General features: G+C 42.8%; 1 protein-coding gene across 4 annotated transcripts; it reads right to left on the bottom strand.

Annotated features, from left to right (window-relative positions):
• Positions 1–28,884: 28,884 nt before the first annotated feature.
• KTI12 (KTI12 chromatin associated homolog) lies at positions 28,885–112,540 on the bottom strand. Of its 4 annotated transcripts, none has more exons than XM_073619188.1 (10): positions 112,419–112,540; positions 105,313–105,475; positions 91,211–91,262; positions 80,037–80,089; positions 75,873–75,928; positions 55,767–55,846; positions 33,730–33,889; positions 32,625–32,687; positions 29,785–29,853; positions 28,885–29,097 (listed from the first exon to the last, which is right to left on the bottom strand). In XM_073619188.1, exons 2-10 carry the CDS (start codon positions 105,461–105,463, stop codon positions 28,954–28,956), a joined length of 828 nt encoding a protein of 275 aa, XP_073475289.1. In that variant the 5' UTR covers positions 105,464–105,475; positions 112,419–112,540; the 3' UTR covers positions 28,885–28,953. The 4 variants fall into 4 exon arrangements, with proteins under 4 accessions (XP_073475289.1, XP_073475292.1, XP_073475291.1 ...); XM_073619191.1 differs by having other exon boundaries at positions 28,885–29,087; XM_073619190.1 differs by lacking the exons at positions 105,313–105,475; positions 112,419–112,540 and adding exons at positions 91,344–91,393; positions 101,231–101,286.
• Positions 112,541–126,838: the final 14,298 nt, after the last annotated feature.

Raw genomic sequence — 126,838 nt, 5'->3', positions numbered from 1 at the left:
ATCGGTCCTCATAACACAATTGACGTCTGAAAATCAAAGCCTGTGTATGGGCCTTTAGTTCGTAGGATTCAATATTGAGTTGGCCCACCCTTTGCAGCTATAAAGCCTCATACACACGATCAGATTGTTGGCCAACCAAGCGTCTGATTTTTGTCCAAAGGGCGTGTGCCAGGAACTTGTCTTGCATACTAACGGTACACGATTGTAGGCCAACAAACACGAACGTAGTGACGTACTACGAGGAATTTCAGCTCCTGAGCGCCACCCTTTGGGCACCTTCTGCTAATTTCATATTTGGTGAGCATTGATTCTGAGCATGCGTGTTTGTACTTTCAACTTTTGTGTGACGGACTTGTTTATTGACAATACGAAAATCTAACAGACCGTTGTCCGCCAAAAATGTACTAGCTTGCCATCTATTTATTGGCCGAAATTTGGACAACAATTGTCTGAAGGAGCGTACTAACGATCTGATTTTAGGACAACAGTCTGTCAACAGACAATCCCCTGCCAACAATCGGATCGTGTGTACGAGGGTTAACAGCTTCAACTCTTCTGGGAAGGATGTCCACAAGGTTTAGGAGTGTGTCTATGGGAATGTTTGACCATTATTCCAGAAGCGCATTTGTGAGGTCAGGCACTGATGTTGGACGAGAAGGCCTGGCTTGCAGTCTCCACTCTAATTCATCCCAAAGGTGTTTTATCGGGTTGAGGTCAGGATTCTGTGAAGGCCAGTCAAGTTCCTCTACCCCAAACTCACTCCATGTCTTTATGGACCTTGCATTGTACACTGGTGCGCAGTCATGTTGGAACAGGAAGGGGCCATCCCCAAACTGTTCTCACAAATTTGGGAGCATGAAATTGTCCAAAATGTCTTGGTATGCTGACGCCTTTAAGAGTTCCCTTCACTGGAACTAAGAGGCCAAGCCCAACCCCTGAAAAACAACCCCACACCATAATCCCCCTTCCACCAAATGATTTGGACCAGTGCACAAAGTAAGGTCCATAAAGACATGGATGAGCGAGTTTGGGGTGGAGGAATTTGACTGGCCTGCACAGTCCTGACCTCAACCCAATAGAACACCTTTGGGATGAGACTGCGAGCCAGGCCTTCTCGTCCACATCAGTGCCTTACCTCACAAATGTGCTTCTGGAAGAATGGTCAAACATTCCCATAGACACACTCCTAAACCTTGTGAACAGCCTTTACCAGAAGAGTTGAAGCGCCAAAGGGTGGGCCAACTCAATTTTGAATCCTATGGACTAAGACTGGGATGCCATTAAAGTTGTGTGTCCCAATACTTTTGGTGTGTGTGTGTGGTATTTGTAGAGCAGTTTTTCAAACGCAATTTTTTGAGAAAAATACACTTTAGATTGGGTTTTACACATGTGCAGTGCAAATTGAAGCTCCTTTTTCACAGCTACTTGATAAAGTAATTGTTCAGCGTTTTAGGTCGTTTTTTGGTCAGGTCAGGATTTTATCCCATTCAGAATTGAATGACATGCGATTCAGAAGCATTCCCATAGAAGTCAATGGGCCTGAATTCGCAATAAATAATTTGCAATTCACAATAAAAATACTTAATCATTTGGTTGAATATAAGATGATGTTACGCTGAGGAAATAGATACATAAAAGGTCACGCTTTAAAATTGCACTTGCTCGTGGAACAGCGCCAAACTACAGTACTTAAAAAATCTCCATAGGCGATGTTTTATACAACTTTACAGGTTACCAGTTTAGAGTTGCACAGGAGGTCTGTTGATAGAATTATTGCTCTTGCTATAATATTTGCAGCAATACCTCGCATGTGTGGTGCAAACACCGTTACAGATGCGTAAGTGACCTATGTGCATGTATGTGTTTGTCTTTGCGCACAAGCATGGGGGAACAGAGGCTAAAAAAAGATTTTACTAAATAAAAAAAAAAAAGAAAGATGGATATTGTATCCTTCATTTTTTTTTTATCTTTTTTTTTATTGCTATCAGAAGGGATGAACAATATCTCTTGTAATAGCATGGGCCATGACAGGTCCTCCTCTGCCCTCCAAAGCATCTGATCAAACCAAAATCTGTTTGATCAATTGCTTGTTCAAGCCAATAACAGTTTATTTACATGAGGCTGAAACCAGAAGTGATTAAAAGAGAAGTATGGGTTTGCACTTTTTTTTAGATTCATACTTACCTAGGTGGATGCAGCATCGGTCCCCTGATGCCTCTGCACTGAGAACCGAGCGATCGAACACCGCTGATCACTCAGTTCTGACAGCTCCCTGAGCAGAGAGCCACTGACTGTCAGTCACAGCTCTCTCCTCTGCCCCCTCCCCGCTCACTGGAGCACTGGGCTGTGGAGGGGGCGGGAGCAGTCGGCTCAGGCTCTCAGAGAGGCTGAGCGGATCCTGACGGATCCCAACTTCCATTGTCGTGAGGACGTGGGCCCTGGACCGACTTCTGTGACATCAGCAGAGAGTGGACTTCAGCCCGTTCTCTGCTGAAAACGGGTCACAGGAGTGCAAAACGAATTGCACTCCTGTGATCCATAGGAGAAGCCCAGCCAAACGAGCTTTGGCTGTACTTCTCCTTTAAGTAAATTTGCCTGGCTAGAGCCCTATGGCTACATTTAATGATAAAAGTAGGACTTTTTTTTTTAAATTATACTGTTGTAGTATACGGTGACATGTCAGATTTGTAAACTTACTGAGAGGTTCCCTTTATTAAAAAAAATCTTGCTTGCTCTATCTTTAGCTTTCAAAAAAACAAACGAGTTTGTGGTAGAGGAACTTGACTGGTCTGCAAAGAGTCCTGACCTCAACTCGATAGAACACCTTTGGGATGAATTAGAGTGGAGACTGCGAGCCAGGCCTTCTCGTCCACATCAGTGCCTGACCTCACGAATGTGCTTCTGGAAGAATGGTCAAACATTCCCATAGACACTCCTAAACCTTGTGGACAGCCTTCCCAGAAGAGTTGAAGCGGTAATAGCTCCAAAGGGTGGGCCAACTCAATATTAAACTTTACCGACTAATGCCCCGTACACACGGTTGGATTTTCTGACGGAAAATGATCGATGGGAGCTCGTTGTCGGAAATTCCGACCATGTGTAGGCTCCATCGGACATTTTCCATCGGAATTTCCGTCACACAAAATTTTAGATCTGGATCAAAAATTTTCCGACAACAAAATCCGTCGTCGTAAATTCCGATCGTGTGTACACAATTCCGACGCGCAACGTTCCACGCGTGCTCGGAATCAAGCAGAAGATCTGCACTGGCTATTGAACTTCATTTTTCTTGGCTTGTTGTACGTCTTGTACATTACCATGTTTTTGACGTTCGGAATTTCCGACAAAATTTGTGTGACCGTGTGTATGCAAGACAAGTTTGAGCCAACATCCGTCGGAAAAAATCCATGGATTTTGTTGTCGGAACGTCCGATCAATGTCCGACCGTGTGTACAGGGCATAAGACTGGGATGTCTTTAGGCTTGGTTCACACTTGTGGATGTGGCTGACAGCAGGGGTCCAATGCATCCCTGTTCTCCGTTTTAAGGACGAATCAGGCCCGAATTTTTGCCTGAATTTGGACCTGAAACGGAGCCAAAGATGCACAGGATCCCTGTGCAGTTCGCTCCACAGCTGCCCCAGAGATGTGTGAATCGGCTCCATTGAGAGCATGTCACAATCTCCTGTCATGAGAATTGGATGCGGGGAAAACCACATGCAATTTGCATAAGTGTGAGCCCAGCCTTAAAGTTCATGGGTGTGTAAAGGCAGGTGTCCCAATACTTTTGGCAATAAAGTGTATGTTTGACTTAAAGAGGAAGTAAACTCTGTAGTTTTTTTCCCTGCAAAGTAAAGTTATAATGTGCTAGTATGCATCGCATACTAGCAGATTATGTCATACTTACCTGCAAACGAAGCCCACGTCATCCCCGCTGTAGGCCACATCCACCTTCGCCTGTCTTCCTTCCGGGGCCGCGGACTCCGGCTGTGTCACTGGCCGGAGCCGTGTGGCGCCACGCGCTTCTGAAGAAACGGCACGGGCAGCTGTTCCTTCAGAGCGCATGCTTAGGAGATATTTACAGTACCTATAGGTAAGCCTTATTCTAGGCTTACCTATAAGTACAAATAATACAGCGAGGTTTACAACCTCATTAATGTTGATCATTGCATGCAGCTTGTTCCTTTTCGTATCTGCAATGTGGAATGTTTACTCTGTACAACTCGTTTAAAGGATCACTAAATATAATTTTTTTTTTTTTAAACAACAAACATGTTATACTTACCTCCACTGTGCAGCTCGTTTTGCACAGAGTGGCCCTGAACCTGGTCTTCTGGGGTCCCTCGGTGGCTGTCTCGGTTCCCCTCCGCAAGGACTCAACACTTTCATGCGAGCTCCCTAGCATGGTGTTGAGTGCTTGTGGGAGCGCTCCCATGATACAGCCGGCGGCCACAGCTGCTCACTTTATCACTCGGCCCCGCCCCTCGGCGAGCCACGTCATTGGATGTGATTGACAGCAGCGCAGGCCAATGGCTGCGCTGCTTTCAATCCATCCACTGTAACCAATGAACAGCCAGGCTGAGCGGCGAAGAGGATGTCGAGGCCGAGCGCGGGACTTTCGAGGGGTCAGGTAAGTGAAACGGGGGGCTGGGGGGGGGGGGCGGTATTGTCAGATGTTTTTTCACCTTAATGCATAGAATGCATTAAGGTGGAAAAACTTTTACCTTTACAAACCCTTTAAATCAATAAATATATTGAAATAGAAAAATGCATGCAAGCATGTTTGTATAGTTTGGGCTTTGTATTATTGCAAACAATAATGTGCACAGTACAGTAATCCATAATAGAATCAGGGATTTTTGACTGCCATCAACCTAAATGTGACTTGCTGCTGCAAATTACTATTTTTTTCAAAGTTTGCTTTACCATACCTATGATTTTAAAAGTCTAGAAAAGGGAAACATGCAATAAAGAACAAAAACACACAGATCAGGGTGATAAGGTAGCTAAAAAGCACCTAAAGAAGAGTATTTATGGCTTGATAAGAGAGAGAAGGAACTTAAAGTGGAACTTTACCCATAACAACTTGATAAAAAAAAAAAAAAATGTTCTTTAGCAAGGAACACACATTCCACACTAATAATTAATTACCAAAATTAGTGTGTGTTGTAAATTGCCTTCAGCAGTGTTCCTGTTTCTTCTTGCGGGAGGCTGCCATTCATAAAGTAGAACTAAACCCATCAATTTACCAGTTTCAAAAAACAGTTTGATTTGATTATGTCCTCAACCAAACTGTCAAATGTATGGTGTTACAACTGATCACATGTGCATTACTATGGCAGTTGCAGTTCCACTTTAACCACTTTAATACCAGGCACTTAGACACCTTCCCGCCCAGGCCAATTTTCAGCTTTCAGCGCTGTCGCAATTTGAATGACAATTGCGCGGTCATACAACACTGTACCCACACAATTTTTCTATCCTTTTGTTCCCACAAATAGAGCTTTATTTTGGTGGTATTTGATCACCTCTGCGGTTTTTATTTTTTGCGCAACAAATAAAAAAAGACCGAAAATTTTGAAAAAAAAACACATTTTTCTTTGTTTCTGTTAAAATTTTTTGGAATAAGTATGTTTTCTTCTTCAATGACGGGCACTGATACGGCGGCACTGATGGGCACCGATGAGGTGGCACCAATGAGGTGGCACTGGTGGGCACTGATGATGAGCACTGATAGGCGGCACTGGTATGCGGCACCGATGGGCACTCGTAGGTGGCACCGATGGGCACTCATAGGCGGGACTGATGGGCATTTGTAGGTGGCACTGATGGGTACTTATTGGTGGCACTGATAGGTGGCACTGATGGGCACTGATAGGTGGGATCAATGGACACTGATGGGTGGCATGATGGCACTGATGCCCCTAAGGGTGGCATTGCTGGGCATCAGTGCTGTATAATGGTGCCAATCAGCGCCCATTTGTGGGCACTGATTGTCACAGATTGGGCATTGACTGGGCACATTGGGCACATGTGGATGGCCATGGGGTACATACCTGGCTATCCACATGTTGCCCCTCTCCCTGGTGGTCCTAGTGGCGATCCCTGGTGGTCCAGTGTGGTGATCTGAGGTGGGGCTGCGCCCCCTGTCAGGAGAACCGCCGATCGGCTCTCCTCTACTCACGTCTGTCAGACGCGAGTGAGGAAAAGCCGATCAATGGCTATTCCTATTGACATCAAGATCAGCCGTGATTGGACACGGCTGATCACGTGGTAAAGAGCCTCAGCCCGAGGCTCTTTACCAAGATCGGTGTAGCGCTGTGTCAGACTGACACACCGATCCACCGATCGCCGCAATGCACGCCCCCGCAGGCACACGGCGGCATGTTATCCTGCTGGACGTCATATGACGCCCAGTCGGGATAAATGAACCACCGCCCGGCCGTCATCTGCTATGGGCCGGGCGGGAAGTGGTTAAAGGGGAACTTTAGTCAGAAAATGAAGTCCTACTAGATCACTTCAGGCTGGCCCCTTTTGCAGGTATAGCTATGTAAAACATTAAAAAATGTGCCTATACTGTTTAAACTCCAGTAATATACTGTTTCACCCTGCTCTGCACATGCTCAGTTGCTCTACATTTTTAGACACAGTCGAGTTTGTAGAGGCTGATCTGTTGCCAGCCCTAAAGTGGAATTAAACCCTCCTATCCTTTACAGCCAAGGAAGCTGCTTCTGTTTGAACTGCAACTACCATGGCACTGCACGTGATCAGTTATGACACCAGCTATTTGATGGTTTGACAGTTTGGTTGGGGACACAAGTAAACCAAACTGTTTTTTGAAATGGGTAAATAAAAGGGTTTAGTTCTGTACTATGATTTACAGTTGGGGCTTTGGGCTTCAGCAAAAAGGCAGCCTCCAGCAAAAAGAAACAGGAACACTACTGGAGGCAATTTACAGAACACACTATTTTGGTAGCATAATTATTAATCTAGGATGTATGTTCCTTGCTAAAGAACACTATTTTTTTTATCAAGTTGTTATGGGTAAAGTTCCACTTTAAGGTGAAAGTGTTAGCAAAGGTATTTATACACACTTCAGATATGAAAAAAGTCTAATATAGTCTATATAGTAACCCCCTGTAGCCTTGGCATCCAGCCTGCAGCCCTATAGTACTGGCTGTGCAGTTTGTATTCTGGAAATATCAACTGTCATGTACTGGCCCCATCTTCAAATATTTTCTGTTTCCAGCCTGCACCCCTTTTCTGTTATTGGCCTCTAGGTCTGGCTAAGTGCTCTTGTCAACAACTGCATGGTTTGCTGCCTTCTGTGGATTAGCTGACAGTGACGATGTCTCAATGCAGTGTCCAACCCCAGGAGACTTCTCCATAGTCAATGACAAGATGAATGTCAATCCTGCATTTAGGCAGCTCTGGTCCATGTATGCCAGACAGTGAGGTAGGGACCCTCATTACTGCAACATCACCAATCAAAAATCAAGAGTTAAGCTGGCCATACATGGATCAATATTTGGCTGGTTCAACAGGGACCTACCAAATTTCAATCCATGTATGGGCAGGAAGGATGTTGATCTACTGATCGACTTCTGTACAAACGCCCTGTTGGGTTTTTCCTGCTATAACAGGCAACCCAAGGTTGCAGGAAAGAAATTTGCTCCATGTATGGCTGCCCTAACTCCTTTGGGTCTCCATGGATGCAGTTTGTCCTGTCACTTCTCCTGCTTTTCTTTTCTCCCTGCTACAGTCTGTCATTCCTGTTGCTTTCTTCCCCCTTCAGCAACAGTAAATCTTAAAGTGGATGTAAACCCAATGTCATCCTTTCTAAACTACTGCCATAGGGGTTATCTATAAGGATATACATGCCTCCTGCATGTATCTTTACCTGTCAAATGTCTCCCCTCTGTCTGTTATTAGACCCGAAAAACTGCAGATTCTGTGGGTGGGTCTGTTGTCTGGAGCTCGGTGGGTGGAGTCGTGATGTCAGTAGACTCCCCGCCCACCTCTACACTCCCCTTGTCAATATGCATTTTCTTCTGTGTATTTCTTACACTGAACTTCTGCTATGATCTCTAACATCCAGTGAAAAGACAGGAAAGTAACCACATGACTTCAGCATGCCAAATCATGCTGAGGTGTAGAAAAGCCAATCCTTGCAGAGCTGCTTAAGAACGGAGTGGGGGTGGGAATTAAAAAATAATGCATGTCTTAGGCTAGTGCACGAGATATGTAAATCACCTGTCACTCACAGCAAGGGGGAGGATTTCACAAAGTTTTTCTCTGTCAAGTTTTATCTCACTGAACAATAAAAGAGGATTGCTCAGAGCTGGATTAACTCTTTGTGGCATGACTGGGCTCAAATGATAGGAAATCTAGCCAGCTGCTTCCACTCCCTCCACAGCTCAGTGCTCCAGTGAGTGCTGGAGGGGCAGAGCACAGAGCCAGACTGACTGACAGAGAACTGAGCTATCAGTGGTCTTCCATCGCTCAGTTCTCAGTGTAGAGATGGCAGGGAACCTATGCTGCATCCACCTAGGTGAGTATACATGTTTGTTATTTTGAAATCCCATACTTTCCTTTTACACTTCTGACTGAAGTTCCACTTTAACCACTTGCCGCCCGCCCTATAGCAGAATGACGGCGGCAAAGTGGTTTCAATATCCTGACTGGGCATCATATGACGTCCGCAGGATATTAAGCCGCTGCACGCCCCCGGGGACATGCATCGCGGCGATCGTTGTTGCAGGGTGTCAGTCTGACACCCCGCAACACCGATCTAGGTAAAGAGTCTCTGACGGAGACTCTTTACCACGTGATCAGCCGTGTCCAACCACGGCTGATCACGAAGTAAATAGGAAGAGCCGGTGATCGGCTCTTCCTCCCTCGCGTCTGACAGACGCGAGTAGAAGAGAGCCGATCGGCTGCTCTCCTGACAGGGGGGGTCTGTGCTGATTTTTTATCAGCACAGCCCCCCCTTGGATCCTACCCAGGACCACCAGGGAAGCCGCCCAGGACCACCAGGGAAACCATCCGCACTGAACCACCAGGTATGCCCCCTAGACCCCCAGGGAAATACTAATCAGTGCAAAGGCAGCTGCCAATCAATGCCCAGGCAGCTGCCAATCAGTGCCCACTCCAATGCCTACCACTGCCAGTGCCACCAGGGATGCCTATCAGTGCCGCCTATCAGTGCCCAGTTGTGCCACCCATAAGAACCCATCTTTGCAGCCTTTCAGTGCCCATCAGTGTCGCCTATTAGTGCCCACCTGTGCCACCCAGTGCCACCCATGAGTGCCCATCAGTGCCACCTATCAATGCCCATCAGTGCTGCATATCAGTGCCACCCATCAGTGCCGCCTACCAGTGCCCATCAGTGCCGCATATCAGTGCCCACTCATTGATGCCACCTCATCGCTGCCGCCTTATCAGTGCCCATCAGTGAAAGAGAAAACTTACTTATTTACAAAATTTTTAAACAGAAACAAAAGCAAAACTTTTATTTTTTAAAAAATTTTTGGTCTTTTTTTATTTGTTTCGCAAAAAATAAAAACCGCAGAGGTGATCAAATACCACCAAAAGAAAGCTCTATTTGTGGGAACAAAATGATAAAAATTTAGTTTGAGTACAGTGTTGTATGACTGCGCAATTGTCATTCAAACTGCGACAGCGCTGAAAGCTGAAAATTGGTCTGGGCAGGACGGTGTCTAAGTGCCCTGTATTGAAGTGGTTAAGCAGAGTCATCCTAAATTAATTCAGTTGAGTGCTTTCATGGAAGGTATCTTGAAAACATGTACCAAACATCAAATATAAACAATTTTTAACCTAATCTAATACTGTATGTCCTGCTCTGGAAAGTGGACTTATATTGAGAGTGTAATTTCATCCTACTAGTGGGATATGTTTCATGATTGGCCCACACCCAGAGTGGTTGAATTTGAGTTCTGGTGGATTAATCAGAATTTAGTAGAAGTTTGCTAAATAGATTTCCTAATTTAAAATTGATTTTTTTCATAAAAAACATAGGGAATAAAGTGTTTGCACATTGATCATGTTTATTTCAAATCTGAGGAAATGCCATTATTTACCAGATCTAGTCCTGCCACTGCAGCTATAAATGAAGATGGTGTTCTCCTGCCTACAGCCCAACTCCAGTTCCACGAATCAGCCATAACATTATGACCACTGGCAGGTAAAGTGAAAAACATTGATTATCTTGTTGCATTTCAACTCCAGGGACACTTGCTGCCTAATATATCCCCACTCACTTTCATGTGCCATTGTAAGGAGATAATCAATGCTATTCTCTTTACTGTTAAAAGTGGTTTTAACCTTATGACGTGAGTGTATGTGGGAGTTATTTATACAGGGGATATAAAAAATGTCAGGTTTCTGTGATGTAAAAAAATGAGACAAAGGATAAATAATTTCAGAACTTTTTCCACCTTTAATGTGACCTATAAACTGTACAACACAGTTGAACAACAAACTGAAATCCTTTGGGTGGAGGGAAGTAAAAAAAAAAAAAAAAATATGGTTGCATAAATGTGCACACGCTTAAACTAATACTTTGTTACATAGTTACACAGTAGGTGAGGTTGAAAAAAGACACAAGTCCAACCTATGTGTGTGATTATATGCCAGTATTACATTGTATATCCCTGTATGTTGCGGTCATTCAGGTGCTTATCTAATAGTTTCATGAAATTATCAATGCTCCCCGCTGAGACCACTGCCTGTGGAAGGGAATTCCACATCCTTGCCGCTCTTACAGTAAAGAACCCTCTATGTAGTTTAAGGTTAAACCTTTTTTGTTCTAATTTTAATGAGTGGCCAGGTGTCTTGTTAAACTCCCTTCTGCAAAAAAGTTTTATCTCTATTGTGGGGTCACCAGTATGGTATTTGTATATTGAAATCATATGCCCTCTCAAGCGTCTCTTCTCCAGAGAGAATAAGTTCAGTGCTCACAACCTTTTCTCATAACTAATATCCTCCAGACCCTTTATTAGCTTTGTTGCCCTTCTTTGTACTCGCTCCATTTCCAGTACATCCTTCCTGAGGACTGGTGCCCAGAACTGGACAGCATACTCTAGGTGCAGCCTGACCAGAGTCTTGTAGAGCGGGAGAAGTATCTTTTTTTTTATCTCTGGAGTTGATCCCCTTTTTTAATGCATGCCAATATTCTGTTTGCTTTGTTAGCAGCAGCTTGGCATTGCATGCCATTGCTGAGCCTATCATCTACTAGGACCCCCAGGTCCTTTTCCATCCAAGATTCATGTTCTATCTTAGCTGTCCTTATTGCACCCTTACATTTCTTTCTTGTTAAAGCACCTTTTGATTTTATTACAGCACTCAGTCTTTTTGGAGTCTATTGGCATAGCACATGTTGACTTGGCAATATTTCCCCACTCTTCTTTGCAAAAACACTCCAAATCTGTCAGATTGCAAGGGCATCGCCTGTGCAATCTGACATCCTCCCTCAGATCACCCCACAGATTTTCAATCAGATTCAAAACTTTAATCTTCTTCTGGTGAAGCCATTCCTTTGTTGATTTGGATGTATGCTTTGGGTCGTTGTCATGCTGAAAGATGAAGTTCCTCTTCATGTTCAGCTTTCTAGCAGAAGCCTGAAGGTTTTGTGCCATTATTGACTGGTATCTGGAACTGTTCATAATTCCCTCTACCTTGACCAAGGCCCCTGTTCCAGCTGAAGAAAAACAACCCCAAAGCATGATGCTGCCACCACCATGCTTCATGGTGGGTATGGTGTTTACTGTGGGTAATTCCAAAAGATATGTTTGCGCCAAACAGATCTTTTGGAATTATGACCAAACAGTTCAACCTTGGTTTCAGACTATAACACATTTTCCCATATGCTTTTGGGAGACTTCAGATGTGTTTTTGCAAAATATAGCAGGGCTTGGATGTTTTTGTTTTTAAGAAAAGGCTTCTATCTTTCCACTCTACCCCATAACCCAGACATATGAAGAATACGGGAGATTGTTGTCACGTGCCACACAGCCAGTACTTGCCAGATATACCCACAGCTGTTTTAATGTTGCTGTAGGCCTCTTGGCAGCCTCCCTGACCACTTTTTTCTTCTCTTATTTTCATCAATTTTGGAGGGATGTCCAGTTCTTGGTAATGTCAATATTGTGCCATATTTTCACCACTTGAAGATGACTGTCCTCACTGTGTTCCATGGTATATCTAATACCTTGAAAATTATTTTGTACCCTTCTCCTGACTGATACCTTTTAACAATAAGATCCCTCTGATGCTTTGGAGGATCTTTGCGGACCATGGCTTTTGCTGTAGGATGCGACTAAGAAAATGTCAGGAAAGACCTACTAGAACAGCTGAACTTTATTTGGGGTTAATCTGAGGCACTTTAAATGATGGCAGGTTTCTTTTGTTTCCGTTTTCTTTGTAGGTTGGTGTTTTATCGAAAGAAGAGAAAGTAAGAATAAGTATGTATTTTTATCCCATCAGGGTCTGAAAAAAAAATCTGGGGTAAAAAGACAGGGGTCGAGATTAGCAGGTAGATGGTATGTTGTATAATGGAGTTATCCATATGGTAAATATTAACATCTTTAAAGTTTATGTATATCTGCACTACGTTTACATTTTTTTTCCTCTCTTTTCCCTTGTGTTTAAATGGTGTATGGTTATCTGCAATTTTTTTGGTTGATTGGTAACCTTTTAGTTATAAACCAAGGAACCTAGCTTATATATAAATAAGAAGTTTGGGGAAGGGATGGGAAAGAGAAAAGTAAAGTCAAAATTAAGAGTAGAGGAAAAGGGAAAGGAGACCCATAATAGTTTATAGCAGTAGGCCAATCTTGGAATGTGATGGCTGCATGGGCTTTTCTTTTTCAATGTTTGTTTTATCTTCGGTCAGCAGTATTGTCAAGCTACAGAGTAATAATTTATACTATACCTGCAATCTTTGTGTTTATGTTTTGGTCTATTTTACTTTCCTGTTTTTCGGCTGCATTGTATTAAAAATGTTTAAATAAAGAATATAAAAAAAATGGCAGGTGTATCCTATTTGAAAATGAGTTTGAATGTGATTGGTTAATTCTGAAGACAGCTACATCCCCAGTAAGGCTCCTCTCACACCAATGCGTTTTTTTTTTTTTAACATGGGTTCTCATGGAACATGTTCACATCAATGCATTTTTGCGTTTTTAAATATGCCCAACAACAAATCCCCTCCCCCAAAAAAAGGATAAAAAATTCAAATCGCAGGAAAAAAACAAGACGCAGGAAGCACAGCAAAAAACACTGCAGAAATGCTCAAAAGCAACATGCGAGCCTTATAAAAAGGGTGTACGCACTTATGCAACCACATTATTTTTGTTTTTTATTCCCCTCCAAAACATTTCAGTTTGTTTTTCTATTGAGTTTATACAGTAGGTCACATTAAAGGTGGAAACAGTTCTGAATTCATTTATCTTTGCCTCATTTTCTTTACATCACAGAAACCTAACTTTTTAACAGGAGTGTGTAGACTATATATATATATATATATATATATATATATATATATATATATATATATATATATACACACACACACACACACACACAGTTGTGCTCATAAGTTTACATACCCTGGCAGAATTTATGATTTCTTGGTCATTTTTCAGAGAATATGAATAATAGTTAGTGTTTAGCTGAAGCCATTTATTTATTATCAATCAACGGTGTTAGATAACACCGTTGATTGATGCATTTTTTAAAATCATAATGGCAACAGAAACTACCCAAACGACCCTGATCAAAAGTTTACATACCTCAGTTCTTAATACCATGTATTGCCCTCTTTAACATCAATGACAGCTTGAAGTCTTTTGTGGTATTTGTGGATGAGGCTCTTTATCTTCTCAGATGGTAAAGCTGCCCATTCCTCTTGGCAAAAAGCCTTCAGTTCCTATAAATTCTTGGGCTGTCTTGCATGAACTTCACGTTTGAGATCTCCCCAGAGTGGCTCAATGATAGAGGTCAGGAGACTGAGATGGCCACTCCAGAACCTTCACTTTATTCTGCTGTAGCCAATGACAGGTCGACTTTGCCTTGTGTTTTGGATCATTGTCATCTTGGAATGGCCAAGTACGTCCCATGTGCAGCTGATGAATGCAAATGTTCCTTCAGTATTTTTTGATAACATACTGCATTCATCTTGCCAACAATTTTGACCAAATTTCCTGTGCCCTTGTAGCTCACACATCCCCAAAACATCAGCGATCCACCTTCGTACCTTTCATCATAGGCCTTGTTGACTCCCCTCCAAAGTAGCGTTTATGGTTGTGACCAAAAAGCTCAATTTTGGTCTCATCACTCCAAATGACTTTGTACCAGAAGGTTTGAGGCTTGTCTCTGTGCTGTTTGGGGTATTGTAAGCAGGATACTTTGTGGCATCTGCGTAGTAATGGCTTTCTTCTGGCGACTCGACCATGCAGCCCATCTTTCTTCAAGTGCCTCCTTATTGTGCATCTTGAAACAGCCACACCACATGTTTTCAGAGTCCTGAATTCCACCTGAAGTTAGTTGTGGGTTTTTCTTTGCATTCCGAACAATTTTCATGGCAGTTGTGGCTGAAATTTTAAACTGTCTACCTGACCGTGATTTGGTTTCAACAGAACCCCTCATTTTCCACTTTTTGATTAGAGTGTGAACACTGCTGATTGGCATTCTCAATTCCTTGGATATCTTTTTACATCCCTTTCCTGTTTTATACAGTTCAATTTCCCCATGACTCAGAATCCAGAAATGTCAGTGCAGCACTGGATGAAAGATGCAAGGGTCTGTCAGGCGTCCAGAAACTCATTGACCTTTTATGCACACTGGTTACCTTTATTAGCCATTCAAACCCCTTTGTGTCAACTTGTGTGCATGTTATCAAGCCAAAATCACCAGCGTATGTAAACTTTTGATCAGGGTCATTTGGGTAGTTTTTGTTGCCATTATGGTTTAAAAAGAGTAAACACAGTTGATTGATAATAAATGGCTTCAGCCAAACACTAACCATGAGTAAAAAAAAGTTGTGCTATCATTCATACCTCGATCCAATTACGAACAGGGCTATCGAGTTTATCACTCCATCCATCCTCCTTGGGCTCGTGGCCATCCTCCAACAATAAGAGGAAGTGGATACCAAAATAACAACAGGGGGTGTGGGCAGAATACCGAAAATTCTGAGTGGTGGAGACATGGTTCTAATGGTGAATTTTGCCATGAATCTCCCTACCAAGATTTCCAGGAAGGGGGTTGGGAATTTAATATTCCCACACATAATTTCTTTCCCCTTAGGGATAAAAGTGCTTTTGTGGGTGACTATAATTACATAGGTCCCCAGTATTACCAACAAAAGGAGGGTGCAACCCCTACTGTACCATACCAACCCCCCCAATGGCAATACACCCAATCGCAGGCGCCTGGCACCCAGTGGACAGGGAGGTTGGGGTTTTTCCAAGCCAAATCAAGGTATCAAAAGTCCGGTAGAAAAAAGCGAGGAGTCAGAGGGGGGAGGTGCTTACGAGCAGCTAAAGATACCAAAAATGTAACAGGTAGAGGAATTTTCAATCTCAGTACTAAAATCCTGACAGATTCTGAAAAGGCTGTTTTAGACAAAGGTCTCAAATTTGTGCCTCCTAGACTTATATGGACATGCACAAATTTGTGAGAAAATTAAACATTAAAAGATATTTGTCCAGTAATCCCATTAGAAATAATAGTTTGGAAACTACAGAGTTTCTTCACTCTGGGCTGTCCAACGCTTCCCTGTTCCACCCTCCTGGTGCATTAGCACCATCATTAAAAGTATTTAGGGATGATATACTTAGAGATCTTGAACTATTAGAGATCAAGAGGGCTAGGAATACTAAGGTAATCCAGGCAGGCCTGGACTCCTTGTGTAATAATAAGGATCTAGTTATAAGGCCTGCTGATAAGGGGGGTGGGATTGTGATTTTAGACAGAAAGGATTATATGACAGAAATGTATAAAATCCTGAGTGATGTTAACACCTATGTCCCACGCCCCTCTGACCCCAAACTTGGTTATCAAAAGGGACCTGAAGATCATATCTAAGGGTCTTACAGTTGGTATTCTGAATAAAAAGAAGAGTTTATTCTTGGTACCTAGGGCGCCAAGGACACCAACAATTTATTACCTACCAAAGGTTCACAAGAATCCTGTCTACCCCTCCGGGACGCCCAATTGTGAGTGGCATTGACTTAATCACATCCCAGGTGGGCAGATATATTGATTTTTCTTTACAACCCCTGGTTCGTAAAATGCCCTCCTATATCAGACTCGCGATGTGATTAATCTCCTTTCTGGAGTCACATTGAAGCCAGGTGTATGGCTGGTGACCGCTGATGTCACCTGGCTATACACTATAATCCCCCATGATTTGGGGTTGGAGGCAGTAAAGGGTTTCTCGATAGAGATTCTGTACTTCCGACATGTCAGGTGTCTTTCATAATGGAACTCCTGGAGTATGCAGCCTCACACAATTATTTTTGGTTTGGAAACCAGTTCTTTCCTCAAAGCCTGTTGGGGGCTAGAGGGGGCTAAATATGCCACCAGCCTGGCCAATCTTTTTATGGCTAGATGGGAGGAGGATGTCATCTATGCCCAAGATAGACCCCAATTCTGTGGGCTAGGTACATCAATGACATCCTCCTCCTATGGAATGGTGATGGTTTGGAATTACAGGGATTTATGGCTTCCCTGAATTCCAACCATAGGGGTATTCATTTGAATTACAAAATGAGCTAGTCTGAAATACATTTTCTGTATCTGACGATTACTGTTAGGAATAATAGGTTGGCAATGTCTACTTTCTTCAAAACTACCGATCGGAACTCTTACATCTCAGTGCATAGTTGTCACTATGGTCCCTGGCTCACCCGGTACCCAAGAGCCAATATATGAGGCTAAAAGGAACTGTTCTGATCCAAAAGAGTTCCTAGTACAGGCTGACATTCTAACAGGTAGATTCCTTAAGAAGGGATATACTAGGGACTCTTTAGTGTCCACAATGAATACAGTTAAAGGGATGAACAGGGAATCTTCACTTTTAGACAGGCCTTCTCAGAGTAATAGGCCTTATGCCCCAGGGGTTCCCTTTGTAACCACCTATTCTTTACAGCATAGAAGTATTAGGTGGATAATCTCTGGACACTGGCATATCGTCAACAATGACAGAATATTAAAGGCAGTGCTACCTGATAAACCTCAGGTGGTGTTTAAAGGGGCCTCCTCAATAAGGAACAGAGTGGCCCCTAATATTTTTGACCCCCCTACTAACAAAGTCACTTTTTTTTTACCAATTAAATGTTTTCTACCAATGTAAAAGATGCAGGGTGTGTTCTCTGAGTAGCTGTGCTCATAGAAGAACCACTAAGTTTGTGTCTACAAGCACTCAGATGCAGCACAAGATTACTCCATTTATTACCTGTTCAACAGTGGGAATAGTTTATTTACTACAGTTCCCATGTGGTCTAAAATATATAGGGAGGACCAAACGCCCCCTACATAATCTCCTTGTACATAATAAAGACCCCTCTCCAATACTCTATTCTTGGGTATAGATAAGTTTAGCCCTAAATTGGAGGGGCAGTTCATTGGTGAGAGAAATTTTGGAACTAGAGATGTCCTGGATCCATAGGGTAAAAACTTATGCAACCTATGGGTTAAATATTGATGTTGACGTAAACGCCTTTAATGATAACTCCTAGTGGATACTAATGTAAACTCGATCTGAGTCACATGTGCGAATTTTTGTAAAATTATAATACGATTGAAGCTTTTGATTTTTGTCGAATATTAGTGTATGAGCTTTAATCAGTATGTACACCCATGTTTGGCTGGAATTTTATTTTTAATTTATGTTATATTGATTTATTGTATCAAAATATTTTTTGTTATTTTTTCTTCTTCTTTTTTACCAATATGTATATATATGTACAAATTATCATGAACAGTCATACATTTGGGTTTAATATATGTTTTTTATATGTGTGTATTATACATATATATATATATTTTTGGGATTAATTTTTAATATGCAGGAGGGTGACAGGTTTTACACATATTAATTTACGTTATTTGCCGATTGACCGTTCAATCAATCAGCTAATTTCTGTTTATTCACTATTGATTGAATTTAATATTTAATATATTTTGTTATGTAGTATTTTAAAATAATCGATATTTACAATATATCATTATTTATCACATAGGTTGTTATATAATATTGATTAAGATGCCTGGTATTCACACACCTACATTTAATCTAAAATGTATTTTTACACTATTATTCATGAATTTAAGAAATTATTCATGATGTATTTATATGCACTCATGTAGCGTTTTCACCATACCCACAGAATATCAGAGGTTAAACCAGTTGGTATATGTTGCACGATTAACCCACACATTGGGATACTATAGTTGGTGTGATATATTTATATGCACACATTACTAGTAATCCAATCAACCATCTACGTTTGTGGGTGTTCGTTTGTTATTTTTTTGTTTTGTTGTTCTCTATTAGTATGTCCGAAACACCATTCTTTTAACCAGAGATGGGTTGCCCAAATCCAAAAATAGGATTTTTAAAACAGCTTACCTGTAAAATCCTTTTCTTGGAGTACATCATAGGACACAGAGCCTCAAGTAGTTACTTAGTGGGTTATGGGCCTAATTTCAGGTGTTGACACTAGTATAACCAATACAGGAAGTTGACTCCCCTATATAACCCCTCCTCCTTCCAGGAGTCCTCAGTTTTTGTAGCCAAGCAATATACTCTCACCCCATAAAACAGAGGGGCGGGAGCTCTGTGTCCTATGATGTACTCCAAGAAAAGGATTTTACAGGTAAGCGGTTTTAAAAATCCTATTTTCTTTATCGTACATCATAGGACACAGAGCCTCAAGTAATTACTTAGTGGGACGTCCCATAGCAATGCTACTTGAGGGGAGGGAGACACAACCCATAGGGCACCCCCAGACCTGAGGACCTATACTGCTGCCTGCAGCACACTGCGCCCGAAGGCGATATCCTCATTCCATCTTACATTTACAAAATTTTATCAAGTAGATGTATGTACTGAAGACCAAGTTGCGGCCTTGCAGATCTGAGACATGTAGGCCTGGTGACGCACTGCCCAAGAAGCACCAACCGCTCTGGTAGAGCGCGCCTTAACTTGAAAAGGGGGAATCTTTCCTTTTACATCATAAGTTTGAATTATAACTTGCTGAATCCACTTAGCGACAGTGGATTTAGACGCTGCCTGTCCTTTCTTAGGACCCTCTGGCAAAATAAATAAGACATCAGTCTTACGAATCTGAGCAGTTTTCTTTAAATAGATCTTCACTGCTCTAACCACATCAAGACAATGTAGCGACTTTTCTTCCCTGGAACATGGTTTTGGGAAATACGATAGCAAGACAATATCTTCATTCAGATGAAAGCCTAAAACCACTTTTGGCAAAAAGCCTGGACGAGGGCGTAACACTACTCTGTCCTCATGAATAATCAAATATGGCTCTCTACAGGAAAGAGCAGCCAATTCTGAAACCCTCCTTGCTGAGGATACAGCAACCAAAAATACCAGCTTCCTTGTCAAAAGGACTAAAGCAGGGGTCTCAAACTGGTGGCCCTCCAGCTGTTGTGAAACTACAAGTCCCATCATGCCTCTGCCTGTGGGAGTCATGCTTGTAACTGTCAGCCTTGCAATGCTTCATGGGACTTGTAGTTTTGCAACAGCTGGAGGGCCGCCAGTTTGAGACCCCTGGACTAAAGGAATATGCTGTATCGGTTCAAATGGCTGTTTTTGTAACACCAACAAGACTAAATTCAAGTCCCAAGAGCTTAAGGGTGATTTAACTGGCGGATTAATCCGCATCACTCCTCGCATGAAACCCCGGACTAAATAATGTGTAGCAAGTGGTCTTTGAAATAAAATTGACAAGGCTGAGACTTGGCCCTTAATAGTACTCAGGGCCAACTTCATCTCTACGCCTAATTGTATAAAGACAAGAATTCTGTCTATAATATATCTCAGAGGGTGCCAACCCTTGGATTCACACCAGGAAACATAAGCTTTCCAGACTCTATAATATATAGCTCTAGAAGCTGGCTTCCTAGCATTGATCAAAGTAGAAATAACTGACCTGGAAAGCCCATGTTTCTTCAGAATGTGGGTCTCAATAGCCAGGCCGTTAAATTTAGCGTTCGTAAAGTAGGACGGAATATCGGCCCCTGTGATAGCAGGTCTGGCCTTAGTGGGAGGAGCCATGGACCCTCCACTGCCATCTTTACGATCTCTGCATAACATGACTTTCTGGGCCATGTTTGTGCTACCAGTATTACTGACTTTCTTTCCAGCCTGATCGTGCAAAGAAGTCGAGGTAGCAACTGAATTGGGGGAAATGCATAGATCAGTGAGAACTGATCCCATGGGGTCACTAACGCATCTGTTTCGTATGCGAGTGGGTCCCTTGTACTGGACACAAAACTGACTAGCTTCATGTTGAACCTGGACGCTAGAAGGTCTACGTCCGGAGTCCCCCATCTTTGGCAAACAGCCTGAAAAATCTCAGGATGAAGAGACCATTCCCCCCGGGAATAACTGCTGGCGACTTAAGTAGTCCACCTGCCAATTCTCTACTCCTGGAATGAAAACTGCCGATAGGCATGGGACATTCTTTTCTGCCCAAGTTAAAATCTGGTTCACCTCTCTCTGCGCTGAGAGACTTTTGGTGCCCCCTTGGTGATTGATATATGCCACAGCCGTGGCATTGTCAGATTGGATCCTGACAGGACAATTCTTTAACCTTGAGGTCCAGCTTCTCAGAGCCAAATACACTGCCCGAATCTCTAGGCTGCAGATGGGCAAGGGTCTTTCGGTTCTTTACCACTGTCCCAGGACAGTCATCTTCTCTAGTACTGCTCCCCAGCCTAAAAGGCTGGCATCTGTTGTTACTACTTTCCAGATAATTGGTCTGAAGGACTTTCCCTTCAGCAGGTTCCGAGTTAGTAACCACCAACTGAGGCTTTGGGACACTCTTGGGGACAGCCGCATTGGTAAATCTAAAGCTTGAATCATCTTGTTCCAAGCAGACAGGATACTGTTTTGAAACAGTCTCAAATGGAATTGGGCATAGGGAACTGCTTCAAACGAAGCTACCATCTTTCCTAACAACCTCATGCAAAGACGTATTGAGGGATTTCTCTTTGACCTGACCATCCGCACCAGCTCTTGTATGGAGCTGATCTTTGCGGGAGGCAAGAACACCCTTTCCTGGGCTGTGTCTATGATAAGGCCCAGATACTCCAGCATTTTTAGTGGCTTTAAGGAGGACTTTCCAGGTAACTGCTTGTAATGGCTACATCTTGCTTCAAGCGAGCCACCGACTGATCTATTAACAATAGATCATCTAAGTAAGCCAAGACAGTTATGCCCTGTGCCCTTAACCATGCTAGAGGTGGGGCTAGTACTTTTGTGAATACCCGGGGTGCTGTAGCTAGCCGGAAGGGCAAGGCTACAAACTGAAAGTGCTTTTGTTCTACTTCGAACCGCAGAAACCTCTGGTGAGGAGGAAATATAGGGACACGCAGATGTGCATCTCTGATGGATGCCAGAAGTTCTCCTCCTTGTAGGATGGAAACAACTGACTTGATTGACTCCATGCGAAAGGAGCGGATCTTCAGGAACTGATTTAGATTCCGTAGATCTAGAATTGGTCTGATATCCCCATTTGGCTTTGGTACCGTAAACAGGTTTTAGTAAAACCCCAAACCTTGCTCTTGTTTGGGAATCTGTATGATCACCCCTTAAGCCAATAATCGGTCTAATGCTTGCAACAGGGATTGCTTTTTTCCTGGACCTTTGGGAAAGTTTGATCTCCAAAAACGAGACGGTGGAAACTCTCAAAATCCTAGCTTGTATCCTATAGAGACTGTGGAGAGAGTTCATTTGTCATGAATCTCCCTTTGCCAGACTTCTGAGTACCTCAGAAGTCTTCCCCCCACCTTGGTGAGGGGAGATGCCTCTTCATGACAAGGCCTTGGTATTCTGCTTTGCAGACTTGCGGCCCCAGGTCTTCCTTTGTGCCTGGGTTTGACCCTGAGGTCTTCCTCTAGAGTCTGACGGTGGAGGCCATCGCCCCTGCCTAGAGGTGGATGTACCTGGCGCGGGAGAAAAAGTGCGTTTAAATGAAGGATGTTTCTATTTTCTTTTGACTGGCAAAAGAGTACTCTTTCCGCTAGAAATTGTTTGAATATATTTATCCGAACTCTCGCCAAATAGTCGTTCTCCATTAAAGGGAAAACTAGTTAAAAGATCTTGCAAGGAGCTTCAGCTGACCAACCCTTTAACCAAAGGGTCCTTCGCATGTGAACTAGTACAAGCGCAAGGCGAGAAGCCTGATGAATAGAATCCTTCATAGCATCCATGGAAAACATGATGCTTTTGGTAGCTCTGCCAACTCCCGGGCCTGTTGTGCAGGGAGCTAGTTAAGAGCATCTGTTAATTGGTCCTTTAAGGACTGACAGATGCCTATAGCTGCAATTGCAGGCTGAGTCACGCTCCCTGCTAAGGAAAAAGAGGATTTTAACAGACCTCCCAACTTCTTATCTGTTGGATCTTTAAGCATATGTGCATTGTCCACTGGACAAGTTAAACTTTTATTCACATTGGAAATCGCAGCGTCAACTGCTGGAACTTCCCATCTTTTTGTGAATTTTTCCTCCATAGGATAGAGAATTGAGAATCTCTTCGGAGGGGAAAAATGCTTATCCGGATGATCCCATTCGGTATAAATAAGCCTCTCTAGTAATGTGTGGATGGGAAATGCGTGCAAAGGCTGTAAAAGTTTCAGGGAACCCAGGGAGGAGACCGGACCTTCAGCTAACTCTGTTAGGGGTAGCATGAAAGCAGAGCGAACCATTTCAGTAAGGCTCTGTACTTCAGTTTGTGAAGATTGTCTTTCCTCTAGATTGTCTGAGGGTAATACCTCATCTTGCTCCCACAATTCCCTTGGGCCCTCCACTGTTTGTAAAGAGTTTAAGGTGGGGGAGGGGGACCTAGGACACTTCCTATCCACCTGGAAGGAGGATGTGATTAAAGCCGCTAATCTTCCTTCTAGGCCCTGCAGGGCTGAGGAAAATGCATCTTCAGTCAGGGGCTGATGTGTGTGTGAAGCAGTTGCACCACCGCTAGCTTCCAATGACTCACCCTGGCTTGCCATGTCTGGTATCTCCGGAGAGGATGACAGTATGGTGGCATGACTGGATTTCCCAGCGCCTGGGGGTGGCACCTTAGGTACCTTTACAGTAGCTCTGGAAGTCATAGTGCAAAGTACAAAAACAGAGGTAACAGAATATATCTTTTTTGTTTTAACAACAGTTTTCAAGAAAACAATGTTACCATAGGATCAGTTTTAAAATGCAGATAACAATATATTTCCTGTACTGGAAATGCCTGCTTTACACTCCTTACATGCCCAGCGCTGCTGTGTCTCCTTAGTGTGATGTGGCCGTAGGCTGTAACAGACTCTTAACAGTTTAGCTTTGCATACTGAGAGCGTTTGTTACAAGCATCAGGTGAAAAACCTGATTGGCATCCTCAGAGTCTTCCGCCCTTAGCACCGTGTTTCCAGACTTTAAGCTGTGTGGACGTCTTTTCGTCCTAACCACGGCGCCGCCTGAGTGTAAGAACACGCCCCCTAGCAAATCCGCCCCCTCCTCCTCAGTAAAACAGTCTGTGCGCGCACGCTGTTCTTATCTAAAACACAGACACGAGGAGAGGTGGCGGCGTTGCCGATGAGAGCCTGCAGTACCGCTGTTGCTACTGAAAGTACTGCCTGTAACAACAGGCTAGCGAATCTTGCATAAAAAAAACACCCAGCAAAGCTAAGTATATGAGGGCAAGTTTTATATATAAAAAACTGGAATTGGCCACCGTGGCTCCCAGTGGAGGGAGGGGGAGGGGAATATTACCAGCAGATATATAGCTTTTATAATAGTAGCTTTAACTATTTATACATAACATGATTCCATGAAGCAGAACTCATAGGAACTAGTGGCTTGTGGATAAAATCCCATGCCTGCGTACTTCAGTTTGTTGCCAGAGTACCTTAACCTGTAAATATGCTGCTTCTGTAACTGCTGTATCCCATTGATTCCTCTAGAAGAGGCCTTTGTTCACTGAGAACCCCACTCTGGCTGCTGGGACAACACATGGCTGTTGATAGCCAGACACAGAGCTGCTTGGAGCATCACATTAAGGTATGTGTAATTTACCTCTTCTAGAGGAGACATTTAAAAGGCATACTTTTTAATATGGAAGGAAAACATAGGCACCCTTTTTACAGTACCTAGCCTCTTCCCTTACCTTTTCCTCGCTGCAGGATACTGCTGACTTAACAGACAGATCCAACTTTCACCCATCACGGCGGGCAGCGTAGTTGAACCTTCAAAGACTGGGGCCCTTTAATAGGTGTTCTGCTCCTTTGGACCTGTATAGCACCCCTCAGGAACAGCTTTAGGTAATGTAACAAGACCAAAAGAGTCCTGGTTCCTAGGGTCCAGCTCGAAGAGAGAAGCTTACAGGCAAAACCTTGTTCTTGAATCGAGGTCCAGGTACCATCCTATGGCCTCAGTGGCGAGGATGGATCCGGTTGTGGAGGTTTTTTAAATCCAACAAGGATCCCTCCCTGGAGCTCCTCAGAGCACATCTTCACTCGTGACCAACACCTTAGACACTGGCGAAATAACTGAGGACTCCTGGAAGGAGGAGGGGGTTATATAGGGGAGTCAACTTCCTGTATTGGTTATACCAGTGTCAACACCTGAAGGTAGGCCCATAACCCACTAAGTAATTACTTGAGGCTCTGCGTCCTATGATGTACGATAAAGAAATGGAGTTTTCGGCTCCGCACACGACACTCAGAACGAGGTGTGATTTTGCTTATAAGTTTGTGGATCGGCGCGCTACCCGTTCCCCATTGACGTCACATATGACGAAACACATCTGGAGAAGGATACGTGCTGACGTCACCACGCTGTCTCGCTAGGATGGGAGTTTGTAGCCAGCCGGCTCTGTTTTATGCGCGAATTTTAAACTGTCTAAACGTAAGTGCAATACTATTTTTATCTAATAAATATCCAGTTAGACAATATTATACTATAGTTGGTTTTCTCTTTCTGGGTTACTGCTGAGTTTGTTGCTGAACTAATGGTCATGGATTGAGTGGTGCTATCGCAGTTTGAATTTACTTATGCAGCCATCCATCCAGAGCTTATTTCCACGATCTTCTGTTGCAAGCAAAGGCCTTGGCTGGGCTATAGCCACATGCCTGGTTTTGCTTGCCATCTGGAGAGCGCGTTTTTCTAAAGGTGGTGGCGCACTTCATTGAATGGACTCACTGTGGTGTCAATACTAGAAGAATCTGGTTTATTATTTAATCATTTTGGCCATTAGAAACATGATGTTTACTTCTACAATCAAATATTTTGCGTTAATTGGACTATACTAGCGCAGCTTCTCCTTTCTATTATCATTCATATTCTCTGAAAAATGGCCAAGAAATCATAAATTTTGCCAGAGTATGTAAACTTATGAGCACAACTGTGTGTGTGTGTGTGTATATATATATATATATATATATATATATATATATATATATATATATATATATATATATATATATATATATATATATATATATATATATATATATATATATATTTTTTTTTTTTTTTTTTTTTTTTTCACACACACAGTACACCCCTCACATTTTTTAAAAATAATATTATTCCTTTTTTGTGACAACACTGAAGAAATGACACTGCTACAATGTAAAGTAGTGACTGTACAGCTTGTCTAACAGTGTAAATTTGCTGCCCCATCAAAATAACAACACACAACCATTGATGTCTAAACCGCTGGCAACAAAAGTGAGTACACCCCTAAGTGAAAATGTCCAAATTGGGCCCAATTAGCCATTTTCCCTTCCCGAAGTCACGTGACTCGTTAGTGTTACAAAGTCTCAGGTGTGAATGGGGAGCAGGTGTGTTAAATTTGGTGTTATCGCTCTCACTCTCTCCTACAGGTCACTGGAAGTTCAACATGGCACCTCATGGCAAAAAACTCTGAGGATCTGAAAAAAAGAATTATTGCTCTACATAAAGATGGCCTAGGAGGCTATAAGAAGATTTCCATCACATGGTGTTTTTTCCACGGACCATCAAACATCTATGCAGACCTTTATGAACACAATTTTTGTCTGTATGAGGGGTGGATCATACTTACCCTAACTTATAGTCCTAGCAGTAGCGTGGGTAGTCTGTGGTGTTGCTACATCTATCTTAGGCTGGATGGTTGTGATAAACACATATATCTTTTGGAATATGCCACTTTATACACACTGTTTTGTTATACATGATGACTTTACATTTTTGCACCCTTTCCTTTCCCTGAAGGAAAATACTGTACCTGTAAATCCAAAACACATTGGAATTGCTATATGAACACCTTCAAGGACTGGCCTTCCACCTTCTACAGGCCACTCTTGGTGTTCCAGCATATTCAAGGCTCAGGGTGCTCTCTCTGTAACATTTGTAAATATGTAATCATATTTGTATGTTGTTTATGTCTATTGACCGTATGGTCATGTTTTTATATTTTGTACTAATAAAACGTTGATATTTTTTATATACATACTATTCTCATACTCTGTGTCTTATTCTGCCTCCCAAAAATTCCCAAGGGGCATGCCTGATTTTTAGTAAGAAGATTGCCAAGACCCTGAAACTGAGCTGCAGCATGAGGACCTAGACCAGGGATGTGCAATTAGCAGACCTCCAGCTGTTGCAGAACTACAAGTCCCATCATTCCTCTGCCTCTGGGTGTCATGCTTGTGGCTGTCAGAGTTTTGCTATGCCTCATGGGACTTGTAGTTCTGCAACAGCTGGAGGCCGGCTAATTGCATATCCCTGACCTAGACCATACAACGGTTTAACAGGACAGGTTGCACTCAAAACAGGCCTTGCCATGGTCGACCAAAGAAGTTGAGTGCACGTGCTCAGCGTCATATCCAGAGGTTATCTTTGGAAAATAGACGTATGAGTGTTGCCAGCATTGCTGCACAGCTTAAAGGGGTGGGGGTTCAGCCTGTCAGTGCTCAGACCATATGCCGCACACTGCATCAAATTGGTCTGCATGGCTGTCATCCCAGAAGGAAGCCTCTTCTAAAGATGATGCACAAGAAAGCCCACAAACAGTTTGCTGAAGACAAGCAGACTAAGGACATGGATTACTGGAACCGTGTCCTGTGGTCTGATGAGACCAAGATAAACTTATTTGGTTCAGATGGTGTCAAGCGTGTGCGGCAGCTACCAGGTGAGGAGTACAAAGACAAGTGTGTCTTGCCTACAGTCAAGCATTGTGGTGTCATGGTCTGGGGCTGCATGAGTGCTGCTGGCACTGGGGAGCTACAGTTCATTGAGGAAACCCTGAATGCCAACATTTACATGCCATTCCCCCCTTTAGATCCAATTTCCCATTTGGGGTTACATCCATTTTCTATCATCACACGGTCCCTGTCTCTTCAGACTGCATCCTGGGGGAATCTCTGCAGGCCTGTTCCGAGTGTTCACATCGGGCTGGGTGTCAGGGAATAACGCATGGCCCATTGATGCATGTTCTTAAGCTTCACGATATGATTTATCACTCAAAAATTTGGGTGAATGCAGCCGCATTATGGTTCTGCTCATGTATATGCTGAGATATTAATAATCAAATATATATATATATATATATATATATACACACATATATATATACACACACACACATATATATATATATGTAAATTTTATCTTGCAGAAAGTTGTATGCACTGTATATTAAAGACACCTCTGAAGGAGTCCCGAAACGCATTAGCTGTCTATCTAATCTTTCCAATATTCATGTATGGTTGTCATACACCATTTTCACTTGATGTTTTGTATATGTACAATCTGTAACAAAATTTGATATTTTTACAGTTCTTACTACCTCTTTGACTTTAATACATCAGTGTTGCTATAGTCTCACCCCTTGAGGGATTTCTCCATTTCCATGAATGCCAACATGTACTGTGACATACTGAAGCAGAGCATGATCACCTCCCTTCGGAGACTGGGCCGCAGGGCAGTATTCCAACATGCTAACGACCCCAAACACACCCCCAAGACGACCACTGCCTTGCTAAAGAAGCTCCAGACCTAAACCCTATTGAGCAGCTGTGGGGCATCCTCAAACAGAAGGTGGAGGAGTGCAAGGTCTCCAAAATCCACCAGCTCGGTGAAGTCGTCATGGAGGAGTGGAAGAGGACTCCATTGGCAACCTGTGAAGCTCTGGTGAACTCCATCCCCAAGAGGGTTAAGACAGTGCTTGAAAATAATGGTGGTCACACAAAATATTGACACTTTGGGCCCAATTTGGACATTTTTACTTAGGGGTGTACTCACTTTTGTTGCCAGCGGTTTAGACAATAATGGCTGTGTGTGGAGTTATTTTGAGGACAGCAAATTTATACTGATCTAAAAAGCTGTACACTCACTACTTTACATTGTAGCAAAGTGTCATTTGTCACATGAAAAGATATAATAAAATAATATTTACAAAAATGTGAGGGGTGTACTCACTTGTGTGAGATACTAATTATTATATATACACATACACACACACACACTTTTCCATAAATCTTTATAAATGATTAGAAACACGATAGTGCTAAACAACTGTTGATACAATGTACTGTATATGTAGACCACATTAAAAAGGAACATTATTTAGAAGATTAAATTACCATTTTTATTCATAACATCGTAAAATCTGCGGAGGGCTTAAAATGTGACAACCCCAGCTTGCATTACATTCAGTGAATACTTTGGTTCAGGTACTGTACAAACATATTTGCAAGCTGTGAAATGTTCTCATTAGGATGTAATTTAGTATAACTAATAAACTGTTGGCGAAGCCTCCTCAGTTCTGACATATTCAACATCCGAGGTAACTGCAAGTAGTCTAATTAAGGAAAATTAATCAGACTTAAAAAATTTAAGCAGTTTGATTCTGTAGATTAGGCTTTCACATTGTTGCTCCCATTATATAATACCATACCAAGTTCCAATTATAACACAAAGTGTCAATGCCTTTTTAGACTCCTGTGAATACCAGACACAAAGACCAACTCCGGGGTGAAAGCCCCCCCACAGATTAAACCAGTATAAAATCTTAATTCCAGGTGTTATCTGGTTGTGAACACGATGAGCTGGGGTACTTTTCTCCTCCAGCATTGGCCATGGCTGGTCTTCAATGCTGCAGAGAGCAGTGCTTGCATTATGAAGTGTGAGTGCCATTCTTTGCAGCATTCTACTATGGGCTTGGTTTGTGTGATGACAAATTCCCATTACAGCATAAGCTCATAGGAGATGGGTTAAGCGATATTTGGTTACATTCAGCATAAATAGGACCAGTTACAGAGGGCATCACTGGAGTGTGGAGAGGGTGATTGCACAAAATTGCACAAAAAGTTGAACAGGTGGGGAGTGGGGCTGTAGATTGTTAGAAAAAAAATGCAAGTCTATAGGGCTATAAGAACTGCACAAGGTAAGGCATAAGGGGGGATCATGGTATTACATGTAAACAGAACATAATATATAGTGCTGTTTCTAAAACGTGCTGGCATTGATATTTTAAAGGATATTTTCTCACTTGCTCCTGGCACCGTGATGATGTCTCCTGGAACACTTATCTTCTGAGCATTTAATATAGCCTAGGGACACAGATATGGTTATAATGGTATTGCATCAGTTAACACTATACTTTAGCCAAATAGGTAAAGTGGTATTATACCTGAACACCAAAATTATACTGCAGCTTACCAATCCTGCATTCATTTTACATGTTTTAGGTTTTTTTTCCTTAATTTTCTTCTGGTGATTCGACCAGTTACACCCTTCTTGCCTTAGGTCAGCCATACCACGGGTTGCAGGAAAGAAATTTGCTTGATTCCCCATCAGAGTGTTGATGCGGGAATCCTTCCTGCCGAGCCATTGTCTTCTCCCATTGGGGGAGGGCAGTATTATTGCTAGTGGCTATAGCAGTTAAAACCAAGCATGCTGGTTGTACATGTGATTGAGCGATCAACTTGGTACAGTCCGCCTGCCCATACACGGTTCGAATGTCGGCTGGTTCGACAGGCTCAAACTCGCTCACTCATGTATTTATGGACCTTGCTTTGGGCACTGGTGTGCAGTTATGTTGGAACAGGAAGGGGCCATTCCAAAACTGTTCCCACAAAGTTGGGAGCATGAAATTGTCCAAAATGTCTTGGTATGCTGACACCTTAAGAGTTCCCTTCACTGGAACTAAGAGGCAAAGAGCAAACTCTGAAAAACAACCCCACACCATAATCCCCCCTCCACCTAATGATTTGAACCAGTGTACAAAGCAAGGTCCATAAAGACATGGATGAGTGAGTTTGGGGTGGAGGCACTTGACTGGTCTGCAAAGAGTCCTGACCTCAACCCAATAAAACACCTTTGGGATGAATTAGAGCAGAGACTACGAGCCAGGCCTTCTCTTCCACATCAGTGTCTGACCTCACAAATGCGCTTTTGGAAGAATGGTCAAACATTCCCATAGACACATTCCTAAACCTTGTGGACGCTCTTCCCAGAAAAGTTGAGGCTGTTATAACTGCAAAGGGTGAGCCAATGCAATATTGAACCCTACGGACTAAGACTGGGATGCCATTAAAGTTCATATGCGTGTAAAGGCAGGTGTCACAATACTTTTGACAATATAGTCATCCATGTATTTAATTTATTTGCCTAGGTGAGGTAGCATATATCACCCAAATAAGCCTTTTAAATAGTGAAACATGTCGGGATTGCTGCACCATGACAAGCAATTGTAACCAATTTGAAATGTGAACATCAAGCATGAAATGATCCAATGTTTTTTTAATATTTTTCCAGTCCCTTTTTGTCTCTTTTAACATACAATACACGAATACATTGGCTTTTATCATATGTTGTGACCCAAGTTATTTGGCACCTAAAAATTCCCAGCACATCTATAGAGCATTTCCTTGTATCCTGTCTAATATTTATTGGGAAGTGGTGCCCATGAGATCTTCTCTGATCAATTTATCTTGCAAAAGATAGGAGAGTTTTGATCTTCTTTAAAAGGAAGGAAAAAAATAGACTTACAGGCCGGATCACCAGGTGATAATAAAGGAGAATAAAAAGCAGAAAAAAAGAAAACGAATACAGCCAGCATATTTAAGAGCTGAGAAGCTGCAATAAGGTTTGGTTTCTGGGTTTTAAGTGGTAGTAAATCGCATTAAAAAAAAAAAATATATATAGGCACCGGGCAGTTTAAGTCATAATGTGCTAGTATGCATCACATACTAGCACAATATGATAGACTTACCTGAAAACAAAGTCCCCCAGCAGCCTGTCAACGCTGAAGGCACTTTTTCATCTTCACCCGGTCTTCGGTGATATGAAAAGCCGAGCCATCATGTCACTGTTTATGGCATGGCTCTGAAGGAATGGCGCAAGTATGCCACTCCTTCAGAGCGCATGACCCAGTGACGTCACTGGCTGCAAATATCTCCTAAAAGGTGCACATTTAGGAGATATTTAATGTACCTATAGGTACACCTTATTATAGGATTACCTACACGTAAAAATCATACATGGGAGGTTAACCGCACGTTAATACTGTTTTTAATACACAACTGAAATGTATACATGTAAGCGGTCTTATCAGTCAAAATAATTGTAATTCTTTTCAGCCTTTTTTTTTATAGTCCAAACACACCTGCAAGACGGCATAGCCATGTCAATGACCTACAGTTTAGTTAGGCAGCATAACTATCAATAACTTACCCTAAGTCTACTGACTGAAAAATGAGAAAATGATACAAGTCAAAAGCACATGGATAACGTACCTCCTGCAGCCATGTTAACAGTGCTAGACTGAGTGCTCTGTGCAAAGCAATAGAGCCCTGAATGTCTCAAAATACTGACCCTCACTTTCCCAGTCAGGGTGCTGTTGTGCAGGAGATTGTAGGAAGCTAATAAGAATTCTGGTACTAATATTAGCTGTATTTAAAGATATATATTGTTAATACCTACAAAACTGGATTTAATTGTGTTTATGTTGATGTGCTTTACACAGATCACAAATGCAAAACTGAAAAACCTGGTATTAATGATACAACAGCAGATGATTAGCAATGTAAACACACAAAATGCCCAGTGTTAAAACAATGTAGTTCTTTCCTCAAACTCTATAAAGCTGTAATGTGAAGATGGTCTGCTTACATGGAGAGCAGCCCCTTCACAGCAAACTACATGTGTTTTATTCTAATCTACATAAGCATATATTTTTCAAGATGATTTGTTCTGAACTGAAGACAGATCCAATCAGAGTGCACGTCAGAGTGAGACAACCAAATTGAGATTCTGATATAAGCATAGTCACCTTCAACATGTACATACAAACACATGCACTGCTATCTGACACACTTACAGTCACCACGTCCTGTGTCACCTTGTCTAACTCATGTAGGAAATTAGTGGAGGACAAAGGTTGCTGTTTCAGAAAAGATTATAAAAAAAAGAGAATACATTTAGAGAATACATCAAATCACATAGATTACATTTAAAATATATTTTAAAAAATGATCAGAAAAAAAAAAAAAAAAAAAAAAAAAACACAGCCTTTATTTTAGTGTATATGTTTACAATCTCTAAAATGTTCAATATAATTATTATTATATCCATTTACATAGCACTGAAATTCTGCAGCATTTAGCCACAGATCATAGAACATGTACATATCAGTCCATGTCCAAAAGACGTCTAAAGGTTAAAATAAATTTGTGCAGAGAAACATCGAGACTGCCAATGTCATCTTCTCCTTCAGAAAATGCTAGTTGCCTGGCCGTCATGTTGATCTAATAGCTTTTTAAATCTACAATCTGTATCAAGATTGCTTGTTCCACGTCAAAGGCTGTCAGGCAGTTTGGATTGTCCGAAGGAGGTTCACAAAGTTAGCCTCCAGGTTTCTCTACACTTGATTTGCCATTTTTTTGGAGCATGGATTTATATGTGATTAGTATAACAACTCTATCACATTCCTTCTCCATACATCTACCAGCCCTCATTTCCATGGGAGTCTTTTATTGGACAACACTCTGGGGTTGGTTTACTAAAACTGTAGAGTGCAAAATCTGGTGCAGTTTTGCATTGTAGCCAATCAACTTCTAAAATCAGCTTGTTCAATTAAGGTTTGACAAAAAAAAAAAAAAAAACCCTGGAAACCGATTGGTTTCTATGCAGAGCTGCCCCAGATTTTGCACTCTCAAATTTCAGAAAATAAACCCCTTAGTGGACAGGGGGTTGGCAGATAAGCAGAACTCGGGCCAAACCTTGAGAAATTGAAAGCCAACTAAGCAAATGGCAAGCACTCAACTCTCAAATGGGGAACCTTAAGTGGCTTTAACAGAAGGCATCACTTACCTGTAAATGACTGATCTGATTTTAATAACAGGTAAACATCAAGTTGCAAAATTATACGCATACCAAATCATATTATATGGACAAAGTAAAAGGAGCAGGGGTGTATTGCTTACAGTCTGTGTGGATTGGTTGGGTGGAGGGGCTTTTCTGTGGAAAATTGCATTGCAGATCTGTTCCAGCGGCAGTGCATCATCCTTCTGCACAGTAAAGAGGGGGCTATCCCATCGATTACGGGAATCGGGAGCCTCAAATCTCTGTACCAAGGCATCAAATCTGTCAGAAAATGCATTTATGAAATTAAGCTGTTCTACTGTGATTTCTAAAATGTTCTAGAACACCAAAGGGAGTGTCACACAGCTCAACAAATTTGTTAATTTTGTGTTTAAAAAAAACACGTGTTTAAACAGATAGTTTAACTTTTTCATACTGTTTGAAATTTTAACTTCATTAAAACCCAACTCTGTGCAAATAAAAAAAATATTCCTGGCATTGGGTCTGTGCTCGTTTATGCCTAAGGGGAAATAAAAAGACTTACCTGATCCTCCGCTTCTCCCTGCTCTACCAATCTAGGGTCCTGATGTCATTTAGACCAGATCAATGTCCATAGCTCTACTCTGGATGAGAGGACACAGAGGGCCAGTCCATTGTCGTATCGTGGGGGGGCACCTCCTGCCGGGGACCGGAGGATCAGGTAAGTAAAAGGATTTCTCCTCTCCCCTTCACAAACACATTAATTAACCCTTGCAGTCCCACTGCAAGGGATTATTTTTTATTTTCCTGGAGTTGGGCTTTAAAACAGAATAAGGTGAGGACTTATAAGGCAGATACAGATTTATGTAAAACAGTTGCTTTTGGTTCCAGGCTCTGGGATGGGATCTGATGCCAAAGCTTTTAGTGCCGTTGAGATTAGTTTAGGATTTTGGTTTTTGTATGCACAAGTTCAACGTGGAACTTCAGGAATTGCTACACTTAAAAATGTGCTAATTTAAAAGGGGTTAAGTCCAGAGAGGTGTATATCACCTCAAGGACTTATCTTTTTATTTATTATTCACATTTTTACTGAACGCAGGTACAGATTCCAATATACTACCATGAGATAGGAGAGATGGGCTCTGCACTTCCCGCCCGTTCATAGAATATTTAGTATTTTTTAATGGGTTCACATAATACAAAGCCTTCCATTATTGGCAAGAGGAGAGGAAAAGGGGGACAGACAGGGCAGCTGCAAATGACTCTGCAGCAGAATTGCCCACTTGAAGGTCCAACATCGAACTGCTAGAAGTATAGCGATGGTCATGCTCCAGGTGCTCAGTAAACGGCTATAATAAATTTTTTTTTAAAAAGATAGACCCACAAAGTGGCATATACCTCGCTGGATTTATTTCTTTATAAACCTGGGCATTTTTAAAAGTGCTACTATTCCTGGAGTTCTGTAAACCCTTACTATGGACACCTCTTACTTGCTCCCTCTTGGTCTGGAGCTTCATTACCAGTGTACAGAAGTGAAGTTTTTTTCTTAACAGGTAAAAGTTTATTAACTAAAACACAGAGTAGATACCAAGATGAAGTGAAGTTTAAAGCCAAAAAAAACGTAAAACTCCTGGCTGCTCTATAATTGTAATCTCAGCAGCAGTGAAAGGGTAGAGGGATAGATCATAGTAAATGCCATGTATTGCGGAGATGTACGGCATGTTTTTTTTTTTTTTTTGCCTGCCTGACATAAAATAAATCTTAGCAGTTTAAAGTATAAGTGTCAGGTTAAACGTGACACTAAATGATAACCTTATTCTACAAAAATTATCCACATGCATCCACTACTTAATGGCCCTGTAATCTTTTTTTCATGAAATTGCACTTTTCTATCTCCTTGCCAACCCCCCTTACTTCGATTTGTTTGGAAACAGCAGTGCAGGTTAGTTGTGGTCATGTGCACTGCTCTATGCAAACTACAAATTTCATAGTTTTCATCTCAGGAGTGAGTAGGATCACAGGAGCAATAAAATAAATAAAAAAAATAAAAAAATAAAAGATTTGGAAAGAGGCTAAGAGCTACAGAATGTACTTTTCTAAGAATGCATATTTGAATGGAATTTCTTTTTTTTAACCACTTGCCTACTGGGCACTTTTACCCTCTCCCTGACCAGGCCAAATTTTCAGCTTTCTTGTAGCCCAAACAAAATTTTTATCATTTTTTTCACAAAAATAGAGCTTTTGGTGGTATTTAATCACCACTGTTTTTTTTTTATTTCTTCTAAACGAAAAAACACCGAAAATTTAGAAAAAACAAAAACTTTCATAGTTTGTTATAAAAATTTGGAAACGGGTAATTTTTCTCCTTCACTGATGTGCGCTGATGAGGCTACACTGACAGGCGGCATTGGTAGGTGACACGGATGGGCACACATTGGCAGCACTGTTTGGACTGCACTGATAATCAGTGTACATGTCCCTTTTAGAGAAGCTGGTTATTGCCTCTCTTCTTCTCTGGACTGGACACAGCTGATCATGTGGTAAAAAGCCACTGATTGACTCTTTAACTCAATCTGTGAAAAGCAGTGTTCTCTGGACACTGATCACAAAGTGGCGCCCATGCCCAGCAGCAGGTGCGATCACAGGAGGCCGGCATATGACAGCCTCCCAAAACTAGCCGTCCGCACTGTAGCCATCATTCGGCTATAGCGCAGTCGGCAAGTGGTTAAACCATCGTTTAGTGTCACTGTTAGGGAAAGCTAAATATTTAAAGCAGTATTAAGCCCAAAAGCAAACATTATATTGCAGTTTACCAATTCTTAGATGTGTTGGCTACATTTGTTTTCGTTTTTAGCCTTTATTTCTTTTATTTTCATCTGGTGATCAGTAAGTCTATTATTTTTCAATGGCACAAGCTCTCCTGCAAATGCATCAAGTTAAAGCGAAACTGAAGTTCCACTGCAATGTCTCTTCTGCAAAAGTATGCACCTGCCTGTGTGCTTGCCGTATTCTCTGGCACTTAAACTGTGCAGCTCAGCTTTACAGTTCTTTCAGCTTTCATTGAAGACCTTTATAACAAAAGAAAAAACTATTTGCTGTAACTGCAATGTGAGCTGGAGTTTGGCTTTGATTTGTTAAGTGTATCTAAATCTGCTAGTACATATAACACTCACCTCCCCCCAAATTAACAATGTTGCTGTCTGCTTTGCCCCGTGTTCCTTCATCCAGAGTGGGGGCACTCTAAAGTAGGTGTGTTACTGGTCAGATCACCAGGTGAAAATAGAGGGAAAAGGTATATATATATATATATATATATATATATATTATATATATATATATATATATATATATATATATATATATATATATAGGGGGGGTGTTCATCTTACTAACTCCTCCCCTTTGAAACTGTTTCTATGGCAAAGAGTCAATGGCAGAAAATCTGAGGATAATGAGGATAATACTCAACAGCTTATAACTGGTAATGCTAAACTTTTGAGTGTAGAGTTGTTTCCGTAAGCCTAAACTGCCAACCGCATCCTGAATTTTACCAGCATTAACTAATTACAGCTCTACTACTTAGCAATGCAGGGATTTGGAAACCAGGAATAAACAACTTTGGCTCCTTCAACATTTCTAACACTGATCAAGGAAAATTAAATAATCCTTCCAAAGGACGTGTTAGCACTTAAATCATCCTGACACCATGCTCGATACGTTATTTCTATTACTACACTGTAATATATCATAAAATAGTTCAACTCACCACAATGCAAAATCAGTGGGAACCCTAAGCTTGTCACCTGCCACCAGATGCACTGTGCCCTGCCGCCAGATGTAACGTGCCACTTGCTACCGTCGCCTGCCAACAGATGCAGTGCGTCACAACCTCCGCCTCCCATCAGATGCAGCGTGTCACTTGCTACCGTTGCCTGCCAACAGATGCAGTGCGTCACTTGCCACCAGATGCAACATGTCACTTGCCACCTTCGCTTGCCACCAGATGCAACGTGTCACTTGCCATCTTCGCCTGCCACCAGATGCAGCGTGTCACTTGGAGAGATGGGTTTGCTTTAAGAGCATATTAAATAAGGGCATTAGCCAGTGCATCCCTTTGGGTAATAAATTTAAAAGGGCGAACAAAAGTCCTGGGTGGCTAAGATAGAACACGAAAGATACATAACGGAGGAGAGCAAAAAAAATCCCAAGAAATTCTTTACGTATGTAAGCAGTAAAAAAAAGGGAGGACAGACCATATTAGCCCCACAAACAATGAGGAAGGACATCTGTTCACAAAGGATGGGGAGATGGCGAAGGTAATGAATTTATTCTTCTCCTCAGTCTTCACAAGGGAATCGGGGGGCTTCAGTAACCAAAACTACAGTGTTTATCCTCGTGACACAACACAGGAAGCACCCTTATGGCTAACAGAGGACAGAATTAGAATTATACTTGGGAAACCTATCAAAAAAATCACTGGGACAGGATGGCTTGCACCCGAGGGTACTTAGGGAACTCAGTCAAGTAATTGCCAGACCATTGTTCCTAGTTTTTACTGACCGTCTACTGACTGGAATGGTACCAGCGGATTGGAGAAAAGCCAATGTAGCACCAATAGTTTAAAAGGGCCCAAAATACATCCCTGGAATTTACAGACCAGTTAGGCAAAGAATTGTTCTTGCCAAACCAATCTATTAACCTTCTATGAGGAGGTGAGTTGCCATCTAGATAAAGGAAGGCCCGTAGACGTGGCGTATCTGGATTTTGCAAAAGCATTTGACACAGTTCCCCATAAACGTTTACTGTACAAAATAAGGTCCCTTGGTATGGACAATAGGGTGAGTACATGGATTGAAAACTGGCTACAAGGGCGAGTTCAGAGGGTGGTGATAAATGGGGAATACTCTGAATGGTCAGGGGTTGGTAGTGGGGTCCCACAGGGTTCTGTGCTGGGACCAATCCTATTTAATTTGTTCATAAACGACCTGGAGGATGGGGTAAACAGTTCAATCTCTGTATTTGCGGACGATACTAAGCTAAGCAGGGCAATAACTTCTCCACAGGATGTGGAAACCTTGCAAGAAGATCTGAACAAATTAATGAGGTGGGCAACTACATGGCAAATGAGGTTTAGGGTAGAAAAAATGTAAAAAAAATGCATTTGGGTGGCAAAAATATGAATGCAATCTATACACTGGGGGGGGGGGGGGACCTCTGGGGGGAATCTAGGATGGAAAAGGACCTGGGGGTCCTAGTAGAGGATAGGCTCAGCAATGGCATGCAATGCCAAGCTGCTGATAACAAAGCAAACAGAATATTGGCATGCATTAAAAAAGGGATTAAGACTCTGGTCCGGCCGCACCTGGGAGTATGCTGTAGCAATTCTGAGCACCAGTCCTTAGGAAGGATGTACTGGAAATAAAGCGAGCACAAAGAAGGGCAACAAAGCTAATAAAGGGTCTGGAGGTTATTGGTTATGAAGAAATTTTGTGAGCACCGAACTTATTCTATCTGGAGAAGAGACGCTTGAGAGGGGATATGATTTCAATTTACAAATACCATGCTGGTGACCCCACAATAGGGATAAAACTTTTTCGCGGAAGGGCATTTAACAAGACAAGTGGCCACTCATTAAAATTAGAAGAAAAGAGGTTTAACCTTAAACTACGTAGAGGGTTCTTTACTGTAAGAGCGGCAAGGATGTGGAATTCCCTTCCACAGGTGGTGGTCTCAGCGGGGAGCATCGATAGTTTCAAAAAACTATTAGATAAGCACCTGAACGACATCAACATACAGGGATATACAATGTAATACTGAGATATACAGGCAATTACACACATAAGTTGGACTTGATGGACTTGTCTTTTTTCAACCTCACCTACTATGTAACTTGCCAATTTCGCTTGTCACCAGATGCAACAAGTCAGTTGCTACCATTGCCTGCTGCCAGATGCAACGTGTCACTTGCCAACTTCCCCTGCCACCAGATGCATGTCACTTGCCAACTTCCCCTGCCACCAGATGCATGTCACTTGCCACCGTCACCTGCCACTTGCCACCAGATGCAGAGTGTCACTTGCCACCAGATGCAGAGTCTCTTGCCACCGTCGTCTGCTGCTGGATGCAGCGTGTCACTTGCCACCGTCTCCTTCTGCCAGATGCAGCGTGTCACTTGCCACCGTCGCCTGCTGCCACATGCAGCGTGTCACTTGCCACCATCACCTGCCAGATGCAATGTGTCACTTGCCACCGTCACCTGCCAGATGCAACGTGTCACTTGCCACTGTCACCTGCCGCCAGATGCAACGTGTCACTTGCCACCGTCACATGCCGCCAGATGCAACGTGTCACTTGCCAATGTCACATGCCGCCAGATGCAGAGTGTCACCTACCGCTGTCACCCGCTGCAACATGTCACCTACCACTAGAGCTACACAATTAATCGTGAAGAATCTTTACCATTATTTTTTTCCACATTGCAATCTTGAAAAAAGTATTTCCTGATTCTCTCTGCTCAGATAGAGCCAACAGCTGTCAAAAGAAAGGAAAAAAAAAAAAAAAAAACAGGCAGTCTGCCAAGAATAACAACATTCTTTAGCAGTGGAACTTAAGCAGAAACATTGCAACAATTTGTCCTTTAGATCAAAGGAATATACTTTGGTGTGAAAATAAGGGAAGTTTAACCACTTAAACACTACACCTTTTTTCTGACATTTGTTGGTTTCAAGTTAAAATCATTTTTTTTTTGCTAGAAAATTACTTAGAACCCCCAAACATTATATATATATATTTTTTTTTTAGTAGAGACCCTAGAGAATAAAATGGTGGCTGTTGCAATATTTTTTGTCACACTTTTTTTTTTTTTTTCTGCACAAATACAAACTAACCAGTACTAGTTAGCCCAATTTTTTTGTATAATGTGAAAGATTTTATGCCGCGAGAATCGTGATCTTTTTATTCTAAGCAAAAAAAATTGTGATTCTCATTTTGGCCAGATTCGTGCAACTCTACCTACCACTGTAACCCACTGCCAGATGCAACATGTCACTTTCCACCGCCACCTGCTGCCAGATGCAACGTGTCACTTACCACCTTTGCTTGCCACCAGATGCAGCGTGTCACTTGCTACCGTCGCCTGCCACCAGATGCAACATGTCACTTGCTATTAATGCCTGCTGCCAGATGCAACGTGTTACTTGCCAACGTCCCTTGCCACCAGATGCAGCGTGTCACTTGCCACCATCACCTGCCATCAGATGCAGCGTATTACTTGCCACCAGACGCAATGTGCTACTTGCCACCGGCGCCTGCTGCCAGATGCAGCATGTCACTTGCCACCGTCACCAGCCAGACGCAGTGTGTTACTTGCCACTGTCATCTGCCGCTAGATGCAACATGTCACTTACCACCGCCACCTGCTGCCAGATGCAATGTGTCACTTGCCACTTTTGCTTGCGTGTCACTTGCCACATTCACTTGCCACCAGATTCAACGTGTCACTTGCCACATTCGCTTGCCATCAGATGCAACATGTCACTTGCTAACATCCCCTGCCACCAGATGCAGCATGTCACTTGCCACCTTCACTTGCCACCACATGCAACATGTCACTTGCTACCATTGCCTGCCACCAGATGCAACGTGTGACTTACCACTGTCACCTGCTGCAAGATGCAACAGGTCACTTACCACCGTCACTTACCAGATGCAAGGTTTCACTTGCCACCGTCGCCTGCCGCCAGATGCAACATGTCACTTGCCACCATCACCTGCCGCCAGATGCAACATGTCACTTGCCACCTTCACCTGCCGCCAGATGCAACATGTCACTTGCCACCATCACCTGCTGCCAGATGCAACATGTCACTTGCCACAGTCACCTGCTGCCAGATGCAACAGGTCACCTACCACTGTCACTTACCGTCAGACGCAACATGTCACTTACCACCTTCCAGCAAAGCCACCCCTCTTCAAGGTTGAATGAGGTATAGCATCAATAAATCCACTTCCTGTCTGCCTAGGCTGTCAATGACACACCTCCCGAGGGTGCATAATCCTGCAGCCTGAGTTCAAAGAGCAATGATGCAAAAATCACAGCTCGTACATGATGACAACAGTGTCACCTATAAAGTAATAAATTTCATATACATATCAGCCTTTCTCAACTTTACATTTTTGACTTTAGGGAATCCCTGCTAATAATTATTATATCTACAGTTCACAGTACATTAGTGTGATGGTCAGTGTGAAGAATTACCCTTACATTTGTGGTCAATGGGAAGAATGCCCCTCCCAAAGCCTGGTATACACTACATTTTGCTGTGCTAACACAAGTGATGATTGGCAGCAATCTCTTCTGCTGTGTTCTGACAGAGGGACCGCCCCCTGCCACAATACACTGGTCAGCACTCGCAATAATTGGCTATGACTGGATGCCGATTGGATGCCGGTCAGATGTTGGTTTTCCAGCATACTTGTTCGACAGAAGCTGGTCGTGAGATTAGCTTCTGTCGATCAGGCAGCTGTACACACAGGCACAAAATCAGCCAGTTCCTACTGTGTCGACTGATATGAGGCCAGTGTGTACCCCATCTCCTTACAGATAGTTAAAAAGAGCATTGGTGTCAGTGGTTCGTCATTTGTGAGGGAGAAATCACTTGTTGCTCAAGGAACCCCCTAGCAACTTTGAAACCCTGAATGAATGAAACACGATATAAGCAAAAGTGTTGACACAAGTTTCAACAATAATTTTTAAAAAGTCCCCAGTATATAAAACATAATTTAATCTAGTACTTATAAATAGTACCTAGAGCCTGGTGTCACAGATCCCTTTTATTAATAACATTGCTAATTAGAGCTTTGATTCAGCCAGAAATGTTACGTTGTCCCTTATAAAAATTATGAGCCCAATGATTTTACATATTATCTAGCTTCTATATTCTGTCATCAAGCAAACTGTAGAAACCCTGAGTAACAAAGGAACAAAAAGATGAAAGAGGAAGTAAGGAATTGTAGAGGAGAGATAGATTGAGTAAGAGGAGAAGAAAGATCACACCATCTGCCGTTAGCAACTCGTCAAGACCCTAAGGTGTATCAGTACTAGTGTTGAAGCATGCATGTGTGGCACTTATTCAGAACCATAATACACTCCCCTATAGCGTTATGAATCCTCACAGTTAGTTTTTCTATAGTTTAAACTTTTTTAATTTGGTTGAATAAATCATGTATAACAGGGCATGGGGGAATATCTGCTTCCATTTGGTAATAGTTCAGTAAAGTGTCGTAAGAACATGTGAAAGAAGCTCTCATTTTTTTTCTCTACTCTGGGAAAAAGCTTGTCAAAGAGAGAGAAGTTAAACCTGGGAGGGGACTTTGCCTTTTTTTTCCCCTAGTGTTCAATTACCTGAAGGTGCCAGCAGAACCCTATTGTTAGGCTCCGTTCACATCTTGATATATCGGGCAACAACCGTGGCAAAATCGTGCAAACAGAATCGTGGGGCGCCTGTCTTCCAAAAGAAGCTCTTGTACTTAGGGTGTCAGGCGTCCCGCAATTCTGTTTGCACGATTTTACTGCGATTGTCGACCGACAAATCGCGGGAAAATCGTGGCGCGTTTGGATTGCAATCGAAAGGAACAGGGAACGCATAGGAGTCCCGCAATTTGCTGCTATTTCGAATCGCGGCAGAATCGCTGCAATTCCACCCCCGATTCGGAACAGGGAGATGTGAACAGAGCCTAATAGATATGAAGATGCTTGGTGTACCATGATGTAGTATAATCGAATTGTTAAAAAGTGCACAAGTGGGAAAGTACTGAATTTATGGAAACCTATTTTTCAACCTGAAAAGGATATGTGTGCATCCTTTGCCAATTTCTTTCTTCACATCTGTCTGCAAAAATACCCACACTGTTGTACATACCATAGAGAACTTTCTCTATGCAAAAGTTCAGTCTCCAAACTCAGTAGCACCCTTCCAAGGGGATATCAAGAGGCGAAGAAAAGTAGTTTTGTGTCCTACTTTTCAACACTTCTGATAATGCCCAGTGGCTTTAGGGGAGAGAATGCATTATTTATTACATACTAATGTCCTCTATGCATTGCCTGTTTTATATCTCTGTCCTGGTTTTTTTTTATGGGTAAAAATACACATAAAATATAAAAGGTCTTGATAAAATGCTTAAAAAGACTACAAATGCAAGACTGGAGCATTGCTTATGGCAACCAAGCCTCACAAGGGTAAAAAAGAAAGTTCTAATTAGTGCTTCCAAATGTCAGATGTTGCAAAACCTTTCTATGGCAGATTTCCAATTGTGTCTATTTTATGAAGAAAGAAGAATAAACATTTCACCGTGTGTACTGCTTCCAATCAGCAACCAAGTCCGGTATCAGACTGATGCAAGTCCCAGCAATTCCAGCAATGTTGGGTAGATCTGTCAACTGTCATTCTTATGAAATATCTGCCCTTAGCCAAAGCAACGTTAGAGCTGCCTGACTCTAGTCATGGAGGGCATGTACATACAGGCTATGACAATGAGGCACACATTTAATTTGCTTAGTGAACGATGTCTAACATTGCCAAATTCTTTAAAAACGTAATCCGAATGGTCAAAGATTGGGCTGGACAAGCACCAATCTGGATAAAATATTAATATCTTGTTCATGAAACACTGTGCAGCATAATATTGTAAAAGGTGCTTTCACAATAAATCCTACAGATTGTATTGTGAAATCTGCTTCAATTCCATTATATATTTCATTTCTTTCACTTAGTTTTCTAAGATTTAAATAGTGGATTACCATTTAAGAAATGGTTATTCCCAGGTGAAATGTATTACATCCCACTTGTGCCTGGATAAGTCATACATACTAAAATATTCCTGCATCTGCTTACCTAAAGGAGCGATTAGACTAAATACATACACGCTGCCATTCATAGTCATAGCTGTGCATTACTGGAGAACTTGAAAAATACATAGACTTGCTAATCAATGTACCTGAATTAGGGGTAGCATCAGCAACTGAAATGATTACTTCAGACTTTTTTATACACATAGCTCTATTACATTCTGGAAACAAGTATGTTAACATAATTGCATTAAATATTAACTAAACGAAAAAGTAAATTAATTGTTTTCGAAACAGCTTTTTTCCAAGCAAAAACGACTTGGTATTCTTATTGCCTCGAACTAATCTCTAAACATCTGAAAATCTTTCTTCCTCATCTGCAATTCAACGAGTTTCTTGTTGAAATAAAAGACATACAAGAATTCTAGCAGCCGTTGATGGCAGCTTTGAACTAACCAATTCAGAAATCTGTACAACCCCCCAGAGAGAGGCTTATGAAACGCCGCATTTTAAAACGGCTTCTAATGAATTATTCTCTGTTTGCCTCCAAGGCAAAATTATTAATTTTATTCTTTCCTTGTCAGTCTTGAAAAACAAATGAAGAGACTGCAGGCCAGAGAAGGGAACATTCCTGTAAATTCCAATGATAAGTATATTCAAAACAATAGTTTAAAATATTGTTGCTCTGAAAACAACATGATTATTAATAGGCAGACAAAGGTTTAAATTCCTAATACAACTTGTATTGTAATAAATGACTTTATGAGGCAGCCCCAGAGAACCATTTAAACCAACTTGAAGTAAACCGACTTCATGTGGAGAGCACAACGAAAAAGTTGACATCCTTGGCCATTTCATCCCCTCTAACAAAGTGATCAGTACTATGGGACATCAATGGTGATCTGGGCAAAAGCTGATAATTACATGGAAACATCTTCTCCCAATGATCTGCTGAGTGACACTGCTCAAATTTTCACTCCAAGCTCTAAGAGAGTTATAAGTAACAACTTGGACAGAATGTGGAAGGTTTAGAACCCCAGTCAAGTTTTTACTGCTGAACAAGAAATAAGGAAAACCACTGGGAAACAGGAAAATAAATGTTATAAATGATATTATATATCAGGAACTCATGCCTTCATAAATCAACTTTCAGGTCAAAAAGGCCTATGTTACACCGCTAGTAAATATACATAAATAAAAAAGTACTGCCCTTTATTCATGTCCAAAATTGTACAAAGTGTAATTAAACAATCATACTCACTAGGTGGCTGCAGCATCGATTCAATGTTGCATCTGTCCCATGCTGGCTCTGCAGTGAGAGCTGAGCGATCAAACACCAATGATTACTCAGTTCTCCCCCTCTGCTCTGAGCAGAGAGCACTGTCAGTCACTGATTCTGCATTCCCCTCCAGCACTCACTGGAGTGATGGGCTGTGGAGGAGGTGGGAGGAGGGGCTAGCTCAGGCTCTTGGTGGATCTCAGATTCTGAACCATATGGTCAAAATCTTTCCCCAACTTGGACCAGCTGAGCGACGTCAGCTGACAGTTTGTGTGCTGTGCAAAGAGGAGTGTGTCCCTTCCCTCCAATCAGCCCTCAGAGCTTTTGTACAGTGTGCAACTGCAGCTCCTGCCGCCTGGTTTGTAAGACTGAAAAGTCCTTTTCATCTCTGGGTTTTACAGGGATGTGCAGGACAAATTGTTGTAGATAAACAGGTATAACTTATGTAGGAGGATTTTTTTTCGTCTCTGTGTATCACCTGAGGCTAGTAACTTCACTGGATATAGGTAAGGGGTTACATAGTCTGGCTGAAAAAAAAAAAAAGTCCATTCAGTTCAATCACTTTAAACCACAAACTACATCACCAAAAATAGAGTAATATGTATATAACATTGCAACGGCCTGCTCTCATATGTAGCAAATATTGTAACCACCTTTATGGTGTATCTTTGTAAACTTAAGGGTCCATTCACACCAGCAGCATGCACTACTGCAATGCTGCTGGTGTGCACTGAATGGCTCCTGTGCCGATGCACTGAAAACAGTGCATCGCACTGTTAAATTTTCTTTGTGAGAACTTTTTTAATATGTCAGAGAGTCATTTTATCGGATTGCATCAGATCACACTGTGCTGGAAAAAAAGAAAAAGAAAAAAAAAGTTCTGCATGCAGTACTTTTTTTTGGTGCCTACTAGGGTCAGAGGGCTGATTGAAAAAAATGTTAAGATTTCCCCATCCACACATGCGAGGTGGTGGTGGTCGGGGGAATCTTCCCCGCTGTGCCACTGTATTAGGACAGTGAGACTCCTGTCAGAATACACTGATCGGCTGCTGCAGGTTGGCTGATCAACAAAAGTTTTCCAACAGTCCCATTTAAAGCGGAGCGCCGCCGAAAAAATTTTTTTTTAAAGTCAGCAGCTACAAATACTGCAGCTGCTGACTTTTAAAACATGGACACTTACCTGTCCAGGGCGCCCGCGATGCCGGCACCCAAGGCCGAAGCGTCTCTCCGTCCTCGGGTGCTGCCGCCTCCATCTTCGGTAAGGGAATCAGGAAGTGAAGCCGTGCGGCTTCACTTCCCGGTTCCCTACTGCGCATGCGCGAGTCGCGCTGCGCAATACGAATTCTCCCTGCTGCCTCTGGGACCCGTGTGTTTCCCAGCAGGCAGCGGGGAGGGAGCAGGAGGTGGCGTAAATAACCGCAGATTCTGCGGCTATCTACGCCGGAAGTGGGTACAGATACCTGTAATATACAGGTATCTGTACCCCCCTCCCCCCTGAAAGGTGCCAACTGTGTCACCGGAGGGGGGGAGGAATCTGATGAGTGGAAGTTCCACTTTTGGGTGGAACTCCACTTTAATAGAAATCGATCATCAGATCGACTTTTGTCGAACAGAGACGGCCATGGATAAATCGAAATGCCAAAACTATCTGGGACCTTGAAGGTGCTTTTTTTTTTTTTTTTTTAAGGTTTTGAATTTGTACAAAATTCATTAAAATACAGATACGAAGTAAAAATGGATCCCATATATTCCATAGTTAGGTTGCAAGAAAAAAAAAAAAAAAAAAAAAACAATAAACCACAAGCCTATCTAGTTTAACCAATAGAAAAACAGAACAAACAACCTGAAAACCTTCATATATAGGACCCTATACCCACAATTGATCCAGAGGAAGGCAAAAAAAAAAAGCGCTTCTCTAGAGCATGGTCTAATGCTCTAAAAATAAATTCCTTCCTAAATCCCCCAGAAGGCAAATCGAATATTACCTGGATTAACCATCCCTGGTAATTATTACCAATAAATGGTAATATTTAGTTATGCTTTGTTTGTTTAGGAATGCATCAAGCCATTTTTTTTAAACACAATGTACTAACCTGGCCAGAACTAATTCTTGAGTGAGCCTACGTATCAAGTTATAGACAATTCCTTAATCTCTCAGCTATTTGATTGTGATTGGCGTAACAGTTGAATAAATTGTGAACACACTTTAATACCTTCTTGGACTATGACTTAATATATGAAGAACTACCAGTCATTCATGCTTGGCATCCAACTCAAAAATGTCTCCAGTAGCCAACACTGAGAATGGAACAGGAAGAATGCCGGATATATTTCTGCATATAAGCGGAGCAACCTGACTGCTAGGTACATGAACAAAAACCTTGCCTTAGGCAACTCTCGAAATGTAAAAAGTTCCCGTGGATAAAAAAAAAAAAAAAAAAAAAAAGAGAGAGAAAAAAAAAAAGAGAAAATAGAAGACAAGAGAGGGGGGTGAGGGAAAAAAAAAAGGTAGGGGATGCTATTGAGTGGAGGGCGTCCACCTCATATCCGAAAGCTTGAGTATAGTTATAACTGAATCATTGTTCCTCAAGCGTCCGTCCAATAGAAAGCTGACGAGTAAAGAAAGTCTGTCAAATAGAACCAGGTTTTACGACATTGTTCTTCAGTGGCATTAGCGGAAGCTACAGTCCCTTCCATAAGCTGGGTTTCCTTAATTTTACGGAACCAAAGGCTAATTGATGGGGCAGTGGTTTATTTCCATAATCTGGGGATACAGGCCTTTACAGAATTCTTTTTAAAGGATAAGTTCACCTTTTAGAACATGTAACACTCATATTTAGGGTATAACATGTTCCAGTACCCCCTGACTTGTGACAGCAGGTGGGGATTCCTCTGCCCTGATGCCACTCTCATATTTCCAATTGGTTCAACTCATCATTCATTTCACGTGGATCTGTGAATAAAATTACAAGTCCTGTCTTCTACAGCGGAATACGACTTGTAGTTTTCAACTGACTATGAGTGTGCTGATTAGTGTGCTCGTAGTAAATTCACACGTTCTAACTGAAAGACTGCATCAAGGTAAGGTCAGAAAGCAGAGAGTGTGCAGGAGTCTGACATTGAACCTGCGATTGTGGGTGCAATACATTGCAGGCTCCGGTCATAAAAAATAATAAATGCACACATTTTTTTCATTTTTTTCCTGCAAAAATATCTACATTTATCATCTTTTCTGTAAAAGGTGAACTTAGCCCTTTTTTTTCTTTTCTTTTTTTTTTTTTTTTATTCCACTTCAGTGAACAATAGTTAGAGGGCTAAATCAGCTCGATGTTCATTAACTGTCGCCTTCTCAGATTCACATCATAGTGGATTATGCATTTCCTCATTTCCTTTTATGTCATCACAATAAAAGACTTTATTACATAACTTTACCAGCAAGTCCTTTGTTTCTCCGACCTCCTAAGCCCAGCTGTAGCTATGCTAAGGCCCGATATCAGGTGAAGCTTATCTTATTCTGAGCCAGTTTGGAGAAAAAAGGAACGAGTGAAAGGAAAAAGAGAAACAGGAAAGAATAAGAAAAGAAGGGTATATAAAAGCAGACTTATGGGCTCCCCATGCCCGTCGTCTACTGACTTAGCCGGAGTTATACAAAAAAATTACCTGTTCCCAAATCCCCCCCCCCCCCAACCCTCCCCCAATGTTTAACATGTGCCCATCTAGATTATTTGTTTGGCTAAAAATATACATATCGAAACCACCTCACTATAGCACTCATTGCCATCAAGGGTTCCAGTTACCCATATACCTATATTAAGCCCATCTCTTGGTCAACTCCGCGCCTTGCCCACTATTACGGACGCCTCATCTTCTCTGTCCATAGCTTCCACATACTTTCAAATTCCTGAAGGTTGCCCCTCTTTATATACTCCAATCTTTCCTACCCAGGGTTTCGTTAATTGTAGAGATCCAGTCTTTCACAGTAGGGGGGTCCTTTGATTGCCATCTTAGTGTTATCATCTTCCTGGCCTGAAACAGAGCCCGCGTAATGGCTAGCGTAATGCTCTGTCTCTCTCCCATCACTCTTCTATGCCCCAGAATACAGACTATGGCCTCCTTTGCCACTGTAGTGCCAAAAATATTTCCCAAACTCCCGGTCACCTCCTCCCAGTATCTGAACAACTTGGGGCACCTCCACAACATGTGGATGAGATCTCCCGTCCCCCGACATCTGGGACAATTGTCATTGGGCCTTCTCCCAAACTTAAAAAGTCTTTTAGGTGTATAATAGGCTCTATTTAACAGCAACAGATGTTAAAGCCGCTGTGAAGGGGATACAGAGACCTGAACTCCCAACTCCAAGGTTCTCGCCCATTGTTCCTGGGTCATTCCTCCTATATCCTCTTCCCATTTAGCCTTTAGCCCGTGGAGTATCCCCCCGCTGTTGTCTGATTTACTTAATTGATCATAAATTCTTGATATTACCCCTCTAGTAGGGGTTACCTGAATTATACTCTGAAATAGAGGCATCTCTTCCCATCTCGGAGTCTGGGCTTTAAATTGAGCTTTAAGGGCATGTTCTAGCTGGAAGTACAGAAAGAGAGAACTCCGTGGCAACTTAAATTCCCTGGCTAGTTCCGGAAATTTCTTTAACTTGGTGCCGTTATAGAGTTGACTTAGCCTTCTGATGCCAAGATTCTCCCAGTCTCTGAATGTGCCTATTTTAAGGACTTCCTGCAAGTTGCGATTGTTCCAAATAGGAGAGTAGACTGTTGGATCTTCATACCTCATCATTTTCTTGACTGTTTTCCAGAGTTTAGTTATCAGTTTAATTGTTGGGAATTCGTCATGGAACATGTCCGCCTCTAGAGCTTCAATTATTGTGTTATGTGGGGCACTTAACAATAGCAACTTGCCATTGGGGGTGCCTCCTTTCAGTATCCCACATCCCAATAACTGCTGCAACTGAGTTGAAAGAAAATAGCACTCAGGATGTGGAAGGGCAAGGCCCCCCTCCCGAGTGGGAAGCTGGAGCACTCGAAGACGAATCCTGGCTTGCTTCCCCTTCCATATCAATTCCCTAAAGAGGCTATCAATTCTTTTAAACCACCTCTTGCCAATCCAGACTGGAGAGTTGTGCAGAACATATAGCAATTGTGGCATCCATACCATTTTTATTAAATTACATCTTCCTGCAGCTGACAGAGGCAGGCGTCTCCAAATTCCTATTTTTTGTTTAAATTTTTTTAATAGAGGAGCAAGGTTTTTGCTGATATATAGGGTGGGGTCCTTCATCAGAACAATTCCCAGGTATTTCAGGGCTTCCACCATTACCATCTGGGGCATATCACATGCTATTAGCTCATTTATGGGGTCTATCGGCAAAAACTCGGATTTCTCCCAGTTTATCTCTAGGCCAGAGAAACTACCGAAGTCCTCCACTATCCTCATCGCACCCGGTAGTGAATTTCTCGAATCCCCCAGGAATAACAGGATGTCATCCGCATACAGCGCGATTTTTTCCTCGCCCGATTTTCTCTGGAAGCCAGTTATCGCACGGCTTTCCCTTATGGAGATGGCCAGGGGTTCCATCGCCAACGCAAACAGCAGAGGAGAGAGTGGGCACCCCTGCCTCGTCCCCCTTTCCAACTCAAACCAATCCGAAAATTCGTTATTAATTTTTAATCTTGCCTTGGGGCAGGTATATAGCATTCTGATCCACCCTATAAGGGACGGGCCAAATCCAAATTTCTCCAGCACACGCCACATATAGCCCCACTCCATGCTATCAAAAGCCTTGGATACATCGAGGGTCATTAACGCTCTCGAACCCTCATTCTCCGTTGGAGACTGTAAGTTCAAAAACGCTCTTCTAATGTTCAAGCTCGTAGATCTATTGGCTAAAAAACCCGCCTGGTACTCATGAATCAATTTATTTATTTATCAGTGCATAGGAGAGAAATTGGTCTATAAGCGGCCACGTCCAGGGGGTCTTTCCCTTCTTTCTGTAGCACAATGATTGTTGCTTCTAGCATTGATGCAGGCAGCTGGCCCCCCCCTCAAGCGCCCCACCCAGAGCTTTTGGCAGTTCAGGGATCAACACTTCGCCATAGTGTTTATAGGTCTCAATTGGAAGACCATCAGGCCCGGGTGACTTGAGGCTTGCCATGCTCGCTACTGCTTGATGTAGTTCTGCTACAGTTATTGGGGAGTCTAATGTGACCCTTTCTTCTTGTGATATGGTGGGGATCGACAGCCCCCTGAGGAAGTCCTCCATCTTAGCCTCCTTTCCCTTTTTCTGAGAGGAATAGAGTTTTTTATAATAATCCCTGAAGGCTTGTACTATTTTTGGGGTGCTTGATACTATATCTGCACTCTGCAATCTAATGGCGAGGACCGTGGATGGAGCTGCATTTGATTTTACTAGCATAGCCAGTGTCCTTCCCATTCTCTCGCCCTCTACCATAGATTCCTGTCTCTGAAGTAGGCGCCTAGTCTCAGCTTTCTGTATGGCCACTAGTTTATACACTTGTTGTTTCTCTTGCCAAGTGCTTTCCGACTCCGGGGTTGGATTTCTAATAAAGTTATTTTCGGCCTCAAGAGCGTCCCTCAGAGAGCTCTCTTCCTCACTCCCAGCCTCTTTATTGAATTTAGCCATCTGCTGTATTAGGACCCCTCTAAGAAAAGCCTTGAGGGCGTCCCATAGCACAGGGGGGGACACCGTTCCCTGATTGATCTCAACAAACTCCCTTAGGGTGGGGAGAATCCCATCTGATTTTTTAATTACTTCAAACCAGTACGGGCTTATACTCCAACCCTTCCGGGGTCTAGGTTCTCCTAGATTTAGTGTAACCACCATGGGGGAATGATCTGAGATGCCTCTTGGCAAATACGTTATTTTTTCTAGCATCTGGAGTGCCGTGTCATTTCCCAGGACTAGATCTATCCTTGAGAGCGTGGAGTATGACGCAGAGCAGCAGGTGTATTGCAACACGCCTGGGTTCCGCACCCTCCATAAATCTACTAGCCCCACTTCCTCCAAAAATAGGCTTAACCGGCTCCTCCCTGAATCCTCTGAGCATTTTCGTAGCGGGAATCTATCCAGCCTTTTGTCTAAGACCTCATTAAAGTCCCCTACAATTACAATCGGGACCTCTTTTTTATCTAGCAGAAATTCGTTCAATTTAAGCAGGACATCCAGATTGAAGGGCGGAGGGATGTATATATTTGCCACCACATACATGGCACCATCAATGGAGCAGAGTAGAAAGATATATCTACCCAGTTCGTCTATACTGACCTGTCTGCAGGAAAATTTCACCCCAGCTTTCACCATGATATGATGCTCTCCCCCCTACTAAAAAAGGAGTGGAGCGCGTGAAATTGGTGTAGAAATTTTTTCATCTGTAACTGCTGAATGGTATCCTTGGTTAGGTGGGTTTCCTGCAGACAGACCAGGCCTACCCCACATCTCTCCATCATAGAGAACACTGCCAACCGTTAACTCATCCACTAACACCACCCTTTTACACCAAGTCTTCCCACACACCTCCCCTCATGCAGACAACTATGTGCACCCATCCCCCCCAATCCCCCAATTAACAAAGACCATTAGCAGATGGCAGGTAGGGGTGGAATATTAAGGAACACAACCCACAAAGGAGAAAAAAAGAAAAAGTAAAGATAAAACCCCTATACCTCCCAATACCCTATCGTAACACCCTATTGATACACCAGCCTATTGCATCTTCCCTATTCCTCTACATGAGATTCGTAATTTTTTCTCTATTGTCTTCAAGCCACTTCTCAACCCCAGCAGGAGAGTTGAAAAACAGAGTTTCCTCCAGGGCCGTAACCCGCAACCTTGCCGGGTAAAGAAGGGCGTATGGCAGCTTAAATTTTTGTAGATTGCGTTTTGCCTGGGTGAACTCTGCTCTACGCCTCTGCAGATCCGGTGAAAAGTCAGAGTAAAACGATATTTTTGCGCCTTTAAAGAAAACCTCCCCTGCCTCCCTGATCTTCCGTAACAGAGTCACTTTATCCTTGTAATTGAGAAATCTCAAGAGGAGGGGTCTAGGGTGCCCCCCCTCCGGCGGTGCCCTGAAGGGGATCCTGTGAGCTCTTATAATGGCAAACGAGGCCGAGAATGATTCTTTCCCAAATAGCTCCCCCAACCATTTTTCTAGGAACTCAATCGGGTTGGCGCCCTCGCTTCTTTCAGGTAGTCCTATCAGCCTCACGTTATCTCTTCTACTCCTGTTCTCCATCTCGTCCAATTTAGAGGCTTGTTTGGATATCTGTTCCTTCAACCATTTTATTTCTTTGATTATTGGGGATACATTATCTTCTGGCCCACTGATTCTTACTTCCAGGGCTGTTGTTCTCTCTGCCGTTTTCTGTAGATCTTGTCTGACCAGTAACAGGTCTGCTTTAACACCTTTCATCTGTTCACAGAGATCTTTAAGCGAGCCGTTACACGCCCCTACAGCCATGAATACGTCCGTTAAGGTTGGCTCTTTATCCAGGGGCAAGTTTGGGTCGCTTATTGGCTCCATATTCACATTTATATTTTGTTCACTTAGCCCCAGACCTTTATTACTATGTATTTTAGAAGGCTGGGTAGCCGGCGCAACCCCGGGGGGCTGTGGATGAGGCTGACCCTGGCTTTTCCTATCCGATGCCCCACCCTGTTGTGACTTCAGCTGTGCCCCCTTTTTTTAGAGGGGTCAGAGCAGAGGCATGAGCATATTGCTCCAATTTTGCTGCCTCCGTTGCTGCTGCGGCGTGCTGCGAGTTTTTCTCTTTAGAGGAGCGTAGGTTCTGCATCATTTACTCTTATATGTATACTCTTATAGCAACAGATTAGTTTCCGTCAGCATCCAAAAAGCCCAAGAGGGTCTAAGGGGGAGACGAAGGAAAGGAAAACCTATACACCTATCTGCCCGTTGTGCAGAGAGTGCACCACAATGCTTTAAAGAGTAAAGTGCCCGAAGCAAGACAATACTCTCCACCCTTATACACCCCAGCCGCGTTAATCGTCAGTACTACTCCCCCACCAAGCTCCACTATGGAACGCAAAGATTGTCCAAGGCGGCTCAAGTAGGCACCAACAGTATACAATGGCTGGGGTACACCTACAGCAAATCCTGCCCCACCACCAAGCCTGCCGCCCTTACAGTTGCTGAAAAAGTCCAGAGCCTTTTGCTTTTGCTAGTTCGCGGGTGATAAATAGAGGGTAACACCGCCTGAGGACGGGAGGATGGAGGGAAGATGGAGGATTAATATTCTACCCTACTACTCCCAAACCCAACCTAAACTCAGCACAAAAAATATGAGCGATATTTACTCTCAATATTATGTCTTTTAGCTCCCGAGTATTGTGCACCCGCCCAGCCAGTCAAACAGGGCACTGAAACGCCTAGGAAGCTTGTGTTGTTTGTTTGTTGTTAATACAAGAATGTCACATTACCAGGTGTTGAGCCGGTCCAAAAAGTATCAATAATACTATGTTTCTTAAGCAGACTCTTTAAGCAGTCTCTGACTTACATATCAATGTCGATACCTGTACATACATACTGTACCGCTCTAGAGGTCTTCGTTTTTTATGGCGCCAAAAGAATAAGGGCTATTTGCCGTTTGTTTCACTCCAGAGCATAGCAGAGTGTAAAGGGTGACGTCACGCCCAGGATTTTTCCTCTGCATACACAGCCCACCATGACATGAAAAGAACCAGCGGGGGGAGTGACGAGGCAAGGCACGGGATCACCAGGTACTCTCTCCGCGCTCTATCGCTGCATCGTCCAGCCCGCAGCGAGCCCTGCTTCTCCCGGCCAGCCGTCCGTGTGTTCGTAGGGGAGCGGGGGTAGGGTAGAGCACACAGCGTCCTCGCTCACACACACTCCATGCTGCGGCTCAGCACACACCCGCCCATCCGGTCACGCCCTGAATTTAGCCCTTACTATCACTTAATTTAGTATACAAATCAAAAGATTATATCCTACATAATCACAGATTACTTTTTGGATTGCCATGCAGGTTCACAGGTCCCCAACACTTACATGTCTTGTGTATATTGCTCATCTGGCCGTCTGTCCCGATTCCAGGTAGAACTGACATCTGGGGCTGTCACACAGTGGATCTGCAAAAACACAGAGTATTCAGTTCAGAGAATTTCATTATCACCCTTCACAGTGTCCTGTAAGCTACACCTCCTTAGGATCAGAAATACCTCGAGAAAAAAAAAAAATGGTGCTCATTACATCTAAAAAGTTACACAAAGACAAGATGACACAGTTCTATAGATAATGCAGGTGCTAATAGGAAAATCCATTGTAGTCAGAAAATCAAGTGGAAACCTTAGATTTATTAAAACTAATTTAGAGGTCAAATATTTCACACCTAGACAGGAATTATGAGCACAAGTAATACAAATTTCATTTTTTATCATAAGAATCCTTACAGTCTAATACTTTACCCTGAGTACCGATGAACCAGACATTTCTGACATGATTCACAGACACTCATTTTCAGGAACTCCTAAATCCCATCACTGAAATCATAGTAATTGACAACAAAGCCTGACACCCCCACTAAAGTAAACATAACATTATTATGACATAAACACACATCTGATGAATAATAGCTCAGTGGAACAAAGCACATCAAGATGATATACTTCAAAGAGATTGATTTAGAAAACGGAGGAAAAAAGAATGGTATTGTGTTGACAATAGTACTAGATTCAGAACAGACTCCTATCTGCTTGCTCCACCTACCCGTTAGCATTGGTTGAAATTTGAGCAAAATCTTGCTTGCTCACAGGGTATTGTGAGCTTCACCCTAAAGTGGAATGGCAGAAAGAAGTATCACTCTACTGTAAAGAACTGCTTTGGTAGAATAGCAGATGTCTAACTGCACCTTCTTAGCACGTCTACAAATTGGCTAACAACTGACCAGAATGGGGGAGGGGGGGGGGGTTAAAAGTGCTTGTGTGAATGGGAGATTTTTTTTATCAATCGGCTAGCCATTCACCTATGGCCAGTCTTAGGCTTCATGTACGCTACAGCTCCAAAACTTGCGTTTAGGAGCTTTTAGCATTTTTCTTTCCCAAAGCTCCTAAACTCAACTCCATAAAAGCCCTTGTCAATGTATACATACAGTGCCTTGAAAAAGTATTCATACCCATTGAAATTTTCCACATTTTGTCATGTTACAACCAAAAATGTAATTGTATTTTATTGAAATTTTATGTGATAGACCAACAGTTGCACATCATTGTTAAGTGGAAGGAAAATGACCCAATCCCAAGTTTTTTTGCCAACTCTAACAGGTTTTCTTCTAAGATTGCCCTGGATTTAGCTCCATCCATCTTCCCATCAACTGTGACCAGCTTCCCTGTCCCTGCTGAAGAAAAGCATCCCCACAACATGATGCTGCCACCACATTTCACAGTGGGGATGGTGTGTTCAGAGTGATGGGCAGTGTTAGTTTTCTGCCACACATAGCGTTTTGCTTTTAGGCCAAAAAATAGGATTTTTATAACAGCTTACCTGTAAAATCCTTTTCTTGGAGTACATCACGGAACACAGAGCACCATAGTAATCACTATGTGGGTATATAGGCACCTTCAGGTGATGGACACCGGTATACCCATTACAGGAAGTTCACTCCTTATATACCCCCTCTCCTTCTACCAGGAGTAACTCAGTTTTTGTAGCAAAGCAATATACTTAAACCCCAAAAAGAGGGGAGGGACCTCTGTGTTCCGTGATGTAATCCAAGAAAAGGATTTTATAGGTAGGCTGTTATAAAAATCCTATTTTCTTTATTGTACATCAAAAGACACAGAGCACCATAGTAATCACTGTGTGGGACATCCCACAGCAATGCTATTTGAGGGGAGGGAGACACAACCCCTAGGGCACCCCCAGACTTGAGGACCTATACTGCCTGCAGCACACTGCGCCCAAAGGTGATATCCTCATGCCTTCTTACATCCACCTGATAAAACTTGGTGAATGTATGTACTTATAGGTGTGCGCAGCAATAGCATTAGGGTGTGCACCCCAAAGCTCAAGCACACCTTCATATGTGTGTATGTATGTATACTGACTACATTGTGCTCAGCCCAGCTTCCCTTCTCCTGGTAGGATAAAGTCAGTCCCAGACTGCAGGCTGTGTTTTCTCCTGCCTCTCCTGCCCGCTCCAGCTGCCACCACTTCCCGTTGTAACATCAAAGCACGCTGGGGAAGAAGGTGGGTACAGTGTCGTTGCCATTGGTTAAGGGGGTATAAGAGATGCACAGCAACTATAGCCTCTGGCTTTTTACAGACACTGCATGGTTGGCAACCTTGGTGATTAGGGTGTGCTCAGGCACACCCGGCACACCCCCTGCGCACGCCTACGTATGTACTGAAGACCAAGTTGCGGCCTTACAGATCTGAGCCATGGAGGCCTGGTGACGCACTGCCCAAGAAGCACTAACCGCCCTGGCAGAGTGCGCTCTGACTTGAAAAGGTGGAATCAGTCTTCCGGACCTGAGCAGGCGTCTTTAAATAGACTTTGATGGCTCTCACTACATCAAGACAATGTAGTGACCTCTCTTCCCTGGAACATGGTTTTGGAAAAAACGATGGCAGGACAATATCTTGCTTCAGGTGGAAACCTGAGACCACTTTTGACAAAAAACCTGGACGAGGGTGCAACACCACTCTGTCCTCATGAACAATCAAGTATGGCTCTTTACAAGAAAGAGCAGCCAATTCCCTCCTCCTTGCTGAGGATATAGCAACCAAGAACACCAACTTCCTTGTCAGAAGGACTAAGGGAATATGCTGTATCGGTTCAAATGGCTGTTTTTGTAACACTGACGAAGTTCAAGTCCCAAGGGCTCAAAGGTGATTTAACTGGCGGATTAATCCGCATCACCCCTTGCATAAAACCCCGGACTAAAGAATGTGTAGCAAGCGGTCTTTGAAATAAAACCGATGAAGCTGAGACTTGGCCCTTAATAGTACTCAAGGCCAACTTCATCTCTACCCCTAATTGTAGAAAGGCAGAAATTCTGCCTATAATATACCTCCAAGGGTGCCAACCCTTGGATTCACACCAGGAAACATAAGCCCTCCAGACTCTATAATATATGGTTCTGGAAGCTGCATTAACCAAGGTAGAGATAACTGACCCGGAAAGCCCACGTTTCTTCAGAATGTAGGTTTCAATAGCCAAGCCGTTAAATTTAGCAATCTTAAGGTAGGATGGAATATCGGCTTTTTTTCCATCTTGATCCTGCAAAGAAGTCGTGGCAGCAACTGAATAGGGGGGAAAGCATAAATCAGTGAGAACTGATCCCACGGGGTCACCAACGCATCTGTTCCGCATGCGAGTGGATCCCTTGTCCTGGACACTAAGTTGACTAACTTCATGTTGAATCTGGACACCAGAAGATCTATGTCCGGAGTCCCCTATCTTTGGCAAAGAGCCCAAAAAATGTCGGGGTGAAGGGACCATTCCCCCCGGGAAAAACTGCTGGCGACTCAGGTAGTCCGCGTGCCAATTCTCCACTCCCGGAATGAAGACTGCGGACAGGCATGGGATATTCCTTTCTGCCCAAATTAGAATATGGTTCACCTCTGTCTGCGCTGCGAGACTATTGGTGCCCCCCTTAGTGATTGATATAGGCCACAGCTGTGGCATTGTCGGATTGGATCCTGACAGGACAATCCCATAACCTGAAAGTCCAGACCTTCAGAGCCAGATGCACTGCCCGAATCTCTAGGATGTTGATGTGCAAGGCTCTTTCAGTTCTTGACCACTGTCCCGGGCAGTTGTCTTCTCTAGTACTGCTCCGCAGCCCGAAAGGCTGGCATCTGTAATTACCACTTTCCAGATAACTGGTCTGAAGGATTTTCCTTTCAGTAGATTCTGGGTTAGGAACTGCAAATAAGGCTTTGGGACACCCTTGGGGACAGCCGCATTGGCAAGTCTAAAGCTTGAATTGCTTTGTTCCAAGCAGACAGGATACTGTTTTGCAACAGTCTTGAATGGAACTGGGCATAGGGAACCGCTTCGAATGAAGCCACAATCTTTCCTAACAACCTCATGCAAAGGCGAATGGAGGGATCTCCTTTCGACCTGACCATCCGCACCAGCTCTCTTATGGAGTTGATTTTTGCCTGAGGCAAGAACACCTTTTTCTGGGCTAAGTCTATGATCAGGCCCAAATACTCCAGCCTTTTTAGCGGTTTTAAGGAAGACTTCTCTAGGTTGAGAATCCAACCCAGACCTTTCAGGTAACTGGCTGTAATGTGTACACTTTGCTCCAAACGAGCCACCGACTGGTCTATTAGCAATAGATCATCTAGGTACGCCAAGATTGTTATGCCCTGTGCCCTTAACCACTTGCCGACCGGGCCATAGCCGAAAGACGGCAACAGCGCGGTCGGCTAGTTCTGGGTGGACGTCCATGGACGTCCTCCCAGAATACTGCTCTCGCGCGCCCCCTGGGGCGCGCACCCGAGAAATTCCGTGACCGCCGGGTCCAGAGGACCCGGCACATCACGGATCACGGTAAACGGCCGCTGATCGCGGCCGTTTACCATGTGATCGCTCCGTCAAATGACGGAGCGATCACATGTCAACAGACCGGCGTCATGTCATGACGCCGGTTCCTCCCTCCCCTCTGTGTACCGATCGGTACAGTGCGAGGGGAGAGGGGGAGGGATCGGATGGCAGCACCGCTGTGGGCTGCATGTGTAGTGCCCACAGCGGTGCTCAGTGACAATTGCAGTCACATCCATCCATCCCTCCATGCTCAGCCATCCCTGCATAATACCCTACAATACTCTGCATAATACCCTGCAATACTCTGCATAATACCCCGCAATACTCTGCATAATACCCCGCAATACTCTGCATAATACCCCGCAATACTCTGCATAATACCCCGCAATACTCTGCATAATACCCCGCAATACTCTGCATAATACCCCGCAATACTCTGCATAATACCCCGCAATGCCCTGCATAATACCCCGCAATGCCCTGCATAATACCCCGCAATGCTCTGCATAATACCCCGCAAGGCTCTGCATAATACCCCGCAATGCTCTGCATAATACCCGGCACTACTCTGCAATATACCCGGCACTACTCTGCAATATACCCGGCACTACTCTTCAATATACCCGGCACTACTCTGCAATATACCCGGCACTACTCTGCAATATACCCGGCACTACTCTGCAATATACCCGGCACTACTCTGCAATATACCCGGCACTACTCTGCAATATACCCGGCACTACTCTGCAATATACCCGGCACTACTCTGCAATATACCCGGCACTACTCTGCAATATACCCGGCACTACTCTGCAATATACCCAGCAATATACCCGGCACTACTCTGCAATATACCCGGCACTACTCTGCAATATACCCGGCACTACTCTGCAATATACCCGGCACTACTCTGCAATATACCCGGCACTACTCTGCAATATACCCGGCACTACTCTGCAATATACCCGGCACTACTCTGCAATATACCCGGCACTACTCTGCAATATACCCGGCACTACTCTGCAATATACCCGGCACTACTCTGCAATATACCCGGCACTACTCTGCAATATACCCGGCACTACTCTGCAATATACCCGGCACTACTCTGCAATATACCCGGCACTACTCTGCAATATACCCGGCACTACTCTGCAATATACCCGGCACTACTCTGCAATATACCCGGCACTACTCTGCAATATACCCGGCACTACTCTGCAATATACCCGGCACTACTCTGCAATATACCCAGCAATATACCCTGCACTACTCCGCAATACTCTGCAATATACCCTGCACTACTCCGCAATATACCCGGCACTACTCTGCAATATACCCAGCAATACTCTGCAATATACCCCGCAATATACCCTGCACTACTCCGCAATACTCTGCAATACCCCGCAATACTCCGCAATTTTTAACCAGTTCCCGCCCACAGTCATATGACGTCCTTGACTTTGAGCGGGGATATCTGAATGATGGGTGCAGCTACAGGCATCATTCAGATATCAGCTTTTTTAGCCAGCGATTTCCTACACCATAAGAATGATAATAGCGGCTGTTCCACTGCTTGATCGTTCTTATGGGAGGCGAGAGGGGACGCCCCTCTCTTCCCGCCACCCTCCGGTGCTTCTACCGACTCACCGCTATGATCGAAGCCAAGATCGTTTTCTTTTTTTTTTTTATTTCAGGCACAGCCTAGAGGTGAGATGTGAGGTCTTATTGACCCCATATCTCACTGTAAAGAGGACCTGTCATGCCATATTCCTATTACATGGGATGTTTACATTCCTTGTAATAGAAATAAAAGTGATCAAAAATTTTTTTGGGGGGGGAAAAAGTGTCAAACTAAAATAAAAGTAAAATAAACAATAAAAAAAAAAAAAAAATTTTTAAAGCGCCCATGTCCGTGTGCTCGCATGCAGAAGCGAACACATACGTAAGTCCCACCCACATATGAAAATGGTGTTCAAACCACACATGTGAGGTATCACTGCGAACGTTGGAGCGAGAGCAATAATTTTGGCCCTAGACCTCCTCTGTAACTCAAAACATGTAACCGGTAAAAAATTTTAAAGCGTCACCTATGGAGACTTTTAAGTAGTGACGTTTGGCACCATTCCACGAGAGTGTGCAATTTTGAAGGGTGACATGTTAGGTATCTATTTACTCGGCGTAACTTCATCTTTCACATTATGCAAAAACATTGGGCTAACTTTACTGTTTTGTTTTTTTTTAAAGCACAAAACTGTTTTTTTTCCCAAAAAAACGCGTTCTAAAAATTGCTGCGCAAATACCGTGCGAGATAAAAAGTTGCAACAACCACCATTGTATTCTCTAGGGTCTTTGCTTAAAAATATATATATATATAATGTTTTGGGGTTCTATGTAATTTTCTAGCAAATAAATTATTTTTACATGTAGGAGAGAAATATAAGAACTGGCCTGGGTGCTCCAGAACGCCTGGAGGTGCTCCGTGCATGTTGGGCCTCTGTATGTGGCCACGCTGTGTAAAAGTCTCACATGTGGTATTGCCGTACTCGGGAGTAATAGCAGAATGTTTTTTGGGGTGTAATTTGTGGTATGCATATGCGGTGTGTGAGAAATAACCTTCTAATATGACAATTTTGTGAAAAAAAAAGAAGAAAAAAAAAAATCTTGATTTTGCAAAGAATTGTGGGAAAAGATGACAATTTCAAAAAAACTCATCATGCATCTTTCTAAATACCTTGGAATGTCTTCTTTCCAAGTAGGGGTCATTTGGGAGGTATTTGTACTTTTCTGGCATGTTAGGGTCTCAAGAAATTAGATAGGCCATCAGTACTTCAGGTGTGATCAATTTTCGGATATTGGCACCATAGCTTTTGGACTCTCTAACATTCACAAAGACCAAATAATATACACCAAGTTGTACTTATTTTTACCAAAGATATGTAGCAGTATAAATTTTGGCCAAAATTTACGAAGAAAAATTACTAATTTGCTAAATTTTATAACAGAAACAAAGAAAAATTCATTTTTTTACCAAATTTTCAGTCTTTTTTCTTTTTTAGCGCAAAAAATAAAAAACCCAACGGTGATTAAATACCACCAAAAGAAAGTTCTATTTGTGTGAAAAAAAAGGACAAAAATTTCATAGGGGTAAAGTGTTGTATGACTGAGTAATTGTCATTCAAAGTGTGAGAGCACCGAAAGCTGAAAATTGGTCTGGTTAGGAAGGGGGTTTAAGTGCCCGGTGGTCAAGTGGTTAACCTGGCTAGAGGTGGGGCCAGCACTTTTGTGAACACCCGGGGTGCTGTAGCTAGGCCAAAGGGCAAGGCTACAAACTGAAAATGCTGCTGCTCTACCTTGAACCACAGAAACCTTTGGCAAGCGGGAAATATAGGGACATGCAGATATGCATACCTGATGTCGATAGATGCCAGAAGTTCTCTTCCTTTAGGATTGAAACCACTGACCTGATCAACTCCATGCGAAAGGAGCGGATCTTCAAGAAATGATTTAGATTCTTTAGATCTGGAATGGGTCTGACATCTCCATTCGGTTTTGGTACCATAAAGAGGTTTGAATAAAACCCCAAACCTTGCTTGTATGATCACCCCCTGAGGCAGTAATCGGTCTAGTGCCGAAACAGAGATTGCCTTTTCCCTGGATCTTTGGGAACGTTTGACCTCAGAAAACGAGACGGTGGAAACTCCCGAAATTCTAGTTTGTATCCTACAGACACAGTGGAGATGACCCATCTGTCCTGTATTTCCTCTTGCCAGACTTCTGAGTATTGCAGAAGTCTTCCCCTCCACTCTGGCGAGAGAGGACGCTCCTTCATAATGAGGCTTTAGAACTCTGCTTTGCAGATTTCTAGCCCCAGGCCTACTTTTGTGCCTGGGCCTGGGCCTGACCCTGAGGTTTTCCTCTAGAGTCTGACAGCAGAGGCCGTCGCCACTGCCTAGAGGCGGGAAGCCCCTGGTGCAGGGGAAAGAGTCCGCTTAAATGAAGGGCGTTTATACTTTCTTTTGGCAAAAGAGTACTTTTCCCACTAGAAATCATCTTGATGTATTTGTCCAAATCATCCCCAAACAGCCGTTCCCCATGAAAGGGAAAACCAGTCAGGAGCCTTTTGCAAGGTGCTTCGGTTGACCAAATTTTTTAACCATAGGATCCTACGCATGTGTACTAGCACAATCGCAAAGCGGGGGGACGCCTGGTGAATAGAGTCTTTCATGGCGTCTATAGCAAAACAAAATGCTTTTGGTAGTTCGGCCAATTCCTGGGCTTGTTGTGCATGGACCTCTTTAAGGGCCTGTCTAAACTGGTCCTTTAGGGACTGACAGATGCCTATTGCAGCGACTGTATGCTGAGTAATGGCCCCTGCCAAGGAAAAAGAGGATTTTAACAGGAATTCCAACCTTTTATCTGTTGTATCCTTAAAGCGGAGGTCCGCTGAAAAAAAAATATTAAAAGCCAGCAGCTACAAATACTGCAACTGCTGACTTTTAATATATGGACACTTACCTGTCCAGGGAGCCCGCGATGTCGGCAGCTGAAGCCGATCCGTCCTTCGGCTCTCGGCTGCTGCCGCCGCCATCCTCGGTAAGGGAATAAGGAAGTGAAGCTGTGCGGCTTCACTTCCTGGTTCCCTACTGCGCATGCGTGAGTCGCGCTGCGCGTCCTCTCAGGTCACTGCTGTTTTCTGTGTCTCACAGAATACAGCGGGGGAGGACGGGGTAGGCGCCGGAAGTGGCATAGGTCACCGCAAGCGCTGCGGTGATCTATGCCAGGAAGTGGGAGCAAATACCTGTATTATACAGGTATCTGCTCCCTCCTCCCCCCTGAAAGGTGCCAAATGTGACACCGGAGGGGGGGGAATCCAAAAAGTGGAAGTTCCATTTTTGGGTGGAACTCCACTTTAAGCATTTGTGTATTGTCTACTGGACAAGTTAGACTTTTATTCACACTGGAAATCGCAGTGTCAACTGCTGGTACATTCCATTTTTTGGTGAATTTCTCCTCCATAGAGTGCTGTGAATCTCTTTGGAGGGAGAAAATGCTTATCTGGGTGATCCCATTCAGCATAAATAAGTTTTTCTAATAAAGCATGGACAGGAAACGCATGAAAAGGCTGTGAAGGTTTTAAGGAACCTAAAGAAGAAACAGAACTTTCAGCTGACTCCATTAGGGGTAGCTTGAAATAGGAACGAACCATCTCCGTAAGAGATTGTACCAGCAATTTATCAGATTGCGAGACTGAAAAGGGTTCATACACTGTTGTCTCCTCTGAAGAGGAGTCATCGGTTTGTCCTTCCTCCTGATCGCCTGAGGGTAACACCTCTTCCTGTACCCACTGTTCCCTTGGTAGGGGATCTGCGGTGGGGGAGGGGGATCTAGCACGCTTCCTATCCTTTTGGATGGAGGATGCGATTAAAGCCGCTAATCTTCCTTCTAGGCCCTGCAGGGTGGAGGAAAATGCATATTCAGTCACATATACAGGGGCTGAGGTGTGAGAAGCAGCTGCACCACCAATTGGTTCCAATGACTCACCCTGGCTTGCCATATTTTTTTTGTGGTGTCTTTTTTGGAAGCTATAGTGCTAGCACAAAAGCAGAGGCACTAAGTAAATGCACTATTTGCTGAGCAATAGTCTAGCAACACAATGATGCTATAAAGTTCAGCTTGATGCTGAGTAAAATTGTATTCCCTGTACTGGAAATGCCTGCATGCATCCCTTACATGCCCCAGCGCTCCTGTGTGTCAGACTTCCATCTCTTCAGTTGTGATCGATCTGATAGAGATCTCATGTTTAATGAGAAGCGTCTGTTTAAACTGTATCTCTGCTCGTATCCCCAGCGCCTACGTCTGCTCCACGTGGACATTACGTCCTTCACGCGGTGCCGTGCTTAAGCCACGCCCCGTCGCAAATAATCCGCCCCTCCCCTCTGTTTCAAATTAACAGCGATCTGCGCGTACGGACGGCATTTGGAGGGGAGGCTCTGTCCTCTGTAAAAATAAAAACAAGTATGGACAGGGTTGGGGGGGGGGGGATAAAGCTTATGGGGGGGATATTTCAGCCGCTCCATTATTAGCATAAAAAAGGCTGTAAGGAAATACAATACCGGGAAGCCGCCACCGCACCCCCTCGAGGGGGTGGGGGAAGAGTACTAACACTGTTGTACCTCCCAACCCCATTAGTTCCCCCAGGGGGAGAAGAACATGTCATGATTAAAAAATCCCCCCTGGCTGCTGAGACCACACATGCTGTTTTTAGCTGGACTGACCTGACTGGGAAGCAACGTATCAAGGTATGTTCATTTACTCCCTCTAGTGGAGACTTTAAGGCATAACAACATTTTACTCATGGAAGAAACAACCATAGGTGAGCGTTTTACAGTTCCTAGGCTTCTTCCCTTACCATATCCTCGCTGCAGGATACTGCTGTAACAGACAGATCAAAACTTCACCCGTCACGGCGCTCTGCGTTAGCAAACCTTCAAGGACTGGGTCTCTTTTATAGGTCCAGCTGTGCAAAAAGAGGCGCTACAGGCAAAACCTTGTGCTGCGTATACGAGGCCCGGGTGCCATCCACCTTGGCCTCAGTGGCACTTTGGATGGATCCGGTCTACGGAGGTTGTTTAAATCCAGCACGGATCCCTCCTGGAGCTCCTCAGAGCACATCTTCACTCGTGACTAACACTTTAGACACTGGCGAAAAAACTAAGGTACTCCTGGTAAAAGGAGGGGTTATATAGGAAGTGAACTGCAAACGGGACTTCTTATGGCTTTCTTTCAACAATGGCTTTCATCTTGCCACTCTTTCATAAAGGCCAGATTTGTGGAGGGCACGACTAATAGTTGTCCTGTGGACAGATTCTCCCACCTGAGCTGTGGATCTCTGCAACTTCTCCAAAGTTACCTTGGCTGCTTCTCTGATTAATGCTCTCTTTGCCTGGCCTGTCAGTTTAGGTGGACGGCCTTGTCTTGGTAGGTTTGCAGTGTGCCATACTCTTTCCATTTTCGGATGATGGATTGAACAGTGCTCCGTGAGAAGTTCAAAGCTTGGGATATTTTTTTAATACCTAACCCTGCTTTAAACTTCACCACAACTTTATCTCTGACCTGTCTGGTGTGTTCCTTGGCCTTCGTGATGCTGTTTGTTCACTAAAGTTCTCTAACAATCCTCTGAGGGCTTCACAGAACAGCTCTATTTATACTGAGATTAAATGACACACAGGTGGACTCTATATACTAATTAGGTGACTTCTGAATGCAATTGGTTCCACTAGATTTTAGTTAGGGGGGTATCAGAGTAAATGGGGCTGAATACAAATGCACGCCACACTTTTCACATATTGGTAAAAAAAATTGAAAAACATTTATTGTTTTCATTCTACTTGACAATTATCTGCCACATTGTGTTGGTCTATCACAATAAAATACATTTACGTTTTTGGTTGCAACATGACAAAATGTGGAAAATTTCAAGTGGTATGAATAATTTTTCAATGCACTGTAGGCTTTTACCAGAGTTTAGGAGCTGCTGCAGTCAGGGGAGCTTCAACCTCCCTCTGCTAAACGCAGAAGAATCGCGTTCAGGAGAGGAATGTTTTGACCACCGGAAAACGCAAACCGCAGCAAAATCACGTTTTCTCATGGTCGGCGTTCTAAGTAGGCTGTTTGTACATGAAAGACAAAACCAGAGAAAATTCCCAGCTCAACTCACAAACCAGTCTGCTTACCAACCGAATTAACCTGTCCAACAGCATGCGTTAAATATAGGGGTTTAGTTAGCACCAATTTGCAAACGCATGCATAAGCTGCAGGGCCTCTCCATGGCACCCGTAGTAGTGTATCGCTTGCAGTCCTAACACTACTAAATTTATGAGTGTCTCCACAGTGGGAGCACATGCATTCTAATGGATATATAAGGGGCAGGTGAGCCTGGAGGTAGCCCAATCCTCCTGAAAGGCACAGGGGCACACTGGACACCCAGCAAATAGCACAATGGCAGCAAAAGGTGCCCAGTGTGTCCCCTGACCAAATTTACACCAGTGACAAAGAGATGGCCCCCGCCCCCACCTCTAACTGCCATTCACAGCAAGGAGCACATGGAAGGGCAAACGCATGAAAGACAAAACCAGAAATGAATTCCCAGTTCAACTCACCAACCAGTCTGCTTACCAACTGAAATAAACTGTAACAGTATGCATTGATACAGGGGTTTAGTTAGTACACATTTGCAAATGCATGGTTTTGTCTTTCATGTGTTTGCCTTTCCATGTGCTCCTTGCTGTGAAGGCCAGTTATAGGTGGGGGCAGGGGCCATCTCTTTGTTACTGGTCAAATTTGGTCAGGGGACACACTGGACACCTTTGCTGCCATTGTGCTATGTGCTTGGTGTCCAAAGTGCCCCTGTGCCTTTAAGGAGGATTGGGCTACCTCCAGGCCCACCTGCCCCTTATCTATCCTTTAGAATGTGTGTGCTTCCATTGTGGAGACTCAAACATTTAGCAGTTAGGACTGCAAGCGATACACAGGGTGCAGTGAAGAGGCCTTGCAGCTTATGCATGCGTTTGCAAATGTGTGCTAACTAAACCCCTGTTTTTAACGCATAGGGCCGGTTCACACAGGGGCGACTTGTCAGGCGACCTAGTCGCCTGACAAGTCGCCTCCCGTTCTGTGCTACGGAACCGTTCTAATAGGAGCGACGCAAGTCGCTCCGACTTAGAAAAAGGTTCCTCTACTACTTTGGGGGCGACTTGCATAGACTTCTATGCAGAAGTCGTTTTGCAAGTCGCCTCGGAAGTCGTTTGCAGGTCGCCTCGCTGAGGCGACCTGCAAGTCGTGCCGCCCCTGTGTGAACCGGGGCATACTGTTGGGACAGGATAATTCGGTTGGTAAGGGACCAAAAGAAAAAGAGAAGCCGCACTTGAAAGGAGCGAAGCTCCCAACTAAGGCGGCCAAGCAGTTAGACAGTAAGGAGACTTGTCGTTTGGTGAAAAAAAAACATATGCTTATTTTTAGAAATATTCCAATAAAAAGAGTAAGAACTCTTATTGTAGCACACTGGGGGTTATTTACTAAATGCAAATCCACTTTCCACTACGAGTGCACTTGGAAGTGCAGTCGCTGTAGATCTAAGGGGGGACATGCAAGGAGAATACAAAACAGCATTTTTGCTTGTACATGATTGGATGATAAGATCAGCAGAGCTTCCCCTCAGATCTAAAGTGCACTTGTAGTGCAAAGTGGATTTGCCTTTAGTAAATAAACCCCAGAGTATCAAAACAACCCTGCACCATATCAATTAAAAACAAAAAACAATCACAGATGAACAAGTCCGGACTAATGGGACTAGGTAGGATGCAGATGTCAGTGCTGAACCACAATGGGAATGAATGAGGAGGAAATCTCCACTCTAATAATACAGCACTAGCACCTTCACCTCCTAAAAACCCCGGGGCTACCCATAAAATAAACTGGCTACAGATGAATGTAATCATGCACGCTAAATTGGAAAGGCAAATGTGAAAAGTAAACATACAGTAGGTGAGCCACATCGGAAGCACTTATCTTTAGCATGACAAAAATTATGGGATCCCATGAACAGTGATGTGCTTCCAAAGATGAAAATGTTACTGTGTTGCATTGGAAAACTATGAGCTGCGTAACAACCACACTGACAGGAGCTGTTACATCCATAGATGTGTGGATTGTCTACTAGGACACACACATAACGAGGAGTAAAAGAAGTATTCGTCTAAGGCTCGCCAGTTCCTAAATGTCTTACAGGACAATTTTATAGGTCAGATGATAGACGCACCAACTAGAAACAAAGCCTTACTAGACCTACTGATTACCAACAATATAGACCTGATCACGGATATGGAAATACGGAGCAATTTAGGAAACAGCGATCACAGGTCAATTAGCTTCAGTATAAACTCACACAAACGGGGAACCTAAGGGGAATACAAAGGAACTGAATTTCAAAAGAGCCAACTTCCCTAAACTACCAGCCTTGCTAGAAGATATAAATTGGAATAAAAGAACACGGAGGAGAGATGGGATTGCTTTAAGAGCCTGGGTGGCTTAACTCCAATGTAAAAATGCATATAAAAGCAAAGGAGAAGGCCTTCAAGAAATACAAGGCTGAGGGAACATCACCAGCATTCAGACATTACAAAGAATGCAACAAGAAATGTAAGGGTGCAATTAGGGCGGCTAAGATAGAACATGAAAGATACATAGCGGAGGAGAGCAAAAAAAATCCCAAGACATTCTTTAAGTATATAAACAGTAAAAGAGGGAGGACAGACCTTATTGGCCCCATAAAAATGATGAAGGGAAACTGGTTACAAAGGATGGAGAGATGGCAAAGGTATTGAATGTATTCTTCTCCTCAGTCTTCACAAGGGAATCGGGGGGGCTTCAGTAACCAAAACTGCAGCGTTTATCCTCAAGACACATCTCAGGAAGCACCCTCATGACTAACAGAGGACATAATTAGGAATAGACTTGAAAAACTTAACATTAATAAGTCACCAGGACCAGATGGCTTGCACCCAAGGGTCCTTAGGGAACTCAGTCAAGTAATTTCCAGACCATTGTTCCTAATAGACTGGAATGGTACCAGCTGACTGAAGAAAAGCCAACGTAGCACCAATATTTAAAAAAAAGGGCCAAAATACATCCCTAGGAATTACAGACCAGTTAGCCTAACATCAATAGTATGCAAGCTCTTGGAGGGGATTATAAGGGACTATATACAAGATTTTAGTAATGAAAACAGTATCATTAGCAGTAATCAGCATGGATTCATTTAGAATCGTTCTAGCCAAACCAATCTATTACCCTTCTATGAGGAGGTGAGCTGCCATCTAGATAAAGGAAGGCCCGTAGACGTGGTGTATCTGGGTTTTGCAAAAGCATTTGACACAGTTCCCCAAATAAACGTTTACTGTACAAAATAAGGTCCATTGGCATGAACCATAGGGTGAGTACATGGATTGAAAACTGGCTACAAGGGTGAGTTCAGAGGGTGGTGATAAATGGGGAATACTCGGAATGGTCAGGGGTGGAAAGTGGGGTCCCACAGGGTTCTGTGCTGGGACCAATCCTATTTAATTTGTTCATAAACGACCTGGAGGATGGGGTAAACAGTTTAATCTCTGTATTTGCGGACGATACTAAGCTAAGCAGAGCGATAACTTCTCCGTAGGATGTGGAAACCTTGCAAGAAGATATGAACAAATTAATGGGGTGGGCAACTACATGGCAAATGAGGTTTAATGTGGAAAAATGTAAAATAATGCATTTGGGTGGCAAAAAATGAATTCAATCTACTCACTGGGGTGAGAACCTCTGGGGAATCTAGGATGGAAAAGGACCTGGGGGTCCTAGTAGATGATAGGCTCAGCAATGGCATGCAATGCCAAGCTGCTGCTAACAAAGCAAACAGAATATTGGCATGCATTAAAAAGGGAATTAACTCAAGAGATAAAGCGATAATTCTACCACTCAAGAGTTTTCCGGCCGCACCTAGAGTATGCTGTCCAGTTCTGGGCACCAGTCTTCAGGAAGGATGTACTGGAAATGAAGCGAGTACAGAGAAAGGCAACAAAGCTAATAAAGGGACTGGAGGATATTAGTTATGAAGAAAGGTTACGAGCACTGAACTTATTCTCTGGAGAAGAGACGCTTGAGAGGGGGATATGATTTCAATTGACAAATACCATACTGGTGACCACACAATAGGGATAAAACATTTCCGCGGAAGGGAGTTTAAGAAGACACGTGGCCATTAAAAGTGGAAGAAAAGAGGTTTAACCTTATACTGTGTAGAGGGTTCTTTACTGTAAAGGGGGCAAGGATGTGGAATTCCCTTCCACAGGCGGTGGTTTCAGCGGGGAGCATCGATTCGATAGTTTCAAAAAACTATTAGATAAGCACCTGAACGACCACAACATACAGGGATATACAATGTAATACTGACATATAATCACACACATAGGTTGGACTTGATGGACTTGTGTCTTTTTTCAACCTCACCTACTATTAGAGCTGCACAATTGTTTGTTAAAAAATTGTGATCTCGATTCAACCCCCCTGACGATCTCTATTGCAGAGTTTGCCGAATCTTTCATATAACAAGTGGAGAGACTTATCTTCTCACTCAGCTGTCAAAAGAAAACATCCGGGCAGTCTGCCAAGTTTTTAACATGAAATGTAACTAACTCTTCCTTCTTAGATCAAAAGGGATAAACTTCTGTGTGTAAAGAAAAAATCCATGAAATCCAGGCAGTCTGCCAAGTTTTTAATGTGTAAATGTAACCACTTGAAGTCTAAATCTTTTTTCTGACACTTGTTTCTTAAGTTAAAATCAATATTTTTGCTAGAAAATTACTTGGAACCCCCAAACATTATATATATTTTAGCAGAGACCCTAGGGAATAAAATGTCAATTGCTGCAATATTTTATGTCGCACTGTATTTGCCCAGTGGTCTTTAAAACACAATTTTTTGGGAAAAAATACACTTCAATGAATAATAATTAAAAAAAAACAAACAGTAAAGTTAGCCCAATTTTTTTTGTTTTAATGTAAAAGATGATGTTACGCCGCAAGAATCGTGATCTATCTTCTAAGCAAGAAAATCGTGATTCTCATTTTAGCCAGAATCGTGCAGCTCTACCTACTATGCAACTATGTAACAATGATCTTACCCACTTGGTGTATTGCAGCCATGCTGTGCAATGATATATTTATCGAAGGTCTGAATAGAAATAATTGTAACTTACCGTTGACCTATTCTTTTGATTCCTTTTTTGGATTTGCTAATTTCAATAGAAAATCATACCCTTGTTACCCGTACCTTTCATAAAAAAGCTACAGCAGCCAACACCCTTCTATGTGCAGACAGCCATAATCCAGAATGGTTAAAAAAAATGGCATCCCAATAGGACAGTTTCTACATATCAAAAGAAACTGTTCTAGTCAGCAGGACTTTAGACATGGAGGAGAAAGAATTATATGCCAGATTCCGCGAACGTGGGTACTCGCACAGGCAGCTACGTAGGGCAAAATTTGAAGGAAACACCCCAATGGTAGCCCGCAGAGCAAGAAACTTAGGTGATATTCTAATCCATTCAGAATTTGTGAAATCACCCACGGATAACTGGTTATCTACATATCCAAGATCCAAAGGGATGTTCCCATGTGGGAAATGCCAACTATGCCCCTTGGTGGACCACACAGATACCTTCGTGGACCCTGAAAATAGGAAATAGTATAAAATAAAAGACCTAAAAAATTGTTCTACTACCAGGCATTTCACCTGCCCTTGTAATACATTTTATATAGGAAAAACTAAAAGACAGTTACGTTTGAGGATAGGTGAACACATAAGACAAACGAAAGAAAAAGAACCTGAAAAACCTCTAGCGAAGCGTTTTCAGAAAGTACATGGATGAAGCTGTGAGGGGATGAAAATTAAGGGTATTTATACTCTGAAGTTGCCCCCTGGAAGAAAAAGAAAAAAAAAGAAAAATGGTGGATTTATAAACTTGGAGCTTTGATACCGTTAGGGTTGAATACTGAACTGAATTGTCAAGTTTCCTGGAGGAGTAATGCTCTGGATGCAAGCTTATTATTTCCACGTTGAGCTTAGGGAAAATCCCCTTACACCACACAGACACTTTAGAGTGCAGCGTATGTTCATCACAGCCAGCACGGAAAGCCCTAAGTTTGACACGAGGCGTTTGCCTCCGACATTTCTGACATGCACAGCAATGCTGGCCAGTAGCTGTAAGCACAAGGAGTTTCACTGGAAATCAGTAGCTGCAGCCGCCACCGATCGCCCTACATCCACTGCAAGTAGTAACGCTAAATATATCATTGCAGTGTGGCTGCAATACACCCAGAGGGTAAGATCTTCTGCTTCTTTTACTCATCGTTATGTGTGTATTCTAGTGGACAATCCAGCACATCTACGGATGTAACAGTTGCTGTCAGTGTGGTTGTTACAAGGCTCATAGTTTTCCAATGCAACACAGTAACATTTCTATCTTTGGAAGAACATCACTGTTCATGGGATACCCAATTTTTTTTGGCATGCTAAAGATAAGTGCTTTGATGTGGCTCACCTACTGTGTGTTTACTTTTCACATTTGCCTTTCCAAACTAGCATGCACAATTACATTCATCTGTAGCCAGTTTATTTTATGGGTAGCCCCGGGGCTTTTAGGAGGTGCAAGTGCTAGTGCTGTACTATTAGAGTGGAGATTTTCTCCTAATTCATTCCCACTGTGGTACAGCACTGACCTCTGTATCCTACCTAGTCCCATTAGTCTGGACTTGTTCATCTGTGATTCTGTTTTTTTTTTGTTTTTGTTTTTAATTGGTACGGTGCAGGGTTGTTTCGATACATCGTGTGCTACAAAAATAATTCTTACTCTTTTTATTGGAATATTTTCTAAATAAACTTCCGGCCGCTTTCCAATAAGAGTGGTCTCTGCGGCCATAACAACAATATTCCTCTTCAAAGTTAGGACGTATATCGGTGGTCCGGAAGTGGTTAACCAGTTCCGGACCGCCCGCCGTCGTTTTACATCACTACTTTGAAGAAGGATATTGTTATTGCAGCAGCTAGCTGCCATAAACCCGGTATCCTTTTCTTCAGCGGGCGGTCTGCTTCAAGATAAGTGGTCTCTGCCGCGGATTTGCCACAAGATCACTTTTAATCGGCGGAGCCGCCGGCAGCGGCGAACGGGTCTGCTCCCTAGCTTGGCATGGAGATGAGTGAGGGGAAGATGGCCCCCACCCATCTCCATATCATTGCAGGGTGGAAGTGATGTCAAAATGTCACTTCCACCCATAGCTCTTAAAGGGACATTTCAAATCACATTTTTTTTTCTTTTCTTTATTGCATTTTTGTGTAAATGAGATCTGAGGTCTTTTTGACCCCAGATCTCATATTTAAGAGGTCCTGTCATGCTTTTTTTTCTATTACAAGGGATGTTTACATTCCTTGTATTAATAATACAAGTGATATATTTTTTTTTTTAAAGAACAGTGTAAAAATTAAAAATAAAAGGTAAAATAAATAAGAAACAAATTTTTATTTAAACGTGCCCCATCCCGCCGAGCTCGCATACAGAAGCAAATGCACACATGAGGTATTGCTGCGATCGGTAGAGCGAGAGCAATAATTCTAGCCCTAGACCTCCTCTGTAACTCAAAACATGCAACCTGTAGAAATGTTGTTGCTTATGGAGATTTTTAAGGGTAAAGGTTTGTCACCATTCCACGAGCAGGCACAACTTTGAAGCATGACATGTTGGGTATCAATTTACTTGGGTGAGGGAAAATGTTTAAATTTTTTTTTTTGAAAAGTGAATATTCACTTTGATAAGTGTACATTTTCTACTGCTTTAGTGAATCAACCACATGGTCTACGTAATAATACATTTTTAAAGCTTTAGAGAAATTAAATTAAATCAAATAAAATGTAACTGAAATGAGTTGAATTACACCATCACAACAATATACATATTTTTATAATAAAATTATTATTTACAATAAATATGTAAAACAAATATGACATACCAGGCAGTGCGGAGTCTGTACATGTTTTATGAGACAGAACAGCTCATATCTGTACCCTTAAAAAAAATAAAATAAACGTATCAAATGATAGGTAAAAGTAAAAAGCTCAATAAGGAACAACTGTAAAGGGAAAACATAGTGTCAAACTGCCATCTAATGTGTGCATTCAGTGTAATTTTAAGTGTTCCTTTATTCAGCTCTAAAGCTAGCCACAGACAAAAACCGGCTGAGATGTGAACCATGTATGGGCAGGCTGAATGTACTAAAGTTGATCGACCAATCAATTAGGGTACAACCAGTCTGTCGGATTTTACATGTGATTATTGCTATTGGCTGTTATAGCACTGTGTATATATCAGTGTGTGATCCCTGAAGGGCTGCCTTTCTCCCTCAGGAGAACACAATGGTTTTGCAGGAAAGAAAATCGCTCCATCTATGGCCAGCCTCTTTATGGTTCTAACTAAAACGTGGCATGGTCACTGACCATTGTAACAATATTTACATGTCATAAAGTATTCAGATTATATGACACTTCAACAGTGACAACATAATTATTTTTCATACTCGGTGGGGAAAAATAGGTGTAATTTACAGGTTTTTCGAAGCCTTCAATACAAGAATAAATAATGTATGCCTTCGCAGTTAAGTATGACCAATTTACAAACTCCGTGTTCAGCTAATATAGAGAGTGGAAACAGAGTTCAATGTACAAAATGTTGTTAATGAAGCCCAGCAAATTCCGCATACCAAATATTTTGAATAAAAATATTCTTTAAAAGTTTGATGACAAAGGCAAGTTTGCTTTCTAGCCCTGTACTAGCTAAATTTAATGCCATGTGATAACATTGTAAAATTTGGGGGTATGTTACTTACTGAAAAGGATCTTTAAGCTATGATGCTATACTATATGAACAATTTTTATTAAAAAGGAGTTTTTCTCAAATTCATCACTTTTTCTGAGTATGTTTCAAGTTACACCCATATTTAGAGTGTAACATGAAACATGGTAAGCATGCACAGCCCCAACACCCCCCCCCCCCAAACAATACACACACAGAACTTGGGGCTATAATCCCCTTCAGCTCCTGTTTAAAAAAAGTATGGCTGTGCGTTGCTCCACCTGAACAGCTGCATCATTCATTCACAGAAATCATGGCAAAGGGACTTGTAGATCTCAATAAAGAACACGTGGAGGACGTCACGGCACTTTTACCTACTTCCCCCAGCCCTTTAAATGAAGGATTTGTCCTGTGGCTGCAAGAATAGTTTGCAGGAGAGCTTCATTACGGTTGCAATGATTTTCAGGCTGATATGCAAAAATATAATACACATTTTTAAAATTACATTTTATGGGTGTAATGGTTTTTTTTTGTTTTTTTTTTAAGTGGTGATCACCCTTCTCTGATTTGCTGATGAGCATAGAGGGGCGGGACCTATGAATTTGGGGGTTTGTAACGAAGACATGAAATTCATTCCTGCCTTTTAGGATACTGTAACTAAGCATCCGTTATTGTGGTTTCATAATATGTCTGTATAAAAGAAGACATTAGGCTATGCTGAAAATTCAGCAGAGATATTCAATCTGCTGTGCTTGTATCGCAGAATCCAGGCAGCTGTACTCTGTAACAGAAGAGGCTGAATACTTACCACTCCTGCAGTAGCTCTCTTGCAGCACTCAAGCACTGTTATTCAGCACTTCAAGATGTATCAGTAATGTGTCCCCAGATGAGTGCTATGGTTTCCCCCATTGTCCATTATTTCCTGTAGTGACAGTGGACAGTAGGAGGAACACACCTAGAAGTGTAGTCACAGTGCATATATTCACATTTTCTTTGCTCTTCTGCCACTTTGTTCAGATTCTGGGAATAGCCTCTGTATTTTGGTGCAAATGTTTGTCAAGAGGGATGGTTTCAAATTGCTCAGGTGCAAATCACTACACTGCACTGGGATACACTGGAAAGGAACCCTGCCTGCAGCAGTTTTTTGTTTACATACCTGCCTTTGTCCTTTACGAATCTGTAGTTGCTCCTTCACAGGGTATGTCAAAAACACATCTAAAGTGAATTTACCTGGCTTGAATGAAGCTCCTATAGTTAGCACATTAGCTTTACAAAAACCAAAGAGAGGATGGTTTTAACATAGATCAAAGCAATGGGCAAAGAACAGTAACCAATATCAATCAATGTATCTTTCACTGAACAGTAAACAATTTTCTATAGGCTATGGCACTCAGCAATTCATTACTGCCCTTTTCACTGCATTATAAAATTAGCTGGGCAGTGGCATAAAGGCTCCATGCACACTGGCTTAAAAAACATTGCTTCTACGGGAGTTTTGTGTTCTGCCTGTGGAAGCAGCTCAATGTTACCCTATGTATCCATGCATATTAGGACGATTACAGGCATATTTTGAGATCAATGTTTAGAGGCAGGGGAAAAATAAAACCCTTCCGATTTGCGTTTCTTACTGGAACTCACTGGCAGAAAAAAAACGTAAAACTCTCCTAAACACGTCTAAATTTTGCACAAAAAATGCTCTATATGAGAGTTTTTTAAGCCCAGTGGGCATGGAGCCTCATTTAAACTCATTAAATATAGACTATATTTTTTAAAGTATTTGTCGAATACAAAAAAGGATGACTTGCGCTATAAGAAAAATCCAGCAGTAATATAAAAGTAATCAGATTTGTATGATGAATCTGAAAGCTAGCACAGCACCTGCATAGATGGATCTTGGTACCATGCAGAGGGCAAATGAAAAAGAATTGCATCAAACGGCTAAAGTTCATGAAATTACTGGGTGATTACATTAAGAATCAGGTTGAAGGAACAAAAAGGCAAGTTACACTTTGGATCAAATATTTTATGTAAATCGACTGCAAGAGGCACTTGTTATCTGCTCCTACCAGTTTTGAATATTTAGTTACCATCTGCTGTCTGTTTCATTATCATTTGTCTGGTTCCATTAGTGAGGTTACATTGATTGATTAATTACTTAATCTAAATGTCTCAGTGTTTGAGATAAATATAGGACTGGAGAACAAGTCAATGATCACAGGTCAGGTCAATCCTCCCTCCCTACGGTGATGGAAAATTTAGGAAAAAAAAAAAAGTCAAATTGTAATTTTGGGTAGATCGGCATTACAAAAGTCAACCATAAGTAACCTCAAATGGATAGAAGAACTTTGTGGTACCTGCACGCAAGCTCAGTTAGGCTTCTAAGCACATGTGTGCCCAAATCCTGGGGATGCTCTGACATATTGACCAATATTTCTGATCAGGAACCTGGCCCAGGAGGTAGAAGGAGGCAGAGCCAGGCCTTCAATCAAGAAGGGTGGGTATGGTTCTCTAGAAAACTTCCCCAGAACCTAGGGCTTACAAGTGCTTAGTATCTAAGCTAGGCTGATAGAGTGACAGCATATATGGCTTAGCACTGCTTGAGGTCTATACAGCCTAGGATTCATGGGCCCCCACAGGGACCCAAATATTGACTTGAAGACTCAAACAGAAGCTTGCAGACACTAGAAGATGCCTGCACATCAGTACTAGTGCTAGGCTGTCCATAGACAGTTCAAATCTTGACCGATTCAGCAAGAACCGACTGCAATTTAAACCATGTATGGGCAGGCTGAAGGTACCCCAGCTGATTGATCAACTTGGGTACAACCAGCCTGCCGGATTTTACATACGATTATCGCTAGCGGCTGTTATAGCCGCTAGCAATAATCACAGTGTTCTCTCTTCGATGACGGCTTTCCTCGCTGGGAGAATACAATGGCTCAGTAGGAGGGATTCTCTGTCAACACTGTCTGCATTGATGGTGGAATCGAGTACATTTCTTTCCTGCAACCCAGGTGTGTATGGCCTGCCTTAGGCACTTTTCAGACCAGCTCAGATTCACTTAAAATCAAGTAGTAAATTTAAGTGTGCTATAATTTTTCACTCCAATTCACATGCAAAAGCAAACCAGTGACATTACTGAATTAAACAAAAATCTTAGATTACATTGGTATTGTTAAATTGAATCAGACTCCTAACAGTAGTAAGAAATGGTCATATGGTTAGTAAGTTCAAGAGTCAGTGGCCTCACACCACTTCAAAATGGGTAATCTAATTGTACTTGCTACAATATCTTAACCACAGGACAGAAAGAAAATTAAGTCACCTTTAATATAGTTGAGGGAATCCAGAATCGCAACATCTTCTTTATTCAATTTCCTAAAATAACAGAAAACAATAATATATTTGAGTTCAAGCCTTTGAAAATCTGCTAAATCTAATCCACTTGAATCCGAAGATACAATGCTTCCCCCAAATTAGATTAATTCTATTTTTTTTTTGTCTTGATTAGGAAATGTGAAGGCTTTTTGCAAACATCAAAAGATATTGGACATTAATAAATTTTATATATATATATATATATATATATATATATATATATATATATATATATATATATATATATATATATATATATACACACACACTGCAACCATCTTTATAAACAGTCCCCCCATTTTCAGGGGCTCAAATGTAATTGGACAAATGAACATGATTATAAATAAAATGCTCATTTTTAATATTTTGTTAAGAATCTTTTATTGGCAATGACTGCCTGAAGTCTGGAACCCACATTACATAAGACTGGGTTTCCTCCTTTTTGATGCTTTGCCAGGCTCTAACTGCAGCTGTCTTCCTTCGGTTTTTCTTTGTTTGTGGGTCTTTCTGCCTTTAGTTTTGCCTTCAGCAAGTGAAATGCATGCTCAATTGGGTTGAGATCAGGTGATTGACTCGGCCATTGCAGAATATTCCACTTCTTTTCCTTCAAAAGCTCCTGGGTTGCTTTTGCAGTGTGTTCTGGACCATTGTCTGTACTGTGAAGCGCCTTTCAATTAACTTTGGATTCAGCCAAATTAACTAACATTTGGCTGAATCTGGACTGACAGTATATCGCTAAACACTGCAGAATTCATCCGGCTGCTTTTGTCTTCTGTCACATCATATATAAACACCAATGACCCAGTGCCACTGGAAGCCATGCATACCCATGCCATCACACTGCCTCCACCATGTTTTATGAATGCCGTTGTATGCTTTGGATCATGAGCTGTTCCAAGCCTCCTCCACACTTTTTTCTTCCCGTCATTCTGGTACATATTAATCTTATCCAAACAAGAAGACTCGCTGCTGCAGGTTTTGAAAGTCTGATGATCTGGACAGGTGCCCGCCTCCGCATATAATCAAAAAGGTAATGATTAAGCGCACTTTGAGCATGTGAAATGCATACCAGCTTTCTGTAAACACTTTGGGATGTTCTGAATAAAAGAATTTTGATGGAGTACAGAGTGCGGCCATTACATATTAATCTTCGTTTTACCCATCCAAAGAACACTTTTCCAGAACTGGTCTGGCTTTTTTAGGTGTCCAATCTGGCTTTTCTATTCTTCAGGCTTATGAATGGTTTGTACTTTGTGGTGAACCCTCTGTATTTGTTCTCATGAAGTCTTCTTTTGATTGTAGACTTTGACAATGATACGCCCACCTCCTAGAGAGTGTCCTTCACTTGTCTGGATGATGTGAATGGGTTTTTCTTTAGCATAGAGAGGATCCTACGATCATACACCATTGTTGACTTCCATGGACGTCCAGGCCTTTTTATGTTGCTGAGCTCACCAGTGCGCCCTTCTCTCCTCAGAGTGTACCAAACTGTTGATTTGGCCAATTCTAATTTTGCTGCCATCTCTCTGATGGATTCATTTCGTATTTGAAGCCTTACAATGGCCTGTTTCACTTGCATGGACAGCACCTTTGAACGTATGATGTAGTTCATTAGAGCTTACAATCTAAAAAGGAAGGGTCAATTGATACAAAAGGTAATAGCTGTGGGGGATGAGCTGATGGAGGAAGTAAAACAGTGTTAGTTAGAAGCAGGATAGGCTTCTTTAAGGAGAAGGGTTTTCAGGGATTGTCTAAAGATGGATAGATTAGGGGACAGTCAGACAGATTGGGTTAGGGAGTTCCAAAGGATGGGAGAAGCGCAGAGCTAGAGAGCAGGAGGTCTCGGGAGGACCGAAGAGAGCGGCTTGGTTGGTATTTTGGGACTAGGTTAGTGATGTAGCTGAGGGCAGAGTTATGGATTGCTTTGTAAATTATTGTTAGTACTTTGAATTTTACTCGTTGGGTGAGTGGAAGCCAGTGGAGGGATTGGCAGAGAGGGGTGGAGGACACTGAATGGTTGGTAAGGTGGAGGAGTCTTGCAGCGGCATTCATTATGGACTGAAGGGGGGATAGTCTATGTAAAGGTAATCCAATGAGGATGGAGTTGCAGTAGTCGAGGCGAGAGATAACCAGGGAGTGAAACAAAAGTTTGGTGGTGTCATTAGTTAAAAAGGGGACTATTCTGGAAATGTTGCGGAGGCTAAGGCGGCATGATTTGGACAGGGATTGTATTTGGGCCTGAAAGGACAGTTCAGAGTCTATGGTTACCCCTAGCACCCTGGTATGTGGGGACGGACTGATAGATGTGCCATTGATCTTGACAGAGATGTCAGGGGAAGGGGGACGTGGGGGAGGAAATATTAAGAGCTCAGTTTTAGATAGATTCAGTTTGAGGAAGTGATTTGACATCCAGGCTGATATATCTGTTAGTAAATCAGTGATGCATGAGGAGATTGATGGGGTGAGCTGAGGGGCAGAGAGATAGATTTGGGTGTCATCAGCATATACATGGTAGTGGAAGCCATGGGAGGCTATCAGCTGACCCAGGGAGGAAGTGTAGATCAAGAATAGTAGAGATCCAAGGACAGAACCTTGGGGGACCCCAATGGTAAGAGGAGTTGGAGAGCAGGAAGTGGAGTTGTGACACTAAAGGTGCGATGAGGTAGCAAGATTCAAACCAATGGAGAATGCAGCCATGGAGACCAAGCAAATTGAGTTTTTTGAGGAGGAGGGAGTGGTCAGCTGTATCAAGGCAGCAGAAAGGTTCAAGAGTAAGAGCCCTTTCACACTGGGGCGGTTTGCAGGCGTTATTGCGCTAAAAATAGCGCCTGCAAACTGACCTAAAACTGCCTCTACTGTTTCTTCAGTGTGAAAGCCTGAGGGCTTTCACACTGAAGCGGTGCGCTGGCAGGAGAAAAAAAAAAAACTCCTGCAAACCGCATCTTTGGAACGGTGAATTCACAGCTCCTTCACCGCTCCTGCCCATTGAAATCAATGGGGCAGCGCAGCTATATCAGCGGTTTTAACCCTTTATCGGCTGCCAGCGAGGGTTAAAACAGCACCGCTAGCGGCCGAATACCGCCACAAAAACGACGGTGAAGCAGCGCTAAAAATAGCACTGTTTTACCGCCGACGCCCCCACCGCCCCAGTGTGAAAGGGGCCTTAGAGTACGGAATAATGACAGTTGGTTTTGGCTGTTAGTAAGTCGTTTGTGAGTTTTAATAGGGCAGTTTCTGTGGAGTGCTGTGGGCAAAATCCAGACTGACGGGGATCAAGAAGGTTATTCTCAATGAGGTGGTCGCTCAGTCGGTTGTAGACTAAACGTTCAAGGAATTTGGAGGCAAAAGGTAGTAAAGAGATGGGTCTTAGGTTGTTAAGATTGGTGGGGTCTAGTGAAGCCTTTTTTGGTATGGGAGTGACTGGCGCATGTTTTAGAGGGTTGGGCAAGATGCCAGTAAATAGCGAGAGGTTGAAGATATGAGTTAAAGAGTGTAGGATAGAGTCAGGTGACCGTAGTATTTGAGAAGGTACAGGGTCCAGGGGGCAGGAGGTTAGGTGGGCGTTAGAAAAAAGTTTAGTGACTTCCTCTGTAGAAGCTGGATTAAAAGAGGGAAGTATTGATTGTGTAGGAGGACAAGGAATGTAAAGTGAGGGAGATATCTGTAGAGCGGAGATTGAGACAAATTGTCTCAATCTTATTTTTGAAGCGATTAGCAATCTCCTGGGCAGCGAGTAAGTTAGTGGGTGGAGGTAATGGAGGAAGAAGTAGAGTGGTAAAGATAGAAAAGAGTTGACGGGGACTGCGTGAGAGAGTGTTAATGAGAGTTATAAAGTAGGGCTGTTTGGCAGTATGGAGGCAGGAATGGTATTTTTGGAGGGCAGATTTATATTGGCTGAAATCTTGCTGTGACTTAGTCTTACGCCACAGACACTCAAGATTGCGGCTGCATTTTTTAAGGCTTCTGGTATTGTCTGTCTGCCAGGGTTGTAGCAGTCGGGGCCTGATTCTGTGTGTAGTGAGGGGGCAAAGGTATCCAGGGTGGGTGACAGTGAACGGTTGTAGAGAGAAGTGGCCAGGTTGGGGCAGAACAAGGATGAGATTTTGTCGTAGAGACAATCTGTAGCAGAAAAAAGAAGAGAAGGGTTAAGATGGCGAAGGTTTCTACGGGTAATAGTGAAACTAATGAAGAGGGAGTGAAACTAATGAAGTGGTGATAAGAGAGAGGAAAAGGAATATTGGAGAGGTTGTGCGGAGTGCATAGGTAGGAGAATATGAGGTCAAGGCAGTTGCCAACAGAGTGAGTAGAAGCGTGTGTCCATTGTTTTAGGTCAAAAGAGGAGGTTAGGCTCAGCAGCTTAGAAGTAGCGGGAGTGTTAAGATTAACAGGGATGTTGAAGTCACCAAGAATGATTGTTGGAATTTCAGAAGAGAGAAAGTAGGGTAGTCAGGCAGAGAAGTCATCAAGGAAGTTTGATACCGGTCCAGGGGGCCGATAGATCACAGCAATTCTCAATGAAACTGGAGAAAATACACGAATACAGTGAGCTTCAAATGAGGAGAGGGACAGAGAGGGGGGTGGATGAAGAACCTGAAAAGTGCTTTGAGGGGATAGGAGGATTCCAACACCACCTCCTTTCCATCCACTAGGCCTGGGAGTCCACAGGAGGCCACCATAGGAGAGAGCAGCAGTAGAAGGAAGGTCAGATTCTTCAATCCAGGTCTCAGATTCTTGAATGCAGGTTCAGGGAGTTTGTGACAAATAGGTCATGGACGGTGGTTTGTTACAAACAAAGCAGGTATTCCAAAGGGCACAGGAGAAGGGGAGGCAGGTTCTAGGCTGAAGAGGAATAGAAATTAGATTGTGTGGATTGCGGCTGCTATCAGAGGATGGGGGGGGTGCTGGTTATGTTGGCCGAAGGTAAATGAGGACGGTCCAGGATTTGGGGGAATAACCCCAGAAGTTAGGAGAAGCAGAAGGGTGAGAGAGGTGATATGGGAGTGTGACTTATGTGGGGAGACATGTGTCCTGCAGGTTTTATTGGTATATGGGTTCAGAATTAGCAGGAGCTGATACACGCAGTAATAAGGTGAAGACAGGAGTGAGGAAGCCTGAATGAGAGATGAAAAAGTTTAAAAGTTTGAAGAATCAGGTCACCTGTAGTCTGTTTAGTGTTCTGCAGAAGTCTGTTGTGGATTTTTGCTTAGTGCATTCGCTGAAGTGCTGAGCCGAAGTGTAATACTTAATCCAATAAGATTTAGGCCTTATTCATGGTTGTGGCCAAAAAGCTCAATTTTGGTCTCATTACTCCAAATGACTTTGTGCCAGAACGTTTGAGGCTTGTCTCTGTGCTGTTTGAAGTATTGTAAGTGGAATACTTTGTAGCATTTGTGTAGTAATGGCTTTCTTCTGGCGACTCGACCATGCAGCCCATCTTTTTTCAAGTGCCTCCTTATTGTGCATCTTGAAACAGCCACACCACATGTTTTCAGAGAGTCCTGTATTTCACCTGAAGTTATTTGTGGGTTTTTCTTTGCATCCCGAACAATTTTCCTGGCAGTTGTGGCTGAAATTTTAGTTGGTCTACCTGACCGTGGTTTGGTTTCAACAGAACCCCTCATTTTCCACTTGATTAGAGTTTGAACACTGCTGATTGGCATTCTCAATTACTTGAATATCTTTTTATAGCCTTTTCCTGTTTTATACAGTTCAGCTACCTTTTCCCACAGATCCTTTGACAATTCTTTTGCTTTCCCCATGACTCAGAATCCAGAAACGTCAGTGCAGCACGGGATGAAAGATGCAAGGGTCTGTCAGGAGTCCAGAAACGCACTGACCTTTTATACACACACACACATTAATTACAAGCAAATGGATCAGAAGTCAGGATGGTTACCTTTAATAGCCATTCAAACCACTTTGTGTCAACTTGTGTGCATGTTTTAAGGCCAACATCACCAGGGTATGTAAACTTTTGATTAGGGTCATTTGGGTAGTTTCTGTTGCCATTATGATTTAAAAAGAGTAAACACAGTTGATTGATAATAAATGGCTTCAGCCAAACACTAACCATATATTACTTTTTTAACCAAGATGGGTTGCTTAACCACTAAGCCCGGAAGAATTTGCCCCCTTCCTGACCAGTCCATTTTTTGCGATACGGCACCCCCTCATTTTGACTGACAATTGTGCGGTCGTGCAACGCTGTACCCAAACAAAATTTATGTCCTTTTTTCCCCCAAATAGAGCTTTCTTTTGGTGGTATTTTATCACCTCTGCGGTTTTTATTTTTTGCGCTATAAACAAAAAACCCCGACAATTTTAAAAAAACACAATATTCTTTACTTTTTGCTATAATAAAAATCCCAAAATTAAATAAAACAAAATTTCTCAGTTTAGGCCGATATATATTCCACATATATTTGGTTAAAAAAAAAAAAAAAATCACAATAACCGTATATTGATTGGTTTGCACAAAAGTTATAGCCTCTACAAAATAGGGGATAGATTTATGGCATTATTTTTTTTTTTTTTTTACTAGTAATGGCGGCGATCTGCGTTTTTTAACAGGACTGCAACATTGCGGCGGACAGACCGGACGCTTCTAACACTTTTTTGGGACCACTGACATTTATACAGCGATCAGAGCTATATATAGCCACTGATTACTGTATAAATGTCACTGGCAGGGAAAGGGTTAACACTAGGGAGCGATTAAAGGGTTAACTGCGCTCCCCCAATGTGTTCTAACTGCAGGGGGGATGGGGCTGCCTGGGGGAGGAGACCGATCATTGTTCCTATATACTAGGAACACACAATCTGTCTCCTCACCCCTGCCAGAATGGGGATGTGTGTGTGTTCACACACACACACATCCCCGTTCTGGCTCTGTCAGGAGCAATTGCAGGTGCCCGGCGGACAACGCGGCCGCCGGGCACGTGCATCGGCTCCTCAGTAGCGTGGCAGGCATGCGCCCCCTATACCCCTTTAAGCGGCTGCCGTACAGCTACAGCAGTTCGCGCAGGGAAGCCATTTTTTGACAGCGGGCGGTCAGCAAGAGGTTAATTCATAAAATACAGTAGAAAAGATGGCTATAAATTACAATCTTATTTTAAATTTAAAGTGGTTCTAAAAGGTAGGGTTTTTTTTTTTTTTTTTACCTTCTATGCATTAAGGTAAATGACCATCAGCAACCCCCCACCCCAAATATATACCTGAGCCCGATCTCGACCCAGCGATGTCCAGGAGAGCAGAGGCTCTCTGCTCATTGGCTCAGACACAACAGCTCCTGCTGCTCAATACTTTAAAGTGAATCACTCATGTGCCACATCTGTAAAATTCACTGGCAAAGAAAAAGAAACCCTCTAGGTCGGACTTTGGAAGATTAGAACAACAAAATATTATCTTAAAAAATTGGATATTTATGGCATCAGAAACATGTGCGAGTCCCTGTGAGTCAACGCATTTCGCTGGATCGCTTCCTCAGGACACACTTTGGGGGGTATAGAACAGGTCTCACTACATGGAATAGAAGAACACATCTCACAACATATTCATAATATATAAATATATATATATATATATATATATATATATATATATATATATATATATTTTTTTTTTTTTTTTTATTCGAAACACACAACACAATATTTCAAGAAATAAACAGATTCTATTTTACAGTTCTTTCAAAATTGGTCATGCATTCATATTCACTGATTCAGGCATATGCCACTGTCTACACAGGACTCTCCCTCGATGGGCGTCATAATACCAGAATAACCAAGGCCAGGATTTCAAATTTGAAATATATACCAAAAGATGGCTACAGAGCAAAAAAAAAGAGAAAAGAAAACAGAAAACAAAAATAAAGGAGTGTTATATAGCGATCACCTATAATAAATGGATATCTCAGCTGCCGTCTCAATATAAAGCATATACATCAATAGAGCTATACGAGTATGGGGCTGTAGTACTTACTTCAACCTCTAGGGGCAAAATGAAAGCTCGTATGGTACCCTTATCAGAAAAAATATATTCGCTGTATCGCAGTCAGTAGTCACATTGAAAAATGAGTATAGCCCCTCAAGAACTTTACAGTTGCATGAAGGTTATCTACTTCACAGCTATAACCACATAAATCCACACGGGTAGCACTTAAATAAGACCAAAACACATACGAAGGAGTATAGTTTTATGAAACCAATATGCCTTATAGCAAGCTTAAAAATCTTGACACAGCCAATCTAATGTCTCATTGGCTGTGTCAAGATTATTAAGCTTGCTATAAGGTGTATTGGTTTTATAAAACTATACTCCTTTGTCTTATTTAGGTGCTGCCCCCGCGTGGATTTATGCAGTTATAGCTGTGAAGTAGATAACCTTCATGCAACTGTAAAGTTTTTAAGGGGCCATACTCATTATTCAATGTGAATGTGACTACTGACTGCGATACGGCAAATATATTTTTTCTGATAAGGGTACCATACAAGCTTTCATTTTGCCCCTAGAGGTTGAAGTACTACAGCCACATACTCATATCTCTATTGAGGTATATGCTTTATATTGAGACAGCAGCTGAGATATCTATTTATTAGAGGTCAACCGATATGGGTCTTTCTCTGGCCGATGCCGATATTTAGAAATCTCGGTGGCCGACGGCCGATATGTGATGCCGATTTTTTTGGGCCGATATATTAGGCCGATTTTTTTTTTTTCTTTTTTTTTTTTTCCTTCATCTCATAAAATTTAACAGTTAGACCCCTTTCACACTGGGGCGTTTTTCAGGCGCTTTTGGGCTAAAAATAGCGCCTGTAAAGTGCCTGTAAAACGGCTCCCCTGCAGTCTCAGTGTGATATCCCGAGTGCTTTCACACTGAGGCGATGCGCTGGCAGGATGTTAAAAAAAAGTCCTGCAAGCAGCATCTTTGGAGCGGTGTATACTGCTGCTCCACCACTCCTGCCCATTGAAATGAATGCACACCGCTGCCAAAGCGCCTGCAAAGCATTTCGGCAGCAGCGCTTCAGGGGCGCATTCAACCCCTTCCTCGGCTGCTAGCTGGGTTATAAGCTCCCCGCTAGCAGCCGAATAGCGCTGCTAAAATGACGGTAAAGCGCCGCTAAAACTAGCAGCGTTTTACCGTCAACGCATGCCCGCTGCAGTGTGAAAGCAACCTAAAGTGATACAGAAATTTTTTTACATTTAAACATTTATTAAACAAAACAAACCTCCAATCAGTTCACTTGTATGTAGAATTTAGATTTAAAAAAAAATATAAAAAAAAACTATATCTTAAAAATAAATACACAAAAACAGGTAATCAAAACTTTTGGACGAAAAAAATGGGCTAACTTTACTGCTTAGTTTTTTTTTTAATTTATTAGTGTATTTTTTTTTTTTTTAAATTGCGTTTGAAAGACCGCTGCGCAAATACCGTGTGACATAAAATATTGCAACAACCGCTATTTTATTCCCTAGGGTCTCTGCTAAAAAAAAATATATAATGTTTGGGGGTTCTAAGTGATTTTCTAGCAGAAAATACAGGATTTTTACTTGTAAGCAACAAGTGTCAGAAAAGATTTAGTCTTTAAATGGTTAAACTGAGAGCTTCTACACACAGCACTCAGTTCATTCAGAAGTGTAAACATTGTATCAATTCAGGTTCTTTTTATCAGATTTGGCAGGCTGCCCAGAGAAGGGAGAGAAGTGCTTCACAGAAGAATACAGGCAACTTGTATTGACTTCAGAAGTCATTTGCAAGTGGAGCTGAGTTATATCGGCCTTTTTTATCAGCACAATCAGCCGATGCCGATTAAGAAAAAAACACCAAATATCGGCCGATATATCGGCCGGCCGATATATCGATCGACCTCTACTATTTATTATAGGTGATCGCTATATAAAACACTCATTCGTTTTTCTTTGTTTTCTGTCCTCTTTGCTCTGTAGCCACCTTTTTGTTCTCCCATTGTCCTCCCTCGACAGCGCCGGCATCTCTACTACGGGCACCCGGCTGTGACAGCTTGCGGCTTCACAGCCGAGTGCCCACTGCGCAAATGGGGCACAACCAACCTGTAGGATTTTACATGCAATTATTGCTAGTGGCTATTATAGCCACTAGCATCACTGCTTTCTCCCTGCTGGGACAGCTCCCCCCTCCAGGAGAACACAATGGCTCCGCAGGAGAGATTCCTCCATCAACATTGACTGTATTGATGGGGGAAATGGAGGATTTTCTATCCTGCAACCCGTGCAACTCTAACGAGTGTCTATAACATTTAATAAATTGCAGGGAATGTAATTTGACAGATAAAATTGATTGGCTTCTGTGAGCAATGCCCCACATTTGCTCCAATTTTCATTATAGAAAGTTTTGTGGTCAATTCCAGAATCAATCAATTTAATGTAAAAGGCACCAACATCCCCTATTTGTAAATAGAAAGCAGTTTTAGAGATATATGGTACTTTATAGGTGCGTTACAACATACATATAACACAATATGTATATACAAAATATGATTTTATTTAAATAAAGATAAATTTAAAACCATTGCATACAGTGCATGCGCATCCGATTACAAAAGAAGGACGCGTTTGTATGTTAAGTCGCTTTTTCTACACTTGACTGCTACATGTTTCGACATAAGGCTTCTTCAGGAAAAGTATATATATATAATTTTTGTATTTTTTTTTTTTACAGATGCACCCCATAAATGGCAGAAATCCCCATATGATGGGACCTTACTTCTCTCTCACGATCTGTTCACAACCTGCTCCCAATCCTTATCACTCAGGAGGTAGGAACCATCATACGGGGATATCTGCCATTTATGGGGGTGCATCTATGTATAATATATATATATATATATATATATATATATATATATATATATATATATATATATATATATATGGTATGTGTTTTATGAGGCGCTGTTAATCTTTATGTAAAAAGGGATTTAAATTGATCTTTATTTAAATAAAGATTATATTTTTTATATACATATTGCGTTATATTTATGTTGTAATGCACCTATAAAGTCCCATATCTCTCTAAAACTGCTGTCTATTTTCCAATTTTCATTAGTCACCCATTAAGATGTAAAATTTTATTAAAGTAACCTTTCCACTTCCGCTCTTAAAGCTCCCCGTAAATCCTTCTCCTTCCTGGAATCTGCAAAAAGTAAATAAATTCCCATTACTGACTTATGGGATAAAAGGGTAAAACTTCATCAACGTTAAGTATCAAACATACCTTGGCAAGAGATAATATCCACATATGTAAAATATGGTTTTAAATACAATCTATGAGGACAAAAACAGAGAGTCATTGGTGAACATGCTGGTTGCCTAGCTGTTATGCTGATCCTGTTGCTTTAATACTGCAGATCAGGAAAATCAATTCATATACTTGCTCCAGGTTGCTGACAATGTATTCAAGCAAGAGGGTCAATATGACAACTAGCATTTTCAGAAGCATTGGCAGCCTCCATTTTTCTCCCATGACACGGTTCTTTTAATATATAGGATTTATATATCAAAATAACAATGGGAAGATAATTACTGGCATTTTTTGTATGTTGCCTTGAAAATGATATAAAAAAAATAAGACCAGTTTCTATGGGCAACACTTATACACAATCACTTATTCATACATAAAACATATGAGGCTAGCACAAAGGAAAGCAGTAAAGGCTGCCCTTAACCAGATGAGGACCAGGCAAGCTGGATGGTTGCATAGCTGATAGCAATAAGATCCTTAAAGCGGAGTTCCACCAGAAAGTGGAACTTCCGCTTATATGTGTCCCCCCCCCCCCACTCCGGTGTCACATTTGGCACAAGGCCCGATTTCCTTGAAGTTCAGCCCCCCTCCTCCTTCCGCCGCTGCCGGCCCAAATTAGAAAGCGCAGCGCACATCACGCATGCGCAGTAGGGAGCCAGCAGTGAAGCCAAAAAGGCTGCACTGCCTGGTTCCCTTACCAGGAATAGCGGCGGCAGCACCCAGGAGTCCATCCGAAGATCGGCTGGGGTGGGAACACGCGGGCTCCCTGGACAGGCAAGTGCCCCAATATTAAAAATCAGCAGCTACAGTATTTGTAGCTGCTGACTTAATTTTTTTCACCCAAGCTGGACCTGCTCTTTAAAGTTAATTTTCAAAAATCAAAAAGTCCAAATAAAGCATACAGAACAGGTGCTGACACTATTCAAGCATGAAACACGTCAACACTTGCCCTTTTTCGCATGCTTTATTTGGACTTTCTTGATTTTTAGAACAAACTTTAAAGTGCTTGTAAACCCTTACAATCCACTTTTCACTACAGGTAAGCCTATAAGGCGGCTTACTTGTAGCTACCGTGGATATCTCCTAAACCTGCACAATTTTGGAGATATCGCCTGTATCAGCATGTGCCGACGTCATTGACACATGGGCACTGAAGCAGTGGCTCATTCGTGCAGTTGTTTCAGCTGACGTGCCATTACCGGTGGCTCCCGGATACCCGGAAATTACTCCAGGAGCGATGTCACCGGCCGGAGCAGTGTGCTGGGACTTCAGGGTCATTTGGGTAGTTTCTGTTGCCATTATGGTTTAAAAAGAATAAACACAGTTGAGTGATAATAAACAGCTTCAGCCAAACACTAACCATGAGTGAAAGAAATGTTTTTGTGTATATTCTCTGAAAAATGTCCAAGAAATCATAAATTCTGCCAGGGTATGTAAACTTATGAGCACAACTGTATATGAGGTCATACTATCTGGTATGCTGCGATTTCATTTAGGAGTGGATTTAAGGTGACTTTTTGGTGCAGGTGGATTTATTGTTCATTATTCTGTGAAGAAGCTGTTCTTTTGGACACACTGGTGTGTCTGTTTCTGGGTATGATGGACGATTTTATTGCAAAAAGCACAGCCATACAAGTAAAAACTGCTTTCCTGCAGAGCTTATAATTACCCTGGAAAATTCAGGAAGAGCCTAGTCACTAGTGTTTAACTGAAGTAATGATCTATGGGGGAGAGACCAATACATTATTGCGTAGGCAGAACTGTTATGAATTGAAGGACACTCATTCTGTGTTTAGTATATAGATTTCTATTTACACTACTCACACAATAAATATGTTCTGGGCGCAGCTTTTCACGTGTTAATGACATTTAACACTCACATCATCTCCTAGCAACAACCATTGTCCTGTGCATACTTTTATTTTTTTTTCTTCTTTAGAATTAATCAAAATATGAATAGGCATTGAATCAGAATATGTAAATAATTAAATATACATTTCTATGCCATTAAACATGCTTGAGGATGTCATAATATAGAATATTAGTCATATACAATACTGAAGTTTTATAAAGGTCATAGCATTCATTCTATTGAAAAGGGTTTAATTCTTTAATAAGCATTTTAATCCATTCACGTGTGACATCTCTACTCCCCCACCCCACTAGCTATGCATCTAGTACCTCTGCTTTAATAAACAGTTATTAGCTATGGACAACAAATAATGCTTACTGTACTCCCTGCACCTTCTTTGCAAATGCATTTAAAGTGGAGATAATACGAATCTTGTAACTTTAAAAAAAAATTCACTGCCAGCCCCTCTCTTTATGCAGCCATAAAACACAGTGTGTTTGCTGAAAACGAAGTCTGTAAATACATTTCCCCAGAGCTCCTCAGGCCGGTCACGCGACTCCCGGCCGCTCTCCTACTCCATCTATGGGCTACAGTGGGAGGGACCGAGATCTCCCTCTGCGTCAGCCGGGGAGGTCACGTGACTATTGTGCTGGCCGCTCAGCCCCTCCTGTTGTAACCCTTAGATGGGAGAGGAGAGCGACCGGGAGTCGAGTGAATGGCCTGAAGAGATCTAAAAAAAAAAAAGATTTACATGCTTTGTTTTCAACAAACATGGTGTTATGGCTGCATAATTATATACACATACTGCCCCTTGACTTGGAAGCTTTGCCACTGTTTTGCACACGTAAGCTTATGCTCTATTTTACTTCTAGAGTGGACCTTCCTTCAAATTTCTTTTAGTGATCTAGTATATACATCGTATTTTTTTTACCTATCCAGTCCTGCATAGTGGCTGTACAAGTTCCTTGTGCTCATCTCTGCTTGCTTGAGTGCCAGATGTGGGGTGAAGGCATCTTTGAATGGCTACATGTTTAAAATCACCAATACTGAGTAATTCGATATGATGTGTAAGCCCTCATTTTCATCCTCAAAACAACTCCATATTATTTACATAACGAACTGTGACTGCCAGAGGAAGGGCAGGTATGTATCTGATTTGGCTTAGACTGACAACCCTCTTTCGTGGGAGAGGCAAAATGGAAGTGCAAGCAAAGTAAGACTAATGCTGCGTACACACAATCAGGATTTTGGTCAGAAAAAGTTATGATGGCTTTTCAGACAGGATTCCGCTGAAGCTTGCCTTGCATACACACGGTCACACAAAAGTTCGCTGAACTTTCAACCGTCAAGAATGCGGTGACATACAACACTACGACGAGCTGAGAAAATGGAGTTCAATGCTTCCAAGCATGCGTCAAATTGTTTCCGAGCATGCGTAGGAATTTTGCACGTCGGAATTGCTACAGATGATCGCATTTTCGGATAGGAACTTTTTCTGACCAAAAAATTGAAAACATGCTCTCAATCTTTTGCTGGCTGGAATTCGGCCAGTAAAAGTACGATGGAGCATACACATGGTCACATTTCCGACCAAAAGCTCTCATCGGTCTTTTGCTGGCCGAATTTACGATCGTGAGTACGCGGCATAACAGTCTCTAGGGACAGACTGGAACAGAGTTGTTGTTTACTGATTAGACACCATTGACTTGGAGCCCATTCACACGACAATGTTGTAACCGAACCAAAATATTTTCACAGGGCCCTAAACAGAAAATAGTTTTCCATTATAACTCATAACGCTCGAAAAATGTAAAATAATATTAAGCGTGCAATAGTTTTACAAATTGAAAGTCATTTTGTTTCACTGGGAAGGTAAAATACAGCGTATATAAAATTATGCTTGAAATAAAAGTATTCAGTAAATAAACCACATTTCTTTTTTTTTTTATATTGTTAAAAATGGAATAATGGTTAAGAACATTTCAACTATACATGAGACAGGTAACCACCCCTCTTTCCCTCATAATCATTTAAAAGCTCCCTGCTAATATGCATTTACAGTTTTTGACAATGCTGATCCAGAAGCATATAGTGCTCTTGCAAGAGCTTGATCAACTTTCAACTGATTTTCAGGTGTCATTTTCTCTATAAGGCCCCTTTCACACGGGTTCAGGTCCGCCTGTCAGTTTTTTAGGCGGACCTGAATGGACGCTCCATACAGATCTATGAAGCGATGGATGTCAGCGGTGACATGTCCGTTGACATCCAACCTGCTCCAATCCGCTAAAGTGTGATGGAGGAAAACCCTACTTTTCCATCCGTCTGCGGATCGGATCGAATGAAAACGATCCCGCACAGAGGAGAGCGGCGCTCTGACAGGTCGGTCCCTTCGCATATGCAGAGACAGACCTGTCATCTGCCTGTTTAGCGGGGATTGATGGAGCGATCCCCTGCTGAGCAAAGCAGAGCCTGTACACGGACACGTCTGTGTGAAATGGCCCTTAATGAAGAGATTGTATCTTTGGCAGGCCGTGGTAGGTAACACTTACAGGCAGTCCCCGAGTTACGAACGACTCCTACTTACGAACGCGGCCTCAAATGCCGGCCACTTGTGCTCTACACTGGTCCTGGATACCTCCAGACACATCCCATACTATAGTACTACATGTACTGCTTGGCCAGAAGAGCCCCGGATAATATAACAAGCGCCCGGAACATCCCACATCTATGCACAGGCAGACGTTACACTTACGAATGCAGTGTTCCGACTGGAAGTGACACTTACAAATGCAGCGTTGCGACTTACGAACAACTTTGCCTTACGAACAAACCTACAGTTCCTATTGTGTTCGTAACTTGGGGACTTCCTGTACCTATTTGAAGATGCTACTGGTGAAGAAACACTTTGTCATGATCCAGAAACAGCAGAAAGAGTGTTTCTGGAATAAGAACTCTGGAGGGAAAAGCTACTCACACTTTCATTATAGTCCTCATGCACACAGGATGTTTATTTACCTCTCCTAGAAGCCAGCAGCATTATTGCAGAAAATATGCCTGAGGATTGTAAAAGTGTCTAAAGCTTTTAGGAACTTTTACAGGCATCAAGCTCTTGGGCGTTAATTCATTAAATTGGTCAGAATAAATAATTTATTCTGGCCATTGAAACAAATGAATGCTTAAGCACTAGGGTTTAGGTGCGTTTAGCAGTTTTTGCAGCATTTTTTCTGCCCAAACTCTGCTGCTCCTCGAAGCACAGGCAGAGTTTTTTCCCTGGCCTCTAAAAGCCTATGTGCGCATGAACACATAAGCTATCATTAAGGGGTGTTTAGAGGCAGGAAAAAAAAAAAAAGAAAAAGAATCCCATTATGTGTGTTAGGTCAGTGGTCTTCAACCCTGTCCTCAGGGCCCACTAACAGGCCAGGTTTGCAAGATAACTGAAATGCATCACAGGTGATATCAATTGCTGCTCAGTGATTGTAGTATTCTAGCTTGCATCTCCCCAAGGTAATACATAAAACCTGGTTAGTTTTTGGGCCCTGAGGACAGGGCCGCTGTTAGGTGACAAAAAGTGATTCTTAAAAAATGGTGCCTCAAAGTGCTCCCTTCCACATGCAATATGCACTTCTCACCAGAAGGGCTCGATCTCATATCACAGAGATCAGACTCCCCTGGCACAGATATCCACCACCAAGGATATTCCACTCCTAGGGCTCCTATGTGGGCGCTCTCTCCTCATAAGAAAACCGCTCCACTTTGCAATGCTATACTCCGTGTGCCCTCGTTATTAGGAAAAAACAAAAAACCCGCCAGACGTCCCTTGAAGCAGCTTCAAAAAACGTCCAGCGTACATGAGGTCTAAATTCCATAAAGTCTTTAGGGCACCTTTGGCATGCCAGGATATGTTTTGCCATTGCCATTCTTGTAGCATTTGGAAAATAATATTTTTTGTCACAATATTTGCAAAATTCAGCTTTGCTGTCAGCAGAAATTGCACTGTGGAAGGGTTTCCAAACTCTAGATGTTAGCTTCACCATTTTAGTGATAGGAGGAAAAGAAAAAACAATTTCCTGAGCAGACTAGTGTAAAACATTATGTTGTGATGGTAGAGAACATTATTAGGAAACATTTAAAAGTTAAAAAAGATAAACAAATTTGTCAGTTACCCTCTTACATGTCAATTAAGGCCTGAGAGGACATCTACTGAATCCCAATCACCCAAATGTAGGAAGTACATGGAGACCACAAGCAAACAAAACTGGAGCCTTGGCCTTGCAATGCCCCCTAGTGGCAGAGGGGAATATTTCTCTTTTTTGGGAACTGTATCGAGAAGTACATTGTTACTTGAACTGTATTCCAGGATTTGCTTATCTTTTGCTGAGAGAACTTGCAATAATTTAAGACTTTACATAAAATATTTTATCAAAGCGGAGCTCCACCTAAAAAAGTGGAAGCTCCACATATCTGCCTCCTCCTCCTCCTCCCCTCTGGTGCCACATTTGGCCCCTTTCAGGGGAGAGGGGGTACCTGTTTTTGACAGGTACCTGCTCCCACTTCTGGGTAATCTCGCCACGGCGAGATCACCCGGAAGTTCGGCCCCCCTCCTCCATCCTCCGCCGCCAGGCCATTCACAAAGAGCAAGTACGGTTCAGATATTGAAGCCGCACATTTTTTTTTCCAGAAAAAAAAAAAAAAAAAACTGCTTTGGAAAAAAAAAAAAAAAACACAACAAATAAAAAATTTTCCCAACCTTTTCAGTTTTTTCCCAGGCCTTCCCATCTCTAATTACAGTACAGTGTTACTGAAAATTCTGCATTTTGCATCTTTCAGGTGGTTCTTGAAAAATGTGCATTACATTATAGCCAATGGTAACACATTGAAAAACTCGTTATAAATACAATGCAGTATCTCCTGTTCAGACATCTTCACCTCCACCATGCCATACAAGCCTTATTTCCCACTACAAACCTTTAAGTACCCCCTCTATAATAGAAATGATGCTCGGTTCAGAATCATCCAAGCCAATCACCACTCTCTACTCAGCCATTCGTCTCCCTGGCACCACAAACCTAGCCTATAAAGCTAAAACTAGATGGGAATCGGATCTTAGAGCTATAGAAACTGATAGATACTGATAGGGAGGAAATCTTAGATGATGCTAAAACGATATCCCCCAAAATGTCAGACCGTCTAACTCAATTATACATCATACATAGGACCTATCTAACGCCCCAGAGAATTGCCCGTTTTCAGCCTACCCGTAAGGGTGCCTACTGTGTGACAACACCTGGATCATCATTCTATCATTTAATTTGGGCCTGCCCGGTTATTCAAACATTCTGGACCCAGGTGATTTGCTTTCTCCATGATCAAATTGGCTCACCAATTACCCTAGAGCCCAAATTTTGCTTGCTTGGACTACTACAGGACCTAGATTTTGATAAATCCCTTGCTACCTTTTTGCAAGAAACGCTTTTCCTTGCCAGGAAAACCGTGGCTCGAACATGGATGCAAGCAATGCCTCCCTTACCTCAGTGCTGGAAAAAGGAGATTAAGGACACCCTCCCATATAAGAAACTGATTTATACATACAGAGGTTGTCCACTCAAATATAATAAAGTGTGGGACAGATGGCTGTCCGATGGGGAAACTTGTACTTGATCTGGTACCCTCTATTGTATCCCACAATGTTATAACATGTATACTTCTAGAGAAATAATTTAGAATTTTCTGTACTTCTCTATTTTAGCATATCTGCTGCAGGACACTATGAGTCTAATACGTCTACTGTTATCAGACATTTTGCTCTTGTGTGTATTCTATTTTGTATCCGTTCATTGCCATTTGTACCATGTATAATCTTTCAATAAAGTTGGTTTCTCCAATTAAAAAAATACAATGCACTAGTTACTGTGCTTTCATTCACATATCCAGGATTTTAAATTATTATTATAATTCAGGATTAATATAGTGCCAACAGTTTGTGCAACATGAGGGCAGACAGTACAGTTACAATACAATTCAACACAGGAGGAACAAGAGGGCCCTCCTCGTTAAAGCTTACAATCTAAAAGGGAGGGTGCAGGATGAAAATGTAAAAAAGAAAAAAAAAAAAAGAAAGAAAAAAGGGAGGATGAAGAAAATGTTTTCAAGAAGCATGTAAAAAAAACACAGCTGCTCCTATTTTGTGCCCAACCCTGTCTCATTCACTAGCAGTCTGGGACAGAGTACGACATCGTAAGCCTCTGTCCTCCCCACATACTCCACTAGCTCCCATATTCTTCAACCCTGAATTCTCTACCGGAATGACTCCAATGCTATTCCTATGGTGGCTCAACAAAGGGCTCCTTAGGACAGGAGACTACCTTAATGGGGATCAACCACACTCGATGCAACATCTTAAAGACATTTCAGATGCCCTCCGGCAAACTATTTCGATATAATCAGATTATTTCTTTTGTACGATCTAAACTTAACTGGTTGGATGGACCCCTTGTACTTACAAACTTTGAATTATCTTGCTAAATGAGGGGCCTTTTACGGGGAAGGATATCTACAATATACACTATCATTACAGACCCGAAGACTAAGCTCCCTTACATGAATCAATGGGAACGGGACTTGAATACCACTTTGGAATTATCGGAATGGCAAGATATTGCCTATGCTTTATCCAAAATACCAATCAATACAACATTAATTGAAGCAAATTATAAAACACTTCTACGTTGGTATTTGGTCCCGACCAGAGTCGCAAAGGTGCACCCATCTGCGTCGCCCACCTGCTTCAGGCGTTGTGGCCAGATGGATACAATGTTTCATGTTTGGTGGCAGTGCCCTGTGGTCACTAGATTTTGGATTTGTATATTTAACCTAATATATTCTGTGACGGGGGTTAATATACGTAGATCCACGGAACCAGCGCTTTTTAAAAAATTATCTGATGTGGTCCCCAAAAAATCGACTAAACTAATCACATATATGTTTTTGGCAGCAAGAATTACTATTGCTAAATACTGGAAGCAGTCGATGGTTCCTCTTGATTACGTGAAGAATAAACGTAACTGGATCATGTTTAATGACAGACTTACCTGTGTTCTTCGCAATTCTACCAAGAAATTCGATGCAACATGGGACCCATATATACCGTCTCTATCTACACCTTAAAGCGCTTTTGGCTGACCCTCTTCTTTCTTTCCTCTCTCTTTTTTCTTCTTTCCTTTTTTCTTTCTCTCAACTTATTTCCTTTTCTCTTTTCTTTTTTTTTTTCTTAAAATTTATGTTGATCTGGTTAGTGTTGCTAACTATAAGATGCTATGACAGAACATATATCTCTATGCTGACATACTAGTAGAAATGTATACAGGGGTTCCCTTTTTCCCTCCCCCTCCCTACACTTCTCAATCACCCCCCCCCCTTTTTTTTCCTCCCCTCTGTTCCTTACAACATACATTTGTCTCCCTGTGCAAGTCATTCCTAATGCTATAAGTTAAAGTAGCTTGATGAGACAACCTGCAACCGGTCCCTATTCGGTTAGAAATGTATTTTTTGACTCTACAGTGAATGACTTAACAAAAAAAAAAAAAACAAAAAAAAAAGAAGTGGGGAAAATATTGTTATTGTGTTACATGGCTATGTTAATTGGCACTCCCGCCATTGTTGTGTTACATGGCTATGTTAATTGGCACTCCCGCCAAACGCATTTTGCATTGAGTTTGCTGTTTCTTATCCAAAGGTTCTATGTCTATGATTATTTGAAAAAGTAGCACTACTTGAGGGTGCTCAATTTTCATTCCTGTTTTTGTCACTTGTGCCTTATACAATATTGTTACTTCAATAAACATATTGAAATATAGAAAAAAAAAATATACATGACTGTGATCAGCTAAACTCCAGGTAGGCAGCTAAATACACAGTTGAAATACATACTGCATATAGTATCTGCTCTCCTTTAAAACAATCAGGTCAGATCTATAAGTGCTGCAAACCATTCCTGAGTGATTTGTCTTACTGCCTTCCAGACATGATCCCACTGGCCTTCCAGAAGTACATGCTTCCAAGATTTAAAATCTGTCAAGTCTGAACCCCTTGTGACATTGTAAGCAGAGCCATGTACAAAAGCACTGGACCTGAATTGACTTGACAGCTACATTCCTGAAAAACAAAATCTGTCATTAGGGGGACACGGATAAAGAACAGGCCTGTAATCAATAAGCAGCTTTAGTCTAAAGAGAAACCATTACCCTAAATATGAACATGTCAATTTCAGCAAAAATTCACTGACCCAGGAGGTTATCAGAACTTTATATAAGAGACAGAATGAGGACGCTGTACTGTAAAAAAAATTTTCACAAATTTTTTTTTTTTGTATTCAGTCTGAGGCATTAAGTAAGAGGCATGGTGAGCTTTTTGAAGTTGTGTGTGTGTGTGTGTATATATATATATATATATATATATCTATCTATATATCTCGATAGGGATATATAGATCCGGACCGAGTCAATGTCCCTTCCGGACCGGCCGCAGTAGCGCTATTTAGGAGCAAGTTCTTCCCCTTAGCCACCACTAGCGTGGTCTTTGCAGAGTTGACATCGCTAGGCAGCACAGCAATGGACAGAGGGCAGGAGCTGTCCCAGTTACCTGATTGATTGCTGGGACCGCCGTGCATCTTAGCAATAGGTTAACTGGGGCAGCTCCTGCCCTCTGTCCATCGCTGTGCTGCCCTTCCGAAGTCAGCTCAAGACCTTCTGTGCCTACCAACCTGTTTAACGTAGGACAAGGAAGAGGGCTCTGGGACTGCTATGAAGGATGGGGGAGGGTCCAGAAACTGTAATGTGAAGGAGGAGGGGGGGGTGTGATATAAAAAGAGACTGAGGACAGGAATGGGGGGGCTGGGGACTGCAATGTGAAGGAGGGGTACTATAAAAGCAGGGGTCCCCAACCACCGGGCTGTGGCCTCTGTGCAGCTGGGCCACAGCCGGCATGAAAGAGCAAGGCAAGCAGATGAGAGGCAGGCACCGGATGAGAGAAGAGGTCGGATGAGCAAGCAGAGATACATCATCTCTCTCCGCCTGCATGACCACTCTTCCGCCCTTACAGCCAGTGTTCTGTCAGCCTCTTCAATGTTGGAGGTGCAGCGGGGAGCAGAGAGATGACATAATTTCTCACCACCTGCCCTGCATAACCGCTCTCCTGTCTTAACTCGGAACCCACCACTGCACAGAGGCCTGCCTTGGTGCTAAATGGACCAATGCTGCCCACCAATGCAGTGACAATCCACATCTGGTGGCACTGTCAGGCGATGTGGCAAGTGACCATCTACATCTGGTGGGAGGGCGACGTGGCAAGTGACAATTCACATCTGGTGGCAGGCAGCATGGCAAGTGACAAGCTGCATCTAAAGGCAGGTGACGTGGCAAGCGACAATCCAAATCTGGTGGCAGGGAGCGTGGTGACAATCCACATCTGGTGGCAGGCGATGTGGCAGGTGACATTTCGCATCTGGTGGCAGGCAATGTGGCAAGTGACAAGCTGCATCTGGTAGCAGAGCAGGTGCCATGCCAAGTGACAATCCCCATCTGGTGGCAGGCGACATTGGCAAGTAACATGCTCAGGGCTCCCACTGATTCTGCATTATGGCGAGTTGAACTACCATATTTCATTACTACAATGTAATAATAGAAATAATGTGCTTCAATCACCCCGACACCATATCAAGCATGGTGCTGGGATGACTGAAGTGTTAACACCACCCATTGCCCTGATAAATTGCCCGCGAAAAATCGCTGACCCCCTCAGAAGTGAAAAAGGTATTGCTTCACTTTAAGTACATTTTCGTTTTACATACATGCTCTGGTCCCATTGTGTACTTAAAAGTGGGGTATGCCTGTATATATTTTTATTAATTTCTTTCTCTGTACTAGTTGTAGGACAACATTCAGTTACGGTTAAAGATTCAGAGGTTGCAGTAATTATGTGGAACATATATTAGATATAAAAAAGCTTGAAGGCGAACGCTGGGCACTAGCACTTTCATAAAAACATTCTACAAAACCTACAAACAAAAACAAAAAACTTTGCAGCGACTTTGTGAACACCAAATGTCCTTGGAAGCCCAGAAATTACCTTGTAAAAGTAGCAGGGACATCATCACTGTGCAGAGTCTTGGAAGGGATCTAGCAGCTGCATCTGAACTTAGTTTTCTGTTAGTCTCGCTGCAAAGTTTCCCAAATATATATTAAGCTTGTAAGTAGGGTCCACCTAAAGCGGATTCCTGCAATGGTGTAGCTGAACCCAACACGCCTAAACGAACTACACCAAGTCTGTCAGAATACTGTGACTTGTCAAATTTAAGATGTTTTTTCTATGACTATACAAAATACAATTGTTGGTGTATGTGGTGGTGTGACCTTTATCATTTAGGCAATTTTTTGATAGTGATGATGTTTTATTAATGTTTGTCCAATCTCCAATTTTCTACTTTTAACTTTGTGTGGTGGAGTGCCTATAAAGTCCATCTTCATTGTTTCTAACCAGTATTCTAATTAATTAGGACGTGGCACTATTTTATAGTATGTGCATCCACAGTACCACCCTGTGGTGATGCAATTAAATGTATTTTCAGTGTAGCAACAATGCTGCACTGCTCCTGAATTCAGAGCAAAGTTGCCACTCTCTTGTAGGTTGTGCCTGCATGCACTACAATGGAATAAAAAGATGCTGCAGTGGGGCGTGGCTACTGGTGATTCACAAAGCTGTAGCTTGTCAATCAGCACCTGGCCACACCTAGTCCTAAATACTGGTTTCTGGATTGCCTCTGTTGCTGAAACTCTCCCACTGTTAGCTGCAGTGTCTGAGAGGGGAGCATGTGAGACACAAACAAAGGAGGGTTTGGCTCTGTCAGGAAAGGTAAAGGAAGTTTTGTTTACTTTATGAGCCTTGTGCACCACATAGTAACTGGATTTGAACTGGTTTAGGCTCGGTTCACACTGGGGCGACTTGTCAGGCGACCTAGTCGCCTGACAAGTCGCCTCCCGTTCTGTGCTATGGAACCGTTCTAATCGGAGCGACGCAAGTCGCTCCGACTTAGAAAAAGGTTCCTGTATTACTTTGGGGGCGACTTGGGGCGACTTGCATAGACTTCTATGCAGAAGTCGTCTCGCAAGTCGCCCCGGCAGTCGTTTGCAGGTCGCCTCGCTGAGGCGACCTGCAAGTCGTGCCGCCCATGTGTGAACCGAGCCTTAGAGTGTTATACATGAGACTTTCGTTGAATTTTAAATGAGGCTAAATAGACTAGGTCTTATTGGTTTTCTTCTGCTTAACCTCTTCCTGCCCACACTATAGCCAAAAGACGGCTACAGCACAGGTTAAAATTGCCGGGAGGGCTTCTATGGACCCGGTGGCGCACATTGGCAGGGATCTGTGATTGCGGTGTCCTTTGGACACAGCAATCACACATAGGGGTAAAGAGCCAATCAAAGTGACTCTTTACTACGTGACCAGCTGTACCCAATCACAGCTGATCAAATTGTAAACAGTATTTGCTGGTTATCGGCAGTCCTCTCCTCACGCTTACAGCGCGTGAGGAGAGGACAGCCGTTGACCGGTAAAGCCACACAAGGGACAGCTACACTGATAAACAGGACACTGATCAGTGTCCTAATTATCAGTGCAGGAGAAAAATTACTTATTTAGAAAATTTTATAACCAAGGCTAAGAAAATATTATTTACATTTTTTTTTTTAATTTCCAGTCTTTTTTTATTGTTTAGCAAAAAATAAAAAAACCACAGTGGTAATTAAATACTACCAAAAAAAAGCTCTGTCAAAAAAGAAAAATAGGAAAAAAAAAATTGTTTGGGTACAGTGTTGCATGACAGCACAATTGTCATTCAAAGTGTGACAGTGTTGACATCTGAAAATTGGCCTGAGCAGAAAAGGGGTGAAAGTCCCCAGGAAGGCAAGTGGTTATTTATATAAATCGTTCCTGTGCTTACTGCTAGGCATGGTTGACTCATGTTTTAATGAAACCCCAATTGCATCCCACAGTCAGCTTTGTTTCAGGAGTAATGACAAGGTACTTAGGAATACCTACCTGCATACACAGAATTCTTATCATCAGCAAGGGTATGGTCTCCAATTATATAAACCTTTCTACCACCAGTCTGCTCCAAGTGCTTTTTTAGCTCCAGTGCTCTTTGACTCTTCCCACTGCAGGGGAAACCACACAGCACCACAAGAGGCATTTCTGGAATCAGCTGTAAAAATTAACAAGCAACATATTAAGAAATCAGAATGATTACACACATTGTAAATTTCAATGCTTGTCAACTAGACATATCCCTAAATGGAAACCTCTATTAGCAGAAAACAGATGATAAAAGAAAAATAACTTTATTGTACTGCAGGTTATAATTTTATATATTTAATTTCACTGAAAAATTATCTGGCTCCCAGGTTATTAAAAGCCGAGTTTGGGGAGCCCCTAGACTGGAGTAGCTTGCTGCTGGGGGATGTGACAACCTGTGTAGTGCGTGTGTGTATAAACCATGTACAGTCTACGGAGAGTTGGAGACAACCTGTGTACTGCATTCTGTATGTGAGCTGCTGACAACCTACCCTGTGTACTGTGGGTGTGTCAACCTATGTATTGTGTACAGGGAGGGGGCGACAACCTGTGCACCGTGTTCTGTGTGTGTGTGTGAGGTGGTGTCAATGTGTGTGTTTGTGTACGTGGGGGCGAAAACCTATGTGGTGTGTACAGAGATAGCAACTTGTATATTGCATATTGTGTACTGTGTGGGGGGATAAGTGACCTTCTATGTGTGGAAGGGGTGACAACCTGTGTACTATAATGCTGGAGCTATTGTTAGGTAAAGCGATAAAACCTTGTTTTCTATGTCCCATTGAGGTGATTTCCCTCCACTTCCTATCACACAGACACATCAGCTCTTCAACATATGCACAATTTTCCTTTGTTTAACCACTTGCCGACCGTGTCACGCAGATATACTGCGGCACATTGGCACTACTGAGCGAAATCCCGTACAGGTACGTCCTACCCGTTTTCGGCCACCAGAGGCGCGCGCACCTGCTGCACGGCGGGGGACCCGATGCATGTGGCCGACGGGTGCGTTCACATGCACAAGCACCAACACGGGGATGTGTGTGTAAACTAGAGGTCGACCAATATATCGGCCGATATTTGGCGTTTTTTTAAATTAATCGGCATCGGCCGATTGTGCTGATAAAAAAGGCCGATATAACTTGCAAATGACTTCTGTAATAAAGTCAATGCAAGTTGCCTGAAGTCTTCTGTGGAGGCCTCTCTCCTCTCCAGGCAGCCTGCCAAATCTGATAAAAGAAGCTAAAAAGATACAATGTTTCTTCTTATCAATGGACTGAACTCCTGTGTAGAAGTTCTCAGTTTAACCATTTAAAGACTAAATCTTTTCTGACACTTGTTGCTTACAAGTAAAAATCCTGTATTTCTTCTAGAAATTCACATAGAACCCCCAAACATTATATATATTTTTTTAGCAGAGACCCTAGGGAATAAAATAGCGGTTGTTGCAATATTTTATGTCACGCAGTATTTGCGCAGCGGTCTTTCAAACGCAATTTTTTTTTAAAAAATACACTAATGAATAAAAAAAAAAAACTAGGCAGTAAAGTTAGCCCATTTTTTTCATCCAAAAGTTATGATTACCTGTTTTTGTGTATTTAGTTTTTTTTTTTAATCTAAATTATACATACAAGTGAACTGATTGGAGGTTTGTTTTGTTTAATAAATGTTTAAATGTAAAAAATTTCTGTATCACTTATTACTCAAGGTTGCTCACACACTGTAGCGGGCATGTGTTGACGGTAAAAAAATACTGCTAGTTTTAGCGGCGCTTTATCGTCATTTTAGCAGCGCCATTCGGCTTCTAGCGGAGCGCTTATAACCCAGCTAGCGGCCGAGGAAGGGGTTAAATGTGTCGCTGCCGAAGCGCTTTGCCGGCAGCGGTGCACATTCATTTCAATGGGCAGGAAAGGTGGAGGAGCGGTATACACCGCTCCAGAGATGCTGCTTGCAGGACTTTTTTTTTTTTTTTTTAACATCCTGCCAGAGCATCGCCTCAGTGTGAAAGAAGGAGAAAATGATCATCCAGGAGCACTAAACAGACAAGGGGTAAATCAATCTTGGTTCGGAGGTCACAAGTGCTGGCTAATGCTGATTGCGATGAGTATGAACAAATTCTGGACAGCCGCACTCAAATATTAGCCTTGTTTATTAGAGGATGCACATCAAATTCAAAAATTTACAGCAGACAGAAAAGAGCTGACGTTTCGCACTAGCGTTAGTGCTTACTCATAGCTGAGTAAGCACTAACGCTAGTGCGAAACGTCAGCTCTTTTCTGTCTGCTGTGATTTTTTGAATTTGATGTGCATCTTCTAATAAACAAGGCTAATATTTGAGTGCGGCTGTCCAGAATTCGTTCATACTCATCAGTGTGAAAGCACTCGGGCTTTCACACAGACTGCAGGGGAGCCGTTTTGCAGGCACTTTACAGGCGCTATTTTTAGCCCAACAGCGCCTGAAAAACGCCCCATTGTGAAAGGGGTCTAACTGTTAGATTTTATGAGATGAAGGGAAAAAAAAAAAAAATTGGCCTAGCATATCGGCCCAAAAAAAAAATCTGCATCATATATCGGCCACTGCGATTTTTCGGCATCGGCCAGAGAAAAACCCATATCGGTCGACCTCTAGTGTAAACACCCAAATTTCTGTGCTGTCAGAGGAGAGGAGCCATATAGTTTCTTCCTTCTAAATAGGAAAAACGATATGGCTCCTCTCCTAGTGACTAAGGATGAGCTTCGGTGTGTTTGCAGAGCCCGCCAGGAAGTCGGCACTGCGCTGCTCTAATCACAGGCAGTGAGACATTGTGGCTGCAGAGATCGGGAAATGTCTAACTGCCTGTGATTAGAGCAGAGCCAACTTCCTGGCAGGCTCTGCACGTGGGCTGTGCGAACACACCGGAGCTCATCCCCACACAGTTAGAACATGCTGAGGGAACACACATTTAACCCCTTGATTGTCCCTAGTGTTAACCCCTTCCCTGCCAGTGACATTTACACAGTAATCAGTGCATTTTTATAGCACTGATCGCTGTATAAATGCTAATGGTCCCAAAAGTGTCAAAAGTGTCCGATCTGACCGTCACAATGTTGCAGTACTGCTAAAAATCGCAGATCATTACTAGTAAGAAAAAAAAATAAAAAAAATAAAATGCCATAAAAAACCTTTCCCATAGCTTGCAGACGCTATAATTTTTGCGCAAACCAATCAATATACGCTTATTGCGGTTTTTTTTTTTTACCAAAAATATGTAGAAGAATACAATGGCCTAAACTGTTCAAGAAATTAGTTTAAAAAACTTTTGGGGATATTTATAGCAAAAAGTAAAAAATATTGTTTTTTTTTTTCAAAATTGTTGTTCTTTTTTTGTTTATAGCGCAAAAAATAAAAAACGCAGAGGTGATCAAATACCACCAAAAGAAAGCTCTATTTGTGGGGAAAAAAAAAAGACGCAAATTTTGTTTGGGTACAACGTCGAACGACCGCACAATTGTCAGTTAAAACAACGCAGTGCCAAATTGTAAAAAGTGCTCTGGTCAGGAAGGGGGTAAAATCTTCCAGGACTGAAGCGGTTAATGCCAGATGTACATATACAGTGGGTACAGAAAAGAATCACCCCCTTTAAACTAATCACATTTTGTTGCTTTGCAGCCTGACGGCAGTTTGTGTTGTATCCAGGTGTATTTACTAGTGCAACTTATAACATCCAAGTGAAAGATATAATACCAACATGTCAGAAAGAAAAATTCAAAAACAGAATCAATGAGTTGGAAAAAGGATCACCCCCTTATGTCAGTATTTTGTTGAACCACCTTTCACTTTAATTAATTACAGCCTTTAGTCTGTTGGGATAGGTCTCTACTAACTTTGCAATATTTGCCCTCTCTTCTTTGCAGAACTGCTCAATTCCAGGCAAATTTGATGTGATCGTTTGTGCACAGCAGTCTTCAAGTCATTCCACAGATTTTCAATAGGGTTTAAGTCTGGGCTCTGACTAAGCCATGCAAGGACATTCACCTTTTTCTCCTTCAACCACTGCGTGGTCATTTTTGCTGTGTGCTTTGGGTCATTGTCATGTTGGAAGGCAACAAAAACACCACAATGTTCCAGGCTCTGGCCCTATGGGGGAACTCATTGTCCACTGCCCAGGAGCCAATCTGATGCAGCCATCATAGAAACACATGAAGTGACTGAATTGGGTAGGAGAAATATAGACAGCGCTATCCGGAACTCAATGGTGTGAAGCCTCCAGTCAAACATTACCAAGCCGTGACGTCCTGGCTCTTCCGACCTGACTTCGCAGGACAAGAGGAAACTGCCAGTCAAACGACCCTGGAAAGCAGGAGAAGCTTGTTGCCGTGACAACGCATGCGTAACGCGTCATCACGGCAACGAGCTTCCTTGGACTTGCCCAAGCACATGCGTGCGAAACGCGTCGTCACAGCAACTAGTTTCTTCTGCATTCCAGGCTGGTTTGATTGGCAGTGCCCTTGTTTGGCTCTTCCGCCCTGAAACTGCGGTGACGTCACGTCATACGGGAGCACAGGCGGACTCCAGCTTTACTCCTAAACATCCACAGCTTTACACCAGTGGCGTGTTGTATTGTTACAGCGGACTTTTCCCATCCTTCTGCCCACCGGACCCAGCGGACATTAGCCCATCTTTATTCATCTACACTGGTCTGGTATCGTATGTACTGTAATTTGTTTTCAATAAACTGTTTAGCCTTTACATCGGCTTGGTACTGTTTAACTGGAGGCTCCACACCCTTATTGAGTTCCGGATAGCGCTGTCTTCATTTCCCCTACCCAAGTCATGTTGAAAGGTAAACCTTCTTTCCATTGACAACTTTCTGGCAGAGGACAGCTAATTTTCCTCAAGAATTTGACAGTATTTTGCCCCATTCATTTTTCCTTCTATCCTGACAAGTGCTCCAGTCCCTGCTGCCGAGAAAAACCCTCATAACAGGATATTACCACCTCTGTGCTTTACTGTAGGAATGGTGTTATTTGGATGGTGAAGTGTATTGGATTGCTGCCAGACATATCGCTTGGTGTTGAGGACAAATAATCCATTTTTAGTCTCATCTGACCAGAGCATCTTTTTCCATGTGGCCTCAGAATCAATAGGGTACATTTTAGCAAAGCTCAGTAGTGACGGCATGTGGCCTTTCTTGAGTGACTTTTTTCTTGCAATCATTCCACATTTGTGGAAAATGTAATATTGTTGTCACATGCATACAATGATCACTCTGTCATAAAATCCTGCAACTGCTTCAGAGTTGTTGTAGGCCTCTTGGTAGCCTCTCTGACCAGGTTCCTCCTGTCTCCTTCATCCAGTTTGGAGCGACATTCTGATCTAGGGAGGGTCTGTGTTCTACCAAATACCTCCCACTTCTTAATGATAGACTTCACTGTGCTTCTAGGCATTCATAAAGCCTTTGAATATTTGTTTGTATCCATCTCCTGTCTTGTGTCTGTTCATAACTTTATCCCGGAGATCTTTTGACAGTGCCTTGCCACCCATATTTGATTGTTTGCTTAAGTTGCACTACCAGGGACTGAAATGATCACAGCTGATCACAGCTGTAAGTCAATGATGAAGTAGTAGGGGTATGGGGTGTTATGCCCCCCCATACTTATTCACATGGGAAAGGGGCGGGATCTGAGGGCCCCTTGTTAAAGAGGGCTTCCAGATTCCAATAAGCCCCCCACCTGCAGACCCCCCACAATCACTGCCCAGGGTTGAGGGGGAAGAGGTCCTTGTCCCCATCAACATGAAGAGAAGGTGCTTTGGGGGGGCGGGCCTGTGCTGAGAGCATGTAGCCTGGTTCAGGAAGGGGCGCTCGCTCACCCCCCCCCTACGCTTTTCCTGACCTGCCAGGCTGCATGCTCGGATAAAGGTCTGGTATGGGGTTTTTGGGGGGGACCTCATGTAATTTTTTTGTAAATTTTGGTGTGAAGGTTCTCTTCAAAATCCATACCAGACCCTTCAGATCTGTAATTTTTTTTTGGGGGGGGGGGCATGACATTTTTTTTTTTAATTTGCTGGCAATTATTATTAGGGCAGACAATTCAATACAAGAGGAATCAGAGGGCCTTGCTCGTTAGAGCTTACAATCTAGGAGGGAGGGTCAAGTTATACAAAAGGGTAACAGCTGTGGGGGATGAGCTAATGGAGAAAATAGTGCAGTTGTTAGATGGAGGCAGGATAGGCTTCTCTGAAGAGGAAAGTTTTCAGGGATCGCCTAAAGGTGGATAAATTTGGAGACAGTCTGACAGATTGAATTCCAGAGGATGGGCGAGGCAATTGATTTTTTACTTTCAGCTGTCAGCGGGGAATCCTGCTGACAACTGATGACTTATTGGTTGTTAAGGACCTGGCGGTTGCTCACTTCTTAACAACCTTGTCGTTTGGTGGTTGTTAAAGTCGCAGGTGGCCGCCCGCTCCTTAAAGCCTATTTTTTTACCGTTAATAAATACGCTGGCTACAGTAAATTACTGCATGTGTTTACTAAAATACCGCATGACTTCATGAAATAACGCATGCACTATTTTAGTAGCTCTTTTTGACTACTAAAATCTTTTTAAAAGACACTATGTGGTATCTTACGACATATCGGATGCGGGAAGATCCCGCGCTTTGTGAATGGAGCGCTGTGTATTTTGGCCCATATGAGCGCTGTGTATTACTGTCCCATGAACAGATATCACCATATTCATTAATCAAGTCTTCTTCTATGTAAAGGTTGTTCAGTGTCCCTGTTTAGTGCCTGTGGCTTTGCCATTCATGGACAGAACATGAACGTTTTCTTCTCCAATGTAAGCAGACCTCCCCAGAAGAACCCCCTTCAGTCATTGCTGAACCTCACATCACTAGTCATTCATACAGGACATACCACACACATCTCTCCACATGGATAATCAGTGACAACACCGAGCTGTACTGCCTGTGTCCTCTAATGTGCGCCTACAACTGCCAGCCCCGCATCGTCACTATCGTACTAACTCTGTGTGCGGTACACTGGGCTACTTCCCCGCACACAGCATAGGACTGACACCCCCTCCCCCTCCTGTACCTCATCACATCTCCACTGCCAGAGACATGGACCGCGCCATATTCATCTCTCAGCAACAAGAGAGTCTTCCGGTCAGGTGATGAAACATGTGTCCCTGAGGACACGCCTACCCGGAAGGAGGTAACCAGGGACTGTGATGTTGTGTTATCATGTGCTGGTTGTTGGATGTGGTCACCTAGTGAGAAGAGTTTATAGCAGATCACAGCCTGGCGTGAAATTCTGTCTTCATTGCAAAGCTTTATTTTGAAGTTTGTTTTACTTTTACTAATAGTGAGATGAGATAGAAGGGGGACTTCTAGGATAATGCATTACTACTACATAAAGTAATGTCTCCAAACTGACTGGATGTGATCCTTTGCTTGCCATTGTCTGGCCATTGAGGCACTATTCCTCCCACTGACACCAATGATGGGGCACTATTCCTCCCACTGACACCAATGATGGGGCACTATTCCTCCCACTGACACCAATGATGGGGCACTATTCCTCCCACTGACACCAATGATGGGGCACTATTCCTCCCACTGACACCAATGATGGGGCACTATTCCTCCCGCTGACACCAATGATGGGGCATCAATCTTCTCACTGACACCAATGATGGGGCACTATTCCTCCCACTGACATGAATGATGGGGCACTATTCCTCCCACTGACACCAATGATGGGGCACTATTCCTCCCACTGACATCAATGATGGGTCATTATTCCTCCCACTGATACCAATGATGGGGCATCATTCCTTCCAACACCAACAATGGTGTACTGTTACTGCCACTAATACCATTAATGGGACGTTATTCCTCCTCCTACTGACCACCAGTGGCAGCTGGTGAAGTTTTAGAATGGGGGGCGTACCAGACCCTGTGCTTCCTTTTTGATATCTCCCACTTCTCATAAGCCACACCCCTTATAGAATGTACTCACTCCGTCCCCTGTATTCCACTTTCTTCCACCCATAGTGTCAGGAGTATACAGAGTACACTCCTGACACAGTACTACATACTGTATATAGCCCAGCCTCACAGATCAGGGTATATAGCCTAGCACTACATATAGGTGTATATAGCCCAGCATTACATATAGGTGTATATAGCCTAGCATTACAGATAGGTGTATATAGCCTAGCACTACAGATAGGTGTATATAGCCTAGCACTACAGATAGGTGTATATAGCCTAGCACTACAGATAGGTGTATATAGCCTAGCATTACAGATAGGTATCTATAGCCCAGCATTACAGATAGGTGTATATAGCCCAGCATTACAGACAGGTGTCTATGGATCAGCATTACAGATAGGTGTATATAGCCCAGCATTACAGATAGGTGTATATGGCCCAGCATTACAGATAGGTGTATATAGCCGAGCATTATAGATAGGTGTATATGGCCCAGCATTACAGATAGGTGTATATGGCCCAGCATTACAGATAGGTGTATATAGCCGAGCATTATAGATAGGTGTATATGGCCCAGCATTACAGATAGGTGTATATGGCCCAGCATTACAGATAGGTGTATATGGCCCAGCATTACAGATAGGTGTATATGGCCCAGCATTACAGATAGGTGTATATGGCCCAGCATTACAGATAGGTGTATATGGCCCAGCATTACAGATAGGTGTATATAGCCGAGCATTATAGATAGGTGTATATGGCCCAGCATTACAAATAGGTGTATATAACCCAGCATTACAGATAGGTATCTATAGCCCAGCATTACAGATAGGTGTATATAGCCCAACATTACAGATAGGTGTATATAGCCCAGCATTACAGATAGGTATCTATAGCCCAGCATTACAGATAGGTGTATATAGCCCAGCATTACAGATAGGTGTATATAGCCCAGCATTACAGATAGGTGTATATAGCCCAGCATTACAGATAGGTGTATATAACCCAGCATTACAGATAGGTGTATATAGACCCCCCCCCCCCTTTGCGAGGCTCACTCTACACAGACAGCACTCCCCCAGCACAGTACTCACACCATTCCCCCCCCCCCACACACACACACGGGAGGTCTGTCACGGGGCTTGCTCATTCCACTTACACCACCATAACCCCCCCCCCCCCGCTGGAGGTCCGGCATGGGGCTCATTCGCTCTACTGACACCACCATACCCCCCCTCCCCCCCATGGGAGGTCCGGCACGGGGCTCGCTCGCCTCACTGACACCAGCCCCCCAGAGCACGGGGCTCACAGCACCCCCTGCGTGGGAGGTCCAGCACTTACCGTGCTGTGGAAAGGATCGTCCTGTCCTGTGTCTTCTCTCACTTTGGGGGTGACTGCACTGCACGGACTGCACTATATACTCTGAACTGTATTATATAAACTACACGGACTGCACTATATACTCTAAACTGTATTATATAAACTACACTAACTACACTGTATACTCTGAACTGTATTATATATACTACACGGACTGCACTACATACTCTGAACTGTATTATATATACACTACACTAACTCACTGCACACTACACTAATTACCTGCCTAATCTCAATGTATTCACTATATACGTCCGCCGTGTAAGCAGCAGCCTTATATAGTGTGGGGCGTGGACTTGCCTTTGGCCAATCATGGCTCGGCCAAAGTATGCAGGTCAGGTGCATGTTTTGGCCAATCAGCAGCCGTCAATGCACTGTGATGTCGCAGTGCATTATGGGGGAGCTCGTCGGTGTGCAAATGACCCGCGAGCACACCATATGTTTGTTTGTTCTACAAACAAACGACCACCCGATGCTCGAGTCGAACTTATGTTCAACTCAAACATTGGGACCATCCTTAGTAATGACCCTCCAACATGAGTTTGACCCCCTCTTTAACTGCTGGAAGACCTGACACTTTCACCTGCTTCCTGCTCAGGCCATTTTTACATTTTTAGCACTCACACATTGAATGCCAACTACTCAGGCATGCAACACAGTACCCAAATCTCAGGACAGATAGGGGAAGATTTACTAAAACTGGAGAGTGCAAAATCTGGTGCAGCTTTGTTTAGAAACCAATCAGCTTCCAGATTTTATTGTTAAAGCTTAATTGAACAAGCTGAAGTTATAAGCTGATTAATTAACATGCACAGCTGCACCAGATTCTGAGTGCACCAGTTTTGGTAAATCTCCCCATAGAGCTTTCTTTTGGTGGTATTTAAGCGCTTTCGGACCGCCCCATGTACATGTACTGCGGCAGGGCAGCCCTTCAGGGCCAAATCACGTACCTGTACGTCATCTTTATTTCCGGGTCTGGGATGCACATGACCCGATGTTAGCAGCCACAAGGCAATCGTTCTCGAGAGAGGCAGAACGGCGGTCTGTCTATGTAAACAAGGCAGATCACTGTTTTGTGAGAGGGGAAGATGGAGGTCCTGTGTTTCTGCTAAGCAGGAACACAGATCTCTGTCTCCCCCAGTCAAATACCACCAACAGAAAGCTCTGTTTGTGGGAAAAAAAAAGGACATCAATTTTATTTGGGTACAGCGTTGCACGATCACACAATTGTCAGGTTAAGTAATGCAGTGCCGTATCAGAAAAAATGGCCTGGTCACTACAGTACTATAGTTCTGGGAGGGCGTCCATAGACGTCCTTCCATTACCCGCCCCCTGCACGCCTCCTGCAGTGCACATTGGGCGTGCTCTATAACCGCTGTGTCCTTAGGACACAGCTGATCACAGATCAGGGGTAAAGGGCCAATCACAGCTGATCACACATAAACAGAGTTGCCGGTTATCGCTGTATCTGTGTGAGGAAAGGAGTGCCAATAACCAGCAAGCCTGTTAGCACACTGTGTACACTGATAATCAGGGCACTGATCATCAGTGTCCTGATTAGTAGTGCTGCCTGTCAGTGTCCATCAGTGCACCCTCTTCAGTGCCGACCCATCAGTCCCCATATGTGCAGCTTCATCAGTGCACATCAGTGCAGCCTATTAATGCCCATCAGTGCAGCCTCACCAGCGCATATCAGTGAAGAAGAAAAATTACCTATTTGCAAAATTGTAAAACTTTTTTTTTTTTAGATTCTGTCTTTTTTCATTTGTTTAGCAAAAAAATCAAATTTTTATTTCGGTACAGTGTTGCATGGCCGTGCAATTATCATTCAAAGTGCGACAGCGCTGAAAATTGGCCTGGGCAGGAAGGCGGTGAAAGTGTCCAGTACTGAAGTGGTTACTCACTGCTGGGTTTTTATTTTTTGGTATATAAAGTTAAAAAGGACTGAAAATTTTGAAAGCAAATTTCTTAGTTTCTTAAAAAAATTCATAACTTTAGGCCAAAATATATTCTGCTACATTTCTTTGGAAAAAAAAAAATCCAAATCAGTGTACATTATTTAGCCTGTGTGAAAGATAGTACAAACTACATGGTATATATATTTAAAAATTAATCAGTCCTGATGTACTGACTACCTATCATTTCTTAAAATGCCAGGACAGTACAAATTCACCCGAAAATGATCCCTTTTTGGAAAGCAGACAGTCCAAAGTTGATATTTTATCAATTTAACAGGCATACTTACAATCACACCCCAAACACATTCTGCTATGCCTCCAAAGTATGGCAATACCACATGTGTGAGACTTTTTCACAGCCTATTCGCATAGAGGGGCCCAAAATTCAAGAAGCACCTTCAAGCTTTCCAAGGACATGGACTACACCTTCCTGACTACCTATCACATTTTTAGAGGCCCTGAAGCAAAAGGACAGTGGAAACACCCACAAAATGACCACATTGTGAAAAGCAAACACCCCAAGGTATTTTCTAGGAGGGATTTTTGAAAATGTCATTAGTTTGCCACAAGTTTTTGAAAAATGCATAAAGAAAAGTATTTTTATACAAAGAACACACAGCATAGGCATAAAGTAAAACCTTGGATTGCAAGCATAATTTGTTCCGGAAACATGCTTGTAATCCAAAGCACTCGTATATCAAAGCGAATTTCCCATAGAAAATAATAGAAACTTAGATGATTAATTCCACAACCATTTATGCATAAATCCTTCCGTTTATAGTCCATATAAAAATATTATAGCAATGTGATAGGTTGTGTGATCATAAAATGTCCATCCACAAATGGAAGCCTCCACAAGGGGATTAGAAGCAAAATCCTTGAGGAGTATCTGTGGAAAAGCAAGGAAAAGAGTCAGGCGCTGAAGTTTCTAGAAAGTATCTGCACTAATCCGTTGACAGGGGGAGGAGCTTCTACTCTGTATAGGAGGACTCATTGCCGCTTGTGTCGCCATCTTGGGTCCGCATACTGAAACCTCGTGGCCTCAAGGGAAATATGGCACACTTGGAAGCTCCTAGGTTCGAGGCCCCCCATCCTGTATCGGCTGAATATGACCCACGGAAAATTGCCAGTTTCTTTGCCTCTGGAGAGACGATTACTGATAGGGGTATTCGGATGGTACCTAGAGGGGAGATAGCATTGTATATCTTGCAAAGCTTTGCAGCCATGGGGATTGTTTGCCGATGATGTTCCGGGTTTGCTGTATTCCTACGTCCTTGGAGTCGGTGCTACCACTGTGGAGAACTGCTACTGGTGGCTGACAGACCGCCACTACCATCGCAGGTCATAAGGGCTGATTGGGCCCGCGGGCACGCCACCATGGAGGAACCTATGTCCAGCACCGCTGCCGCTGTCTCTGGTAGGTCTATTCCTGCCTGAGCGGATTCTTCTCCATCTGAACACATCCCGTCCGGTGATCCTACTGAGACCGCAGTGGAAGTGTCAGTTCCCGCTGCCACCGTTCACTCTTAGAGCCCTTGCACACTGGGGCGGTTTGGAGGCGCTATTGCGCTAATAATAGCGACTGCAAACCGCCCCGAAAGTGCCGCTGCTTTTATTCCAGTGTGCAAGCCCCGAGGGCTTGCACACTGGAGCGATGCGCTGGCAGGACGGTAAAAAAAGTCCTGCTAGCAGCATCTTCGGAGCGGTGAAGGAGCGGAGTGTATACCGCTCCTTTACCGCTCCTGCCCATTGAAATCAATGGGACGGCGCGGCTATACCGCCGGCAAAGCGCCTCTGCAGAGGCGCTTTGCGGTGGTATTTAACCCTTTCTCGGCCGCTAGCGGGGGGTAAAACCGCCCCGCTAGCGGCTGCATACCGACGGTAAAACGCCGCTAATAACAGCGGCGTTTTACCGCCGACGCCGCCCCCCGCCCCAGTGTGCAAGGGCTCTTAGCTTTCTACAGCCACTGCTAGTCCGGAGCAAGTGGTATCAGCACCTCGCCTTCCTCACAAGGAAATTCAAGTGTCCGTCTCAACTGCCACCCCGGGTGTCACTGTTACCAAGGATTATATCCCTCTGATTCTCACTCGCCTGGCTCAATACGTCCGTTCATTTCATACAAAGAAGAGTGGCTGATCTCAGGTTCAGCCCCGAAGGTGCCCGAGGCTGGTACGCCAAGAGGGAGTAGAAGATGCGCGGGGTGAGTAAAGTGACTATTGCATAAGGTTGTTGGGATGCAAAATGTTTGAATTGTACTGTTAGCCCCCCCCAATGCTAAGATAAGAAAAGTACTGTTGCTGCTGGCAGAGTTATCAAATGCAGCACTGCCTAAAGTGTTCCTTGAAAGGGTTATTATTGTTACGTATGACCCAGTGACCGGAGTCTAAGAACCTCACTGTTACCTGTTCATGAATGTGACTGTGAAACAAACTCATATAATGTTAACCCGGGAATACATTCAACATTAAATTACTATGGTAAATGCTAAAGGAGAGGCCTTGCAGTTACAGTGCAGCACCCCCATTGCCATGAATGCAGCACCCCCATTGCCATCAGTGCAGCACCCCCATTGCCATGAGAGCAGCACCCCAATTTTCATCAGTGCAGCACCCCCATTGCCTTGAATGCAGCACCCCCCCCCCCCATTGCCATGAATGCAGCACCTTCATTGCCATGAATGCAGCACCCACCATTGCCATGAATGCAGCACCCACCATTGCCATGAATGCAGCACCCACCATTGCCAGGAATGCAGCACCCACCATTGCCATGAATGCAGCACCCACCATTGCCATCAGTGCAGCCTGATTGATGCCCATCCATCTGCAGCCTTGGAGGGGACAGGGAGGGGGGCGGGACAGCACCAAAAGATTACATACAGGAAAAACTCCTGTTTTCTCGGCAGCCTCTTTCATACAAAGTCCCGCCTCCTATGATGGACAGAACAGCAGCGCAGGACACAGGACTTCCTATTATAGAGGCTGCCGTGTAAACAGGAAATTCTCCTGTGTGTACCACACTCGTCCTGCCTCCTCCCTGTCCCCTCCAAGGCAGCCAGCATATATATCTTCTGTGGCCCCTGCGCTGGAAGATTGTTGGGGGCAACAAAAGATATATATATATATCCAAATAACCAGCAGGCCGTTCAAAACCAGAACTCGGCCCGGACATTGGACATACCCGCAGTATGTGATCACTGAAAATACACTATACTTTCCTTTTGACACTTTTTTCAGGACTCAGTTTCCAGAGTCTCAGTTGTATTTTTACTAACAAGGCAAGTTCTCTAAGACATTTATGTGCTGCATTGATTAGACACCTGCACATAAGATTTCCTTACCGCATGCACACTTATGACAAGGGAGTACCAGCAGCAAGAAAAATCCCAATCAACTAAATAAATTGCACAAAATGAAATTCAAACTGCAGACAGTAATTATGAAAACATTACTTTCCTGTAGTTTGCATTCACAGGTCACCAGTCATTGTTAGACCTGAAGTTAGGCGGGCTAAATTCATTGTCATGAACCACATAGACATGGCTCATTTCAGTGTTTTTTTAATTACCTGGTAAATTAAATAGAAAGCAGTATTGCTGTAATTTTATTTTGTTTTCAGGTCACTGAACTGAAAAAGAAAAAATTCCAAACGGTACTCACGCTATCTTCACCTGAGTACTGCATCATACATCCTCCTCCTTGGTCCAGTGTCAGTCATCCTCTGGGTTAAATGAAGCTGGGTGTCATTAAATCCACTTTCTGGGAGCACAGGGTGCCAAAGTTCTACCCTCTAGGGGCATGTAACCTAGCCACGGGTGAATGCTGCAGAGAGCATCGCTATGTCATTATAACAGCATTCTCTGTAGCATTAAAGAGGTTGTAAACCCTTACATATAACAAGTGAAGTAACTAGCCTCAAGTGATACACAATACAAAACAAACCATCCTATATAAGTTGTACCTGTTTATCTGTACCCATTACCTTTGTAGATCATTCTAAAACACGTAGATCATTCTAAAACACACAGATCAAAGGATTTTTCTCAGCAGGGGGTGGGGATCTGATGCCACACACACTGCAGAGCTAGAGCACATAGGTTTGTGAAATCTGATAGCTTATTGGAGAGTAGGGACACACCCCCCGATATACAGACTTATAGAGAAAAACACAGAGCTCTGTCAGGACCCGGGTCTGAACATACATCCTCTTGCTGAGCCACCTGAGATGCTGGACAGCGCCCTGTCTGATCTATTGAACAACCCTGCCTTGTGCCTTGCTCCTCCCATAAACTTCCTATTCAAGCCATGCCTTTGCACTTTCTGTTCGCTTTTGTTACTCCTACTGCCATCCGTATTGCTGCTACCACTCGTTACCGACTTTTGAGTTGTTCCTCAACTACACTTCTGCTTAATCCCAACTTGCTATAATTGCTACTGGCCCCCGGCTTGCTCACCTCCTGGTAAGGTGATCTTGGGGACTGCGACCTGGTACTAACACATCACAAAACCCATCTCCACCATCAAGAGCTCTGGTGAATACCAGTTAGTGCTTAGACTCCGCACCCCTCGGTGAGCCTATGTCATCTGCTGCTGCACTTATCCAGCTGGTCGTTGGGAGCTTCCCTACTGCTATAACTACTGTTTTTTCCCTTGGATTTATCCTTGGCTTACCTGTTGTTAGCCTTCCATTGCTTCTTACTGCAATAGCCAGGAAAAAAAATGTGCATTTATTTTTTTTTTTTCAGGAGCCTGAAAAGCATAGCACCCGTGATCAGTGGATCAGGGTACAATACCAGGCTTCTCCAGACAAGCCCTGCAGCTTTCATCCTGTACCTCTGATTTAGCTTCAATTCTTGTGAATGAACTATGGGAGCGCTCATCAGCGCCATCGCAGTCCATTCCGATGTACAAGCCATTGGCCGCGGTGTCTGAAGGTAATTGTAGTCTATTCATTCACAGTAAACTGTAAAAGAATGATGCAGCTGTATGAGCAGAGTCCTGTATGACCAGGCTGTTTTTGAATTGTGACAGCAGGTGTGGGGAAAGGATCCCCTGCCTGCTGTCACATTGAGGTAGCGAGCAGAGGGGATGAAACCCTGATGAAGTCACGTGGGTGTGATGTTACACGTTGGGATTGAGCGATAGGCAAAACCGGAAGTGACACAGGAGTACGAGCTCACCATTTGTTTGTTAATTCCTTTTAAAAAGGAGGCACTATTCACCATAAGGAAACACCAGTCAGACCTACCAGAGAAGGACCCCTAGAGGACCCCCGAAGGCCGTTTGAAGCACAAGCGTCACTAGCGTGACCTACACGACAACCCGGAAGTAACGCTTGCGCTCCACCGTCCACCACCATCTACCAGGAATCTAGTGCGGTGTCTGCAGAGAAACGCACACCCCATCCCAGACGGCTGGATATGGTGACAGCGCCCTCTGGGCTATTTTATCTGCTAATTTTACTTTGACACAATGTACTTAGTTAGGATTAAGGGGACCACTGATGTATAGGGGATTTTAACATAAATAAACAGGATTACGCTATGCGGTGTTGCTCTTGTGTTTTTATGGTATATGTGGAGCCCCTTTGCCAGTGGACCTTGCTGATGATGAGGACTCAGTATTGAAGTAGATGATGAACACCTTTACTCAATGCTTTTTTTTTTATTAGCGGCTTCTGATGAGTTTGACCCCCTGGGGGAGTGTGCAACACGAGGTGGAACATGTTTATTCTCTGGTGAAAGGTGCATGCTTGGACATCAGTGATTCTACAACTATAAAAGTCTTTGAACTGTCTTCACTATCAGCTTCTACATAGAGACTTTCAACTTGGTTTTTGGCCACATGTTGTGATATTTATATTGCTTTTAAATTTTAGCGCTGTTTTTGGTATTTAATGATCCAGCGTGTGACTGCTGGATTTTTATTACTGTATTTTTGCCATTTTCTTTTTTTAAAACAGCTGCTTACTACCTTTTAATATTTTGAGTACTATATTTTAAAGCATATATTTTCTTCTGTTTTAGTACTGCACATAGGACTGTGGGATTGATCTGGCGCTGAGCGGGTGTACTGCAGGCCCTTTCATATACTCTCTCTTTCACATTACATGCAGAGTGCAGGGTTCAGGCACATTACATGCAGAGTGCAGGGTTCAGGCACATTACATGCAGAGTGCAGGGTTCAGGCACATTACATACAGAGTACAGGGTTCAGTTCTCCTCCACCACTCCTTTCCACGGCATTCTCATTCACATGATCCCCCATCCACACCTCCTCAGCTCTGACTCATGCTCACACCTCCTCTACTGCCTTCATCTTCCCCCTCCCTCGAAAGCTACATTATGCACATGCCTTACCGATCGTTGTCGTACTAATGTAAAGTACCTGGCTGGCTCTTGCACAGACATCCCCCACTGCAAGACCTGCCTCTCTGCAGCCAGATCATCCGGGGGGCATCGGCATCCAGGCATCAGGGTCAAGTCAGAGAAAGTGCAGCCTACCTTCTGAGGCCCCCCTCTCACCCCTGACCATACTAGATGGGACGCCAGCATCTCCCTTGTCACCGCACTGTACTCAGGGAGACAAACTATCAAAAAGTCCGCATCCTAGTACAGATGAAGCTGACAGGCTGCGACTGATGTGTCCAGTTCAGGTCACTTCCAGTATCGGGTTAGGGTATCGGAGCATTTACACGAGTGCAGATACCAGTATCGGTATAGGTGCAACCTTAGATTCATCACTTACTCATCAACCTTTGATTGACTTATGAAATACTATTTTGTTTAATTGCTATTTTGTGCATAGAGTGGCAAATGGGACATTTGATTTTATTGCGCTTTATCTATTTATTCATCTACCTGCTGATTTTACACATGTATACCATGTTTGTCACCAATTGACCTTGAAGCATATTTACACTTTGTTTGCACACATTTATTATGGGATTATTTATACACTTGCATTTATTGATGCTCTTTGCACTTGCACTTTAAGCAGAAGTTTTTCAACTATTACATACTATCTAGTATTCAACAGCGCAGCACCACTATTATTACAACTTCATGCCAAGACTATGAGTAGATCCAGAAATATAGATAACTGAAACTGTATGCAAATTTAAACTTTTCCTGTCATTCAAACTTTGCTGTTGATCAGTGAGGCAACATATAATAAAACACCAAAAGGGAAAGTGAGGGACATTGCTCACCTTTTACAACAGAAGTCAAAAGTTAAATAACAATACAGCTTCCCTTATCTCTAAATTTGCCAATCATCTTGACAGGCAGTTACTGTAACTTCTACATTTTTATTGTATGCTCAGGATTACTTTTCAAATGTTCGAATTCTGCTCCAACTGCACAGCTTACAGCTATAAACACCATACAGCTGGCCTGCTCTAATATTAATATGGCAAAGAAAAAGAAAAGAAGGGATTTTAACGGTGCAGACAGACTAGACAAAGAAAAAATTATAAAAAACTAATCTTTAATTTAACAATCAGAGTTAAAATCATGTAGTTTGTACATAGTTCACAGATATTGTGATATCTATACAATTACAGTGGTCAGACAAGACACGAGTGTATATTTGTTTTGAGAGATGATATGGTTGCATACTAGACCGACATGTTTCGCTGTGTCGCTTTTTCAAGGGATATGCAAGCTGAAAGATAATATCATCCAACACTCTTATAATTTCTAAAAAGATAAATAAATAACAAAATAAATAACATACATTATAATCAAGAAAATGAAAAAAATATAGTTTTCAACAAGCACAAGCGCAGTGTCCTCTTTGAAATAGCACAGATAAAGTGCTTACCCCTGTGTGACCCCCGGCTCGGTCAGTCCCCGCATGGACCATCCACTAACACTGGAAATCTGACTTGGCCATGATTTTAACTCTGATTGTTAAATTAAAAATTAGTTTTTTATAATTTTTTCTTTGTCTAGTCTGTCTGCACTGTTAAAATCCCTTCTTTTCTTTTTCTTTGCCATTTACAACTATTCTCAGGGATGTGATGCCTATCCAATTGGGTGTTTCACCATTAATCGGAACCAAAACTTCTCTGTACGGCAATTTTCAGTGTTTTAATACACACCTCCATCATCAGTTCGGTTTGGGAAACACAACAGAAATATAAATCGATATTTAGTATTTAATTTGTTTTGGTAACTAAATAACTGTTTTTAAGTGATTGTCATATCTCCCTACAAACTCTATAGCTTGATTACCCCTCGTTTCCCCTATTTTTTCCTCCTGAGTCCTTCCCCATCCCCTGTACGTCCCTCCTTCCCTCCCTTTATTTCCCCCCTCCCTTTTCCATCCCCATGGGAGCTTTCAGCGGAGAGGCCTGGGTAGGCCTTATGGAAAAAATACAACAGTCCCAAAACTCAGGGGAAATCTCTGACAAGGATCTTGAACAGGCTTTCTTAAGCCTTCAACGCCTCTTGGAACGTAAGGCTAGAATTTTTTGGCACAAAAGATACTTCAACAAATATATTGACAACAAGATAGTCCCTTGGGGACTTAGAGTTCCAATTTTTCCCAACATACGTAAAGTTGAGGAATCTTTGAAATCAAAATGGGAAGAAAACTTGCAGTCTTGTTCTTTTGGAATGATGGATTTACTGTTTACCCAATATGAACATGAACTTGGCATTCTAGATGAATCTGTATTAAAATGGTATAACGATCATGGTCTCATTTCAAATAGTGCCAAATTTAAGAAAAAAGAGAATGAACTAAAAATACATTTAGAACGGTACACTTTAAAGATTATTAATACTAAAGAAAGCAAGTTTGCACGGGACACCAATGCCCATTTGAACGGATCAGCCTACAAATGGACACAAAATACTAATACTAGACCTTACAGATCCACCAGCCAACGCAATACCAGAAATGAAAATGATATGTCGAACCTGTCACCTTCTTCCTCCCTCTCGTCTAGCCAATCGACGGTGTATCGGGATTTATCTGAAGACAGATTGTCCAAAAAACATAAAGGCAATTCGGACACAGCCTCCACGGAGTCTTTAAAACGCCAAACAGGCACTTAACTGCCCTGCCGATCACAGCCTAATCACCCCAAACAAGCACCACTTTGAACCTCTGGTATGCCTCACCCTTCATCACAAATGTCACGAGGCCCTCAACTTATGGCCACTCACACGATCGTTTCTACGGCACCCTCCACCTCGGTCACTGCCTCTCCTTTACACTGGAACACTGCCACCAAGGTAAGCATTGCTAATGCAATTATCTCTCCCTCAGGCACACCAGTACCAGCTGATATGAAACTAGCACCCATTTTTTTAGGGAAGGAACAAGAGACAGTCCAAATCTAGATTTAGATTCAGTTCAACACATCTCAGACTTCACACCCAATAAGCAAGAATTGTCTATTATTAACCTTTCCTCCCACACTTTGACTAAAGAAGAAGAACAGGTACTTAAATTAGGCTTAACCTTCTGTCCTGATTCTCAAATGGACAAATTTCATCTTATTAAAGGCCTCCACTTATTTGCCCGTAGACTTTTTTTATAAAGTTATCTTCGATAAACCCATAGAAGAACCACTTCTCTATGATAAGACTCCAAATATTCAAGACAATATGGAGGAACAGCAGGCCATGGAGGACTTGATGGCACTCTAGGAGGAGGGACACACTGATGACAGCATGTCCGGGTGTTTTTCTGTACCGGACATGTCTGTCGCGGGTGTGTCCCCCCCCCCCACAGTCCTTCAAGCCGAAGTCTAGGGCTTTTCCTCTTCTTAATACCAATCCAAACATTTGGGCGTTTGTTAGACAAACTTCCCAGGCTATTGAAGAATCACACTTCTCGTCATTGGGGACTTCAAATCTAAGTGTTGAGCAGAAAGCAGCCATCAAATCACTTGAATATAATCAGAAACTATTAATCAAACCCACGGATAAGGGCGGGAATTTGGTTATTATGGAGGTGTCGCAATATGTCAATATGTGTAATAAAATCCTATCAAACCATGACTGGTATCAACCCAAAAACACTAATACAAAACTTTTACACACAATACTATAGCATTATCTTCAGAGCATACCATAAGGGAATTATTGACAAAAATACCTGGAATTTTCTAAATGTAAGGGACCCAAGGATCCCTACTTTGTATGCCTTGCCCAAGGTACACAAG

Source organism: Aquarana catesbeiana, linkage group LG03 (assembly GCF_042186555.1).
Source record: "Aquarana catesbeiana isolate 2022-GZ linkage group LG03, ASM4218655v1, whole genome shotgun sequence".
NCBI lineage: Eukaryota > Metazoa > Chordata > Amphibia > Anura > Ranidae > Aquarana > Aquarana catesbeiana.
Note: the sequence above shows the minus strand (reverse complement) of the source record. Positions and strands in the feature narration are given on the sequence as shown.

What these genes read in the sequence shown, in the direction of transcription:
- KTI12 (XM_073619188.1), bottom strand. Translation starts at nt 105,463, where the DNA reads ATGCCTCTTGTGGTGCTGTGTGGTTTCCCCTGCAGTGGGAAGAGTCAA. An exon ending in TTAAGAGCGGAAGTGGAAAG is followed by an intron (nt 80,090 to 91,210) that starts GTTACTTTAATA and finishes CTGTTATTTTAG; the next exon opens with GAAATTGAATAAAGAAGATG. An exon ending in TGCCAGGAGCAAGTGAGAAA is followed by an intron (nt 29,098 to 29,784) that starts ATATCCTTTAAA and finishes TAATTAGACTAC; the next exon opens with TTGCAGTTACCTCGGATGTT.